Here is a 144179-nt window from a genome sequence, read left to right as displayed (position 1 = left end):
GACAGAGGCAAAATTAGAAGCAAGGACTTTTTGGTTCACAGCTCCTATCTTAGCCAAGCAGAACTATCCTAGTTCCAAAATACAAATATGGATGCTTCCAGGGAGTGGCTGCCTTTTACCCTATTGTTGACCTGGCCAAGCCAACCGATGCCAGGGTAAACAGCATGTATAAGCAGAGGCTTTACATTGCCATTGGGGACAGAAAGACCATCAGTGCCCAAGAAGAAGCACCATGGGCAGGGTCCAAAAGAGCTGCATCACCATAATAACCTCCACCACCATGGGTATGTGCAGACTGTCACCATTTTGCAGAAGGAATTCAAGTGCATACTGGAACTTTAGCACATGTCAGAACGGGAAAAGCAAGCAGAGGTATTAAGAAACAGTTTGATTTGTACTGTATGCTAGCTGGGAGGCCAAGTTGTTTTCCTTTGAAACAGAAGCATCTGATCACCTTAGGAAAGGACAAACTCTTCTTGCACAGCTTTGCTGTAACAAATGCCTGTTGCCCTTCTGCCTCTCGGGAGCTACCGCCCCCGCTAACACCACCTCCTCTTTCTTGGCGGTGCCAATAATGATACTGTTATTTGTTATTTAATTTTATTTGTTATTATAATGTTATTTGTTATTTTATTTAATTTTTGTAAATTGTATCGCTTTTATTGTATTTTTATATTGTATTTTTATACCTGTGTTTATTTTTCTTTGTAAGCCGCCTTGAGGGCCTTTGGCCGAAAGGCGGGGTATAAATAATAATAATAATAATAATAATAATAATAATAATAATAATAATAATAATCTACTACTACTACTACACCACAAAGGGAGAGGCGGAGGGGGGGAAGCACCTGTTCTATTCAGTGAGGCTATCTGAGGTCACTCTTTAGCCTCATTTTTAAGGGAGTTGTGTAAACTGGAAGCAGTCATCAAGTGTGGAGCCTACAATCATAGTCAGTTGTCATGACAATCCCTTTACTCTAGAATATCCTATTAAAATTAGTGGGAAATTTCTGGAGCAAATGGGTTGCCATCTGCAGCCTTACTTACCCAAAGCAATAGAGAAATGGAAAGTCATGATTGCAAACTTCTGGTATCTCATAGTTCTCCCTTACAAATGTAAAAAATAAAATACATTCACTAAGGACTGAGAACACTTTTCCATGTATCGAGTGGTACTTCCTCTGTAGTGATACCATATTTTTGGAATTATGAAGCATTACAGGAATTCTAGCTTGATTCTTTCCAGAGATTTTTTTATTAGGCATTTTGATGGCAGTGTATTAGATGGCAGCTACTATTTATGAAATTTACACTTTATTGTGTCAGTTACTTTGGTCTTCCTTTGGAAGGAAAAATAAATTATAAATATACATCAGAGTTTCCAAACTTGTTCACTTACTGGATGAACTGAAGTCCCTTCTCTATCTCCTCTTTCCTTTTTTGTCTCTCCATTACAGTCACTGCAGCGGGGAAAAGCACATATTAAACCTTTACAGTTTGTCTGAGTTATAGGCTCAGCCCACCCAGGATCCAACTTAAACAATAACATTCAATTTTTAGGAGTTTTCCCCCTTGGAATGTATTAATCTTTCTTCCTTACTTTCTTTGCCCCTCAATAAAACAAGAAAACATTTGTGGTGTGACAGTGCAACCCTCCCTAGATCAGGGTATGATGCAGTTGTGGGTCAGCTGAAGACCGATAACTCTTATTTCTTATGTTCTAACAAAAAAAGGATTAGCCAAATTCATGGAGAATAAGGCTATCAATAGGTACTAGCAATAATGCCTATCTATACTGCTACCAGGATCAGAAACTGCATGCCTCTGAATACCAGTTACAGGGGAACAACTGCAGGAAAGTGCTGCTGTGTTCATGATCTACTTGTGTGCTTTCCACAGGCATCTGATTGGCCATTGCAGAAACAGGATGCTGGGCTAGACAGGCCTTTGGTTCAATTCAGCAGGGCTCTTCTGACTCCTCCCCCCGGGAATGCCCTTGATTAGTCTTGTAAATAAACCTCCCAAAAAGTAACTAGCTAGCCAATTACCTGCTGCAAGCTGGCAGAGAAGGGACAGTGAACTCCTCTCCTCTTAAATGCAGCCCACTGCATTCTACACTGGGTGCAGAGGAGGCGCAGAATGTTCCTTCCCACCTCTGTTAGCCTGCTCACTCACCTGTGTGGAATTCCTTGTACTTATAGCCCCTTTCAGGTGAACCCATCAAGTGTTCTATCAATGTAGGAGCAAATCCACACCAACTAGCCCTGCCCTCAATATACGGTAGTGCACTTTATCTAGCCCCACCCCTGGCATCACTGCATAAAACCAAACTGTCTGCATGTCTGCAGGAAGGGAGTCTTTGCATATACATGAATGCTCCCTCTCAGCAGACAGTTGTGCTGTACGCATGGATGCCAGGGGGCAGAGCTAGTCAGACTATCCAAATCAGAGACAAGGCTAGTTGGTAGGGTGTTATTCCCATTTTTTTAAATACTTTTTTATTGAATTTTATTGTGTGCAATGAATACATTTATGCAAGAACAGTAAAAAAAAAATCAAACAAACCATTAACAAACATCTGGTAAATACAAAGTATAGTTAAATAACAAGGTTCCCAGAAGAAGCATAGTACCAGTTCAACAAAAGCACCCCGCCCCATAATAACAAGTGTACCCTCTATAACTAGCACTCTTGAATTATACCTGTCCAAAAAGCTGACTGCTGACCTCTAGGTCTACACATACAACTGATCAGTATTGGCAAACTGCAAAAGTGGCCACCATATGCCTTTAAAAGTGTATTTTGTTGGGATTCCCCTATCAAGTTGGTTCTGATGCATTAAATGCTACATTAGAGCAATGTGCCATACCTTTTCCCACCAGGCTCACTCCCATATTGATAGAGTGTATGAGTTGACAAGGTTTCTCAAATACAAAATACAGGCTCCATAAACTAGAGTTGCTAGGGGGAAGTACAAACTCCTCCTCCAACCCTTCTCATCCTGATTTTGGGTATTGTTTTGATTGCGGCAAGGGGCAGAAAGCTAACCTGCCCTCTTAGCCGGCACAGTATGCCATCCCATCCCCATACCAAACTAGGTTGATTTACTAGGGGAAGTATAAGAGGTAACATTCCTCAATTTCTTGGAGGTTTTCACAGAGACATATCTTCTCTGAATTTGCGTATCAGTGGTATTAGGTATGATCAGTAAAAGGTGCTCCTCAGGTTCAGAGGTAGTATGCCACAGACCACCAGTTGCTAGAATGCATTGTGGCCTTCATGTTAGGCTTACAGGCTTCCCAAAAGTATTTGGTTGGCCACAACAGAAAATGGGATGTTTTGATGTGATCCAGCAGGGCTCTTCTTATATTTGCAAAATCAGGGATCTAATTAATGATTTTTTCCCTCACGTTTACTAAATCAGCTTATATAAAAGCTATAATCAAATATCACACACTGTACTAAAATCAAAACTCCATTCTGAGTCACTAAAAATCTTCTAGAGTGAAAGCCATCATACAACTTTTCTGAAGGATGGGGCTAAGAAGAATGTATAATCCTAGCTAGGTAAACCACCTCTGAATACCTCTTACCACAAAAACCCTATGAACAGAGTATCAAAAATGCAACATGAGATAGTGCTGGAAGATGAGACCCCCAGGTCAGAAGGCACTCACTGAGCTACTGGGGAAGAACAAAGGACAACTACAAGTAGCGCTGTGACTAATGATGCAGAAGAACAACAAAGCAATCATAATGCCAAAATACACCTTAAATAACATCCCAGAAGAATATAAAGATCAAATAAGGATCTTTTAAACTTAGTTGACAGAGAACCAGAAGGACTATGGAATGAAGTTAGAGACATTATCAGGGAAGAATGCAAAAAGGCAATACCTCTGGTTCAAAAGAGAGAAAGACCTCAATGGATGAGTGAAGAAACTCTTAAAATGGTTAAAGAGAAGGAAACCAAAAGCAAAAGGAGATTGAAACACAGTCAGAACCCTAAATGCAACAATACAGCGACTAGTACATAAGGACAAAGAACTATTACAATAGTTATTGTATAGAAATAGAAAAGGACAACAAAATGGGAAGAACAAGAGCCCTATTCCAAAAGATCAGAGAAATGAAAGGGAAATTTAAACCACTAGGGATGTTGAATAATCAACAGGGGAACACACTGACTGATCAAGATGAAATAAAAGGAAGATAGAAGCAATACACTGAAGAACTCTATAAAAGAGATGCCAGGATGACAGATTCACTCATGGAGGAACCGTATGATGAAGAACCAGAAATTTTAGAATGTGAGGTGAAAGCTGCTCTTAAAATACTGGGAAGAAACAAATCACCAGGAACAGATGGCACACCAATAGAGTTGCTACAAGCTACTGAGACTGAATCTGTCCAAATTTTGACAAAATCTGTCAAGAAATATGGAAAACTAAACAATGGCCCACAGACTGGAAGCGTTCAATATATATCCCAATTCTAAAGAAAGGGGATCCCAGGGAGTGCAGTAATTATCAAACTATTGCCTTAATTTCCCATGCAAGTAAAGTAATGCTCAAGATTCTACAACAAAGGCTCTTACCATATACAGTATGGAGCAAGAAATGCCAGACATCCAAGCTGGATTTAGAAAGGGAAGAGGCACCAGAGATCATATCGCAAACATACACTGGATAATGGAACAGAGCAAGGAATTTCAGAAGAAAATCACCCTGTGCTTTATAGATAACAGCAAAGCCTTTGACTATGTAGAACATGAAAAACGATGGAATGCTTTAAAAGAAATGGGGGTACCACAGCATCTCATTGTCCTGATGCACAGCTTATACTCTGAACAAGAGGCTACTATAAGGACAGAATATGGAAAAACAGATTGGTTCCCGATCGGAAAGGGTGTGAGACGGGTATATTTTATCACCCTATTTGTTTAATCTATTCACAGAACATATCATATGAAAAGCGGGATTGGACCAAGATTAAGGAGGTGTGAAAATTGGAGGAAGAAATATCAATAATTTAAGATATGCAGATGATACCATACTACTAGCAGAAACCAGTCATGATTTGAAACGAATGCTGATGGAAGTTGAAGAGGAAAGTACAAAAGCAGGACTACAGCTGAAAGTCAAAAAGACTAAAGTAATGACAACAGAAGATTTATGTAACTTTAAAGTTGACAATGAGGACATTGAACTTGTCAAGGATTATCAATACCTCGGCACAATCATTAACCAAAATGGGGACACTAGTCAAGAAATCAGAAGAAGGCTAGGACTGGGGAGGGCAGCTATGAAAGAACTAGAAAAGGTCCTCAAATGCAAAGATGTATCACTGAACACTAAAGTCAAGATCATTCAGACCATAGTATTCCCGATCTCTATGTATGGATGTGAAAGCTGGACAGTGAAAAAAGCAGATAAGAGAAAAATCAACTCGTTTGAAATGTGGTGTTGGAAGAGAGCTTTGCGCATACCATGGACTGTGAAAAAAACAAATAATTGGGTGTTAGAACAAATTAAACCAGAACTGTTACTAGAAGCTAAAATGATGAAACTGAGGTTATCATACTTTGGACACATAATGAGAAGACAGGATTCACTAGAAAAGACAATAATACTGGGGGAGGGGGAAGGGAGTAGAAAAAGAGGAAGGCCAAACAAGAGATGGGTTGATTCCATAAAGGAAGCCATAGACCTGAACTTACAAGATCTGAACAGGGTGGATCATGACAGATGCTGTTGGAGGTTGCCGATTCATAGGGTTGCCATAAGTCGTAATCGACTTGAAGGCACATAACAACAACAAGCTAGGTTTAATTGGAATAACTCTCACAGAATTCAGTGAGACTCACTCTCAAGTTCAGTGTACAGCCTTGGCTGAAGCATCATGCAGGTAAAGCTCTACACACACACAAAGCTATCTCTGTAAAGCCTCTTCCCCATGCCCTAACCAATTTCACTTATTTATTTATTTAATTTAATTTATATACCGCCCTAAGCCCGAAGGCTCTCTGGGCGGTGTACAGAAAGATAAAAACAAGCACAATATATGAATACAATAAATACAATGAATCAAGAAACAAAACAACAAACAATAAAAGAACCAAACAACATCCAGAATACAAAATAATGATGAAAATGCTATTAAAACACAATTTAAAATGCCTGGGAGATGGCACATGGGACCAGGGCCTCTCCTTGAACTAGGCGAGAGGATTCATATACAGAAAGGCAAACATATGAAGCTGCCTTCTATTGAGCAAAACCATTAGTTCATCCAGCCCAGTGTTTTAGACTGTGATTGGCAATGGTGCACCAAAGTCTCAGGCAGAGATCTTGCCCAGCCCTGTTATACAAAATAGTTTTAACTAGAAGTACCTGAAACTGCACATGTCAACCAGGGGTGGGGAAACTTTGGTTCTCCAGATGTTGTTGGACACCTCTCATAATTTTTGACCACTGGATGCAGCTGATGGGAGCTGGAAGTCCAACAACATCTGGTTGCCCATCTCTCATGCTAAAGCATGTATTCCACCATAGAGGAATGGCCCCTGCCCAAAAATATCTTTCACAGCTGCTTCCTCAACGATGCTGGGCCCGGACCATTTAGAACAGCCTTGTCCAACCTTTGGGTTCCCAGATGTTGTTAGACTGCAACTCCCATCAGCCCCAGCCAGCATGGCCAATGGTCAGGAATTATGGGAACTGTAGTCCAGCAACATCTGTGGCCCAATGGTTGGACAAGGCTGATTTAGAACTTTATAGGCAATAGCTTACACCCTCAAGTGGGCCCAGGAACCAATAGTCAAATAAAAGAAGACTGGGTGATGCAAATGCTGTCAAACACAGCTCCATGTAGTGCATATTACAGTAGTCAATCCCTGAACTTTTTAAAGCAAGGATAAAGGCTGCTAGATCCCTACTGCCCAGAAATGGCCTCAGTTGATGTACTACCATTTTAGCCCCAATGAACATCAATGGGCTGAGTGAGGTCTGTGCAGAATGGCAAAATCCTACTTTCTGTCCACACATCTTCTCTCAGATAGACTCATGCATTATCTTTTCAACATTCAATTTTCACACATCCTCAAGTGCCCACTTTTTAGAAAAACAAACTCTACAGGTGATCCTTTATTTCCAGGATACCACAGAAACTATCAGCTTATGCATTAAAGACATTACTATACAATTCATGGCAATGCAGATTCAAAGACCCGCCTAACTACATTACATGTTTTCCTTTTGGCTTGCATCTTCCAAATTGTTCATGAGAAAAATTCAAAGCACACAAATGTTATGATTCAGCATGCTGTTCTGACATTTCAGATTACAAATATTTAGCAGGAACATTTGTTCTCAGCTAAACATAACTGCACTAGGCAAATTTAAAAGGAGTTTTCAACTGATCAACTGATATGTTGAATCTACAGCAGAATTCCAAATTGCTGGAGGCAGAATATTTTTATTTGCTAAAACCACGGTGTCTTCACTAAAACAAAAAAGTTTAACATAGAAAAATAAAGCCCAAATGAGATTCAGCACATCCCATGATGTACAACACAAATCAGACTATAGACCAGGGGTGAGGAACCTTTTTGGCTCCACAAGCCGCCTTGCAGGCCAAATTTGACAGGTGGATGGATGTTTTGGGCAAGCTACCCTTGAGGTAGGTCTGCAGGCTGCAGCAAGTGCAAAACATGGCAGCTACGTTGCTTGTGGTGGCAATCTATCACCAGCACTTTGGCAGCCAACGCAAATCCTGCCAACATTCTGCTGCTGGGCCAAGTTCAAGTTTGGTACTAACATATAAAGCCCTATACAGCTCAGGTCCAGGTTACATGAGACCACTTTACCTTACAGTCCTGTGTTTTGCAGGAGTGTTTCTCCTTCAAGTCCCCAAAATATCAGAAGCCTACTCCGAAATAACTTGGAGCAGGGGTTTCAGTGTGCCTGTCCCTGTTTTGTGGGAGAGCATTCCTGTTGAGATATGACAGGTGCCTACTACCTATACTTTAGGAAACATTTGAAGAAATTTTTGTTTATACAAGCTTTTCCAACTGGATGAAAAGGTCTCTGCCTTAGGTTTTCATTTTGTATTGTTCTGAAGCCTAACTTGGGTGTTGATACTGTTTTTGAAACTATTTTTGGCTGTTTTTGAGATAAATGTGAAAAACTATCCATTAGCTTATTATTTATTAATAAAAGTATCAACCAACAAATATATAATCATGTCAGAAGCCATCATTTGAGGTAAATTTCTTACTAGTACAATAAACAAAAAAGATCTACCTTTGGGATTCTTACACAGCAGACAATCCGAAAGGTAATACATAACATCTTCCAGATAACTTTGCCCGCATATATTCCACAGAACTATAATCTAAATATGCTGATGGTATAGTGTGGAAATGCATTTTTGTAAGAGTCCTTCTCAGAATAGTAGCAATTCCTAATTAAATTTAAACAAAACTTTAGAATATCATTATACTGTTTCAATATAAATTATATTTTGTAACCTTCAGGTGTTAAGATTGCTTGATTATACCATTACTTACCTGTCCTTTCCTTCCCCTCTTTTTTGTCTGTTTACAGTTTTTACATAAGTCCCTTTGGGCAAGAACATTTTTATTTATTATTTTGTAAAGTACTTAGTATGTTATTGGGTATTATAATAAATCTCTTTCTGATCGAGTTATCAAGTTTATTTACCGTCCAGGTTGTTCTCTTATGCTGAGATCCTACATGCACTTATCTGATAATATGTCCCATTTAACTCAGTGGAACTTACTTCTGAGGAGCCATGAATTTGATCATACTGTTAAACTAGCACTAGGCTAATGCAATATATCCATGAAATTAATGGATAAAGTAGCTTGAATGCTGGGAGGAGAGCTTTTCACCACACTTTTCTTTGATAGATAGGCACTCCAGCACTAGAGAGGTGCAGCAGACAGCCTAAAGTCAACACATCATTATTGTGAGAGGGGGAGTGGTTTGGGGGTTTGTTAATGATTTACACGAGTACTCCTGCTACAGCAGCACACTTGGAAACTTTCTGCTTCTGAATTTCTTTTCTGAAGTTCCAAAAATGAGGTAGCATAATAGGAAGCAGGAAAAAAATGTCACTTGTGATCTGAGGTTACAGGCACTAGCCAATAGGTGCTCATGACATACAACCACAATTCACACAGCACTGATCTGCATGGGGTGGAATCATTTTGCCCCAACAAAAAGTAGTTGTTCATTATAGGGAAGACAATGCCCCCATTTATTGCACAAATAAATCATAATCAAGAAAGGCCTGAGATTTTCTGGAAGAGGAGAAGTTGCACAACTCACCTACATCTCTTTTACTGTTTAACCTTGCCAACTCACACTAACATCACGTAAAGTGAGTCAGTCTGTCTGACCACTGGTGACCCTCTATTGACTAGTTAGCTTTTCTGCTATCACAGCGAGTGTCCATCTCTAGCAAACCTAGTTTCAATCAACAAATCTAACTACTATCCATCCCCCATCTGACCATTACTCCAACATGGGTTCCAGTACAGATGCTAAGTACTAACACCATCTTATGCCTTTTTCTATTCCACCCAACTCCCTTACCCCAGATACCTTATTCCACCTTTTCTGCATCTCAGCCTACATACATGATCCTCGCTTGGTATTATATGCCTATAAGATTCTTTATCAAAACTATGTCCACAAATCTCAGTGGTTCTATGACCAATTGCTGCAAACCGAAATCAACCATCCTAAATCAAGGTTATCCAAGGTATGGAGAGATAAATTCATTTTGTTGGCTGCTATAATACAAAGAATCTCAAATCTTGAGAAACTCATCAGAGGCTCTTCTCCAGGTTCCCCCATCTACTAAAGGGGAGAGCTTTTTTAGTGGTGGTGCCTCACTTATAGAACATCCTCCCCAAAGAGCTTTACCTGATGTCAGTGCTATGGTCTTTTAGGGACCAAGTTGTAGTTCTCCCAGGCCTTTTAATTACAATTTAATATGGGGAAGGGCTATAACTCAGAGAAAAAGCACCTGGTTTGTATGCAGGAGGTCCCAGGATCAATGCCCAGCATCTCTTAGACCTGGGAGAGAACCCTGTCTGAAATCCTGGAGAGTCACTTTCAGTCAGTGTAGGCAATACTGGAATAGAAGGTCTAACTATGTATAGGCAGCTACCACTGCTATGTACAAAGGACACAGTCATACTATGGTGCTTTCAGATCCTTCCACCAAATTACTCCCCTAGCTGGTTTTAAAATGTTTTTAGCTGCTGTGTACGCTGGTCTTTAAAGAATGTTATTTTATTTGCAGTTTTATTACTGGTCTTAATTATTGTTTAAACTTTGGATTGTTTTTATATTTTTAATTGGGTCTATACCCTGCCCAGATAAGTTATATGCGGGTGTTATATGAATACAATAAATCAATAAAATAAAAAGAACAAAACTGCAGAGTAAAAGCTTGAAACTGCTATCATAACACGCTCTAAATGCATAAGAGAAACAAAACAAACAAAAAGGAATACAGTACACATTTATTATGATGGTTTCAAATCTCATGTTTTCCAAACTTCTCTCCAAACCTGAACATTTGGGATCAGTAATAAAAAGCTTTTATCATCCAATCTGAATGCGATAAGGAGACTCCAGAATTGTACAAAAGGCCTGGCACAAACAGAACAGGTTCCTTGCATTCATGCAAATTGTGCTATTTTGTTTTGTATTAAGAAAGATGTGCAGGTTAGCTGCAGCCATCTATATCATACACTAACAGTGTAGTCTTGAGCTGCAAACTATAATTTAATATTACTTTTACAACACTCGTCTCTACAGCGCTTCAGTCTCCGAGTATTTACAGGCACCAGAAAGATCCCAGCAATATGCAGGGAGAGGAGAGGGGGAGGGAATAGATTCTCGTTTACAGCAACCGTTTAAACATGTTTCCCATTCCCCTAGTGTTCATTCTCCCAATTTTCAATATATTTTGATTTAGCTATTACAGTATACTAATGCAACAGGCGCATTAGCGCACATTATTAACCCTTTGGATGGGGATTGTAGTATGTTTATGCGCATTGGCAGAGTTTTCCGTCTAGTTTGTTTGCCTTTATTGCCCTGCTCCTTCAAACGGTTGCCCTTTATCTCACCCCCATTAACAGCCCTAAAAACACACACAAATTATTGGTTTGATTCCATAGAATCGATCCCATTCCCACCAATCCAAGGCCTCCAATCCCCGGCCTCGCTTAGCAAAAGTAACCGGTATCAGATGCGCCTCGATCGCGGAAATCGACGAGAGCCGTCTGCCTTTGGAAGCCACAATCTCACTACACACACCTTGGTACTGCTAAACTCACAATAAGATGTAAGGCCTGGTTCCAGACTGAAAATCTAACCTCATAAAATATGTACACACACACAGGCACACATATAATGAACACTTGCATTGTGCTAAACACGTAACTTTTACAAGTCAGATTATAAAATGCCAAATCAGGCAACAGTCAAACCTTTCTTACACAACTCCCTCTCGTTTGAGACCAGCATTTCTTGCAAATATTTTTCATTGCAACTGCATATAATTAGTGCTTTTTAACAAGCAATAAAATCCTAGAACCGCAGACCCTAAATAAAATAGTGGAATAAGTTTTCCATCATTCAAAAGGTTTCTCACCATTTACTTCCGAACTCCCGCCACAGTCTCCTACCCCCCAACCTCAAAAGAGGGAGTACAGGTTATTAGAATTTCACCTCTTAAGAGTTTGATCCGAAACACATTTTTAAAGAAATGTGTCACTTTGGTATCATATTCGGTTATGGCTGAGATACAGGAATATTCAGAACGCAGTATCAGATATATTTCCGCTAATCATCTGCAAAGCTACCAATATTACTTCATAGGTCTTTTGTCAAATTTTCGCTCCTCTCTCCCCCAATCCACTCATCCACCCTGCTTCCTTCTTTCCTTTCCTTCACAGAAAAACAACAAAATAACCAACTCACCGCCTCTGCTTGGGTATGCCCTCTACACTATGATCACCTCGCCTCGATTAAATAGTATGATATTACTAGAGATATTATTAGAGCATTATTACTTTTAATAATAATACTAGTAATTGCTATTTAATTATAGAAGGCAGCATTCTTTTCCTAGAGCTGTTGCCGATACAGCTCCCTCCATGTGCCTCTTGGTCTTTTTTACTTTCATTTCCAGGTCTCTCTAGCTCTCTCTAGCTCAGCCTCATCAGCAAGGCAAAATGCTTCCCTGGGATCCCTCCAGGTCCTATCGCCCACTAGTTCATCTGCAACACCAGAGAGAGAGAGAACGAACGCCGGTCTTATTCTATTTATAGATTATGGGGAATTTTATATATACATACATGTATGGCTAATGGGGAATTCAATATACATAAATAATAAGCAAAATATATTATTTCATAAAGCTACAAAGGTTCATAACATTTTAATAGTTTAGTAGGAAGCCAGATCCTTTTCTCTTTGGAGCTTACTCCCTTTACCGTACTGGTTTGTTTGGCACTATTTGTACTCAAAATAATAGATAACACTGTGCAGAACATCTCAGTATCCCTGAGATGTAGAAAGAAAGAATTGCAGTAATAAAATGCGTAACTAAATTGCTTGCTCACTTGCTGGAGTACTTAGCTCACTGTGAAAGTGTACTTTCATGTGAAGTACTGAACATTGCCAAATTCACTAGAACACGATGCAGAGAAGTACAGTACCTATGCAATGCCTATGCAAATGCCTGTGTAATACCTGCGTAATACTGTCTTGTCTATGTCATTCTGATGTGTTAAATCCTGGTTGGTAGATGCTAAAGTTTTTTCCTGAAATGTATAAAAACCCCAGGCAAACAGTGCCAAGTGGCAGTTCTCCACTCACTAGGAGGGAGACTGACCAAGTGTACACTTGTCATCCAATAAAGGCCTACCTTTTTTGCTCCAAGCCTGTGTCTTTAAAATTTTATTCGAGGACCCCCAGCAAAAGAACCCAAGGAGAAATACAAAATTCTCCAACATTATTACTATTTATTATGTCTATAATTTATTTATTTATTAGATTTATATCCCACTCTTCCTCCCAGTTGAAGCCCAGTGGTGACTTGGGTTGCAATTCCAACCCCACTTCCCTGGGAGTAAACCCCATTGCATTCCATAAGATTTACTTCCAAGTATTTGCATATAAATAGACTTCCAAGCAGAAGGGATTGCACTGTAATCTGTAAACCAAGAAAATTAATAGGAGGCATAGACTTCCTTGTTACTCAATAATATCAAATGCCAGTCTGAAAAATTATAGCCACTTACACAAATAATATTTTTAAAAAAAACATATTCCCCATACAGCAGTTAAGATAAATGAAGGGCACACTTCAGTTTCAGTCTGTGTAGTATTAAACTTCTCTAATTGCAGAGTCGGCTGTAATCACAGTTCAACAGGAACTACGGAATCCAGTGGGTCTTCTGAGTAAATCAGGCTGTTAATTTCTTCCCCATTCTTGATTTTTCCTTTTTTTTTTCAAATACACAGTTAAATGCTTAATCCACCTGTGCATTTCCCCCTCATTTCTTTCCCTAATTATTATTCTGTTAATATGCTATATGTGTTCATATTACCCTGGCTAAACACGGTCTTTGGAAACTGATAGGTGATCAATGCCATTTTTTTACTGTGACAAAACACAGCAAAATAGCATTATTGACTATTTTGTAAGATAATATAATTACAGATAAGTCACATGCTAATATACCATTGCCAATGCCCAAGACTGTGGGATTCGTTTGAGACAAACCTGGAGGTGCAAGGAATGCCTATAAAATTTGCAGATGATACAAAATTGGGAGGGATAACTAATACCTTGGAATACAGAAACAAAATTCAGAGGGATCTTGATAGGCTGGAGCATTCGGCTGAAAATAGAGTGAATTTAACCAGGATAAGTGCAAAGTCCTACACCTAGGAAAAAGAAACCAAATGCACAGTTATAAGATGGAGGATACTTGGCTTTACATGCAAGAAGGATCTTGGGATTGTTGTTGATCACAAGCTGAATATGAACCAACAGTGTGATGCGGCTACAAAAAGGCAAATATTTATTACATTTTATATACCGCCCCATGGCTGAAGCTCTCTAGGCGGTTTGCTCTTTTAGGCTGCATTAACAGAAGTATATTTTCTAAATCGCATGAGGTATTAGTTCCCATCTATTTGGCACTGGTTAGGCCTCATCTTGAGTACTGCATCCAGTTCTGGACACCACACTTTAAGAAGGACGCAGACAAACTGGAACAGGTTCAGAGGAGGGCAACAAGGATGATCAGGGGACTGGCTCTGGCCCTCTCTGGAACGGCAGAACCAGAAGGTGGTGTTAAGCCATGGTGGCTGTTTCCTGTTGGCACTGGTAAGGCAGAAGACAGGGAAACCAAGAGTAGGTGGAGCCACAGCCCATGAGAGGCAGTGCCAACTAATTCTATTTTTATCCCCATCCTCAACCCTGCTGAGTTCTACAAGGACAGGGCTGAAACAGAGGAGAAGGAGGCTGACAGCCAGTGTCACCCCCTGGACTGGTTGTAATCAAGAAGGCAAGCAGGTAGGACCAGCTGAGGACAGACTGAGGTTGATGGGGCAGTGCCCCATTCACCATAAGGGAGCAGTCTCCACTGGAGTGAGGGACTTCTGTTCCACCTCATAGCTGTTGGCGTTTGTGATGCCTCAGAGTCTCACATTTCACTGGTACTTTTTAACATCTAAAATCACTGGGGATAGTCATCCAGAGGTTTGGGCTGAGGTGTCATTAGTATGCAGAAGAATCATAGAAGAGTTGTAAGGGGCCTATAAGGCCATCAAGTCCAACCCCTTGCACAATGCAGGAATCCAAATCAAAGCATTCCCAACAGATGGCTGTCCAGCTGCCTCTTGAATGCCTCCAGTGTCGGAAAGCCCACTACCTCTCTAGGTAATTGGTTCTATTGTCATATGGCTCTAACAGTTAGGAAGTTTTTCCTGATGTCCAGTCAAAATCTGGCTTCCTGCAACTTGAGCCCATTATTCCGTGTCCTGCGCTCTGGGACGATCAAGAAAAGATCCAAGCCCTCCTCTGTGTGACAACCTTTCATGTAGTCGAAGAGTGCTATCATATCTCCCCTCAGTCTTCTCTTCTCCAGCCTAAACATGCCCAGTTCTTTCAGTCTCTCCTCATAGGGTTTTGTTTCCAGTCCCCTGATCATCCTTGTTGCCCTCCTCTGAACCTGTTCCAGTTTGTCTGCATCCTTCTTGAAGTGCGGAGACTAGAACTGGATGCAGTATTCAAGATGAGGCCTAACCAGTGCTGAATAGAGGGGAACTAATACTTCACGTGATCTGGAAACTATACTTCTGTTAATGCAGCCTAATATAGTATTTGCCTTTTTTGCAGCCACATTGCACTGTTTGCTCATATTCAGCTTGTGATCAACAACAATTCCAAGATCCTGCTCACATGTCATATTGCTGAGCCAAATATCCCCCATCTTATAACTGTGCATTTGGTTTCTTTTTCCTAAGTGTAGAACTTTGCATTTATCCCTGTTGAATTTCATTCTGTTGTTTTCAGCCCAATGCTCCAGCCTATCAAGGTCCCTTTGAATTTTGTTTCTATCTTCCGCGGTATTAGCTATGCCCCCCAATTTTGTATCATCTGCAAATTAGGTAAGCATGCTCTGTACCTCCTCATCCAAGTCGTTAATAAAAATGTTGCAGAGGACTGGGCCCAGGACCAAGCCCTGTGGTACCCCACTTGTTACTTCTGCCCAGTTTGAGAAGGAACCATTGATAAGCGCTCTTTGAGTACAATTCTGGAGCCAATTGTGGATCCACCTGATAGTTGTTCCATCCAGCCCACATTTAGCTAGCTTGCTAATCAGAATATCATGGGGCACTTTATTAAAAGCTTTGCTGAAATCGAGGTATATTATGTCCACAGCATTCCCACAGTCTACAAGGGAGGTTACCTAGTCAAAAAATAAGATAAGATTAGTTTGGCAGGATTTGTTCTTCATAAATCCATGTTGGCTCCTAGTAATCACTGCATTGTTTTCAAAATGCTTACAGACTGACTGCTTTATAATCTGCTCCAGACTTTTTCTAGGGATTGATGTTAGGCTAACTGGTCTGTAGTTCCCCAGTTCCTCCTTTTCCCCTTTTTTGAAGATAGGGACAACATTAGCTCTCCTCCAATCATCTGGCACTTCACCAGTCCTCCATGATTTCACAAAGATAATATTTTATTTATTTATTTATTGTTGAATTTCTTAGTCGCCCATCTGGCTGGCTATCCAGCTACTCTGGGCGACGTACAAAATAAGCATACAGATACAATAAACACTAAAAATCTGGACACAAGATAATAAAATCTAGCCCACCCCAAAAGCTTGCCTGAAGAGCCAGGTCTTCACGGCCCGGTGGAAACTCAGTTTAGAGGGGGCATGGCGGAGATCATTTGGGAGGGAGTTCCACAGGGTGGGGGCCACAATTGAAAAAGCCCTCTCTCTAGGCCTCACCAGTCTGGCTGTTTTGACTGATGGGATAGAGAGAAGGTCTTTTGAGGCTGATCTTGTTGGAGGGCATAGCTGATGATGCTGGAGTCGCTCCTTCAGATAGACTGGGCCGAAACCATATAGGGATTTAAAGGTCAAAACCAACACCATGAATTGGGCCCGGCAAGCAACTGGTAGCCAGTGCAACTCTTTTAGCACTGGAGTTATGTGATCCTGCTGGCCGCTGCCTTTAATCAGGGGCACCGCCGCATTCTGTACCAGTTGCAATAGGCAGAGGTTCTGAGAGTTCTTCAGCCAGTTCCTTAACTACTCTAGGATGCAGTTTATCAGGCCCTGCCAATTTGAACTCGTTCAAAGTGATTAGGTATTCCTTTACCATTTGTCTATCAATCTCAAGCTCCAACCCTGCCCCACCAAGTTTCAGTTACACCTATCAAGTCATAATTGCCCTCCTGTATTAAGAGTTCAAGTTTGTCTTGCTTGTTTCCCATGCTCAGCACATTAGTAGACAGGCATCGAAGACCATGTGATTTATGGCTTGGCTTCCTTACTACATTTTCCTGAGGACTGTCACTGGTCCCTATTACAGCCGATCTCTCTGTTCCCGTTACTGTGCACAAGTCTTCATCAGTCATTACCACCAAGTTTAAGTCTCCCTTCCCCTTAGGATTCAGTTTAAAGCCCTCTTGATGAACTTCTCCATGCTGTGGCCAAACACATTCTTCCCAGTCCTTGTGAGATGCAACCCATCACTTGCCAGCAATCCATCTTCCAGGAAGCATAGCCCGTGGTCCCAGAATCCAAATCTCTCACATTGGCACCACTTTCGTAGCCATTCATTCGCACTGAGTATTTTTCCTTCCCTTTCTATTCCTCTTCTAAGTACTGGAAGGATGGATGAAAAAACTATCTGGGCCCCAAAGTCCTTGAGTTTCCTTCCAGAGCTTCAAAATCTGATGTGATTTATTCATAGATCCGTTTGGCAGTATAATTTGTTCCTACGTGGATGAGGAGAAAGGGATACCTGTCGGTGAGCTTGATGAGTGATGGCAACCCTTCTGTCACATCTCTAATCCATCCTCCTAGTAGACAGCATACCTGGCGAGTCCAAGGATCTTCTCTGCATACTTGAGTTTCGATCCCACGCAGTAGGGAGTCTCCCACTACTAGTACTCTTCTCTTCTTGTTGTGGGGCGAGGTTTCATTGGCCCTGCTTGACTGAGCTTCAGCCTCTTGCTCGTTGTCGCACAGGGTCTTCTGTAATTCTTCCACCACAGGCTGTCCTCCAGTCTCATCCTCGAATGGTTGAAAGTGGTTCCATAGTTCCACTGGTGAAGGGTGTCTTCTAGCTCTTCTGCTCCTGTCACCCTTTCCCACGGAGTTTCCTCCACTTCGTTGTTCCTCTCCAAAGCAGTCTCCTCTTCTGCTACCACATGCTGTTGCTCTTCCACCTCCACTTCTCTTTGCTGCTGTTGTTCCAGCATTCTGTCTAAGAACTCTTCATCTTCTCTTATAGTTCTCAGTGTGACCACCTGCCGTTCCATGCCTCTCACTTTTTCTTCCAACAGTGCCACAAGCTTGCACTTGTTGCACGTGTACGCCATGTTGTTCTCAGGCAAGAAAACAAACATGGCACACACCTTGCAGGTCACAACCACTGGAGTATCCTTCCCGTTCATACTCTCTTCTATCTTTTGTTTCTTTCTAACTACTTGTTTTGGAGTGGCCTGTGCTTTGTCCTGTCCTACTACAGGGTAAACCTGACAGTCCTGGTGCGCTGTACATGGATAATTAATAATTTGGTTTTTTTGTGTGTGTTGTTGTTTTTAGACACAACCAGAGCTTGGAAAAGTTACTTTTTTGAACTACAGCTCCCATCAGCCTAATCCAGTGGCCATGTTGCCTAGGGCTGATGGGAGTTGTAGTTCAAAAAAGTAACTTTTCCGAGCTCTGGACACAACTCTACCTCTTTTTCCATTTATCAATCCCAAAGAGGTGGTGGATGTTGGGCTGGTGACCAGTAGGCATTACTGTCTCTAGTAGTTTTCCATGAAGCCTGCAAGTTTGAAGACGTAACTGTGGTTAAGGGGGAGTTACGTCTTTGCCCTGTCTGGGAACGGACTGCCAGGGCCGTTGCTATGGTAGCCATCTGATAGCGACTGGGAAAGTTCTAACAGAGTCTGTGTGTTGTCTTCTTCTGAATTATGCCTCTGAGCTGAGAGGTTGTTTTGTGTTTATCTATGGAGAGAGATGTACCAGAAGGGGGGTGACTGAAGAATCTCTACATGTATTTACTCTTAAGCCTCTGGCCTTAATGTCTTTCAATAAAGACTCTTAACATGCTCTGAAGAAGTTTCTTGCTCAACTTAACTCCAAAGTAATGTATGCTGTTTCACACAACAACGCACACAAGCCAACAGTGGTAGCAGAGGATGGTTACGCTCCACAGCGCATTACACGGGAGTAAGTTGCTGGTCTGAACTGCAGACGGAGTTCCATAGAGGGTAGCTTGATTGATTGAACCAGACGGAGGTGAGCAACATGGCTGTAAACCTGTCTGGGGGAGGCTTGCCGATGGAACGACTTAATGAAAAGAATTATGGCAGCTGGAAGCCGAGGATGCGGGCTTTGCTGATAAAAGAGGATTTATGGGACACAATAGATGGACCCATTCCGGCGGTACTGACTGCGGCGTGGACGCGTAGAGATCAGAAGGCGCAGGCTTTTATGCTTCTGGCTCTATCTGACTCTCAACTGCTACACGTGAGAGATGTTACAAACGCCAAGGAGATGTGGGACCGGTTGGAAGGCATTCATGTGCAACAGACTGCGGGATCTAGATTGTGTTTGGCATGGAAGCTTTATCAAATGCGCTTCACGGGTGAGTGCGACATGAGTGAGCATCTCACGGAATTCAGACGCCTGTTTGCTGAGTTGACAGACCGAGGCGTCGAACACTCTGAACTTCAGAAGACCTATTTGATTCTGGCTTCACTCGATGGGACTTGGAATAATATGGTCATGGCTTTCGAAGCCATGCCTGACGGAGGTTTGAACGTTGCGTTTATTGAGGAAAAACTGACCCAAGAATGGCAGCGGAGACAGGAGGCGAAAAGAGCCGAGTCGATGGAGGCTGTCAGGAGGCCAGAGGTGAAACATGCCGTGCCGAAGGATAATAAACAGGAGCAGCAACAGAGGCTGAAGGCTTGTTTTGTTTGCGGAGATCGACGACATCTCCAGCGGGATTGTCCAGTCAAGCGAAACTCCAGGGACGGAGGCTTGAAGCAGGGAAGTGTGAACTTTGTTTGTAAACAGAACTCTCAAGATTTACGACCTGTGAACTGGTTGCGCGACAGCGGAGCAAGCCATATATTAATTAAAGACAGACGTTTGTTTTACGTTTCAGAAGAAGTGAAAGACTTTGTTTTACTTGCTGATGGATCGCGAAAGAACGTTGAAGCTCAGGGTCTGGTGAAATATGACAAGCTTGGCATAATGTCAGACTGTTTGTTTGTTCCGGAATTTGCTCATAATATTTTATCAGTTAGCAAACTGGTGAGTTGTAATTATTCAATTTTGTTCCACAAAGACCAATGTTTTATAATGAGGGGAGCTGAAGTGTGCATGCAGGGAAGCCTTAATGATTCACAGTTTGTAATAAAGAGCAGTCAAGCAGGGTGTGCTGTGTTAAACGCTGAGGCACAGGTACATCAGGGCTGCGTCCATGAATGGCATCAAAGGCTGGGGCATGCAAACCTTGACACGATAAGGAAAACTCCTTTGCACAGTGAAGACATGCGTTTAAAAGATTGTGGACAGTTAATGGATTGTGATTCTTGTAATCAAGCTAAAATGACTATTGCACCAATAAACCGGGAGGCTGAGAGAACCACAACAGCTCCCTACCAGCTAGTACATGTTGATTTAGCAGGGCCAATAAATGCTTCACGAGGAGGTGCAAAATTCTTCATGGTACTGGTAGATGATTTTTCAAGATTTTGTCATGTTTTTCTGTTAAAGCATAAAAGTGAAGCTGAGCAGAAGCTGAAACTGTTCATAAAGAGAATCGAAACTCAACACTTGGTCACGGTGGGGGCTATACGCTCGGACCAAGGTGGGGAATTTACGAGTAAAGCATTGAGTGACTTTCTGGAGAGTAAGGGAATAAACCAGAATTTCACTGCTCCACACAGCCCGTTTTCCAATGCAACTGCTGAGAGAAAAAATAGGGTGCTTGGGGAAGCAATGAGAGCCATGCTGCTGGATTGCAGTTTAGGGAATTCTTTCTGGGCAGAAGCAATTCTTTATGCGAATTACATTCACAACAGGCTGTTACATAGTGCACTTGGAATGTCTCCTTATGAGGAACTTACTGGCAGAAAGCCTAGAATACAACACATTCAAAAATTTGGGGCAAGGTGCTGGATCCACATTCCACAGGGAAAAAGGAGGGGCAAGCTTGCGCCCAGAGCACAGCAAGGTTTTGTTTTGGGATTTCAGAATGCATATTACAGAGTTTGGTGTCCAGAAACACAGCAGTTAATTCTGAGCAGAAGCATTAAAGTCTCAGAAAAGCCTTGGGATCAAAGGGAGACAGTCCTTACAGGAACAAATGACACACAAACACAAACACGAACACAATCACAGAAATTTAAGCCAGATGTTGACATTAAAGTGGAAGGTACACAAATACCTCTCAGAGATGCTTTGAATGAGCTCATTTCTGGAAAACGCAGATCAAAGAAACGAAAAGCTGAGGAAATGGAAGCTCCTGCGCAGGTTGTGCCAAGCACAAGCACAAATGGGGGGGCAGAGAGAGCCGAAGCTCTGGTTCCTTTAAGACGCTCCACGAGAGCGAATTTAGGCAAACCGCCTGACAGATTTACTGTGGGATTAATAACAAGTCCTGGAATGAATAAAGTTGTAGACATGGATCCTGAGACACTTTATTTGACATGTGTTGAACCAAAGTTTGAGTGAATAAGGTTTTGAACTTTACTGAGATGTAATTTTGAACTGTACTGAACTGAAATTGTATGATGCAATGTACTGAAATGTATTGCAAGAGGTATTGTAGAAATGTATGACTGTATGATTATGTATTATGGAGATGTATTTCATGTGTATTTTGCAGTCTTAATGGAAAAAAGGGAGACTGTTGGGCTGGTGACCAGTAGGCATTACTGTCTCTAGTAGTTTTCCATGAAGCCTGCAAGTTTGAAGATGTAACTGTGGTTAAGGGGGAGTTATGTCTTTGCCCTGTCTGGGAACGGACTGCCAGGGCCGTTGCTATGGTAGCCATCTGATAGCGACTGGGAAAGTTCTAACAGAGTCTGTGTGTTGTTTTCTGAATTATGCCTCTGAGCTGAGAGGCTGTTTTTTGTGTTTATCTATGGAGAGAGATGTACCAGAAGGGGGGTGACTGAAGAATCTCTACATGTATTTACTCTTAAGCCTCTGGCCTTAATGTCTTTCAATAAAGACTCTTGACATGCTCTGAAGAAGTTTCTTGCTCAACTTAACTCCAAAGTAATGTATGCTGTTTCACACAACAACGCACACAAGCCAACAGTGGAAGCCCTGAATGTGTCACTGTAGAGGGAGTTTAGAATTGGAAACTTCATCTACACAAGATGGAAGTGCTATTTGCCAGGATATGGGAAGATTGTGCTGATCTGTGCAACCAGTGTTGGGTGGGGTTGCATTTCCCTTGAAAAGCCAGGTAAGCAGTCTGGAGGTTCTTCTGGACTTGACACTATCAATTAGTGGCTAGGTGTACCTTTTACCACTTATGCTGGTTTGTCAGCTGATATCCTATGTGGAGAAAGCCCTGGTTACATCCAGACTAGACTGCTATAATACACTCTACGCAGGGCTCACTTTAAAGACAGTTAAACTTCAGTTGGTGCATAACACAGTTGCCAGGATGCTTGTGAGAGCCAGGTGTTCAGATAATGTTTCCATAAAAGGGGCTCTCTAACTTTGAATCCCTAGGGCCAATTGAGAGGGCTAAAATTACTGAGGTTCACCAGTTAGAAAATAGTGGTAAGGTTGTGCCAGTCACAAAATGGTAACAGATGGAGGCAGAGTTTGGAATAATAAGCTGGCAATTGTTGATGTTATTTTTCTATCACCTCTTTGGAAATTGCTGAAATCTTCGCCATGGTGACTTCTTTGTGGCAGGGAGCTGGACAGTTTATTTCTTCTCTAGCTAAGTACAGTCCTGGAGGTATTATCAGCCTCACCATTTTAGGCAGAATTTGAAAGTTCTGAGGCTCTCTTTTATGTTTCCCTACTCCTCCACATATATCTCAAAGTAGTCTTATTCATCTCCTGTAATTTCTTCTGCCCTTCTGCTTTCATACTTCATACCCAGTCTGCGTCTGTGTTGGAATTGCTTTTTAATATGTTTTTAAACCTTTTTCTTTCTTTTTTTAAAATGTTTTTAAAGCTTTTAAAAAAATGTTTTTAAAGATTTTTTTGTTTTAATATAATTATGATGTTTAAAGTGTTTTTAGTGCTTTGGTTTGCCACCTTGGGCTCCTACTGGGAGGAAGGGGAGGATAAAAATCTAATAAATAAATACATAATGTTTACCCTGTTCCCTCCAAACTGCCAGTTTCTTTCATCCCTTCTCTCTGCTCCCTTTACATTCCTCCTTCCTCTTACAAGTTCCTTCTCTCATTATCTTCCCCTCTACTTCCATTATGATTATTGTTGTTGGCTGCATACACACCATACATTTAAAAGCACATTCTTCCTCTCCCGCCAAGAATCCTAGGAACTGTAGTTTGTCAATGGTGCTGGGAATCTGTGAGGGGTAAATGACAGTTCCCAAGATTCTTGGAGGAGGGTGTAAAGGGCTTTAAATATATGGGTGTACACAGCATTTATTATTAAACTATTAACCCTTTATCCCTCTCCAGAATTTCCTTCATTGCTCCCTTTGGCCCTCTCTTCTCTGAGGAGGAAGAGGCTTGGCAGCAGACTTGGGGGAAGGAAGGGAGGATTGGTGTGTTTGTGTATATGTATGTGAAGTGGAAGAGCCTAAAGGCACAACAGCTGACCCAGGCGGTTCTCATTTTCCTCTCCTTCAGGCCATTCATCCTTTTCACTTCCTTCCTTCCCATTCTTTCTCCTCCTTCCCTTGACCATTTCTTCTCTTTCTTTCCTTTCTTCCTCTCTAGCTTTGCATGGTACAGCCTTGCCTTGCTCTCCATCCAGTTCTGACTCCCATGCATGCAGGAAGCTGATGGTGCTTTTATAACTATATGCTATGGCATTTCACAGTAAAGGATATTCCAGCCAATTTATCAACATATAGTAACAGATTGAGGCTACAGTTCTATACCCACCTACCTGGGAATAGGTCCCATTAAACTAAATGGGGCTTATTTCTGAGTAGATATGTATAGGATTGCCCTGTAAACTCCTTTGTCCATCTGTAAATGTGTATGAATAAGGAATCACCATAGTAATATACCAAAATAATAACTGACTCACAGGGCTATAAAAAGTGATTGCTCTACTTGCAGTGTTATCATGTATCAATGGAATGTCAATATAAAACTACAATAACAAACTTTTGATAGTGTTCCAATTAGTAAAGATAATAGTTTGACCACCAATTTTAAGAGTTTATAATAACAAATACTTAAAAGTGGTGAGGGAATCAATGTTTAATCAATCAGTTAATTTATTATTAAGGAAGGCACAAAATGAGATGCATATTTATCAGGCTTAATTGATAAAAAGATTTTCATGTCCTACTCACAACTGACCACAGAATTAGTCAACACTGAAATTGGGAGAGGAAAAGGAGATTAATTCAAGAAATAAATAGCAGCATATGTGGCTAGTCATCAAAATATCTAGGGGTGTTGATCAAGTTGTCCCCAAAATTTAGAGAGCTGGAAGGAAAATCAACAATTTTTCTTACTGGTGATGTTTTTTCTCTGGTTTTGTTGTCTGTTGAGTTTGTTCCGTTTAGTTTTATTTACCTCTCATTATATGCTGTCTTGAGAGCTGGAAAAGCAACTAATAAAGTTTGAATAAATAAATAAACAACAGTGAATGAAATGGAAAGCCCTGTTAGTACTGTTGGGCTGCATATGCGATACATATCCATATTCTGTATCCAGGAGCAGCAGCAGAGCTTGGAAGATTACTTTTAAAAAGCAATAAATTACAGTTACAATTACTTGGCCCCAAAAAAGTAGTAATTACCGCTACAATTACAATTGCTCTGACAGTAACTGATTACTTTACTTTTTCTCAAAAGTAATCACTACAATTACATTTCAGTTAGTTTTTTAAAAAAACTCCTACAAGGTGCTGGCCTTAGCTGCTGCACATCTAAGAAGTCTAAAACAATATTAAAAATAAACACACACACACAGGGGGTAGTAGAATAAAAAAAATTATCCATAAGATTAACATAATGGCATAATAGAATCTCACATCCCCCCAAGCAATGAAGATACCCCAACTCTTGAAATCAAATTTTACACTTTTATAATATGTTTCTGTTATGTCTCAAAAGAACAAGATGCTCAAAGAGCATGTCAGACAAGGAATGTCTTTTTACAGTCATTACGTTGCCACCAGTACTGAACAGCCGTTCTACTGCGGCGCTTGAAGGCATGCCTGTGTTGTGCTGCAAAAAACACCGCAGCACACGTGGAAAGCCATGGAGTGATGACACTTCCCTGCTGGGAGACCTCAGGTACCTCACCAGTTCCTCCTCAGCAGTGTCCACTGCTGACTTCTTGCCCTGGGGCAGAAAGTTAAAGAAGTCATCTGCTAAGTCATCTCCTTCCTGGTCTTTATCTGAAGACTGATCACTGTCCTCATTAAGTACACCTATCTTTATTTCAGCTTTCAACAAGGCTTCCATTGTGTATCTAAGAAAGAGAGAGGATATGTTAACACATATATGTTAAGAAACCATCATCTGCTCTTCATTTCCTGATGCTTGTCATGTTCCCTGGTTCAGGGTCCAGCCTGAGCCTGTGGATGATGACATGGAAGGTAGGAAGGTGACCAAGTCACCACACTCATGGGGCAGCACAGCAGACCCTTAAGGATTACCTGCAGCAACCCAAGGTTGTGATGAGGAGCCCCAGGAAGAAAAGGCCCAGCCCCTGCCTACCACCTTAAGCCCTCTGATCCCTCCCCTGAGACAACATTTCCCTTGGAGTAATCCACCCAAAGGGCTTCCCTAATGTTCTTACTTGTTGGTATGGGTGGCGGCCTGACACGATTCCAGCCAATCTAGTTTGAAGCGAGGGTGTAGGCAGGCTGCCAGAAGAAGCCTCTTGTCCTCCCAGATAGCTGCAAACCGCTTTCTTAGGGCTTCGCGCACACCTCTCAGCAGCTGAAAACAGTATGTGTACCTCTCAGGTTTGTTTTCCAGTCCTTCTAACTTGCGGTCCAGATTGCAGAGCGTTGGTAGCAAATACCCCATGAACATGCCGTTCTCCCGTTGCAGGATATCTAGGGACTGGGCTAGTGGCTCCATAATCTCTGTGTATTCCTGTACCACTTCAATCTCAGCAGCTGTGATCCTGGACGAGGAGCAGCGGTCCATTATGGCATGCATTTTTAGTGGCACAGTTGACAGGAGCTCATGTAGTTGCTTCAACGCATCAAAGGTGGAATTCCACCTGGTCTTATTCGGTACCTTCAGATACACACCATATTGCACATGGATATACTCAGCAATCTGTGCTGACTGGTTCTGCTTGGACCACAACTTGCTGCACTTTCCCATCAAGGAACGAAACTGTTTCTTGAAAGGACCAAGCAGACTACTTTTGGAGGAGTCAGAAAGCATGGCCTCTATGTCTTGTGTTGCCACAAGGTTAGCACATCTCTGGTGTGGTGGTAAAACAAAATCCTCTCCTGAGTCTGCAGCTTCTTCCTCTGCCTCAGGTCCTGTGTCCAGGATCTCACAGATAGGCACAAACTCCACCTCAGCCTCCTCCTCCTCCTGGTTATCACCATCATCGTCACTGGTGCCTGCAGCTTCCACTGGTTCTTGGGCCATGAAAACTCTGAACGCTTTCACAAAGTTGGAGCCATTATCTGTAGTAGTGCACATAACTTTGTTGTGGATCCTGTACTGCACATGTACATCATGCAGTGCTTTTGAAAGGACATCGTATGTATGGCGCCCCTTCAGACGCTTACAAGCCAAGGCCCTGACCTCACGTTTCAGGGTAGTTGGGTTGATCCAGTGGGCTGTTACCCCAAAGTAACTCTTCTTGCCATTGGTCCAACAATCTGCAGTGGTTGCTATATATGCCACAGCACCCATTCGGTTTGCAAGAGTTTCTCTCATGTGGCATGCTCTCTTCTCAATTCTGTCTCTCAGAGTCTTGGCACATATGATGGTGAGATCTTTGGGCAGTCCAATGCGAACCAGATTAATGAATGATGGTTTGTCCACAGTCTGAAGTGGTAATGTCTCCTCTACAATGAAATCAATGATTCTCCTGTCGAGATTGCTCTGGGTGACAGGCTCCGTGCCAGATCCCCACCTCTCAAGGGTTGTCTGCTGCTGCTTCAGCATTTTGGGAGGAGGGGTGTCATGCATTGGTTCAGGAAGGCCACGTCTCCTTGCCTTTATTGCTTCTTCAATTGCTCTCAGCTCCTCAGGGTGTGCCCTCTGAGGAAGAAGAACAAAGCATGAATCCAAGAAAAAATGGAAGAGGAACTTCACAATTTAAACATAAATAGACAATGGACACTCTTTGAGGACCAGCATGACAAAGGCTTACCTCAAAATGTTTCTTCACATTGGATGAGGAGGAAACAGCTGATCTCAGATTTTTGATCCTTGGAAGGCAGTAATTGCATCGTACAACAACATTTTTCCCACTCTGGCTCACAAATGTACAAGCTTTCTCAAAGCCAAACCATGGTACTTGCTGTTCTGGAGATGTGGCTGTGGGCAACTGGCACTGCTTCATGCCCTCCTCCTCCTCTTGCACAGGGCCTCCTTTCTGAACCTCACTTTCTAGTTTTGCCTCCTCAGGATCAACAAGCTGTGACTCAAGCGGCCGCACTAACTGACTGCTGCTCTCAGCAGCAAAACCTGCAACAGGCGTCTCTGTAATAAACAAGAGATAATGCTCCTATATGGGTGAACTTCAGCTGTGATGTGCCCCCATCTCTTCCCCATGCTGCAAGATCCCCCAGTCAGAGTGGAAGTAAGCAGGTCGATAGCACAATTAAAAGAGATCCTATTTGCATCATTTTTGCTCACTGAATAACCCTGCCTGGGCCAGTCTAACCTACTATCTCACAGGGTTGTTGTGAGAACAAAATGAGACTAGGGTTCAAATCCCCACATAGCCATGAAGCTCACTGGGTGACCTTGGGCCAGTCACTGCCTCTCAGCCTCATGAAAACCCTATTCATAGGGTCACCATAAGTTGGAATCAACTTGAAGGCGGTACATATATTTTTTATTTTGAATATGATGATTATGATAATAAATATGCAGCATTTCAAATTAATTCTGTATGAGAAGCATTCCATGCCAAGCTTGGAAAACCAAGGATGAGGTATAAAATGTAGACAAAAATACTTTTGACAAAATGCCGTTTATCTTTTATATCTATATCTATAATTAGCAATACAGCTGAATGATGTATGTAAAGTATTTTTTCTTTCCCTTTTCTTTTTTATTAATGTTTTAGTACTACTGCTAAAGTTCTGATGAAAGAATAAAGCATTCATTAGCCAAATTCAAATGATTAGAACACATCACATAAATTCCACTGAAGTGGGAGTTTTTGCCACAGAAAATAAAAAAAACATATAACCTATGATAGCCCAATAGACAATCAGAACTAATATAAAACCCTATTGCTTCTCATTTGCAAATCTTGCAAGATCTAAGGTAACTCTAGATCATGTGAGTTCAGGTGATGCATGTTATGTACATTTGTATAGATATTAGCAGAGATTGTCAACAATCTATCTCTCTCTGGGACTGGGAGTCTCTCTCTCTTTCTCACAGAACATGAGTTTGAGAGCTGGGGGACTGAGAGGAGGAGCTGCAAGGACCCTACTTCTCACCTCATCTCTGCCAAGAACAAAAAAATCAGCCTTAAGCCATTTATTATACGCCTAATGATTTATTATTATTATTATTACTGAGACAGTTTTTGTCCCACATACAATTCAGTCTTGTGATTAAACAGGGCAAAAATACAAATAAAAAGAAAGATGGAGTTCAAATAAATATACAATAAAAAGCTAGCCGGCATTTTAAAAGGCAGGAGTGCTCTGTCTGGATAAATACAGCACACAGGTATGCATGGGAACAAGGGGGAGAGTTCAAAAAGCGGGGGAAGGAAGAGAAGTAGGCCGAAGTTTCGGAAGTTCCTTGTGATTGATGGAGGGGGTGGCAGAGGCAAGGAGAGGCAGTGGGGGGGGCAGAACGGTGCCACGGGGTGGCAGAACGGTGCCGCGGGGGGCACACACACACAAATCATCATCACTCACCTCCACAGCTCTTCGCCATTCTGCTGCTGCCTTCTCCTCCGTTGTCCTTGCCCTGGCTTTTTCCTCCGGCGTCCATTTTGTCCTCTCAGACGCTAGCAGGCCCTGCCTATTCACCTCTTCCCTCGTGCATCCTAACACAGATCATGAGGGAAGAGAGAGTCTGCACAGAGGTCCAATCAGTGTGAGGCACATGTCTTGTGTTAACCAATCACAGCCAGGAGCTGTCTTCTCCTTGTTCCCGCCCCCAAGTAACGTGCAACCTAACGTGGAAACGTTAAAGTTGCAGCTGAAAAGTAGGGAAATTACTAGTCGTTCCGTTACTTGCCAAATGTAATGGAATTACCCACTCGTTATTTAAAATTGTAACGAATTACAAGTAACTCATTAAAAATAACGAGTTACTTCCAAGCTCTGAGCAGCGAACATAATAAAGTATCACAGCCTTGACCACTTGTAGTAGTTTGTCTAGGATGGCCACTAACACATCTTCAAAAAAGAGGAGGAAAGTGGACACTGACTTACACACAATTTTAATATGCTGATATGTGTTCAGATACAAATTTAGAAAGAAGTACTGTAACTTAAATATAAACACATCTCATAATAGTGGGAAATACTGTGACTAGATGAGCCCTGTGCCTTCCTGCTCAGTCCAGAAGCCAATTACTGATGAACAATGTTAAGGCCCTTGTTCTCCCTCTTCATTGTTATTTTTTAATCTTTAAACCAGACTTGGACTGGCCAGCCCTTCAAAGAAGATAAAGAGTGGTGTGCATCCAATTCGATATGTAGAAAAAGGGGGTCAAAGACCAGAATGCTGAAGTATTTTATGGAAAACTGGTTTTATTGCGAGATTTTTTTTCAAAAAAGCACAAACTGGTTTTATTGCAGAATATTTTTCAAAGAAGCCCAACGCGTTTCAGCCTGTAATCACAGGCCTTCATAAGGGGATAATAAACTTTTTCAATGGTTAACCGAACAATTTTGGTCCTGTATTGCACTGATAACCCAGCTCTATTTCTGTGTAAGATCTGAATCGTGACAGGCCGTGCAAGCCCTTGACCGCTGCCTGGACTTGGTGGTGGGCTGAATGAGGGCCAATAAACTGAGTCTGAATCCTAGCAACATGGAAACATTGGGGGTTGATGGTTCCCGATAACTGATCAGTTGCCTGTTTAGATGGGGTTGTACTCCCTCTGAAAGAGCAGGTCCGTAGTCTGGGGGTGCTTCTGGATCCTCCTTTGTTCCTAGAAGCCCAGGTGACCTCAGTGGCTAGGAGTGTCTTTTACCAGCTTCAGCTGGTAAGACAGCTGCAGCCGTTTCTGGACCGGGATAGCCTGACCACTGTTTTCCACGCACTGGTAACCTCTAGGATCAATTACTGTAATGCGCTCTATGTTGGGCTGCCCTTGAAGTTGGTCCGGAAGCTGCAGCTGGTGCAAAATGCGGCGGTGAGAGTGCTCACTGGGGCAGGGTATCGCTAACATGTCACCCCGCTATGGAAAGAATTGCACTGGCTGTCCATTTGCTACCGGACTAAGTTCAAGGTTCTAGTTTTGGTACAAAGCCCTATATAGCTTAGGACCAGGATACCTGCAAGACCACCTTGTCCCTTATATACCCAGCCGATCACTGCGCTCTGCAGGTGAGGGCCTCCTGCAGATACCATCTTATCAGGAGGTCCGTTTTGCACAACATAGGAAATAGATCTTTAGTGTAGTTGCACCTACCCTTTGGAATTCCTTCCCCTTAAATATTAGACAGGCGACATCTGTTATCTCTTTGGCGCCTACTGAAGACCTTCCTCTTTCAACAAGCCTTTTAAGTAGAGACCTTATCCCAGTCTGCATCTGTGCTGGAATTGCTTTTTAATATATTTGTAAACTTTCTTTTTTAATGTTTTTAAAGCTTTTTAAAAACTGTTTTAAAGATGTTTTGTTTTAATATGTTTTTAATGGTTGTATTGTTTTAATATATTTTAAAGTCTGTTTTTATGATGTGTTAAAGTGTTTTTAGTGCTTTTGTTTGCCGCTCTGGGCTCCTACTGGGAGAATGGGTAGGATATAAATATAATAAATAAATAAATAAATAAATAAGTGTACTGAACCAATAGTGTACTTCTGTAAAAGTCTGGAGGAGTTCAGCTATTGAATTCAACAGAGAAGAGGACAGCAAAGGCAGTAGTAGTGACTGGATGAACTTGACAATACAGTCCTATTTCTAGCCATGGTTAGGCTGGTAACCATTTAGCTGCTTATTCTCCATCTAACTCTCCTTTTAAAGCCACCCAAGTCGTTGGCGATTTCTGCATCTTTTGGCAGTGAATTCTGATTAGGCGCCGTGTGAAGAAGTATCTCCTTTTGTCTGTCCTGAATCTTCCAACATTATCCTCAGTTTCATAAGATGGTCCTGGCTTCTAGTATTAGGGGAAAAGGGTTGGGTTTTTTCTCCCTATCCACTTTCTCACCCTATCTCACCCTGTTTTTATGATCACACACCCTTCGCCTTTCCCTAAACTACAAAGCTTGAGACGCTGTTACTGTACTTTTCCTCATAGCGGCCCCGTAATAGTTTTGGTTGCCTTTCCGTTTTGTACGGCAAACAAACATTAAAAATGTGGAGCGTTTCCTCCTGACACTGAAATGAGGCTGAATTTTTGCCTGTTACGCAGTTATTGAAGGCACAGGAATTCTTCCAGAAAATAGTTAGCAGCCCTACTAAAAACTAAACAAAACCCTACAGTCGTATCCGAGGCCTTTACACACGTTTGCCTTGCCAAGCGACAAAGTTTTAGCGAACTCAGCCTCTTTCACGCCTCCACAAAATATTAAAGGGGGGACTAAAAACCACAAATCCCAGGATGCTTTGCGGCACACAGAGAGTCGCGTTGTGCGACACGAAATTGTGACCTCTTCTCTCCGTCTGTGCTTTTGCATTACAACTACCTGCGTGCCTTTGGGAGAAAGGAGGAGTAAGGGGAACGGGGCAGGCAAAGAGAGCTATTTGCGCAGGCGCAAAAAACCGGGAGGCTGAAGAGCGAATCATAACGTAGGAAACAAAACTGCCGGCTTTCAAATCCTCCGCCTCCCTTAACGCCATCGTTTTCGCAGGCTGTGGTTGCGGTAGTAGCTGCAACGTGACAGGCTGGAATCAAACGCTTCGCAGGTAAGCGGCTGCGGGTTGCCACGGGTATTCGCGTGGTGGGGTGGGCAGTTGATTGGCTTGATTTATTATGTGGGATCATTGGTAAGTTGACGGGAAGAGGGGGCGGGTGGTTTTGTGTTCTCACACTAACCCCTACCCCCGCTTTCCGCCCCGCCATGCCAAGCGCTGGGCGTGTGTAGAAAGAGGTTCCTGCGTCAACTGGTGGGGAAGGAGGCACCTTTTTTTGGTCCCTCAGGTTGCACGTGTACGCTTATACATATTTCTTCCCTGTACACGTGTCACGGGCAGTTGGGGGGCAGGAACCAAACTTGTGCTTGGTCAGTCAGAGGAGACGGTTGATCAAAGCTGCCGGTTATTAGGACTTTTTCCTGCCAACACCTCGCCGCTCCTTCCCTGTATGATGTCATGTCCCGGTTGGTTCAGCAGTTTTAGGGCCCCAGCATAGCCAGGTTGTGTAATTGTGTTGTGTGTCGCGTTTATGTGAAGACCATGCATTACAGAGCGAGGATCTTGAGTAGTCTCTTGGTGGTTTGCCTTATCTTCGCTGTTTCGCTTTTTTGTTGTTGTATAAGTGAACATCCGCGTGGAAGATTGTTTATAGAATAGTGAGGAGAGAGGCGGAACTGACTACATAAAGGATTAAGTTGTATCTAGTTTGAGCAGTGTCTGATGAACAAAATACTGTAATAACTTGCAACAATAGATGTGCAAACTACACATTTCCCTATTGTTGCAAGAATAGGGCAGTAATGAGGGCAGAAAAACAAAGGTTAGCTAGCACTTCTGATTTGGGTGGAAAGTGATTCTTCAGGTGGAAAAAGTTGATGAAGAACAGGACAACTCGACATTTTTATGTATTTAATTTATTAAAATATTTATATCTTGCTTTTCTGTAAGGGTACTTGCAACAATAAAGAAAAATAATTACAAAAACCACTCAACAGCTTGAACAGAAAATTAGCAACACAGTATTGTGGATAGGGAGTCAAGGTAACCCAAAGCATGACAAAACAAAATTTTAATTGTGTAAGAAAACACCAATAAAGAGGGTGCCAAACTTCTACTGAAGTTGAGAGCTCTGTATCCAAAATACCACAACCAAACAGCTATTTCCTCCTAAAACCACACAACTGATTGTGGTGGGATGTGAAGCCAGCCCCTTCTGATGACCTCAGTGGGTGGGCAGAATCATGGGGGGAGGGGGTTCTTTTTAAATATCCTAGTCCCAAACCGTCTAGTGCTTTAAAGGAGGATGTCAGCATCTTGAATTGTACCCAGAAATTAACTAGAAGTTGGTGACAAATCTGATGATTGAACAACATTAAGAAGAGAAAAAGCCCTGCTGGATCAGACCAATCTCTTCCATCATCCTATTTTCACAGAGGCCAGCTAGTTGCCTAAGGGAAGCCCATAAGCAGGACATAGGTGCAATAGCACTTTCTGTCTGCTATTCTACAGCAACTGATATTCAGAAGCATATTGTCTTCAGTACTGGTACACAGCCATTGTTATTATTATTATTATTATCTTTATTTATACCCCGCCATTTCCCCAAAACTGGAACTCATGGCGGCTTCCAGATAAAAAATACATATAATTAAAAACATACAAAGTCTACATTAAAATAAGATTAAACTATTTCCAATATTAAAACCATACACACATATAGCTAAAAGAGTTCAAATTAGTTTAAAAATGATATAATAGACATTAGCAATGCAGCGCCCTTCACGCCCTATTCTTAGCCTTCAATTCCAAAGGCCTTATCCTCAACGTATTTGTCCAATGTTCTTTCAAAGGTATACAAGGTTGCAGTCTTCACTACATAGCAATTTCCATAGTGGTGTGTGAAGAAATACATCTTTTTGCCTGTCATTTAGCTTCTTTGGATGATCCCAGGTTCTAGAGAGAAGGAAAAAAAATTTCTCTATCCACTAACTCCACACCATGCATAACTTTATACACCTCTAATGTCCCCCACTTACATGCCTTTTTTCTAAACTAAAAAGTCTTGAAATGCTATTACCTTTCCTCAAAGGGGAATTGCTCCTGCCATTTGATTATTTAGTTGCCCTTTTCTGTACATTTTCCAGCACTACAGTATCCTTTTTAAAGTGCAAAACAGTCCTTGGCCAAAACTCTGTCTGCAGCATTTTGCACTAGTTGAAGTTTCCAAACAGTTTTCATAGAGTGCCTTACATTGATGTATCCTAGATGTGACAAAAGCATGCTTGATAGTGGGGAGAGCTGTTTTTTGCAGGAAAGAGTGCAGCTAGTGCAAGAAACTGAAGGTGCACAAAACAGTCTAAATGACTATGCAGGAGCACAGATCCAGAAGAATTCCCGGACTGCAAACCTGATCCTAAGTGCAACCTGCTCCAGGACATTCTTTAGACCTAATCATGAATTGAGTCTCCTGTTGACCAATAGCACTTCTGCCTTACCTGAATTAAGTCTCACTCTGTTAGCCCACATCAAGTTCATCCCTGAACTCAAGGACTAATTCAGGATCTCCGCAACCTCCCTTGAATCAGATGGAAAAGAGAGAGTTGGGTGTCATTAGCATATTGCTAACATCACATCCCAAATCCCTGGAGATTCTCTTCCATGGCAGTGTTGAATAGCATGGGTCACAAGATGGAGCCCTGTCAAGGTGCCAGTGGCCAAGGTGTCAAACGTCCCCCAGCACAATCTTCTGGTACCTGCCTTTCAGAGAGGACCAGAGCCACTGTAACAGCCATTGAGGTTTGCCTTGCAACAGTCATAGCCATACTGTCAGAAATGTCTCCCTACACCATACTGCAGCATATTTCTGTCCAAACATCTGATGCCATCCTAAAGTAAATGAGGGTTATAAAAAAAGTCAATACAATTTTTAAAACCTTACTATTGTAAACTGCTTTGTGTTCACAGAGAGGAGGGCTATAATGTAAAACCAGCATAAATATTCATGAGGATTCCCAGTAATCTTAGGTGCACTTCTTGACTCAAGGATTATGTCCCCCAATGAAAGTAGTATATACACTGACAGATATGTGCCCCTCTCTCTAATACTCCATGATGCTGAAAGAGCTTTTGAGTACACAATGGCTGAAAGCCATGCGGGCTGGTTCCCTTATACAGTAGGGCCCCACTCATACGGTGGGTTACGTTCTGGACCCCCGCTGTAAAGCGGAACTCATTGAATAGAATGGCGCGCAATGCCCGAAAACCACTGTATTATTTGATTTATATCCCGCCCTTCGTCCCAGCAGGAGCCTAGGGCAGCAAACAAAAGCACTAAAAACACTTTAAAACATCATAAAAACAGACTTTAAAATACATTAAAACAAAACATCTTTAAAAACATTTTTAAAAAAGCTTTCAAGACATCTTAAAAAAAGCTAAAAACATATATATATATATATATTTAAAGGTTTAAACATATTAAAAAGCAATTCCAACACAGACGCAGACTGGGATAAGGTCTCAACTTAAAAGGCTTGTTGAAAGAGGAAGGTCTTCAATAGGCGCCGAAAAGATAACAGAGATGGCACCTGTCTAATATTTAAGGGGAGGGAATTCCACAGGGTAGGTATCGGCACACTAAAGGTCCATTTCCTATATTGTGCAGAACGGATCTCCTGATAAAATGGTATCTGCAGGAGGCCCTCACCTGCAGAGCACAGTGATCGACTGGGTATATAAGGGATAAGATGGTCTTGCAGTTATCCTGTTCCCAAGCTGTAAAGGGCTTGGTACACCAAGTCTAGAACCTTGAACTTGGACTGGTAGCAAATGGACAGCCAGTGTAATTCTTTCCGCAGCAGGGTGACATGTTAGTGATACCCTGCCCCAGTGAGCAGTCTCACTGCCGCATTTTGCACCAGCTGCAGCTTCCGCACCAACTTCAAGGGCAGCCCAACATAGAGCGCATTACAGTAATTGATCCTAGAGGTTACCAGTGCGTGGAAAACAGTGGTCAGGCTATCCCGGTCCAGAAACAGCTGCAGCTGTCTTACCAGCTGAAGCTGGTAAAAGACACTCCTAGCCACTGAGGTCACCTGGGCCTCTAGGAACAAAGGAGGATCCAGAAGCACCCCCAGACTACGGACCTGCTCTTTCAGAGGGAGTACAACCCCATCCAAAGCAGGCAACTGACCAATTATCTGAACTCGGGAACCACCAACCCACAGTGCCTCCGTCTTGCTAGGATTCAGACTCAGTTTATTGGTCATCATCCAGCCCACCACCGAGTCTAGGCAGCGGTCAAGAGCTTGCACGGCCTGTCACGATTCAGATGTTACCCAGAAATAGAGCTGGGTATCATGAGTGTACTGCTGACACCACACCCCAAATCTCCTGATGACTCCTCCCAAGGGCTTCATACAGATGTTAAACAGCATGGGGGACAAGATGGTACCCTGCAGCACCCCACAGCATAGCTGCTAAGGGGACGAAAGACAGTCACCCAATGATATTCTCTGAAAACAACCTTGGAGATAGGATTGGAACCACTGTAAAACAGTGCCTCCAATACCCATCTCACCAAGTTGGCCCAGAAGGATACCATGGTCAGTGGTATCAAAAGCTGCTGAGAGATCAAGTAAGAGTAATAGGATCGCACTCCTCCTGTCCTTCTCCCGATAAAGGTCATCCATCAGGGTGACCAAGGCCGATTCAGTCCTATAACCAGGCCTGATGGTAAGCAGTGATTTTATTGTGTAGATTAGAGTTTTCACAAGCACTTCATTACCCCCAAATGAGAAAACATCAATCTTTCAAAGGGATTTTGTCAATTGGGACATTGAGTTTGGGAGCATTACTTGAGTGGTTCTTGTTACCACTGGGCTTGTAATTTACAGAAAACTGTACTTATGTTTGATAGTCCTGAACTAAGAGATAGGTGCCTCCAATGTTGCTTTTGGTGCCTTTACTACACTCTACATAGACTCTATTTTTATTATTGAAAGTCACTTTGAGACACCTTAGTGCAGAAATGCAACTAATAAATATAATAATAATAATCAGTGCTTTTTTGGTAAAAAATGAAGTGCCAGTACTCATATCTGGATAAAAGTATTGTGGGTGCCAGCACAGAACAGCTGCCATGGGCAGCAAAAAAAGAGGTCCTGGTCCTCTGTACTGAATACTGTCACAAAAAGTCCTACTAATAATAACAGGAAACCTGTGCATTTAGTAGGGAGAAACAGATTTAGGAATGGCTGCTACTCTGTGTCACCAGAGCTTCCACTCTTTTTTCCTTTATATTTCTAGTGCTAAATGATAAAACATTGTGCTAACAATCCTCTCTTGGAATGTGCTGATATTGAATACTAAACCTGCATTTTATATGTGGACCTTATCCAGAAGCATTGTGGTACACACAAGTAAACTATGCTTTTATAACCTCTTTTCAATAGCTGTTTTCTAATCCCCTTCTATTAGAACTGGCATGTGGTGACTTGGGTTAATTTTTGTTCTTTCATTTTCCTGGGCAACACAGGACAGGGCTGCTTACTTTGTCTGTTCTATATAGATATTGCTGTTCTCACAGTCAGCTTTCACCCTGGTGTTAGCCTGTTCTGACCTCTTCTTTTCTCATGGCATATGTTATAAGGTAGGCAAATATTATTTACTGAATTTGTTGTTTTGCATGAGTTTCTTTGAGTTAACCCCTTGTTCCCCTCTCTTTGCTGTTTCTTTTCTCCCATGAACACTTTAAGATTGCTGAGAAAGGGGCTAAGCCATGAAAGCAGTTATGTATAAAAACAATAAATTCAACAGATAATTGAACCATGTGTACCACAAAAATAGAACAGGAGAGATCAGAATAGGCTAATCTCCAGAGTTTACTCCCTGGGAATTGCATTTCTCCCCCACAGATGGTTTGTAATTCCTCTCTTCCTTTTTTCAGCACCCTTCCCAACTGGTAATCGGTAAAGGTTGGCACAATCCAGAAATGGCATCAGAAGACATTACTAAGCTGGCAGAGTCCCTTGCTAAAACCCAAGTGGGCGGAGGGCAGCTGAGCTTCAAAGGCAAGAGTCTGAAGCTCAATACTGCGGAAGATGGTAAGAGGAATAGCACTGCTTTTAACATTTTCCTAAGATATTTGATCCTGAAGAAGACTAGCTGGTCACGTATATGCTTTTTTCCTTTTATTATTTTTTAAAATTAACGTATTCCAAGGAAACCAAATCCCTATCTGATTTTGGATCCTGAATTGTAGGATGAATTGCAGGTAAATGCTTTATGCTTGTTCCTCCAGAGGCACAAGGAAGGGGAATGATTTCAGGAGAGACTCTCCAACCACTCTTAGTACATAGCTAGGCTGTACACATAGTTGTTCCTCCAGAGCATTCAAGAAATTCATATGGCTCTGTTGGCACTACTAGCTCTACAATCTTAATTATGGGAAGGAGTAATGTTCTGCTTACTCTGTGCAGCTGAAGAAGTGATTAAAGAGATTGAAGAGTTCGATGGGCTGGAAGCACTGCGCCTTGAAGGCAACACTGTGGGGGTGGAGGCAGCAAAGGTCATTGCCAAGGCTCTGGAGAAGAAATCTCAGCTCAAGGTGAGCATTTTGATGGATGATGAGGGGCAGGGTAGAAAACACTATCTTGCATAGTTCCTAGAAGACACTGTATAATCATGGAAGTGCACTTTAAATTCATTGACTGCTTGATAAAATAGACCCAGAGATATCCGTGACACTGGCAAACAAGAACCATCTAAAGCTGTCTTAGCGTTTTTGAATTACAAGTGGCATTAACCATTGTGCTTCCTGCGACTGACTCTATTGGAAAATAAAAGCTGGTAGCAAACAGGTTTTTATAAGCACGTCCTTAAAAACCATGTGGGAGCCTAAAATTGCTTCTTCTGTGTGCAAGGTTCTCTTATGATGCTTTGTATACTATTGGGACAAACATTTAGTAAGGCAGGGTGGGAACTTGTAGCTCTCTAGATGTTGGATTCCCAACTCCCAGCAACCCCAGGCAGCATGGCCAATGATCAGGGATGATAGGAATTGAAGTTAGTGACATTTGAAGGGGCCCAGGTTCCCCACTCCTGATTTAAGGAAATGCTCAGATTGGTAAATACTGTTTGGATGAAACCAGTGTTCAAGCAACATTTGTTTTTTATGCAAGGAGCACAATGAAATAAACATTCATCCCTTTGTGCACAGTTTGCTAGGTCTTGCTGCAGGAGACACAGATTTTACAGCCATTCTCTCCTTCCTACCCTCAGCCCTCTGAATACAGGACAGAGAGTGCTAATTTTTGGCTGTGGGTGATAATTGCATAGATGGACCATATTTTAAAATAATTGGTTCCTGCCTTCTGCATGAACTGTGAAGTGACTCTGCTTCAGTTCTAGTTAATAAGCTTGTTAATGTGTGAGTCTGGGTAAGCTTTTTTAATTTATATGTACAGTATTATACTGGATGTTGGAGGTAACGAGTTCCAAATGCTTGTCAAATAGCTGTTACATTGCATATTAGAAATAACGATTTGTTGAACAAAAAATTTATATATAGTATGTGTAGATGTGCATATAGTTCACCAAATAAGTGTGTACAAAATAGTTTGTAATCAACCATGATAATTGTATCAGTCAGTGAACTTTGATTTTTAAACCTTGCCTATAATACGTATTATAATCATTTTAGAGGTGTCATTGGAGTGATATGTTTACTGGGAGACTGCGGTCTGAAATTCCCCCTGCTCTGGTAAGTGCAAAGCTTGGCTGTTAGTATTATCAAATGTCAATTTCATTATTTCTTAATACATGCTCTTGGTGTGAAATTTTCCTGAGGCTAAAGCACAGGAACAACTTCTGCGCTTGTTGATTTAACAGTGGGAATAGTGTACAGTTTCTGTTACAGAAACTTTAATGCAGGGGTGGGGAACCTTTTTCAGCCCAAGGGCCACATTGCTTTCTGAATAACCTTCCAAGGGCCACGTGCTAGTGGTAGGCAGGGCCAGAGGTAAAAGTGGGCAGAGCATCGAAGTTAAATTTTACTGTACAGTAGACTAGTTTCTACAGACACACATACCGTGCTGTCCTCCATCCAAGAGACGTTATCAGAGTTCAAGGACACATTCCAACCAGGCAAAAATACTTGGGGTGCAAAGCAGAGCCAGTGAGGGGTGTGGCCTAAGGAGAGTTCCAGGGGCCACATACAGAAGCCTGGATGGCTGCATTTAACAATTTAACCATTCCCATGTAAGAATGGTTAAGGCTGTGACTTGGTATTTTCCCTTCTTTTACCACATGCTCCTACATGAGTTTTAACTTTGGAGACATTGCCTCTAATACTACATGAACACTGGGGATGTACTGCAACATTTTGTTGCAGGTTCCACATGTGAAGACTGAAAGGTAATTTGATAATCTGGAGCACAAAATATTGTGGGCCTTGAGCAAGATCTCTCGCCTCTTTAGTAGAAGTAACTTTGTGTCAAATTTACCCTGTGCTCATCTTGCAGATCTCTCTCGGAGAAGCCCTTGTTTCTGCTGGCTGCCAGCTGATTGAGCTGGATCTGAGCGACAATGCCTTTGGACCAGATGGGGTGCGTGGATTTGAGGCACTTCTGAAAAGCCCTGCCTGTTTCAGCCTGCAGGAACTTAAGCTAAACAATTGTGGAATGGGCATTGGTGGCGGCAAGGTAAGGGCATTTCATGAGTTTCTATGACACAAGGGTGGGGAACCTTTTCAGACTGACAAACCAAACCCTGAAGGCCTGTACTCTTGGTGAACTACCTATTAGTCGCATGATGTCAGGTGATCCATTTTTCCTTTGCAGTGCACCTTGAACTTGAGCCGTGCTGCAAAGGAAGATTCCAGTGGGACATGAAGTCACCTCTGATTAACTGATTGGCAGTGGCTTCAAGCCCTGCTTTTGGCAGGGATTGGCTCCACTTGGGAGCTTGATTTGGAGCTCCCAAGTGGAACCAATCCCAGTAGGGCTTGCATTTGACACCAAGTTTTAAGAACGCTGAATACGAGCGCTGCTAACCAAGGAACAAACTGGAAGCATATTGCTGTTGAGTGTTCCTTTGCTGCCATGTCATTAGGAAAAATGGCCTCGCTGGCCAAATTAGTATCCCTGCCTGGCATAATTAGATCTTTGGTCTGGAGGTTCCCCATGCTATTGTAAGGAGAAGTAGCAGAATTGCTGCTATCCAATCTCCTAGTTTTTTGTTGCTTTGGATTTTTGTCTTTATTAAGGCCTCTACAAGCTCGTCCGTGTGGCTAGATTTCTCTTTCTCTAATGGAACAGTTTGTCTTGTGGCAGATGGTTTTTAAAAAAATGTCTGATGCTTTCCTCTGCCTGCCATAGAGGATTTTGGAAGGAAGCCAAAGACCTAATTTGTCAGGACTGATAAAGGACCTGTGTTCTTATCTCACATGCACAGAAATATTGGACCTTACTGACCTAAATCCCCCTCATGATTTTACTGCTGGCAATAGCTTTTAGTGGTGTGTAAAATTTCCAGCAGAAAGTGCCTGCATTATGTATGTATAGGAAGTGATAGCTTAAATGTGTGCCTTGTAGGGATGGAATCCCTCAGGCCAAAATAGCATTACAGTAATGTAAACAGTCTGGTACTTTTTTTAGATCTTGGCAGCAGCTTTGAAAGAGTGTCACAGGAAGTCAAGTGCTCAAGGCAAGCCTTTGGCTTTGAAAGTATTTGTGGCTGGCAGGAACCGCCTGGAAAATGATGGTGCAACTGCTCTTGCTGAGGCATTCAGAGTAAGTACAAAAAGCAGGACCCCGAGACAAAGAAGTGTACCTTGACATCTGTTGCATGGGAAGGGATAGTCTTAGCCATTAGTGTTGAGAAACATGCATATTCTTCCTCCAAAGTGCACTATGGTGTCCTTTTGAAAAAAATGATTTCTTTTGCTACAGTTCTAATATTTCTCGCATTGGGCAGCATGAGTGGTGGGCAGGTTTGCTGCAGCATCAGATAAGCACATTTGGTGCAGCCTTAGTCACAGCTAATCATAGAGTTGGAAGGGGCTGTAAGGCTATCAAGTCCAACCCCCTACTCAATGCGGGCATCTAAATTAAAGCATACCCGACAGGTGGCTGTCCTGCTGTCTCCTGAATGCCTCCAGTGTTGGAGAGCCCACCTCCTCCCTAGGTCATTGGTTCTACTGTCGTACTGTTCTAACAGTTAGGAAGTTTTTCCTGATGTTCAGTCAAAATCTGGCTTCCTGCAACTTGAGCCCATTATTCTGTGTTTTGCACTCTGAAACGATCGAGAAGAGATCCCGGCTGTCCTCTGTGTGCCATACTTTCAAGTACTTGAAGAGTGCTATTGTATCTCCCCTCAGTCCTCTCTTCTCAAGGCTAAACATGCCCAGTTCTTTCAGTCTCTTCTATTATTATTAGCTGTAATTCTGTTGATATTACTGCTAGAGTCCCCCGTTGCTTCCTGCAAAAGCAGGTTGCCTGTTGGGGAGGAATTGCCACACTAGCTTTGCAGCAGGTGGGTCACTGTTGCTTACCTGGAAGGAGAGGGGTGAGGCAGCAGAGAGGTCAGCACAGTAAGCAACAGCAACCCATCTCCCAGGAAGGTAGTGCAGCGGCTCCACCACATCCAGTGAGCTGCTTTTGGCTTCCTACATGCTCTTTCTGGAGTGCTGTGCTTCCTGTTTCTTCTTTAATACTTCAAGTTCCTGGGGTTTGCCCACACAGGTCCCTTTTGCTCTCATGAGTTATTTTCGTGGAAGCTATTTTCTGCTGGGTGTGAAAGATGAGCTAATTCCCCATCGGTGCCCCCCAGTTCTCTCCCATGTCATCCTTTAGGTGGTAGAAGGCAGGTTCACTAGTTGTGGCCAAGGATATTCACCACTAAATATCGCAGTTTTATATTTTGGGGTAGTATTATCTCTTATTATAATATTGAGCCTACAGCACTTCCTATATTTTAGGCACTATCTAGTACTGTATTTGGGTGGTGTGAGCTATCTGCCCTTTCTACTCCTGTGTTGCAGCCCTGCACGCTCCTACAAAGTGGGGCACTTTGTCCTTATGTCCAGTCAAGGATACTCGTGAAGGAATCTCTGAAGGTCTGAGATTTCTTGTGGGCATCTTGTGTCTAGCGGCATGAGACAGGGTATACCTGCTGACTCTGAGAAGACAAGTGTTACATAGCTACCTTGCTTCTCCTGTGCCATGGCCTCACGCTGCCTCTCTGTGTTGCTGTGCTAAGCTGTATCTGGTTATTGAGCTAAACATGGTCTGTATTTCACCCTGCTTAACTGAGGAGGGAGGGTGCTTTGAGTTTAATGGATGGTTCTTGGAGTGCAAAGTTGCATGAGTGTGGGGAGTAATTGGGAACTAAGTAAGGCTTGGGTAGTGCAGCTGGGCCAAACCTGCTGTAACGGTCATCAAGTTGTATTTGAGCAGTGACCACTTCTCTTGCTCTGCTGGTCCAATGTAATATAAGGTTATTGGACAGGGTCCAACAAATAGGGATAGCTTAGCAAAAGGAAATGGCTGCTTCTCCAGTACAACTTGATCACTACTATAGCAGGTCTGGCTCTGCTGCACTACCTGAGTGCAAGCCTGCTGCTCCATGGCCTAAGCTATCCTCTTCCTGGTCTCTTTACTCACTATTGCCAGGGGAGCAGCAGTACAGGAGTGATTAGACTGCATGCACAGGATGGTTTATTAAGCCAAGCTTCATGGCTTCTCAACACATGTTAACACAGCCACTGAGTCCCCCTTGTCAGTATGAGAAGAGGGCTGTGACAGTTGCTTCATCACCTGTAGTGACTAACCACCTCAGTAGCTAATCCCAGTGTATGTAAAATGTTGGGGTAACTTACCTAAAATTATTTTTAAAAGCATATTATTTTGTCTTGCGTTGCATTCTGTTTTTTGAGTCTCTGCTGCAGTGTTTCTCAGTCAGTGGGCCTGGGACCATCAGTGGCCTTATTTCACTTTCAGTTGGGCCTCCATGCGCCTCACTCGCCCACCCCAAACCCACTGGCTGTGTTGCAACCTTTTGGTTAGACCAGTGCCAGCACCAGCAACTCCCCACACGTTGAGTAAAGAAGGGAGATCTCCTCCCTCTAAGGAGAAAGGGCCAGAGGAGGTGTTGAAGTAAATTAGAAAGAGAAAAAAGTTAGTATTTTAAAAATGAAATAAAATAAACCAGAAAAGTAAGCAATGGGACAAGAGAGGAAAGATATTATGGCAGAAAGAAATGAATGTAAAAGGCATAGGAAGGATGAAAAACAGGCTGTTCAGGAAGGGGAAAAGGTACAAGTTAAGGGTGAAAGAAGGTAGGAAGTATAAATGATGGGAGATGAATAAAAATGCTTTGAAAGGCATGTGTTGGGTGGGGAAAATGCAAAATAAAAAGCTTTCTCCGTTTAGAACCTCTGGATCAGCAAGTTCTGTCCAAATGGCACAGTGTTCTATTCTTAGCTTGAGGAAAGCTGAACCATTGAACTCTTTGCCACAGGGAAATCGCTGTGGCAAAGAATTTAGCAATTTCCAGAGAGGGATTAGATATTGATAGAAAACAATGTCAATAATTGCTAACTAATTATGCCAAACTCCACCTTCATCTGCTGCCACTTTGTGACTGCTGGGCCTTAATTTTCAGCCTTTTCAAGTCAGTCCTAGGGGTATAATGTATGGAATTCTCATACTTTTTTAGCAAAGGTCTAGAAACTTGATCTTCTGTATAATGTCTTCAAGAAGCTAACTCCAGGCTACAAAATGGTTTCATAGTCCCAACATTCTGGAATCAGGAATGTACATTGGTTATTTGAAATACTGAAAAATCTATTGCTTTAGATTGCTTTATAGTGTACAAAGGGTTCACACAGAATACCGAGGAATAATTGCAGATGACTGAGAGAAAAAGGTCTGAAAACACCACTCTTCCAGAATTATCCCTTTGAAATCAGCTCTATTTTTATAATGGGTTTCCATGTTGTTTTTGCCCCTCCAGGTTATAGGGACTCTGGAAGAAGTTCATATGCCACAAAATGGAATCAACCACCCAGGAATTACAGCCTTAGCTCAGGCGTTTGCTGTCAATCCATTACTGAGGGTGATCAACCTGAATGATAACACTTTTACAGAGAAGGGAGCTGTAGCCATGGCGGAGGTGAGTTCCTTTCAGTTACAACTGATCCCTCTTAATGCTAATAGGGACTTGGGTCAGAAAGCCCTGAGAAGATGTAGGAGAGGAAGTACTTTTCCTCAGGATTCAATTAGTTTTGCATGGTCTTCTATTTGGTGTTCTCTGGTTTCTGTGTTCTCTGTTCCACTAAGACCCTGAAGAAACTTCGACAAGTGGAAGCGATCAACTTTGGTGACTGCCTGGTGCGTTCAAAGGGTGCTGTTGCCATTGCTGAAGCTGTTAATGAAGGACTCCATAAGCTAAAGGTATCGGCTGCAGCTTAATCTTTCCAGATATCATTGTATTTTGTTAAGCTACTTGGGGAGAATCTGGTTGATTGAGGGGGATATAAAATAGGAAATACATATTCTACTCATCTCCTCATACCCTGTTTAATTCTGAAACCCTATAAATAGACATTGACAAAATACATGACTACACTGTTTCATGCCTACGGCTGAGATCCATCTTAACACTAAAAGCACCATTATGAGCTGAAATTGAAGCGGAGCCGCTATGCATGAATGTTGTAGTTATGTCAAGCCATTTGGTGAGGTGGAGGAACAGTGTGTGTTCTGTTTGAGAGAAATGTAAATATTTTGTTTCTATTTTGTATGTAATCTGATTTTAGAGGTAGAGCATTGGATCTAAAACTACAATGAGTCAATATAACACTTCAGCTAGGATTTGTTTTTGTGGTCCTTAAATCAAGAAGAGAACCAAACACTGTTTGCAGTCTCTTGAACAGGGCTATTCATAATCCAGTGACTTCTCTCCCCCCCCCTTTTTTTTTTTAATAAAGTCTTTTTTGATTCCTGTCTTGGTACCATGTAATGTAAACTGTAGATGCATCTAGCTTTAACATGTCTATGTGGAAGATCTGTTTAAATATTTGAATATTCATATAGAGCTATACTTTCTGCCTTTTTAGGAACTCAACTTGTCCTTCTGTGAAATCAAGCGAGATGCTGCTCTAATTATCGCTGAGGCTACTGAGGACAAGTCAGAGTTAGAGAAGCTGGATCTCAATGGTATGGCTTTGGTATCAATCTCAAAAGTGATGTATTAATAACTAGAAATCTGAAGCCAAATAGCTGACTGATTAATCCAGGTCAGTATGTGGAATTGCCTCAGTTCCTTTCCCAAGTTTCTTCTGTTTGACCAAACCTTCTTGTGTGTTCTCAATCCATTGCCTGCTCTGCATCCTTCCTTCTGTGGCCTCTGAGCTCTCTGCCTTTTAGCTTCCTTAAGTCCTGGAATCTTGTCCAGTGGGGAATTTGGTGGTGCACCCTAACCCGGCAGAAGGCAGGACTGAACTCCCTGCACATCAGTTGATGCAGAAGAAGTTCAAGCCTGCTTAGTCACTAACTCCCCCTACCTCAACATTGACAAGTGGATGGTCCTTCTGCCTGTAAACGTTTGTCTGTGAGGTGGGGGAGGGAAGACAAAGATCTGGCCCACCGGGCCACAAAAGATCCCAAGCCCTGTCGTAGGGCTTGTGCACAGTTTTAATCCTAGCCAAATTGATTGATAGTGTCAGAAGATGGATAGGAAGCTGTCTTTGTTCGAGGACCATATGTTGTGTTCATAAGCATATGTAATGTTCATTAATATTATATACTATCAGAACAACTTAGTTGTTTGGTGTCAGAGACTTCATTGCCATAACACAGTATGGATTTTAAAAAACAAACACTATTGCATATTGACCTAGCAAACGAACTGCAGTTGCATTTTGTTCAGAGGGCAAGTCCCGTTGTCAAGCATTTGAATGTTAAAATTATTCATATAAAGATACTGAAGCAGTAATGGTTACTCTGAAATGGGAGCATAGATCCTTCTCACCAAACCGTGTTGCCAGAGAAATGTTTTTCTAGGAGTTGTAGAGTTTTTGTTGATGAATGTCCTATCCTTGTCATAGGCAACTGTTTTGGAGAGGAGGGCTGTGAACAACTCCAGGAGATCCTTGAAGGCTTCAACATGGCAGAAGTGCTTGGATCTCTGAGGTAAGATATATGACGAGACTGCAGTAATTTGCTGCTAGAGTTTGTAGATTGTCTAGTGAGGTTGTGTACATGCAGTGCTACTTGTGAAATGGCTTGTTCCTTATGTTAGTTATTCATTACTAGATGGCTAGTTAGTGGTTGCCAGAGGGTGTAGCATCTGTTCCTCAGTGTGAAAATATATTTTGGGCAATACTTATTGCAAGAGAATGGGGGCTGGACAGAAAGTAGTTCTGTGGTTTTTGCTGACTTGGCAGTTGCTACTCTGCCATTTAGATTTGGCCCTTCTGAACTCCTTGAAGAAATAAATTTAAAAGCCATTTAACTTGGGTTTTCCTTACCTGAAGTTACCTTGCTTGCTTTGAAACTGCAATTTTTTAAACAAGGCAAGAAAAATGTGTTTCAGGAAGCTGAACTGCTGTCACTTAAGCAAATGAAGATTATGATAATTTTAGGTTGTATCCAGCTAAGTCAGAGCCCACTGAAATTAATTGACATGACTAATTTAAGTCCATTGATTTCAATGGTCTACTCTTGAGTGTGAGTCAGATACAACCTTTATTATTAAGAGCCTAAGATACTGTACAAAGATTAAAGATCAACATACCTCTGTCCACATACTTGCAGTCTAATAAAGACAAAACAAAGGTGATGAGGATGTGATTGGATTGGACAGGAAATGGAAAACAAGCAAATTCAGACACTAATTCTTGATAAAGTTAAATATTAACAGTGGTGACTGATGAAGACCCTGGAGGGATAATTTAATTAATTTCTTATTTATAAATTGCCCACTCATATAAAATAACAAGATAATATACAGCAATGTATACAAGTGCAACAGAACATAAAATACCATAAAAACAATACAGTGATGGACAATATCCACTCCCCTGGTCTAAAAGTTGTTTCTGCTATGGTTATTTCAACAGCTGCTACTTAAAAGGACCATAGCCACCCCTGCAAATGGGCTTCCCTGCCACTAGGAATAAATAGCACCAGCTGTTTTGGTCCCCAGAGGTGGAATAACTCCTCGCACAGGCAGCTTGACAGTTTGCTACAGTATGATGTATGGTCTATGTCTGAATGGTTGGAATTCTTCATTTAATAGTCTTCAAACTCTTTAAAGGCATTAAGAGAAAAACTGCTATATTGTTGCGCTGTGTGTAGTTGTGTTGCTTAATTTTGTTTGAAAGCAGCACTACAGCAGCAGAGAGTAACAGCAGATGTTGAAAATGCGAGTGTGCCAGCGTGTGTGTGCGTTTGCCTAAGAAAGCAGGCTTTTACCCTGCATCAGCATCATTGAGACTTAGTAAAATAAGAAAAGCTACTTTATTTATAGAAATACAAAGGCAAACCTAGTTCTAACTAACTAGCTAAGTTGGAGGCGTAACGCCCAGGTGTGGGAGTCAGCCCCATGCTCGGAGAAAGAGAGACAAAGGGAGTCTCCTCTCTCCTGGTCAGCCAGAGGACAAAGGAAAGGAAAAGGGCAGAAGTAGGAGGGGCAGGTAAGCTTTCCTAAAGGCGTCACAGTCTAGCAACAGAAGGAAGTCAGTCAGAGCATCACAGGTAAAAGGTAAACAAAGCCTATCCATCTGGAGGACCCTAGCTCTGTCTTCCCTCTGGAACTTAAACAAAAAGAACAAAACAGGAGTTGCTCTTGCCCCACTTCCAACATATATATTCTGAGTGCACCTTTTGGAGAATATGTTTCCCCATTAGCGATCAAGCTGCAGTATAGGCATTTGTTCTTCTACTGAAGGGGCCCACAGATCTTTCCTTAAATTCTGAATCTTGTAAGGTGTGGTCCTGTCATCATTCTAACATTCCTGATGGTCATTCACTGTGTACTCTAAGATCTAGTCATTTGCATTCTTGTGGTATTGGGAAATAGCTAATAGATAGACAAGATTCTGTTCCAGTAACAGAGAAGATGTGTCTACAAGAGACTGATATATAAGCTCAAGTTCAGCTCAAATACAGCATGAGTAGGAAGCAGATTTTAGAACCACCTGAAATCAGGATGATCTATCCCTAAGGTGATAAATTCAGAGTTGCTTAGATAACTGTTTGTTGTGAATTGATCCATTGCCTCTAGAATTGATGCACAGTATTAGACAGTAGCTCCTCAAATTTAACCGGTTTTGTATGTAAATGTCTTTCTAATTTTTATACTTCATGTGGGGTATGTGGGATGTTCACTATGAGAGAGGCCTACCTAATGAGAAGGTATTTAAAATTTTTGCCCTGCCTTTCCATTGCAAAAGGGTGTGCAATGTGACTTTACATTAGTATAGCAATACAACAGAGTTTAACCAGGGCAGAAAATACAGCCACTAGTTGTTTGTTATCCTAAATGTCCAAAATAACAGGATTTTAATTCTCTGAGACAAATTTGATACCTGACATTTTCATTATGATTTTATTTTCAGTATATGTTTTTCTTTGGATGCTAGTTCTATTTGTGTTTACGATTATTTTGTGTTGATTTTTATGAACTGACTAGCAATGAAATGTTTGGGTATGACAAGAAGTGGCTATAGTTATAATATTCTCATACAAACTCATCCACCTAGTGATGATGAAGGAGAAGATGATGACGATGATGACGATGATGACGATGAGGAGGAGGAGGAGGAGGAGGAAGAAGAGGAGGAAGAAGAGGAGGAGGAGGAGCCACCTCAGGTGCAGGAGAGAGGCCAAGGAGAACAAGAATCATTGACACCTAAAAAAATCATAGAGGCACATGTAAGTATGAACATAAAGAGAGGGGAAAGGTATGCACAGTGATGTGGGGTGGAAAACTGTTCTAGAAAATTTCTGCTGCTAGATTTTTCCATGTAATCTTCTATTTCCAAAAATGAAGTGTTGCATAAAATTAATTAATAACATAATAAATTAATACAATACAAGCCAAACTGGGCTCTTAATCAAATATTTCAGTTCAGATACTTTTGGCTACTGGAAATACTTTTTTCCAGAATGTAAATGTGGCAGTCTGGTTTTCACTGCACATTAAACTATAGTTTAAAACAAATTGTGGTTTAATGTGAACAAACACCATAGTGGTACATGCTGCTCAAAAGTTGCTATTATGCCACAGGCAAAGAAACCAGAATTTTTCAAACAAACCACAAACCCAGGTTGAGGTGATAACATCAAGTCAGACTCTGGCTTGTTTGTTTATGGTGGGGGAGGAGCACCACAGGAACGTTTGAACAGTATGGCAGATTGCTTCTTGTTCACATAAACCATAGTTTTAAATGTGGCACTGAATCAGCTTTGTTGCCCGGATGGATGACAGTGGGAGAAGGATAGGGGGAGCATGATCCTGTTATTGTTAGCTGATCTCTGAGCAGCTTGTGATACCATTGGTCATTGTAGCCTTCGGAGCCAACTTGATAAAATGGGTATTGGAGGCACTGTTTTACAGTGATTCAAATCTATCTCCAGGGTCTGTTTCATAGACTAGCATTGGGTGATTGTCTTTTGGTCCCCTGGCAGTTGTGCTGTGGGGTGCCTTAGGGTACCATCTTGTCCCAACGTGGTTTAACATCTATATGAAGCCATGCATAGCGTTCATTAGGAGATTAGAGGCAAAGTGTCAGCAGTATGCCAATGATACCCAGCTCTATTTCTTGGTAACATCTGAATTGGGAGAGGCCATGCAAGTCATCCACTGGTGCCTGTACTCGATAGTGGGCTGGATGAGGGGATGAGGGCCAATAAACGAACAATCCTAGCAAGATGGAGGCACTGTGGGTAGGAAGTTCCCGAGTCCGGATTATTGTTCCATTGGCTGCTCTGGATTGGTTCATACTTCCTCTGAAAGAGCAGGTTCATAGTCTGGGGGTGCTCCTAGATCCATCTTTGTTGCTAGAAGCCCAGGTGATCTCAGTGGCTAGGAGTGCCTTTTACCAGTTTCAGCTGGTAAGACAGCTGTGGCCGTTTCTGGACCGGGATAGCCTGACCACTGTTGTCCATGCGCTGGTAATCTGCAGGCTGGATTACTGTAATGAGCTGTATGTGGAGCTGCCCATGAGGTTGGTCCGGCAGCTGTAGCTACTGCAAAATGCAGCAGTGCAACTGCTCAGTGGGGCAGGATATCACCAACATATTACCTTGTTGCTGAAAGAATTGCTCTGGCTGCACATTAGCTACTGGGCTAAGTTCAAAGTGTTAGTTTTGGTTTCTAAAGCCCTGTACAGGTTGGGACCAGGATGCCTGAAAGATTGTCTTACCCCTTATATATCCAGTCAGTTGCTGCGCTCTGCAGTTGAGGGCCTCCTGCAGATACCATCTGATCAGGAGGCCTGTTCCCCATAACATAGGAAGTGGACTTTTAGTGTTGTGGCACCTACCCTTTGGAATTTCCTCCCCTTAAATATTAGGCATCTGTTGTCTTTTCAGTACCTACTAAAGACCTTCCTCTTTCAACAAGCCTTTTATATGGGACCTTATCCCAATCTGCATCTGTGTTGGAATTGTTTTAAATATTTTTTTTTAAAAGATGGTTTTTAAGATGTTTTGTTTTTAATATGTTTTATAGGTGTTTTTAGTGTTTTGTCATTTGTTTGCCACCCTGGGTGTCTTCTGGGAGAAAGGGTGGGATATAAATTTAATTAATCAACCGTAAACAATAGTTTGATGGGTGAACTGGGCTAATGAAACTTATGTCTACTAAATTTAAATCAAACGTGACAAATCAGACCCAATTTAGGGCAAGGCTTGGAAACCTTTTTTTTCCTGAGGATCATGTTCCCTTGCAGCCAACAACTCCCCATGACAAAAAAATGGTCAGAACTAGCAGGGGTCCACCCCACATTCTCATACAGCACACACTCGAACAGAGCACTCTTCCCTTACCCCTTCTCATTCACTTACTTTGTTCCTTCTTTGTGCACTGAGAAAAGGGGGTCCCTTTCTCAATGCACTGAAAGGAATAATTTAGGAACAACTGAAGCAGCTCTCTCTTCAGCTGAAACAGATGAGTAGTGTGTGTAGGAAATCCCAGGGAGATCTCCCTCTCCTGCCCAACTGTCTAGGACATAGCTGAGCAGCAGTAAAAAGGAGCTTTCCTGAATGGAAGGAATCCTTGAAATGGTGGCTTGCAACGGGGAAGCTCTCTTCTTCTGAGGAGTAGGACTATGGCAAGGAGAAGGAATCTTTGCTATGGCCTTGGCATGTTGGATGGGAAGCTTGGCAGGCCAGATGTAGCCCATAGGCCAAATTTAGGCCACTGTAATACAGCATTAGCCTCTTCTCCACTAATGTAGGGCATTGTAGTATAGTATTAAACTCTCCTGTGAACCTGAAGAACTTGTACATTTCTTTTCTGTAACATCAGACATCTGTTGTCTGTTTGAAACCCATCAGGGTATGATTATGGTTTAGCTTTGGTGTTTATGAAGATCTTCCATGTATACATTAGCTATTACTACCTCTCTGTTTTGGACCTACCTCTTCCTCCACTTCTCATGTGCAGCACATGGTTCCAGTGCTTGTGAGTTTTCTGGGGAAGTACTAGGACTTACTAATTTTCAGGACTATTTTGTTCCAGGATTCTACTCCAGTGGTTTCTCCTCCTCTTCCTCCTGTGGATGTTGGCACTTTTCTTGCTTTTCCATCCCCAGAGAAACTGTTGCGACTGGGCCCCAAGTGTTCTAGCTTGATAGCTCAGCAGGTAAGGCATAGCTATATTTCATGGATTGATCCCCCCCCCCGCTAAGCTGCAGTTAGAGATTGGGTCTTACAAGATATTTGAGAGGGTTCAACATACAAATAGTAAAATAGCATCAGGAGAGCTATAAAAGGCTCTACTACTTGCATATATTTAGCCCCTGTCTCTGAAGACTTCGCTACTTACATATCTGTACTCTTCCTCTGGAAAATCATGCTCACTACTTGTAAACTGAAGTGGCTGGGCTGTAAGTATCATGGGCTGCTACTCTAGGTATAACGGCCATAGACTAATTATTTTTTCTAGCAACCAAATATCTTGCCATAGACCTTGCATTCTTAGATTCTGGAATTATGTTTCTTCTAGACAGATACATCTGACACAGAGAAAGTAGTTATTGTTTTTCTGAAGATATCTTCTGTGTTCAAAGATGAGCCAACAGTGAAAACAGCAGTGAATGAAACGACAGGTGAGCTTGTGCTTTTCATTCAAAGATCTGGGAAACTTGGCCAATAGAATGATGGCAAAAAAGAGGCTATCAAGCTCAGTATCTAGGGCAGAGATGACTAACCTTTTTTTTGGTCCAAGAGCTATGTTGATCCTCCAGGGACAGCATGTCAAAGTGGGTGTGGCCAATTTTAAATTATTAGTTTTTTTTTAAAAAGGACACCTTTGGGGGGTCTTGGGGTGGTCACAAAAACCTTTTGGTATCACAGCAGGAGACTTATGGGAGCAGTCAGTAAAAATTATTTTTTTTAAAAAAAATTGGGGGGTAGAACACGCACAAAAACCTCGTAGGAGAGCTGTTTGCAGCCTGCTGATTAACCACCCCTGCTTTAGGGCATATGCAGACACCAGCCAAATACTTGATCCACCAGGTTCTTAAATTCTCTCTTTTGGAATCCTGCCTAGGGATGTAACTTGGGGCTTATCAAGACCTCTTTATACAGAATATATGGGTGGCCTGTTGTGTTTATTTTGGATTGGTCAGACTTGTGGTCACTGGGCCAGACAGTTAATTCTAAGGGCCAGATTTATCAGAAATGCTGCCACTTAGAAGCGTCTTTACATTTTTACAACATGACAGCTGTTGTCATGTGGCAGATTGTTTGTGTTGGCTCATCACCTGGATCCCTTAAGTTTCTGCACTTATCCTAAAACTGCTGTGACAAGCAAAAGGGTCACCCCATTATAACAGCTACCATGTGGAACAGATTAAAGAGGCATATATGGAGAGTTCAAACATATAAGCCAGTCCTTACGTGAAGAATACATCCACAGGGTAGCTTCACTACATATCAAATGCAGAACCTCTCCCTGCCCTATTTTACAGAGTATCTGTAAAACAGCCCCTTGCTTATTTTTTGTGTTTTCAAGAAGGTAGTTCCATCCATTATGATAATTGGCCTCACCTCTTGCATGCTATGATGGTATGTATAGTGAGTGGGAGTTGTACTAAGTCCTTTTCTTAGTGTCCAAGAATACCTTCTCTTGTTGCGCTTGGAATTGTTATCTAATTGAACAGTGATGGTGAAGATGCTATCTGCTCTGGAATTTAGGAGATGAGGGAAGTGGTCTAAAATCAAATTGCCCAGTACAGTGAAGACAAGAATCTCTTTCACTTAAAACTTGAAACCTGTCTCTTTTTAGATGCCTTGATGAGAGAAGCCTTTTCATCGGCAACCTTCAATTCTGATGCTTTCATTACCAGCCTCCTGATTCACATGGGATTGCTCAAGGTGAGAGGAGAAACATGATTTGTGACAGCTATGCAGTGTGATCTGTATCAGCAAGTAGTATTTTTGTTCCCAAAAGCACAACAATTTATAAGGCCAAGATACATCCTTGTGGATGATCTTGTCTGTATGACCATGTAAGGCTTCTATGCATATCCGGTAATATGGGATAACACAAACCTGATCTTGACTTCAGAATATTCTAAAACAGAAGTAGCCATTTCTGTTCTTAGCAAACGAAAGGCACATGCGGGAATGGAATGCAAACACACACTTGCAGAGACAGGGTCTAGGTCAAGTACCATTTGTACCTAAGCAATAGCCAAGTGGACAATTGTGACTCCTCCTTCTTCTTCCCCCATCACACCCCAATTGCATCCACCTGAGAACTTTTTTGCTCTTGAAAAATTGTAGAAATAGTATGGCAGTTGCATGCCCTTTAAGGCCAGGAGAGACATTGGGCATAGATGCTTTTGTTCTATGCTTTCATTCCTCAGGCCAAAAAGAACTTGTCTGAAAGACTTGGGGGTAGGCAACCAGGATGGGATGTGGGGGAAATAAGGGGGACACAGGTGGGTCCTGACACCTGGACAAGGATTTACAAGACTGAACTACACCATCTCATCAAATGTCTCTGGACTATCCTAGATGCTCATTTGTATCTCACACCTGTGTACTTCCTTCCAGAGTGAAGAGAAGATCAAGGCTGTTCCAAGCCTTTATGGCCCTCTGATGACTTTGAACCATATGGTCCAGCAGGATTATTTCCCTAAGTCTCTTGTCCCAGTTCTCTTGGCCTTTGTCACAAAGTGAGTATTGTCCCTTTCTTGAGAAGAAAAATTAGCAACACCTTTTAAAAACCTTATATAGGCTGTCACTTTTCTAGACTAGCTCCTGTGCATTCTGTCTCCAAAACTGAACATAATAGTAAACAAAGATAATTTTGGGTAGCTGACTTTGTATAACCCAACATTTGGATTTTTATAGTAAAAAAATCTTGTCACTCTACAAACAGGACCCTTGGAGAGAATGAGCGCTGTCTTAGGCTGCAATCCATGTCTACTCAGAAGTAAGCTCCATTGAGTTCAATGGGACTTACTCCTAAAGAAGTGTGAATTGGATTGCAATCTTAGTGGAAAGCAAAAGCATGATTTGTAACATTGCAAGAGTCTTAAATTATGGAAAAGTAATTATATGCCCTAATAGATTCCCTTTTTAAATAGATTCCTATGTATTGATTGTCCTATTTGCATGCTAAAAATGAAAGCAATAAACATGTACATTTAAGATGTTTGAAGTATGATATTCAGCAGATAAAACCTTATTTAGTATAGCATATTTAAATTAAATATACCTACCCTTTTCTACTGTGTGCTGGATATTAACTTTATATTCCTAGACTTAGCTTTCTTAACCCCAAAGGAGTTGGAAAGAATGAGAATTGTTAACTGAATGACTTTGTAGGGTTGAGGTGGGGAGTCCTGGACTAATCTAGTAAATCACATTTCCTTGACATAAAACTATAGCATATTCCTTGCTTTCCAATGAAAAAAACTGTGGCAGTCTCAAAGAGCCTATGAAATAAATCTCATCAAATTGTATCGCTCTTCTTCACTTACGGCACACACTCTTCTTTTTTTTTAAGGTAAGTTTCCTAATGGGATGAAAGCATGGGCCATGAAAACAATAAAACTGGTCATAGAAAACTTAATAACTTGCTATTCTTATTTAGCCACTTGCATTGACCAGACTCCTGTACTATGTAAAGCGCTGTTTGCTAATACCATTACTTCTATGCCCACAAAATATGGCTGCCCAAGTTACTGTTAAATATTTAAGTCTGCCCTGGACAGACTTCCCTCAATCCAGAATTACTTTTTCATGCCTCCTTCTTGTTACAACTTCTGCCTCACAACACAATTTTTCCCTATTACACTTTACTATACGCTACATAGCTACATTATAATAATTCAGTCGCGGCTAACCTTTGACCTTCCAGAAGTTGTTGGACTGCAACTCCCATCAGCCCTGACTATTGGCCATGCTGGCCAGCATGGCCAATAGTCAGGGCTGATGGGAGTCGCAGTCCAACAACTTCTGGGTGGCTTATTAGCCATCCCTGTTGTAGGCCATGGCAGCCTTCATGTACAAGGTACAAAATGGGCAATTTAATGTTCATCCATTTTATCTCTGCAGACCCAACCGTGCTTTGGATTCCTGTTCTTTTGCCCGACACTTGCTGTTACAAACCCTCCACCAGCTGTAATACACAGGCAGCTGTGCCCTTCCCCATCATAGGACTGCTGTCAGAGTCTCTGAGATGGAGAGCAGACAAAGACACCACAACTTATGGATGAAACACTCTTCCTGTCTTGCCACCAGGATGTCTCGCTATCTTCTGCTATAACAATCTTTGAGGAACTCTGCCAAGTGGTTTTTAAAATGTTTTTGTGGGTTTTTTTGGGGGGGGGGGTTAAGCTCCCTGTTTCCAAAGTGAACTCTGTCTTCCCCAGTGTAATTTTTTTGTGTTTTTTCTTTGTCTGAGGTTAGTCCTCCCTAACTGTTCTGCATTCTTTGTTTCTAAGTTCTACTGTTAGAGCTTTGGAGTCATCAAATGGCTCAAACTGTACTGTTTGTCTGTCAGAGGACCACCTCTCTTGGGTAACAGAAAATTCTAATGCCAGCTTTATTACTGTGCTATGCTATGTGCTTGGTGCTGGGATTTTTTTCTTCCAGGTCTAGGCCAGCACCAGGTATAAAGGCACTATTTTTGCTGTTTCTCAGAATCGTGGGGTGTGATAGTTGTGTGGAATGTGACATATATCCCTAACTGGGGATATTTCACCAGTTCATGAGTGATCTTTCACCACTATTCACTGATGTTTCTGTAGGACTGATTCTGGTAGCCTATAAGAAGACTATTTTTTCACACATATACACATGCCCAATTAAAATAGGTTTGATTCATAATAAGCATAATCAACATTGGCTCTCCTTGGAATCTTGCTGTTTATACGTTGTCTTCCTGCTACCCCTTGAGTGAATGATTGCTTATGGATTGTTAGATTTTTATCAAGCTTGTGAGTGGAGATTTCATAAGTGGAAATTGGCCTCATTGAGCAGATGCAGAACTGGAAATGAGCAAGTTCTTCATATAATTCAGTAACACTGACTTTCTCATTTTTAGTTATACTTCATAGGTCCAATTCCGTTATCTTTCAGTTATTTTCCATTTACAATGTTGAAAGTTCTTAGCACATCTGCACTAGATTGGTTTTTAAGGGGCTACTTCAAAATGTGAAGAGAGGGGAACATGTTGTAAATTAGTTTCTTATACCTCTGACTTTCTCCAGCTACCATTGCACCCACGCAACAGTACTCTTTTATTCAATTGGGAGAAAACCCATCTTTAAGAGAATTTCCTGGGCAAGTTCAACATGAAAGAGCAAAATTTAGGCAACTGCCATTCATTTCAAGGGGCTTGCACAGGAGCCATTCCTAGTGGGTTGTTTGAACAAGAGGACTTAGGAACTAGGATATCCCTACTTCCCTATACAAGTGAGTGGTGCTTCATAGTGTGTACTGTTTGCATAACATTTATATTGCAACTCTTTGCTAAAAAAGAAAACTTCAATATTGTAACTTAAGAGTGGTCTCTCTTTTTTATTCCCCCAGGGGCTACTTTTGTCATTATTAAAAACTTTCAGCTGTAATATTTAACTGCTAACTGAATACTACAGTTGTTTACCTTTTTTTAAATTCACTGAAGTAATGAGACTGACTCTCTTTTCCATCTTGATGCTGCAAATTATTTATAATGAAACAAAGGGACAGTTCTACCAGAAACGTCTATGAGATTGAATCACCCACACTCATTTTATTTAATAAATGTAATATTCCATCTTTAAAAAAAAATGGTCAAGGTGGTTTCCAAAAAGTACCACTATTGTCATGCCATTGTTATTTTTGGTCAAACAGTTTTGTAGTGCTTTAAAACCCTATAAACCCTGTTTGGAATAGATACTAAAGCAGAACAAAGGAAAGGAATGTGTGCATTATGTGCAACAACACCTCTTGTTTTACTGTCAATGCTCCTAAAAACTATTGCTCACCTCTAGCCTTAGATAAAGAGCCAAACCCTCATATTTATTGCATAGAAGATCTGTGACTAGTCTCCCAATTTACTTTTTTATGGAAATATAACTGGGGGAAGGGAGCTGAAAATTTGATGAGAGCAACCGTGTCACTTGCTCCCTACAGGCTGCTTTTTTGCAATTGAAATATCTTCCTCGCTGCTTATAGGGGGATGTTTGGTTTTCACACCCAGGCATGAAAGAAGTATGGATGCAATTTGTATTATAAAAATGGCCTGTGGGGAAGGGGTAACCACCCAATTTCCTCCCATCATTATGAGCTGAATCACAGTCCCCAAAGGCTGCCTTTCAGTAAAATTAAAATGCTAGGAGACTAATTGTAGATCTTAAACATAATGTTTAATCTGACCTTAAATCTGAACACCAAGGATGTGTTCCATCACACATTACCTGGATGAATGTTTGGCCCACATGGCAGAAACCTAACTTGCATCATTAAAAAATAAACTGAATAACATATGTCCATGTAGTGTTGCTTACCAATAGAGCAATTGTGTCATGAACAGTATGTATGGGTTTCTTCACAAGTAAAAATGGAAACAGAGTGCCTTCGAGTCGATCCCAACTTATGAATAGGGTTTTCATGGTAAGCAGTATTCAGAGGAGGTTTACCATTGCCTCCCTCTGAGGCTAGTCCTCCCCAGCTGGCTAGGGCCTGCTCAGCTTGCCACAGCTGCACAAGCCAGTCCCTTCCTTTTCCGCAACTGACAGCTGGGGGGTAACTGGGCTTCTTGCGACTATGCAGCTTGCCCACAGCTGCACAGGTGACAGGGCATGTAATCCCTGAGCCACTCACTTTGGGGATGATCTTTGTCTGGCCCTTTACACCCAGGAGACACAAGCAGGGATTTTTAACTCCCAGACTCCCAGCCAGGCTCTCCTCCCCACTGCTATACCAGCTGTCTTCTTTACAAGTACTATTTCATTAATATATATATTGGTTTTTCTAAAGATGGTAATTGTGGGAAGAGTACATTCCAGATGGTCTAGCAGCAACTATGATGGTTGATTGTTCTTTGATCTCATTTGCCTCCTCTCCTCCCCCTCTCCCTGCCCCCTGTAGTCAGTTTCACCTATCCTAAGCATGATTGCAGGGGAGTAAATCCCACTGAACTCAATAAACATGCAAATAATCAATCCATTCTCGGCAAACTTGCACAGGATCCCATTTCTTACCTCCCGGATTAAAAAGCAGAGAAATTCACTAATAGGGAAAAAAAACTTGCGGTTTAAGAACGTACCTATACATGTTACCAAATTCTTCCAAGCTACACAGCAAGTGGATTGGACTGTGAAAGACCAACCCAAATTATGTTTGCATTTTGACAAATTTGTAGGGCAATACAATATCTCAGAGAGGAGGTCAGGTCTCCTGCTCCCTTGGCATTCACTATAGCTGCCCAATTTCCCTGCTTTTTAAAGTTTGATAGAAGTATCTGTCGGCTATAGGGACGTTCTTAAACCGCAAGGTTTTTTGCCTATTAGTGAATTAATACTATTTTCCTGGTATGGTTGTAAAAGTGAACAGCAGATTATTTTGTTTCTTTGAGTAAATCTTTACAAAGAAGTAGACAGGTTTGAAAATATGTATTCCATCTCTTTCAGCCTTCCATTGTGGTCATATAAGTAACTTTCTCATCCACAGCTGTGATGCCATTCATAACTCCTAGTCATTTTAACAAATGACTAGTACAGATTAGAGGCTTGGGACTGTATTCTGTTTTAAATATCAGGGACTTGCATAGGTTGGTGTGAAAGGAAAGCTGGATAGAGCAACAGGAGTGCAGTCTATATTCTCTTCAGGCCATTGGCTGGCAGGTGTCATATAAACATGCTGATCATCTTCCTCTAAGCTGTCATAGACTGACTCTGTGGCAAGCTTGGACTGGACAATGCCTTGCTGAAAAAATGGGCTGTCTTCATCATAGTAGCGCTGGAACCGAATCGGTCGGAACCGCCACCGATAAAAGGCAAAGAGAGTCAGGGTCATCAGTGCTAAAAGTGTGGTGCTGACACCAATTCCCAGGAATAAGTTGCTGTATTGGGGTAGAATTTGGGCTCCAGTGTGTCCTGATGTACACTGCTGGGCTGTAGGAGCCACACACTCCAAGAGATTCTTGTTCTGGGGAATAATGCAAACTCTGTAATCAGTCCCTGGTTGCAGATGGTGAAGCTCAATTTCCGTTAATCCTCCAATAACTCGCAGTACGTGCTGTTCCACAGAAGATTTACATCGTATTTCAAACTGGTCATGATCCCCGGAGAAAGACCAAGTAACCACCAGGGCAGTGTTATCTTTTGTCCTTGTACTGATGCTGCTAATATGGTCAGAGAGGCAAGGGTCATATTTCTTTAGTATATGATGGTTATCATCAATAGTTGGTCCTAATGTGGGATTATTGTGAGTAGTTGGGCCTATGGTAGAGCTCATCGCACCAGTAATTAAAGTAGTGAAAACAGATATAGGAAGGGTTGTAGCAGCTTGTGGTGAACTTATTTCAGTGGTTAGAGCAGCTATCTTGGGCATATTTGCAGAAGGGCTGATGGTGACAGAATCAGTTTGAAAAGGCGGGCAAGTCAATTTCTGTAACTAAAAAGAAAAGAGACATGAGAAAAATCCTCTTTTAGTGTCAACCTTTTTGTGATGCGTCTCACGTCTTAATTTTTAAAGGAAGATTCTTTGTTTCAGTACATGGCAACTAAGCATAGCATATAGAATGTCTCTCAACTATAGAAATTCATGGGAAAGCTCTTACAACTTCAGAGCTGAGCTTAACATTGCCACTACTTCCTTCAGTGCTCCCTTTAGACAGAACAGTCTTTAAGAGAACTGAAGGTGGTAGGACGGATAACATCGCCTGTGATGTACACACCCCTAGCTGACTTAACATTATAAAAACCTGCTTGCCAGAGGCTACTGTGGGATGAGTGGATACATCACAAGCAATTTTTGTTTCATACTGGGATACTGGACAGACGAATGGAAGCTGAAGTGAGGAAATGAAGGCAAGTTGCTCTGGATTACAGGGACTGGCTGTAAATTTTCTAACTTCACAGAATCTTCAAAGTATATCAATTTACTTCTCCTGTGGAACAGGTTCTGATACATTTCTCCCCCACAAAAGAACTAAGGGCTCTGTTCAGACCAGTTTTTTGGATCAGTTTTTAAAAGACCTGTAAGAGGAAATCATGTATCATGAACTCTGAGTTTTGGAATAGTAATTTTATTCTGTTACCAGTTCTGTAAAGGCAACTTCAGGTGAACCTTGGGTGAAGGTCTAGCTCTTCTCTCTAATTTGTGCATATGTAAGTATATGTGTAATGTCAGTTCAGAGTCTGATATGCTCATGTCGAAGTGCTGATCAGAGAGAACGGTCACTGGCACCAACCATGATTGAACACAGCACTATTCATCCCTCTTCAGGGCTTGTACTTGTGATAAAAGAATTGAGTAATTTATTGTTTTGTTATAAGAAAATCAGAATTTGGACGAACACACATATCTGCCCATAGTCATCCTAGCAGTGGTGTATTTGGACAGAATGTGGCAATCTGAAGAAATCAAGTGGCTGAACTGGTAAAGATGACATGTTGAAGTTGTAGGGCCCTCTACAGTGTGTATTTCTTTTATTTATGTATTGGTTTGTCTTCGATCCTGCCCGCTTTTACCTCACACACCGTTGGAATGTGGTACTTGGAAGGGTGACAAAGTTTGAATCTAGCCCATTAGCCAAAAGAAGTTCCCCATCTCTGTTCTAAGGTATTGTGCAGAATTGGCAGACAAAAGCTACAGCCAATCCAGAAGCTTACAGAGGTGCCTCACATCTAAAAAATAAATCTGAGTCTACAGAGTGGTGAATAACAGATATGCAAATCACATAATTTCATTTGTATCAGGGACTGGCCCTGCTTTCATGCCTGCCACAGCTTTGGTGTATAGAGTTGCCTCTCTGAGCAAGTACAGAGTGTTTGTTTTGTAAGTTTTCACATCTAGTTCCTATACATTGGAGACGTGGGCAGGGGCAGAGTGAATATACAGGATATTTCTTATTCTGCCCGCGTGCTATGGAACTCCCTACTAAGAGGGCTGCTGTAACACATGTCAGGAGACATACAGAAAGTACTACAACTACTTATTTGCTTAAGGAAGGCTGTTGAGAAGTTGCCATTTTAAAATGTGGTTGTACTGTCAGGTTAATCATAATTAATTCTTCTGGCTTACTGCAATTTTTGGTTAGCTCTAGCGGGTTATCATTGAGCAGTTTGCCTGGTAAAGTAAAATATCAAAGTTTATTTATTTATTTAAGCTTATAGCTAAGCAATCTCTTCATTAGCAAACTTTTAGGGACTGTTAATAGGCTAGTTGCTTGTCCTTATTGGACCAAATGACAGTTGGAGGGAAAAGAAAGGCCCAACCTAACTGGAAAGGGAGCAGACATGCTAGATTAGCTAGAGAAACTGGGGCAGGTAGGCAATCAGGTCAGCTGGAGGAGTTTTACTTGTTTTTTTCAATGCCGCTGCTCTAGACAAGTACGATTTACTCTGAAGTGCTTAGCTACCTTTTCAGTGTCATGGGTTAAAGGGAAATTTCCTTGGTTAAATTTTTCCCATGTATACAGCATTTATGAGGTGGCAGTTGGGACTATGGGTCAGCAGCAGGGGCTGAGGCTTCACCTTCAATACAAGAATCTCACAGCTGTCATTAAATAGCAGGCAGTACTGTGGGGGGATTTCCTTTATTCTGCAACCTCATTTGTGGAATAATGTTTATCCTATTTTATTTTCTTGTCACTTGTATTGAGGGTGTGGTTATAGTTTAAAAAAAAAGGAATAGTTTTAAAAATAAACCTCAAGCCCAGGGGCTGAATGCAGCCCTCAAGCCTCTCTGTCTGGCCCTCAGGAGTCTCCTGAGGCCATGCTCCTCTCACAGGCCCTGCACCACATCTTCCTCAAGCGGCTAGAATTGTGTCCTTGAACTGTGATAATATCTCTTCCTTGCCTGGGTGGAAGATGGAGAGGTGTGTGTGTGTGTGTGTGTATAGAACCTGACTTGTGTGGCTGGATTGTAGCCTGGTACGCAAAGGTAAGTGCTGCATCCATTGCCTCACCCACATTTGCCCCTTTGCCTATGAGGGAATGTGGCCCTCAGGATGAAAAAGGTTCCCCCTCCCTCCATTTTAAATAATCAGTTGGCAGTCTGATTTGCAAGGTGTTTCTGGACCCTGTCGGCGTGAATCAGACTGCTAATTATTTACCTCTATATTTGCCAGTTGTTGTCCCTGAAGGGCTTCAGGGGAACTGCATTCCACAGGGTTGCGATCTTTTCTTACCACTTTCTTCTGCCAGGTACGAAGCCAGATTAAGTCGCAGTCACAGTGCCATTTGTTCCCTGTCAGATACAAAGTTGAGAGGTATCTCAGTGATGATAGAGATGACAGCGATGCCAAGCTATTGTTCCTTAGGCTCAAAACCTCAAGTCTGCGTAGCCGTTTAAACGTTGAGCTGGTTATGTTCTCCAGGTGCAGGTTTTCTAAGAATAGCTGCCTGAGGGAGCTGAGCTTCCTCCCAAAGGAGAGAGGTGTCAGCTCCCGGATTGGGTTACCACTAAGATGAAGGCTGGAGAGTGTGGCAGAGGTGCAGACGGCAAGTGGCACACTTTTCAGCCTGTTCCAGTCGAGGTAGAGGATGCGCAAGCTGCCTGGGAGAGCTCTGACTGACAAGTTGGCAATGAGGTTAGCACTGAGGACAAGTCGGCGTAGCTGTTGGAGACCACCAAGGGCCTGGTCTGAAAGTTCAGTCAATAGGTTGTGACTCAAGTCTAGGACACTCAGTCGCTTCAAAGGGGAAAATGCACCTAGGAGAAAGAGAGAGAGAGATGTTGATCATCTGAGAGCCAGTTACTCCCAAGCTATTTTCGTACTCTATAGTTTTCTCTCCTACATTTCCCCGCAAGTGATAAAGATGTGGATAGAGACCTAGTCCCCTGGGGATCTATGATTTGAGAGGCAGTGTACTGTATAACCATTTCAAAAAATAAATAAAACTGTGCTGTCATGCTTGGAATACATTTGCATCTGATGGTATCTGTACATTCCCAAATCTGACTCTTTTCTTTTTGAACCCACACATTTCAAGATTTATTTATAAATATATTTGTATACTGCTATTTCATTTAAAAACATTAAAATGGTACAACCAGTAAAAAAACATACAGTAAAACCCATTAAAAACAACTCCTTGAAAAAAGACATTTTCTTAATGCCTGCATGAGCCAGATGGAACAAAAAGGTTTTCAGCAGGCATTTAAAAGTTAAAACAGAAGGTGCCTGCTGAATCTCTGTTGGCAGAGCATTCCAGAGAACTGGGCTGATGACTGAAGGCTCAATTTTGTGTCTATGTTTAAATGAGCCTTGCCAACTCAGGGGAAAACCAAAGCCACTCCTGCAGATGATCTCAGTGATCAAGCTGGTATAGAAGGGTTCAGGCGGTACCTAAGATACCCTGGACCTAAGTTGTTCAGGACTTTGTAAATTAATACAAGGGCTGTGAATCTGGCTCACTAGTGCAGGTGTTTTAAGAGTAGTTTCACATGTTGTTGGTCATGTGCCGCCATCAGTAGTCTGGCTGCCACATTTTGCATCACCTGAAGCTTCCAAACCAGGGCCAAGGGCAGCCCCACACAGAATACATTATGCCAGGTTACCTTGTCTTTCCTGATGAGCAAGACAAGCTTGTCTGTTGGTGTCCTGGTGATGTTTTGTATGTATGTGTTTAATCTCCATGAACATTCATATTTACCCTTCTCATCCCTCTTGCAAAGTTGCAGTATTGATTTTGAACAGAAGGTGGTTTTGTGTTCAATATTGCATTGAATTTTAATAGAAAGTTCTTTGTGTCCAGTGGTGCCATTAAGGCAAGACTTTGGGGCAAATGCCCAGGTCCCACACAGCAGAACGAGCAGGAGGGCCCCCAAATGTGGCATGACACAATCTTGAAGTAAGTGAAATGTTATGCATAACTATCAAAAGAAGGACCATTAAGTCCAGAGTCTAAAATTACCTAACTGCATTTCTGCTTGTGTTAGAATTTAATGCTGTAAAACTTGCAGATGGAATGTCAACCGTTCTTTCCCTTCTCCCAAACCAAGAAGAAAATAAGACTCTCCTTTTGTGCCACAGGGAAATAACAAAAAGCAACAGGAAAAGCACCAGAATAGACTCATTTGGTCTATTGCAAATTCAAAATGACCAGTTCAGTAATAACAAATGATATTATTGATAGACATATTTCATTGCTGTTGTGAGGAAAATTTCACCTCAATTTAACAGATACCAACTGAATTATTTCAGAATAAATTCATAGTCAGCCTGAACTAGCCAGTTTCAGTTAAGTTATTCTAGGTCAGCTTTGTGTTTAACTTCAGAGTTGGTAAACTGTTGCTGTATATATAACCCTTTGTGTTTTATTCCATGTCCCTCATCCTGAACACATCCTTTCCCTACAGCTCATACCCTAAAACAGTTGGGAATAAAGACAGGAGGGATGCAATAATCACTACCACAGCAATGATGGGAAAACTACCAATTTATAAATACCTGGTGAAAGGTAAGCAATCCGATTGTGCTCCAGATGCAGGAAGACTAGATTGGTCAGATTTTCAAATGCTCCTTCTGGGATCTCTTCTAGGAGATTGTTGTCCAGGTGGAGGTGGTACAAATTCTTCACATCCTGAAAGGTTCCTGCCTCAATCCAGTGCACACGGCTGCTCCCAAGGTAAAGAGTGGTGAGCTCGGGCAAATCTGGGAAAGAGGCTGCCAGCAGGCTGTCAAGCTGGTTGAACTGCAGGTCAAGTTCCACCGTGGCTTGTGGGAGGCCATTGGGAAGAGAAGAGAAGCTGGCGTTGGAGCACCGAACAAACCATTCTGTGAAAGAGCAGCTGCAACCAATGGGGCATTGGGGACTATCCAGGAGCTCTGGGCTGGCAATGAGTGGAGTCCAGAGTAGTGGCAAAGCAATGGCCACACACCAGTGCTGAGCCATAGTGATCCGCTCTGTAACTTAAAGCAAAATGCATTTTGTGAGAAACTAGCAGAAAGTGGTCTGGGACATAGATCTGATCCAGCAGAGTCATTTGTGATCAATTATGTGAAGAGGATGTGCGAGACTTCTGCATACCTCCCACCACCCCTTCCTGGCAAGAGTGTCAGGACCTGATATTGTTGAGCACTAGGGTGCTTTGACAAAGATGTGTGGACTTACCTTAACAGTGATCAGGCTTCATACTTCATTTTTAAATATGTTTTTAGGTACTATAACTATAGTAACCAAAAGTGCTTTAAATGGACAGTCCTAGGACATTAGTCAACCTCATTGATCAGTTATTCACAGCATAACACCTGTTACGGCATAAACATTTATTTTAAACATTTATGGTATAATAAATTCATTAGTTTTTAAGGTGCCATAAGACTTTTTGTTGGCTTTACTGCAATAAGCCAACGTAGCTATCCCTCTGCCAATGGAGGGTCTCTTCTAATTGCTTGATAACATGAGGGAGTGGGGTTGTGCTTACCCTCTTTCTGCAATAGGTATAACATCTATAGGCCATGCCCCTTAGAATGCACTCTTGCATAATAACATAAGAAATGCCCTGCTGAAACAGGCCAATGTCCTTTGCAAGAATCCCCACCACATAGCAGCTGGAAGGTGGTCTCCAATCTACCTCCTGCTCACCTTGGAAGTAAATATTTGTTTGCAGATGTCGCACTGAAGTAATGGCACCTCTACTGATAATGGCACATGGTATGTGTGTATGTGTTTATATTGGGGAAGACCACACACCACAAGGAATGAGGGGAGAGTTGGTACACTAAGCCTCTCAGTGGCTTGCCAGCACCCTACCTGCTTTCTCTGAGGCAGCATTGCCCCTGGGCAAGCAGAGTGGCAGTAGTAGCAGTCCATCTCTATTGTTTAGGGCTAGGTGGAGAGGTTTTATCCAGTCCTGCAATGGAGATTCAGTTTGATCCCTTCACCCTCCTGAGATTGATATTTGAAGAGCATAAGGTATGCTGGACTAAGGCCAGGCAGTTATTTTAAATATTAAAATTATATTGGAAGTAAGCATGCTTTTCCTTTGTTTGCTCTCTAGCCATTATCCCTGCTGCCTCGGTGAACTTCAGATAGAGGCAGAGGGCACTTAGGAGTCATTGTGCTCACAACCTGTGCTAGTTCTTTTTTTAAAGGAACTTCACTGTGGGCTTCCCTTATGTGCCAATCATCCTTGTTAATGCTCCGATACACTTAATTTCCAACCGTCCCCATGATCCAGTTCTGAGTCCAATGTTTGCCAATCTGCAATGGGCGGGGGGGGGGGGGGCAGCGTAGGCTAGACTACTTACCAGGAGCCCTGCATCAAAACTAGCTATCAAAGGATATGTTTGCTTAGGTAAAATAGCCCATTGCTACCTTCTTAGATGAACTTCACTCAAATCTTCAAGGTAGAGTAGCCTGGCTAAGTAAATAGTATTAAATCAACAGTCACTCTGGCCCTGTCATGTCCCTCTCCTACTCTCCAGTTCCCTCTTGCTACAGTCAGATCCTTCTCCCTTGGCTTAACCCTGCCGTGCACCCTGATTCACTTTTTTATTGGACAGCTTTAAAAGAGGGTTAGACAAATACATGGAGTATAAGGCTGTCAATAGCTACTAGCCATGATGGCTATGGTCTGCCTCCATAGGCAGAGGCAGGACACAGTATGCTTCTGAATACCAGTTGCTGGAAACCGCAGGAGGGGAGAGTGCCCTTGCAGCCAGATCCTGCTTGCAGGCTCCCTACAGCCGTCTGGCTGATCACTGTGAGAACAGGATGCTGGACTAGACGGGCCACTGGCCTGATCCAGCAGGGCTCTCCCTATATTCTCATGTGGTCTATCCTGAAATAATGTTACAGTGTAAAGCAGTTAGAATTAGTGCATCTGCTGAAGTAGACCATTCTCCCCCAACCTGGTGCCCCTAGAATGTTTTGGATGACACCTCCTACCAACTCCAATCAGCACAGCTGTGTTGATTGGAACTGATAGGAGTTATAGGATGCTTCCACACAGCAGGTTATTATGGCTTAGTGCTGCTTATACATGCAAGCTTTGAGCAGTGTCCACCTAATGTTGTCATAATCAAAATGCTGTTCCATATTATTTCTCAATTTAATCTAGATTAACTGTTTCCACAGAACATCCTGTAAGTAAAAACCCAATAAGTGGAAACATCTGGCCTAAGTGTGAAGGAGGTGTGGGGGGAGGGAAATTTGGGGTTCCATTTTGATGAGATGCCATGTGGATGCTGTGCAAAATCTCTATGCATGACCAGCACAGAGTCCACAATGGCCAGCAGTGTGGAAGTGCTCATAGTCCAAAACATGTGGATGGTGCCAGGTTGGGGAATGTTCTCCACCGAAGCTTGTGCCATAATGCATTGATTAGTCTTTAAGATGCCACAAGGCACACTGTTTTTGTGGCAACTGAGTAGCACAGCTCTAGAAGCAAACAGGAGGGATACTGAGGTTTCCTCCTTTTGTTTCAGTCAGTGGCAAAATTTACAGCTAAAAATATACCAATTCAGCTATCTGGCTAGCAGGAAACACTGGCACAAGACCCTCCTGCCCTCAATTTCCCTTCTGGCATCCTTTGAGAAGTGTCTGCTTTTGAATGAGCTCTGCTGTGTGTTGTGACAGTCTGAAAATAAGCTATTATGCTCTGCATGCACATGAGATGAATGGGATCTGTGACTTCAGTCCATGTCGCCAAAACACACAGGAAGTTGTGAGATGGGGGCCCTTTCTTGTCTAGAAAAGTAGAATTATTTGAGAGAACTGCATAGAAATTTGCTCTCACTTATCAATCAAGATAGACATCTTTGGGATGTTACATTCTGCATCAGATAAGTGATTCTTATTTATTTTTTAAGTCTGTGCCACCTCAGAGCAAAGCCTTCCAAAGCCACATATAACTAAAGCATCAAATGAACCTGTATGTGAATTGTGATTTTTATGGATGTAGGAATAAACATGACTACATAAACACACAAATGGGGTTATGGGGTGGGAGAAGAACCAGGATACTACCCAGATATGCTCTATCATTTATATGTAAATAGCCTAAGATCCTCCTCACAATATTTGCAGTATGGCTCTACAATACATGAAACAGCAACGTCTCTTCTTCACATAACTATAACAGTAGTGATGCTCATCAGATGGTTTTATATGGATTGCTGCGTTTCCAAGAAGAGTCATTTGCAAGCATTCAGATTGTGAACCTGTAGCCCTCAAGATGTTGCTAGACTCCAACTCCCATCTGCCCCAGGGGCTATTGGCAGTTAGGGCCCAACAACATAGCAAGGACCCCAAGTTCACCATATCTGGGTTAAGGGAGTTAGGGGCCTTTCAAGGTTGAAATAAAAATACAGATTTAACTCTTAATAATGCATTAGCACCAACTTTGACAAAGAGCCAGTATGCAGTTCTTTATTTTCATGTAATTAATGTCTCTCAGCCCTAATGAAGTTTTCGAAACAATGGGCCATTTCTGCAGATAAAACCCTTCCACGTCAGCGGCAGTTCTGGTTTTGAAATCCTAAATGCATTTACTAGGTAGGGAGTAAGCTCACAACGCAACTTTGTTTCAACTTACATGTATAGGCTAGCACTGTTAGAAATACAGTGAAGACTGTTTCATTCCATTGAGTGTTTGCAAGCATTTGAATTAACACAAATGATTAATTCTAATGAATTGTAGTCAAGTGATGTTAAAACTCATAAAACAAAATGCAGCAGAGGAGTTAAAGAGGCACAAAATGGCCCAGGATGGATGGAGAGCTGAGTCATGTTTCATAAGTGTCATGGACACTAATCAATACATGTTAAGGACATCTGCACAACCACTGTACACATATCCGTAGTAGGGCAGATGGCCCTCACACATACTCCACCATCAAATGTCAACCTGAAAAGAATTTAAATACAATACAATTTTGGGAGGAAAAAAAAATATTATTGCTACCCACCCTTCACCATTAGGTCTCAAGGCAGGTTACAACTGGTAACGAAAAATTATTGGTTGAATTTTTGGGAAATGCAATATATGTGTGCCAGTGTAAAGACTTGGGGGCCTCTGTAAATAAGAACAATTTATTTGTTGCACTATAAAATGAGTCTGGAAGGACCCTCATTCATCAGAGGATATTTGTACCTATTTGGGGCATGCATACTGGTTTTGTAATTGAATCTGGATATCCCCTCCTTTTGTTGTGCCATTCGCCTTCCAAACAACCAGAAACCCACTTGGATTTTATACAGTAGTGTGTGCTCAGGAAACCCCTTTGCTAAAACATATCTGTTTAGGGGGGAAACTAGTCAGTGTCAATTCCGGCAATATAATTCTAATGTTCTCCCTGCTGTGTTGCTCCTGCATTATTTTAAAAATATACATATTTATCATAACTCATTTAAACTGTGAATCTCCCTTACCTGATGTGTTGCTTCTTGTTAATCTGTGCTGGAGTTGCTCTCAAACCGTACAGCCACTCAGCTGACTTCTCTCTCTGTTCTTTCATAGGCTTTCCTTGAGCCACAAAGTCTGATGAAGGAAACTGGCTTGAACAAGTGTTTCCTTCTATTGTTGCTGGTGAAAATCGTCACACAGACCCCCCCCCCAAAAAAGAGTGACCCAGTGAACCAGATACTATCTGAAACATAAGTAGATAGGCGATAAAGACTATATATATGTATATATAAAATCAACATTTCTTTATTTATCTTACTCATTTCTGAAAATTTTGGTAAATGTTTATGAAATAGGATTAAAAATTGTATACATGTGTTACCATCAGAAGGAAAACGTTTTTCCTTCATTAGAAGAGAAAAAAATCTTATTACTATTCTTGTTTTTAAAAAAATGTTTTCCAGTAATGCTGTATCTTCCTTATGTTAGAAAAATGCAATGATTGCATGCTATTCCATTACTGTAGCAACACACCTTACAAGCAAATTAATCATAATAGTTCATTCTACCCCCAATATTACACAGACCCACCCACACACATATACATATTACATTCAGTTCATGTATTATGTATACTCCTGTGACAAACATTATGTCCAGGTTAGAACTGGGTATTATAAATAACACCAAGATGTGATGAAAAATGTATAGCAAATAATTAGGAACAGAATTTCAGCAACACCTTTACAGTGCAGTCCAATGTTTGTCTATTTAGAATTGAGTCCTTTTAAGTTCAATGGGCCTTACTCCCAGGTAAATGTTTATAGGATTGCAGCCAGGAACTGTATTCCTATGATTATTTAAATATACAGTGTTAAACCCTACGGTTCAGAGTTAGGGAACAATCTACTTTGTTGTTATATGCCTTCAAGTCGATTACGACTTATGGCAACCCTATGAATCTTTTTTGGATATGTTCATAGGATTTTCATGGAAAGAGGTATTCAGAGGTGGTTAACCATTGCCTTCCTCTAAGCCTACGGCACCTGGTATTCCCAGGTGGTCCCCCATCCAAGTACTAACTGGGCCTGACCCTGCTTAGCTTCTGAGATCAGACAAGATCGGGCATGTTCAGGGTAGTGTGACCATAGAACAATCTACTACTTGCTCTTTAAAAAACAACATTGGTATTTCCAATATTGGTCATATACAAGGGAAACATACTATAACCATAGTAGCATCAGCTCTAACAAACACCAGAGGATAATGATATTTCACATTTGAACATTGTTCCATCTTGGGGTTCACCTTTCTTTAACAGTCTGACCAGGGAGTCTACTTACTACTTTAACCCTTATGTTTAAAACAAGCTTTATGTTTAAAATAATTTAAAATAAATATGGAACAAAAATGGGAAGAAATAATTTGCTCAAAAAGTATAATGGGGTTCTGTGTGCTTTTGATAAAGCAGTAATATAAATAATGTAAATGTACTGCCTTCAAGTCAATTCTGACTTATGGTGACCCTGTGAATAGGGTTTTCATGAGGCTGAGAGGCAGTGACTGGCCCAAGGTCACCCAGTGAGCTTCATGGCTATGTGGGGATTCGAATCCTGGTCTCCCAGGTCATAGTCCAACACCTTAACCACAAAGGCCATCTATGGACCAACAAATTATGGTACAAATCCCTTACATTCAATAGATGGTACCAAACTTCTAAAGGACAAAGAGTCTATTGTGCTGCGTTGGAAAGAGCATTACCATGACCTCCTTAATCATAACTCTATTGTGGCTGATGAGGTCTTCTCGCAAATCCCACAACAACAAATTAGAGATGAGCTTGCAGTATCCCCTAATTTGGATGAAGTCAGTAAAGCCATTAATCAAATGAAGAATAACAAGGCTAGTAGACCTGATGGGATTCCTGCTGAAGTCTTTAAAGAATTTACACAACAACTTCATAAATTCATTGAAAAAATCTGGATGAGGGAGGAGATCCCAGAAGACTTTAGGGATGCCATAATTATCACTCTTTTCAAGAAGGGTGATAGAACAGATTGTGGGAACTACCGAGGCATCTTTCTCCTAGCTACTGCAGGTAAAATCCTTAAAACCCTTGCAAGGAATCCTCACAAATCGCCTCCTACCTATCTCAGAAGACATCCTCCCTGAATCCCAAAATGGTTTCTGCCCTTCCAGGAGGACAGTGGACATGATCTTCACTGCACGACAGCTTCAGGAAAAATGCAGGGAGCAAAATTTGACTTCCCGGAAGGAGTGCTGGCTGGTGGTTGTCTCTGAGGGAGCTCTGTCTCAGACGAAGCTTTTTTCAGTTAAAAGCCAGTCAAGAGGAATCTTTGACTGGCTTAAATGTTCTCCAAGATAAAGGGGAACCGAAGAGATTATCCACGAAACTTCGTTGAGCTGTAGATGGCTGGATTTGATCAGGAATCCCCTGAGATAAGAAGGCATATCTAGCAGCGGAAGACGGAGTCCGGATTTCCAACAAACTGTGCTGAAAATAAGCGAGACGTTTTTTTCTTTCAAAAAACGTTTTTAACGAGCGAGCCTCCTTCTGTCTAAATCTTATCATTTGACTTAAATTACTACCGTAAAAGAGACTTGTTTACGAATCAGCAATTCAGAAACCTGGGTGAGTCACACTTGTTTCTTTTATATAAAGTTAAGGAAGAAGGGAGCAATTCAAAGAACTTGTTTTATTTTTTTATGACAAAAAGCTGGCTTAAATTTGGAATTACAAAGATTAAAACGGATGAGAGGCAACTTATTAGATAAGATGATTTGATTATTTGAAGGAAATATATCTGAGACTATTTTTTTTATTCCTTTTTTTTTGGATTATTTTTTTTGAACGAATCTGCTGTTCGTGTATGTTACTAACTGCTGGATGCTGAGAACTGGATTTGTTTTACATTCCTGAACATGCTGGAGATAAGAACCGTGCTGGTTAGATCATATTAACAGGCCTGGAATATTAACTCTTTTGTTGTTGGGGGAAAAAAAAGAAACAGTTTGCCTCTAAGTTTGGGAACATTGGCTAATAATAGAAAAGGTTTTTTTTTTCAAGAATGACAACCAGGAAAGCAGCCAAAGTTTTAGAGCGAAGAGGTTCAACTGATACACAGGAAGGGATAGACATGTTCCAGAAAATTATGGAGGGGATTAATTATCTTAAACAAGAGATGAAACAAGAGATGAAACAGGACAGACTAGAATTTAAAGATGAATTTCGCAATATGAAAAAGGATTTTAAAGATTTAAAAGATCATATCAAAACAGAAGTGGATGAGATTAAAGATACAATTGGGCAACTAACACAGGATGTAAAAAATGTTAAAGATAAGGTGCAAACCTTAGAGAATAGAACAGATATTTTAAATGTGGAATTGGAAAAAAAATTGGACTATATTGCTGTCATGGAACTCAGAGATAAAGAACATTACTTGAGATTCCGTGCAATTCCTGAGGAAACAGGTGAAGATATCAGAGAGAAAATTGTTAATGCCTTGGTAAAATCCTTGGACTGGGATGAAGATCGGATGGAATTTGAAATAGATAAAGTTTATAGAACTAATTCCAGATACGCAACAATGAAAAAAATCCCAGGAGATGTGCTTGTTTACTTTCTAAAAAAGAGGACCAGAGACATGGTTTTGCAACATCATTTTAACAATGTCTTCAAAATTGACGGTAAAGAAATACTGGTGATGAAGGAAATTCCTATTAGACTCCTACGTAAGAGAAAAGAATACGCTTTCTTCACAGAAAAACTCAAACAATGTAAAATTCAATTTAGATGGGATGTTCCAGAGGGAGTGATTTTTACATTTAGACAACAGAAGTATCGATTGAATACTGTTCAAAAAGCAAGGGATTTCTTGAGAAAAGCTTCAAAAGACATGGAAGAAGACAAATTCAAAGACATGGATATAATTCCTGGGAAACAAAGTCAACAGAAACAGGTAGAGGAAGAAAAGGATGATGATGAATTAAAGGGAGCAACAGGTACAGACTTTTCTAAAATACATGCTTAAAAATGGATTACAAATATCTAACTTGGAATATAAATGGAGCTAATACGTCGCAGAAGAGAAAGAAAGTATTTCATTATTTGAAAAAATTAAAATTGGATATAATTTGTTTACAAGAAACTCATATTAAGAAGAAAGATTCTAAATATTTGATCTGTAAAAATTTGGGTGAAGAATTTATTTCGGCAGGATCCAAAAAAAAATGGTGTTGTTCTTTATATTAACTCACAATTGTCTCCTAAATTGATATTATTGGATGATAGTGGCAGATTTGTGGGAGTTGAAATTACCATACAGGATACAAAAATTTTGATAGTGGGCATTTATGCCCCCAATGAAGATAAAACAAGGTTTTATACAGGACTTATGGAAAAATTATCAGAGTTTGCATATGATCATTGGTGTGTCATGGGTGATTGGAATGGGGTAATCTCACCAAAAATGGATAGACTTTCTGAGAAAAATATTAAAGAGACACAGGGCAAATTGCCGAAGATCTGCTTCGAATTGATGGAAAATTTAGAATTGGTGGATGCTTGGAGATATATAAATGACAATGCAAAGGAATTTACTTACTACTTTTCAGAAAGACATAAAACATTTTCGAGGATTGATATGATTTGGATGTCTAAAAATTTAGTGAAAGACATTTCCAAGATGGATGTATTACCAAAAGCTTTTTCGGATCATAACCCTGTGATATTGACTTAAAAAAAAAAATCTTAGATTTAGATGGAGACTAAATGAATCTTTATTACAGAATGATATAGTGCAAGAATGTAAGAAGAAATTAAAAGAGTTTTTTGAACATAATTTATACAAAGGAACAGATGAAAATATTGTTTGGGATACAAGTAAAGCATTTATGAGGGGATATTTTATTAAATGTAATTCTGAACTAAAAAAGAAGAAACAACAGAAAATGCAATTAATTTTGGAAGAAATAAAACAGAAAGAGGAAGAATTGAAAAAGAATCCAACTAAAGTTTTCATTATAAATCAAATTAAAATGTTACAGAAACAAGTATCAATGTTGACAGTTAGAGAAATTGAAAGGGGATTAAATTTTGCTAAACCAAGGACTTTTGAATTTGCAAATAAACCGGGGAAATGGTTAGCATATAAATTAAGAAAAGAACGACAAAAAAATCTCATTTTAAAGATACAAGAAGGAGAAGAGATGTTGACAGACAATGTAAAAATCCAAAAAGCTTTTCATCAATATTATTCAATGTTGTACAAATGTCAGGAAATTCCTTCTGAAAAAATAGAAGAGTATATATCTAAACAGAATTTGCCTAAAATCACAGATTTTCAGAGACAAGCTATTAATGGTCCTATTACGTTAAGAGAAATATCTGATGCAATAAATAAAATTAAACTAGGAAAGGCACCAGGACCGGATGGATTATCGGCAGCGTATTACAAATGTTTGGAGGAGGAACTCTTGTTACCTTTACAATGTACAATGAATTTAATTTTGCAAGAGGGGAAGATACCGGATAGTTGGAAAAATGCTAATATAACATTAATACCGAAAGAGGAGCAGGACCTAACTAAAACAAAAAATTATCGGCCAATATCTTTATTGAATAATGACTATAAAATTTTTACAATGATTTTGGCAGAAAGAATGAAAATAATATTGCAACAATTTATTCAGGAAGATCAAGCGGGGGTTTTACCTAAAAGACAACTACGTGATAACGTCAGGAATGTTTTGAATGTGTTGGAATATTTAGAACAACGAAATGACATACAAGCAGCTTTGATTTTCTTGGATGCTGAGAAAGCATTTGATAATTTGAATTGGAAATTTATGTTTAAGGTTCTAGAGCAAATGGATTTTGGAGATAATTTTATAAAATGGATCAGATCGATTTATACATCACAGAAGGCACAGATAATTGTCAATGGGGATTTAACGGACTCATGTGAAATACAAAAGGGTACAAGACAGGGATGTCCACTGTCCCCTCTTTTATTTATTTTGGTTCTAGAAGTGCTGCTTAGAGACATAAGGCAAGACAAAAGGATTTTGGGAATAAAGATAAAAAAAGAGGAATATAAACTGAGAGCATTTGCTGACGACTTGATAATTGTATTAGAAAATCCCTTGGAAGGAATTAAAGTATTGATGGATAAACTAAAAGAATTTGGACCATTAGCAGGATTTAAGATCAACAACCAAAAAACAAAGATGTTGGTGAAAAATTTATCTTTAAGGGATCAAAAAGAGTTAATGGAGAAGACAGATTTTAAAATAGAAGAAAAGGTGAAATATTTAGGTATTATTATGACAAATAAAAATTCAAAGTTGTTTCATAATAATTATGAAAAATTATGGACAGAGATTAAGAAAGATTTGTTAAAATGGGATAAATTACAGTTGTCATTAATGGGTAGAATATCTGTAATAAAAATGAATGTATTGCCGAGAATGATGTTTCTATTTCAAACAATACCTGTAATATCCTCTGATTTACCTTTTAAACAATGGCAAAAAGATATTTCTAAATTTGTTTGGCAGGGGAAAAAACCAAGAGTTAAATTTAAATTATTACAAGACGCCAAAGAAAGAGGAGGACTGGGATTACCAAATCTGAGACTTTATTTTGCTGCTTGTTGCTTAGTCTGGATAAAGGAATGGATTGTATTGAGGAACAAAAGATTATTGGATTTGGAGGGTCACAACCTGAAGTGGGGATGGCATGGATATCTATGGTATGATAAAGTAAAAGTTAATGTGGATTTTAATAATCATTTTATAAGTCGTCCTTTGTTGAAAATATGGAATAAATACAAAACAAGGTTTTTTTTGAAAATACCACTATGTGTTTCAAGTCAAGAAGCATTTTATAGAAGAGAAATGGCTGGAAAAGAGAAATGGTTAACTTACCAAGAACTATTAGAAAATGTGCATGGAGAATATATAATGAAAGAGAGAGAACAACTAATAAAGGAAGGATATAGTTCTCAATGGTTTGCCTATTTACAATTGTTAGAAAGATACAAAATGGATAAGAAAATGTATGGGTTTGAAATAAATAAATCTGATTTTGAAATAGGTTTGTGTACAAATGATGAATGTATAATTGCAAAAATGTATAAATTTTTATTGAAAATGGACATGGAAGAAGAACAAGTAAAAGAGTGTATGGTCAAGTGGGCAAAAATTTTTGGTTATAATATACAAATGGATCAATGGGAAAATATGTGGAAAAAAGGTTTGAAATTTACATTATGCTATAATCTTAAAGAAAATTTTTATAAAATGATGTATCGTTGGTACATGACTCCAGAAAAGTTGTCAAAAATGTATAGTAATGTTTCTAATGTATGTTGGAAATGTAAACAACAAGAAGGATCTTTTTATCATATGTGGTGGTCGTGTAAACAGGCAAAATTATTTTGGGCACAGATAGGTAGGATGATGCAAAAAATCTTAAAGATAAATATTCAGTCAAAGCCAGAATTTTTTTTATTGGGTTTTATGGATAAACAAATAGAAAAGAAATATGGAAGAATAATATTATATATGATTACGGCAGCAAGATTATTATATGCACAAAAGTGGAAAATGGAATCAATACCAATGACGGAAGAATGGCTATTGAAATTAATGGACTTAGTAGAGATGGACAAATTGACATGCCTTCTCAGAGAAAAAACGACAGGTACATTTCTTAAGGAATGGAAGCCTCTTTTGGACTTTTTGTTGAAAGAAAAAAATGAAATGATGATAATGGGATTTGACGATTAATTAAGATAGACCATGGAAAAAAGTGAATTTCGTATGTTTTAGGGGACAGGTTTGACATATATTATATACTTATAGCTGATCTGTGACAAATTGGAAGTCAAGTTTTTCTTTTTATTTTTGTTGTATTGTTTTTGTTGTTTGATTTTGTTGTGTTTGTTTTATGAAAATTTGAATAATAAAAATTATTACAAAAAAAAAAATGCAGGGAGCAAAACCGACCTCTGTATATGGCGTTTATTGATCTGACTAAGGCCTTTGATACTGTAAATCGAACTGCTCTCTGGACCATCCTTCTGAAAATTGGATGCCCTGATAAATTTGTGAATATTTTGCGACTCCTCCATGACAACATGATGGCAATAATTTTGATAACAATGGCTCTCAAAGTGATCCATTCAAAGTGGGATCAGGCATCAAACAGGGATGTGTCATTGCTCCGACCTTATTTGCTATTTTCATCACCATGATTCTACACCTTGTTGAGGGGAAACTTCCCACTGGAGTGGAAATCACATATTGAACAGATGGAAAGCTTTTTAATCTCAGTAGGCTGAAAGCAAAAAGTAAGGTAATTACAACCTCTGTCATAGAACTTCAATATGCCGATGATAATATAGTCTCCGCACATTCAGAGGAAGATCTTCAAACTATCCTAAATGTCTTTGCAGAAGCATATGAAAAGCTTGGCCTCTCATTTAACATCAAAAAAACCAAAGTGCTTCATCAGCATGTGCGAGCCAATCCCTCTGTAGCACCATCAATCCAGCATAACGGTGCGACGCTGGAGAATGTCGATCACTTTTCTTATCTTGGCAGCCATCTCTCTGTAAAAGCTGACATCGATGCTGAAATTCAGCATCGTCTGAGCTCTGCGAGTGCTGCATTCTCCTGAATGAAATGTACAGTGTTCGAGGATCGGGATATTCACAGGGAGACCAAAATGCTTATTTACAAAGCCATTGTACTACCGACCTTACTGTACGCCTGTGAAACATGGACCATCTATAAACGTCACTCCCAACTTCTTGAAAGATTCCAACGCTGCCTCCGGAAAATTCTGCATATTACTTGGGAAGATAGGTGGACTAATGTTAGCGTATTGGAAGAAGCAAAGACCACCAGTGTTGAAACAATGATCCTCCAACATCAACTTCACTGGACTGGCCATGTTGTTCAAATGCCTGATCACCGTCTTCCAAAGCAGCTACTTTACTCCCAACTTAAGGATGGAAAACGGAATATCGGTGGACAGCAAAAGAGGTTTAAAGATGTTCTCAAAGCTAATCTAAAAAAATGTAACATAAGCATCGAGAACTGGGAAGCCTTGGCCCATGAGCGTCCCAATTGGAGGTCGGCCATTATCAAAGGTGCTATGGACTTTGAAGAAGCACGAGTAGAGGGTGAAAGGGACAAACGAGCTAAGCGGAAGGCATGTCAAGCAAATCCTCATCGTGACCATCTTCCATGTGGAAACCTATGTCCTCACTGTGGGAGGCTGCGTGGATCCAGAATTGGCCTCCACAGTCACAGACCCACCGTTAAAGACCTTATCTTGGAAGACAATCTTACTCAGCCATGAGTGATCGCCAATGACTGGCTTTCTGATAAAGCAGTTTAAGCATACTTTTTATTTTTAGAATTTGGAATAGGGTTAAACCAAACGTCAGTGGGGATACCAGAAGTAATAGAATACATAGACTTGTCTTTAAGATCCAGCAACTCCACTGAAACTCTGAAAGAGAGAACAATGTACTATTTAGAACTGCAATTACAGTAAAAAAAACCCAGTCCCACTAACTATTGCAGTAGTTCTTGTAAAACCTAAAAACTGTCAGGTAAAGAAATTAGTACTTTACAGTTGACAATGAGGACATTGAACTTGTCAAGGATTATCAATATCTTGGCACAATTATTAACCAAAATGGAGACAATAAAGAAATCAGAATAAGGCTAGGACTGGGGAGGGCAGCTGTGAGAGAACTAGAAAAGGTCCTCAAATGTAAAGATGTATCACTGAATGCTAAAGTCAGGATCATTCAGACCATGGTATTTCCGATCTCTATGTATGGATGTGAAAGTTGGACAGTGAAAAAAGCTGGTAAGAGAAAAATCAACGCATTTGAAATGTGGAGTTGGAGAAGAGCTTTGTGGATACCATGGACTGCAAAAAAGACAAATAATTGGGTGTTAGAACAAATTAAACCAGAACTATCACTAGAAGCTAAAATGATGAAACTGAGGTTATCATACTTTGGACACATCATGAGAAGACATGATTCATTAGAAAAGATAATAATGCTGGGAAAAACAAGGAAGTAGAAAAAGAGGAAGGCCAAACAAGAGATAGATTGATTCCATAAAGGAAGCCAGAGACCTGAACTTACAAGATCTGAGCAGGGTGGCTCATGACAGATGCTCTTGGAGACTGCTGATTTATAGGGTCACCATAAATCATAACCCCTTAACAACAACAAAATCAGTAAACGAACAGAGCATAACATGAAAGGATATTTGATTTTCTTCAATCTATTCTTTAACTAGATAAATCAGCTCTGCCGAAACAGAGCCTCAAAAAATTGATTGTAAACTCATAAATGTTCCTCTCCACGGAAATCTTTAGTAAAAGGCGAAAGATTTATACGATCTGAAGAGAAACCAGAGTATGCTTTCAATACGCGGGACGTCCCTACCGGGGATATATCAACGACTTCGTAGGTGAGGGTGAATATAGAATTGAACTGCTATAACTAATCTCCTGCATACCCCATATTTCCAAAGTTGCGATGCCAAGTTTAATAATAAAATTCATAACACAAACGTTAAAAGTATTTAAGGTTTCTCTTCATGTACGCGCTTCTGCGCAATGTATGATGGGGTATGCAAATTAATATGGGCTGTCGTTCTCACAGCCGACTTTATTGCATCTCTCCTGGATCTGCTTTCGTGTGACGTATACATTTGGTTCCGTCGCGAAGGATGCCGGGTAACCAGCTATCGCGCATGTTCAGACCTCGGGAGGTAGTTTGCAGAAAGGGGGGAATGGGGAGACGTAATAGGTTTGTTTATTCAAGCAAAAATCGTAACCGCCCCAACCTCCTCTTCTACTTGAAAGCTATTTTTAAAAGCCTGTGCGGTCATGTAACAGCAGATTCATGTATTTATGTGAACTCCGTTAACTTGCAAGTATGTATTTTATGCACGAATGAAAAATAGTATTTGGGAGAGAACTCTTTGGTCTGTAAAATATTTAGTTCAGAGTTATCTCATAAAAATTGCGCCATTAAAATTAAAACCTCGGCGAAGCCATTAAAACGAGTCAAGGGCTAGGTTTGTTTCTTACACTGCTTCTGTTTAACAATTTCCTGCTGAAAGATGATTAAACAGCAGCCCCATAACATTTGCAAATTAGTAATTGGCAACAGGATTTCTTTACATTCGATTTCCCCCAGAAAAGGTAAATCCGGATTCATCGGTGGGAAAATACAGACTACCAATTGATGTGTGGATTCTCCAAAAGAAAAAAAAACTTGCATACATGAGGAGGTGGCACTGATTCCCCCAACAAACATCCATCTGGAAGCACCCTGAAAGCACACACACATCGTTCATGCGTTCATTAATATCCTACAAAACCCCCCAGAAAACACAAGACTTCTATTATGTATTTAACACTCTGAATGCTTTTTAAACTGTGGAGAAATTGTTCTAACTTTCACTGTGATTGGGAGAGCAGTATCCAGAAGGCAGTGCTTCCTGCACCCAGATTAATTCATTTATAATAGAGATTTTGTAACTGTGCACCTGCACCTAAACTACAAAAGAAATCAGACATTTGTGTTTACATCTTGGGAGTGTTTTTTGGCTGAAGAACAGACTAACAATGCTTTAATAAATGCATGCATTAGGCTCACTTTTTGTGACGATAAAAAAATGATACAATTCAGCTAAATAGAATTTAGAGCTGATTTAAGCCTTGGTTGTAGAAAATTGTCGGTAAAATGTAGCTGTGACTGACGTTTGCTGGATTGTGCCCATGAAATCTGAAGTGTCTACTGGCAAATTCTTAAGACCAAACCAATAAAATAAAATCTGTTGTTTCAAGATTTATAATTTTTCAACAGTACAATAATAAAATATAATATATAATCTGAAAGTTGATCAACTAAGATCTGTTTTTGAAATGTATTGTGGTTTAGGAATGTGGTGGATGTGATTTCCAAACAGCCGTTTGGGATGGCTAATATAATAAAGCTTAGGATCCAACAGATTTTCCCTTTGTTTTTACACTGCATTTGATGTGCTGGAGCAGGACTGAAAATCATGCAAATTGAGGAGGATCATTTAGAACTTAACTTTTCCTTTTCAGTTTGTGTGTGCATTGTGGAATTATTTATAGAGCAAGAGATTCTCTGTCTTCATAAATAAGACATTGCGTAAATACAGGTTGGCCCATCTGACATCTTGAAGGCAGAGGAAGAGCACATGCCATGATTCTGCTATATGAAATTCCTTGTTGGTCCCTCCTGTTGAAGTGCTGCAGTTTAACCCGATTACAAAGAATCCAGTGTTAATGCAAGAACGAACAGCTCTTCTCTTGACACACGTTTCCCATACCAACTATTGAAATGGCAGAGAGCAGAAATAGCAGTGATTGGTTTCTATATGTGTGTATATTTTCCTCCTTTATAGACTGAAATTGTGAAATTTTCAGGGACAACTTTGAAGCTAGAGTTTCTGGGAGGGTGTGTTTGTGAGATGTATTCTGAATGTAGGCATAACCCTTACGTTTTATCACTCAAAGGTATCCCACATTTAGAGGCATTCCCCCCAGCAAGGGTGGAGGATGTTTCAATGCTATGGCAAGCAAGACAACATTTTTGCCTTCAACCCAGGAGAGGTTCCTGAACAGAGTGGAAAATTCCAGCTTTTCAGTGCACTCAACCTCAAGCAGAAGCAGTGAAGGACATTATGCACAGAAAAACAGATTACCTAATGTATATGGAATAAATTACTTGAAGATTTTGACCTAAATGAAGGAACTGTTAAAACCAAAGCTGCCCTACAAGAGGTAAGCAAGGGTTTAATTAGGTACAGAATTATTGCCTTTACTATCCATACTGAGAAGCAGAAGGAACATGCAACGTGAGGCCTGGTGGACAAACAAATTAAAGTCCATAGTATGCTCTCTGCCTCATGCCTGTCCCCACAACACTAATATGCCATCACCTGAATGAAAGATGAGCTCAACAAAGTGTATGCCTCTAGTCCTGAATTCGCTGTTGCTTGCTTTGTGCAGCAATACTGGGAATCTGGGGAGAAGCCTCTGGTGATCCTTTGCCCTATTGTTCTTGCATTGAAAGCTACTTGCACAAATGAAACTGACTTCCCGCCTGTGATCGTTGGTGGCTCCATGTCAGTGGGGCTGAAGCACCTGAGACAACATGAAAGTTTGGACAAAAACCTGGAGCAGATTCCTCTGCCCCACTGACATGGAGCCACCATCTGCCACTGCTTCCCACGTTATCTGGCACAGTCCCCTACGTTCCCTCCACGCTAGTTGCTGCCCTGGGCTCCTACTGGGAGGAAGGGTGGGATATAAATCTAATAAATAATAAAATAATAGCAGACATGACATAGCTGCTGTGGGTGGGGCCATATGAAGCTCAGCATACACATAACCTTTCTGACATAAGCCATTTTATGAGCTGATTTTTTAATTTTTTTAAATTGATATTTTAATTCGTGATAAAATGCTTTTCTGCCTAGATCTTTTAAATTAAAGAGGAATAGCACTATATAAAACCTTAATGTCATAAGCTTTGTAGTATGGAGTTATAGCACTATAATGCTATCATAAAATTATGTGAATTTTTACATGAATTGTTAAGACAACCCCTTTCTAGTCACTGCTGTTTTAGCAAGGTAGTTAGTGGCAGTGATTGCAAATGCTTTTTAAAAATAAGTCAAGAAGAAGAAGAAAATAAATTAGCATTATAGCATTATGGTATTATAGTGCTATACCTCTTTTTCATTTATATCTGTATAACCAGAAAAATGTGGGCAGGACCTGAAATACAAAAATATTATGTCAGACCCTCTTACAAACATTGGTCCTTTTCTTCTTTCTATTCCTCTCCTGTGTTCCTGTCCCTCTCCTTCCTTGGCCATTCCTTCTCCCTCCCAGTGCAGGCTTACTTAGGGCTGGCCCTACCATTAGGCAAAGTGAGGCAGTTGCATCAGGCAACAGATGCTGGAGCTGGCAGCAGTCACCAAACATTCCCGACGCCCGCACTCCGAATTCCCTAAGCTAGCCTGCTAACCTCGGGTATAGTGGGGGATGTCCCATTGTCAGTGCTGAAGTAAGATTCAACTTTCAATCGAATCGGATTCTATATATCTAATTTGTGGGTGGGGTGCCATCTTATCCTTTGCCACAGGCAGCAAAATGTCTTGGACTTACTCTGCTTCATTTTTCTGTTAGTGTTTTTAATATTTTTTAAAAGATTGAAAAGTTAAACTTGTTAACCAATAAATAAAATTACGTCCTTTTTATTTCAGTACTGTATGAAACAATTTTTCTTACTTGAGAAGGATGACTCTAGTGTTAGCCTGGTATATTACCGCCCTGGGCTCCTGCTGGGAGGAAGGGTGGGGTATAAATCAAATAATAAATAAATATTGTCAGGCAATTATGCCCCATTTAATAATTTATTTTCTTTTACCTTTTAAATATCAGTATAACTTGAATCCTGAGTTCTGTACAAAATATTGAGGCAGAAGCATTTTCTCCATCTGTGTGATAGTATCTCCCTACTTGTTCAAGGCAATGGTAAGTTGCTCAAATATAAGCAGTCAAAATGTTCAAAATTTATTTTGTGGCGTTTCCACTTTCTACCAACTATGCTAACTTGCATCCAAGTTTATTTTCTGTTTGCTGTGTGTTTTTATGACAACCTGACAGATGCTTCAGTCCTGAACATATATAACAGCTAGTATCATAGTTACACCAGCACTTGTAATTTTATGCTGACAAACTGGATGCAATGCCCAATGCTAAGTCCATGGATACAAACACACTCACTGTTCTGCCGGTTCCAGTGCGTCTCTGCCTCTCTTTTCTGAAAACGGGCACACGACACTAGTCAAACCCCACCCCTTTTTACTGTAAAACCTGGTGGCATCAGCTTGAGTGTGGTTTTGTTTAAATTCACTTCAAAGAGATTTTGCAACCAATTGGTACATCAACTCCTTCCCCCTCCAATGGAAACACTGCTGGTGGCGACTAGTGTGCTCACAGCCCATATTGGCTTGCCTGTAAATGAAATAAATGTATAGTAGTGATTTCATTTCTTAAAACTGGTCTGGCCAACATTGTTATTGGATTCCAACTCCCATCAGCCCCACCCAGCATAGCAAATGGTCAGGGATGATGGGAGTTGTACTCCAGGAACACCTGGAGGGGTACCACATTGGCTACCCCTGGCTCAAAATAACAATGTTCATCCCTCTGCCTCTTTCCATCAGCAATCTGGGGATAGTAATTTAGAGGGTTTCTATAAGGATTGATAAACATTCCAAAATGTGTTTCAAAAGTTCAGACTTCATGTTAAATATTTTTAAGCCACATCTGCTTCACGATGGCTAGATTTACCTTGTAAATATAATCATCAAAGGGGCACAATGCGTTTATCTATCCAACAATAGTGTCTCTCAGAGTAAACCCACTGAAATTAATGGACAGCACTAACTTGGGTTTATTAACTTCAGTGGGCCTACTCTGAGTAACACTTAGTTGGCCACAACTCAGTATCTTTTGTGAAGAGAATTCACCCTGCAGAATAGTCTTCCAAGTGAGACCATGTGACATCCCCAGCACTGTGTATTCTTTTTAAACATGGCTGTATGGGAATGCCTTCAGCGAACTGTTTTTAGCTTGATATGTGTTTAATGCTATCCCCTCATGTTGTTTTCTTATACTGATTACTTGATATGCTGGTTTTACATATTCATTTTATAAGGATATTTTTAGATACTGCTTGTGCACTGTTGATATGCATATTAAGATGTTTACACTGAATCTACCAGGTGGGAAAAAAGCAGGATATATACTTTTTTTAAAAAAATAAGGAAATCAATAATGGGACCAGTTCTTCATCGATTAACAGTTGCCTCAAAGCACTCTTCCTTTTCCATGGAATGCAAGGCAGTGTACAAGCCTCCCGGATAGTCCCCCGAGTTCCATTCAGAAATGCTTAGTTCACTGCAGATGCTGCATCTTGTGCTTTTAGAACAGGATTGGCTAACCTATTTTGGTCCAAAATTATCCTTGATCCAACCCCCTTATTCCTGCATTCCTGCATGGTGGGCTTGACCAAAAGTGGGTACCATTTTACACTCTCATGCATGTGCGCACACACACAATGAATGAACAGGTCTCCTCAGCTGATTCATGCAGATCAGCTGAGGGGGAATTATTACCCTTTTCCCGCTCATCAAATGACCAATTTGGCAACTAGATGAGATAGGGCGTGTTCAGGGTGGTGTGGCTGTAGGCTTGCCAACTAGACAATTTTCATCCCCATCAGGCTACTGGACTGCACCACAGCTCTGTGTTTACCTTCTTCGTTGTTTTTGTTTGCCAACCTGTGCCTGCCCTTACTAGGGCTAAGTAAACCAACAACAACCCCGTAAAGTAGGTAGACTGCCACCACCCCTTAATCTGTCACCCACTGTGAGCCAAGGGGAAACCCAAAGTGCCAGAAATAGACCTGCCAAGGATTCCAACAGACAAGAGCCAAACTACACTCCTTGTCTCGGAGCCTTAGGCAAAATATCCAAATATATGGTAGTCCGTGGTCAAATGGCCAAGGTGCTGGATTCAGAGCCAAATCCCCTCCTGCAATGAACACACACTAGTAAATAAGAAGTAGCTTTATTAAATAAATAAGTGCACAATTACAGCAGCAAAATGGTTCCTTAAAACCCACACCCCTGAGGGCTAGGTAAAATACAGAGAGTTACAGTCACAAAACGAAACAACAAAACTGTCTAGCCTATACTTACAAAGAGGTAAACAGTGTCATGCCAGCTTGCCAGCCTTACCCTGGCCTGCAGTTAAAATGGCTAACTCCCAAAGCCTTATGGGGAATTCTTCCCCTTGACATCTTCCTTGTTAGCTTGCTAGCAAGCGGTTAAATCTTTGATGTTCTTTCCTCACTGTGACTTGGTAATTTTTATAACACAGCTGTACCAGCTTACAGTAATTTTGCACCTTCTTATCAGTGGAAGGGGCCTGGTTCCGCCAAGACCGTAAAACTCCTTGCTTTGTTATGGGAAACCAAGAGGAGGCGCCAGGTGCTGTGGGAACATCGTTTTTTCATCCCTTTGATGAAAATGTTAATTGGTTAATTGTCTCCGGCTGGGAGGGAATTTTTCTCCATAAGAGGAGGCTCAGAACTCTGGGTCTGTGTCCCACTTCGGAGCACCACCTTGCCTATGGTGATGTTCTGTTATGGCTCCATTTACATCTTGACTTGCAACTCCCTGAGGGGAAGAAGGCTATCCATTGAAAGATCCTATGCTCTTGTAAGTATAGCTAAGGCAGATAGCTTTGTTATTTTGATTTGTGCCAAGAAACTTTCCTTTACCTTTGTTACTAAACACCTTACACATTTGGGTGTATGGTTTTAGGATTCAATTTGCTGCTACAAATTATTTGTGTGTACCTTTTTGCTTCTTGTAACCTTTTTTATGCTTCTCTTATTTTCTTTTTAATAAACTTTAATTACTTTAAACCAACGTGTGTTTATTCCAGAGAAAGGGGTCAGTTCCTAAATTCAGTCCTTGCCATTTGACCATAACTACCGTGTAACAGAGAAACGTTTTTACCTAAGACTTCAGAGGGGGCCAGGAGGGTATCTAGTCTCTGGTCCTGAGAGGCTCAGGTGTTTAAGTGGGCTCTGGGGTTCCCTTTGCCCCAGAGTAGCTAACCAGTTGAAGGGTGGTGGCAGTACTACCTTGCAGGGTTGGTGTTGACGTGCACAACCTTGGCAAACCAGGATTTGCTGGGATCAACTCCTAGGACAGTGAGAGCAGATGGGGAAGAGCTCCCCGCTTTCACTACAAACAGCAAAATAGCTTCATGGTTCCACATCTTCATGGTTCCACATTCCATCCAGCAGATGGAAGATGGACCGCCCCGTAGGCAGCATCAGCAACCGTAGGGTACAGTAGGGAACAAAGACCTAAGGTCGGAATCCTATTCTTATGGGAAAATACCCAGCAAGAGCCAGGAATTAATTAACCAGTCAGGGGGCTCTCAGACAATGAAATCATTCTGGAGTTTTTGTGCTTAACGGTCAATTACTCCCCAACCTTCCCGGTTCAGGTGGCCTTGAATACCAGTTTCTACTGATAAGCAGGTGTTCTTGCTTGGGCCTAATTAACTAGCTTCAGCTGTGAAAACTACAAAGTCATGCCTCTCAGAGGCCCCATCTCAGACAAGATGTCTTTCCCCAGAATTCTTTGCCTCAAAGCCATTTTAGAATCAGGTGTTCTTGACAGTCACCACTGCCAAAATTGATGGAGTCTCAACAGGGCATAAAAAATTGCTAGGTGGGCTAGATCACCTCCAATTTAGAATATCCTCTGAGACTATGTATTATGGAGATCAAATGGACTGAACTCTCTCTGAGCCCCTAAATGAGAGCTAATTCATAATATTACACATAATTCCTAAATGGAAGACTCTTGCATATAGGAATTAATGTGAAACCCATATGTGGGACATATGTGGAAGGCGATATAACAACAACAACAAAGTGTGATGATTTTATGAACAGGTCTTACCAGGTGTGCACATGGGGCATACTGTACACACAAGGAATAAGTATGTGATGATCTTATGAGCTACAATCTATATTCAGGTTTTGCATTAATTCCTACACACAGTTACAATTTAAATGTAGGAATTGTGTTGCAATTATACAGCGGCATCTATATGTCTATGTGAAGGGACTCAGAGCCCTGTGGATGTGCTTTTAAATTGCTAGATGCTATTTTATTGGTGTCATGTTTATGTACTTACAAAACACTCCAGTTGCCTCCCAATTTATAACAACAGCAGAGGTTATATTAAAGTTAGTTGCAGTTCTTCTTTTTTGCTGTTACTTTCCCTGTTCCCCCCTCCTCCTTTGTGTGTGTGTGTGTGTGAGTGAGTGAGTGAGAGAGAGAGAACACTACTGTTGAACAATGGTTCATTCAGCTCTCTTTTCACTGCACACGCGCATACCAGGAGAATTCACAAGATTCTAAGCGTTATTAGATGAGGAGTTTTCATACCAGTATTTGCTACTCTGTTCTCAGCTTTAGTTATCCAGGTAAGGAACTAGGTAAGTTATTGGGTATCTTGAAGAAGGGAAAGCAAAGGAGAGAAAGATTTTCAGTTGTAGCTGAGGATTACTGTAAATAAAACCCTTTTGCTGACAAAGAACGGGAAACTTTCTGGCTGAAGCAATCGGGATGCTTCATTCTTAACTGGATCTTTCCCCACAATCGTGACAATAGAATAAGTTGTAAAATCAGTCGCTAGGCCTCCAGTTAGCCTGGAAGCAGACAGATTAGTCAACATCTTGCATTTGTGGGGAGGGGGGTGTCTTTATTCTTTGAGGCTTCCGACATTTGAGGAAGAGCTTGGGAGGCTTAGAGGTACTGTTGTGTCCAGCCAGCTGCACTGCAGACAGACAAACTGACCATAGTAAACATGGGATTCACTACCACCAAGAATACAGGACATCAAACTTAGCACAAATCCCAGGGGATCGGGGGAACATTAGCCTGTTTCTATACTCAGAACCCAGTTGAATCCTTAAATTATTAGAAAGTTCCAGTTGCAGAAATGGCAGGAGGCAGGTATATCCTCTGGACCACAAACAGACAAGGGTGCTGGAAGCAAGGCTTGTAGTATTTGTGAGTATCTAGATCAGGCTTCCCCAACCTGGTGTCCTCCAGATGTTTTGGACTACAACTCTCATCAGCTGTGCTGCCTGGAGCTGATGGGAGTTGTAGTTAAAAACATCTGGAGAACACTAGGTTGGGGAAAGCTGATCTAGTTTGGCAAACCAACGTAAGATTGCTTACTTGCTGTGTGTGGCAAAGAGCACAAAATACCAACAGCTCCTCCCCATGGGGAGGCATGAGGGGGAAACTATGTAAACCTCTTTGGAGGAAGAGTAGGGTACAAATAAATATTGCAGCCTGGTTGGTATGGGTTGTTCCTGCCTGTTGGTGCAGAAAGAAGTAACAGAAGATCAAGAAGAGATGGTTGAGGAGGAAGGGTTGGGTCAGGGATGGTGAACCTCAGCCCCAGCTAGCATAGGCAATGGTCAGGGATGACAGAAGTTAAGAGTCCAAGAAAAACTGAATCTCATTATCTCCCTTTGACAGAGATGACTGGAACCAGCCCAGGTTCTGGGACTGTTTATAAAGAATGTTGTCCTTAAAACAGTAGCAACCACCTTTGTAAACCCCCTCCCTCCTTGTTGTAAGTAGACACTTTAAGAGCAGGACCCTCTCTCTCTCTATCACTTGTATGTAATACTATGTTTATTTTATGTGCAGGATGTATTTTTTATTATCAATTTACTGGGGAGGGGAAGTAATGAGAAATGCTTTTACACTTCCACTTAACAAGACTATACCTCACCAAATCAACTTTTGATAAAAGTTGCATTATCAATTAGTTGGGTTCAATGGATGGCATGTGGTTTTAACTAAATAAAGTGTGTGGGAGTGCATGCCTGTGTGTGTGTAAAGATTCTCACATTAGGGTTGCACTTCACTGGAAGGAACAGGTCCACAGCTTGGGGGTGCTCCTGGATTCCACACTGTCACGGAGGCTCAGGTGGCCTCTGTGGAGTGCCTTTTTCCAGCTCTGGCGGGTTTGCCAGCTCTGGCCCCTTTTGCACAGAAATGACTTGGCCGTTGTACTCCACAGTCTGGTAACTTCCAGATTGAATTATTGCAGTGGGCTCTGTGTGGGTCTACGCTTGAAGATCAGTTGGAAATGTCAGCTGGTCCAAAATGCAGCATCCAGATTACTGGCTGGGGTTCCATTCAGATCCCATATCATCCTTTTAAAACAACTGCATTGCTATCCAGCCCAGTTCAAGATGCTCATATTAGTGTTTAAAATGACTTAGTCCCCAAATATATGAAAGACCACCTCCTTCCATGCAGACACTCTTGGGTGTTAAGCTCAGCAGAGGGGGCCCTTTTGGTAATTCTGCCACCCTCAGAAGCCTGGGAGAGGCACTATCTGTGGCAGCCCCTAAGAATTCTCATAGTTTTTGGCAAATGCTGAAGATCCACTGCTTTACCCTGGCTTTTGACACCTGAGGTATATATTTTCAAGATGATAAAATAGTAGTGTTAGAAGGGACATATAAGGCCATCAAGTTCAACCCCCTGCTCAATGCAGGAATCCAATTTAAAGCATACCCTACAGGTGGCGGTCCAGCTACCTTTTGAATGCATCCAGTATTGGAGAGCCCACCACCTCCCTAGGTAATTGGTTCCATTGTCATACTGCTCTAACAGTTAGGAGGTTTTTCAACTTGAGCTCATTAGTCCGTGTCCTGTATTCTGGGATGATCGAGAAGAGATCCTGGCCCTTCTCTGTGTGGCAACATCTCAAGTACTTGAAGGGTGATATCATGTCTCCCCTCAGTCTTCTCTTCTCAAGGCTATTTTTTGTGATGTTCGTAATTGTGAGTAGTTTTAAATTGTTTTAATGTGTATTTTACATTGTTGTAACCCAGCCTGGGACCTCAGGGTGAAGGGCAGGTAAATGATGATACTGATTATGATGTAGTGTGCTGGGGGCAGTAGGGAGGAGTGAGCTCTCAACCTTGGTAATAGAGGAAAGCTTACAGACACAGGAAATAACCATCAGTGACGAGTAGAACAGGCAAAGTAAAAGGAACATGCACATAGTAGGTCTTACAAGAAGAGGACTGAAGGGAAAGGAAGGAGATTAATCTCTTGGCTCTAAATAGTTACTATATTTTGTTGCATGATGTCAAATACCCAGCACTGTGCCCATCAGTGGAGATGGGGTGGATGAAGGAGGGGGCTCTATACAGTAAAAAAAAAAATTGCACTGCTCTACAAAAGACTCCGAGTTTTCTTTCTGACTTTTGCGCCCAGTTTATATATGTTTCAAATCTTCAGAGATCCCTTCCTTCCTTTTAATGTTATCTAAACTAAACTATGTTGATCTGCGATTGTGGAGGAGGCTGCCTAAGGTATGTCAGGTTCCCTTTTAAGAGTTGGAGTCTTAATAACATTTTCTTTTTTTAAAAAAGAAATCATTTAAAACTACACAAAGAGAAGAAGATTGAATGGAAAGAAGGGAGCATCAATGTTAAGGCAACTATTAAAGCACAACATTTCTTAAAGTTGTATTCTCCAAATCAGATTTTAATCAGACTTCATTCCTAAGAACTGTGAATTGCTTCCAGTCCATGAGCAACATTGCAGATGTGGGAAGAGAAAGGTTTCAGATAGGGAGAGTGCCTGTTCTTTGATATACTAAAGTTTAGATTGCAAAGAAGGCAGTGTATTTTAAGATCACTTGCTGGAGATATAACCTCTCTTTATTCCTTTATAATGTTGACATCGAGGCCATCCATGCACACTTACTACAGAAATTCATTTGATTACTGTCACTAAGTACAGTGTAAGGAGCACATGCTGGGCATTCACCTTCCATTTTCTACCACATTTTATATTTTCCAACACAAATACTTGATCACCTTACTTACTCAATACTGGGCCATCTGCTTTTCTTTCATGACATAAAAGAAGACTGGACTTTCCACGTATTTATGGCAGCGTTATTGTTTAACTCATAGAACAGCTCCATTCTTTTTTCCATAAGTGAATCAAGCCTCTTTAGTCTCTTTTATCAGATCAGAACTGCATGTTATTTTATTTATTATTTGATTTATATCCCACCCTTCCTCCCAGTAGGAGCCTAGGGTGGCATGTTACGCTGCTGTGATCCCTGCATGTGCCCCTCCCAGCAAAGGCATGCAGTAAGCAGCAGAAATATCAGTATTGCCTAATGACTTGCTTTCTTTACCATTCATCTTTCCCACTTGGCCACTTCCCAAGATGTGGGCCTCTGTGAGCCTTCTCCTGGTGTCAGCCCTGCTCCCTGGAAAGTTCATTGCTGAATGCTGCCCACGAATCTGCCTCTGTGATAACATCAAGTATCAAGTCATGTGCTTGAACAAGAACCTCACCGAGGTGCCCGTCAATATCCCTCAGGTCAGTCTGTGGGAAGCAATGAGGTTTATGCAATGAGGGTGGCAAGTGTACTTCTGCAAAGCACCACTAGGTTCTATCCTCTCTTTCCTACCTGGCTGCAAGATCATACTGACTAAGCTTCCATTGCTCCTGCTCAAACTTTTGAAAAGATTACCTTGGAAAGTGGTGTATGCACCTTAATTACTAAGCCGAGGTTCGATGGCTAACTACCAGGGATGCAGCAGCAATGGATTTCCTCAATCTGCAGGGGGTTGGACTCAGTGCCCTTTGAGTTTCCTTGCAACTCTATGAATCTATGAAATGGCTCTGGATTCTTTAAAAATGTTAGTGAAGCCATCGAAGGTGTCTCTGAGCAACAGATCTGAATTAAAAAACCAACAGGTGCTGCCTCTGACAGATTTCTTTTATTACTAATATGCTTATTAGTTTGTCTGTTTCCCTATCATTAAGGATTTAATATATTCATTAGAAAAGACAATAATGCCGGGGAAAACAGAAGGTAGTAGAAAAAGAGGAAGGCCAAACAAGAGATGGATTGATTCCATAAAGGAAGCCACAGACCTGAACTTACAAGATCTGAACAGGGAGGTTTATAACAGATGCTATTGGAGGTTGCTGATTCACAGGGTCGCCGTAAGTCGTAATCGACTTGAAGGCACATAACAGAGTATTTGTTTTATTTTTTAATATTTAATCAGACGTTCTTTCATCAATAGCATAGCCTGAGCCTTCTAGTACCTGAAAGAACGGTCTTAGCAATGATGACCAACAGGTAAAAAATTGATATCCATTATCTACACTATGAAGACAGACAGTGAGAGGATCCATTGTAACATTAGTCCCTAAGATTTGACCTATTTATATCCAAAACCTGCTCCCAATACCCACATACCACATTACAACTCCACTATAAATTGATAAATTCAGCACCCCTGCACACTTCCATCACTTGGACAGAGATCTCATTGAACTTGGCTAGAATAATATACTACTTACACATACTTTTATACTGGTCTTCCTGCAAATTATAACAAACCAAAAAGCCCTAATATTGTTATGAGTGACAGACCAAGTACTTTCAGAAAGAACCAAATCTCTGTTCCAAGCTATTTTATAATAGTCAAAACCATATAACAGATTAGATATTTGAGAAAATATCTGCTTAATTAAAGCATATTGTTCTATAACCACCTTCTCGTGTAGTTATTTGATGGAGCCTGGAAGTGTTATCTGTTACTGTTTGCCCAAAATGTTGTATTTGAAGATGTTAATACCCACTGGATACCCAGATCTGAGATTCAACAATAATTTATGACAAGTAATGAAATTCCCATTTGATATCAAGTCCATGTATCTATATGTGTTGTGCTTTTCCCATCTTGAAAAATCTCTCAATTGCGTGTAGTCTTCCAGGGGTGCGGGGAGTCATAGACCCATTACTTTTGGGGGGACAGAATCCCATCCAGGTCTCTTTGTATGAGCCAATCAGCATGAAAAGAGTGTGTGTTGGCCACTGAAGAGTTTTTATCATTTTGTGCTGATTGGAGCTAATCATAGTGAAAGGAGGTGAGTCAGTCATGAGAAGACTCTTCTCAGCAGCCAACACACAGCCACACATGCTGATCGGCTCCTAGGAACATCTATTGTAGTAGAGTGTGGACTTGTGAGACAACAGGGAGTGCAAGGGAGATGAGGGAAAGTGAAAAAGGGGATGTGGCTATCATGAATGGACCCTGCACTTTTGAATTTGCCACTACACTACTACTCTCAATGGTTTTTTTCCTGGAATTAAAATTGAAATTTGTTGCTGCAGGTTCAAAAGGTGAGACTTATGGTAATATTATTACCTAACACAGTGGGGAACTACTAGGGACTCTTCAGCCAAAGGCAACCTCGTTCCAACGAAAAGTGAACAAGAAAACTAACTGGGGGGATAAAACTTATTTTATCTGTGTAATCTACAGGTCACCCAAAGACTTGACCTCCGGGGTAATAAAATAAAAGTTATCCCTGCGGGAGCTTTTTTCCCTATTCCTTACCTCACCCACATGAGATTACAGAGATGCAAGGTGGAAATTATTGAGGAAGGGGCTTTCAGAGGATTAGGACGGCTAATCTATCTCAACTTGGCTTCCAACAATATAGCTTTCATCTATCAAGAGTCCTTAGATGGCCTGTCGTCTCTCCGGCAGCTTATCCTAGAAAATAATCACATTGAAGAAATAAAGCCAGGTGCTTTTGGGCAACTTGGCTTCCTCAGCTTTCTTAACCTGGCCAGGAACTCCTTGGTTTACTTACCAGATATGGTCTTCCAGGGACTTCAGTTGATCAAGTGGATCAATTTGTCCCATAATTCGCTCCATGTGCTTGCCAACGAGGCCTTTGGTGGATTACCAACCCTTAAGAGACTAAGGATAGATTACAATGAACTTCAGTTCCTTCCCACCGAGGTACTGTCTAGATTGTCAGGCACAAACCGACTGGACCTAGGACACAATCCCATCACCTATATTGGTGAGGAGGCCCTAGAGATGGCTTCCCTGAAACAGCTCTTCTTGAACAACATGGCCCTTCAGGATGTCTCATACAGAGCTTTTGTAAAGAGTCCCATGCTTCACACTCTTGACCTGCATAACAACCAGCTGTCTGTACTGCAGCCACTGACAGAAATGGCTCACCTCCAAAAAATAAACTTAACAGGGAACCCTGTCCTTTGCACTTGTTATATGCGCCCCTTCAAAGAGTGGGCTGCAAAAGCAAGAATACACAGTGATGCGGTGTGTGCTGGTCCTGCTGCCTTCAGGGGAGAGCAGCTGGAATCCATGAGGACAACAGACATGAAGTGTGGAGGTCATGCCTCAGAAGAGGAGCTGCTCCCTTTCCTGCCCACGGTTACCAGGGAGCCAGAACAGAATGCTGTAAGGTGCCCAGAAGGATGCACTTGTTCGCCTGATTACCAGCATGGAAACTGTGGCAGCAGAAACTTCCAAAGTATCCCTAAAGGCTTTCCAAGCAACACCCAACTCCTGGACTTGCATAATAATGAGTTCCACTCCATACCAAAAGGCTCCTTCCTTGGTCTGAAAAACCTGACCTCACTCCATCTGCAGAACTGCAAGATTGCAGCTCTGAAGCCTGGCGCTTTCCAGGACCTGACAAAACTAGTCTACCTTTACCTGTCTAACAATGGCATATCTTCTTTAGATGCTGATGTTTTCAAAGGGGCCACCCAGCTTTCCTATCTCTACCTGGACCACAATGGATTCACCCAAATACCCAAGGGCACCTTCAGTCTCCTGCCCAACCTCTTTGCCCTCTATTTGCAACACAACTCCATCGGTCAGCTGACAGATAATGATCTAGCTGGGTTAGAGAAACTACAATGGCTGTACCTAACAGGGAACCGCATCACTCATGTGTCTGCCAAGGCTCTGGGTCAAGCCAAGCTTCTAGAGAAGCTGCATCTAGATGAGAATTTTTTGCAGGAAGTGCCCACCAAATCCCTCAGGGGGCTGCCCAATCTTCGTGAACTGAAGTTGTCCAAGAATCCCATAAAGTGCATTGGGGATGGTGCCTTCCTTCCAGTAGCAAGATCCCTGCAGCACCTGTATTTGGACAACATGGGAGTAGAACAGGTACATTGAGGTGGGAAGTTTGGAAATTAAGATTTGCCTTGTTGTCATCACTTTGCAGCGATACAAATGTCACTTTGCTTATTTTTATTAAACACCAATTCTCCAGAGTTATAAAAAGAACCTGGAGATTATACAAATGTGTTAGGAGGTCCTAGTCTATCCATAAGTCATATTATATTTATTTTTCATATGCTGTATACAGATAAGTCACTGATATCCAGTCTGTAGGCCACTTCAACCCAACCTAAGTAAGCTTAATTAAAGGTGATGTTCCAGTAAAGAATATAGGAAGTTGCTGTATCAAGTCAGACAATTAGTTGATCTAGCTCAGCAATACTAATTGCCAGAAGCTCTCAAGAGTTTCAGAAAGACAAAGTTCTTCCCCATCCCCAAGTGCCAAGCATTGAGTCCAGGTGCTTTGTCACTGAGCTAATGGCCTTTCCCCTGGACCTTGTAAACTGCTCTGTTAACTTTAACAGATATATGTTTTCTAGTAGGTTTGGCTTTTCTAAACACACTGCAGCATTGAGTGAAGAAGCTGACTCTCTCCACTATGCAGCTGTTACATCTCATCCTATCCCATGGCTCTTCCAGACATAGGGAAGGGCCATATCTCAGTAGAAGTATACATGTTTTGTATGCAAAAAGGTCCCAGTTCAATCCCTGGCATCTCCAAGTAGGGCTGGGAAAGATGCCTGCCTGAAAGAAAGCCTGGAGAGCAGCTAAATGAACCAGTGGTCTGACTCAGTATATGGTAGCTTGCTAACAGCTTGCATTCAGATTACCAGCACAATGTGTAAATATACTCCCAGTTACTGTTTTTCTTCTAATTAAAAGGCACCATCAACCTAGTGATTTTCAGAGGGAGATATTGCAGCCCAGTGGAGCTAAGAAACTGCAGCAGATGAGCAAAGCTAAACTTAGAGCTAATTCCTTCACTCCAGCACTCTTGTGCCTACAAGGCTAAATATATGGCCAGATCTGGCAGAGCAATTCAATTTCTCCCTTCCATGAGGTCTTGTTTTCATTACACAACATACTTAATTTGAATGATGTCTGGATAAGTAGAACAGCTTACAAAGGGTTATGCTGATACTGGTGGGGCACACAGTGGGCCTATATCATCAGAATATACAGATGCTTATATAATTCACTGCTGATGTCCCTTAGCTTCTGACAGCCAAATTCTTCTATTTGCAGATTTCCTCTGGGGCCTTCACTGGCTTGGGCCCAAAGATAAAAAGTTTGCACCTTGAGAAAAACAAAATGCACAGCTTGCCGAATTTACGTGGCTTCACAGCTCTGGAGGTTATCAACCTGAGTGACATTCCTTTCTATTGTGACTGTCAACTTCTCCCACTATACAAGTGAGCCACAACTTCCACTAATGCACAAGAACTTGTACAATAGCAGTGGGTGGGATGTTTGTCCTTTTTTTTTATTTGCCAGGACTTCATACTCATCATATTAACGTGCAAGAACTAGCCCTCTCGCCAACCATCTCAGCAAAGTGATTATGGGCACTGCTCTATTTTTTTTCTCTGGAGTCCCATAATTGCACAGTAATTCAATACGTTCCTCTTTTTTACAGAGATCCAAGTAAGAGGGAAAACCCTCAAGAGCAGCAGATATGAAGCAAATCTTTTTCTGTACCAACTCACTTCAAATGCTATTACATCTGTTTTTAAGCCAACATATGTTAAGCTGATGTCAAATGCTGCAGTGTATTCTAGACCAGTGATTCCCAACTTGGGGGCCATGAAGAAATCCAGAGGGGCCGCAAACAGTAAAGAAATGAATTATTTTTTAAAAAAAGTCTTCACTCCCTGGACGCTGTCTGCTCCCCACTGTCACTGCAGATGACACCTCCCCCTTGCTCCAGACAAGAGGGGAGGACTTTTGCTGAAGCACCAGAGTGTCTTTCAGGTGCACTGAGGGCAGGCATCTACCTATAAAATACATGGCAGATGCCAAAGGAGGCTGAGGGTGGAGATACCAGGAAGAAGAGGGGATTACTATCACTGACTCCCATCTCCTCGCACTGCTGCTGACGATGCCCTTACTCAGAATGAGATGAGAGGGATTTTTTTGAAGCAAAAAGAAGCAAGGCTCCAAGGAAAGGCTTCTTTCCCTCTTACTTCCTGGCAGCCAGCCTGCCTCCCTGGGAGGAGGGGGTGTGTGTCACAAAATGTTTTGAGCTTATAAAGGGGGTCCTGCACTCATAAAGGTTGGGAACCACTGTTCTAGACCAAAACTCTTATTATTCAAGAGGGGATCTGCAACCCTACAGAATTTAGTACATCAAACTGATTTACCCGTGTTCCTTATTTGCCAAGCTTGACTTAGAAAACTGTTAACATTGGGTAAGTTCAAAGTCAGCGTACCTAGCACCTGTCGTACCTACTCATCTGTGCATTTCACAATAATTGAAGATCCTCTAGTGTCCAAAATATGAGCTCTCAGAAATGTGTAAGATGTACATGTTAGCTATGTGACTATGAATATATGAAGGCTCAATAATCAGGCTGATTAGATCACTTCACCTTTCTTTTGCAGGTGGCTTGACAAGCTGAATCTTAGAGTAGGAGCCACCTGTGACTCCCCAGCAGATGTACGAGGCCAGAAGGTGAAGCTTGTCACTACTTTCCAAAATTGCCCTAGCTGGAGTACCAAGAAAACCAAACAAACGAGCGCAACTAAAACCAAAGTCAAAACCAAGGCTGGAAGGAGCTTCAATAAGAGCCAGTAGCAGGCTAGAAATATACAAGGCCAGAAGAGTGTGAAACAGAGGGCAGCAAAGCTGTTGTTGGGAATGTGCTTCTGGTCTTCTCAGCTATTGGGGGGAGAAGGTCTTCAGAAGGGGCATATCTGCATATGCATTTTTATGGCCTGTAAATCCATACTACTACAATAGGTGCATTTTCAAAGGAATAAAGCAAATGTAATGTACCAAAAGACAATTTTAAGATGTTAGAAGAGGCAGGCAAATGGGGCTGTGTGCAAAAAAAGTTCAAAATTCTGCACCAGGCATAGTTGAAAATGGAAAGATGTTTCCATTAGGCAAATGTGCACATTTTAATTTTGTATATTCTGCTAGTCAAGTAGTGCAAAGTGCTGACTGTCTCTCGTCACCAAGATTGTCAGGCCTGTCCCACACATTTCAAGTCTATCTCTGTACCTAACAAGGGCCTTTAAGAAAAATTTAAAAGTTTTATATATATACACACACACAAACACAGCTTTGCCCGTTCGCCGATTTCTGTCACTCCAGCTCCCACCCCCCCATGCAACCTCTTCCTTTGCCATCAGCACCCCTGCCATCCCCCCAGTCCCCTCCCCATTGCCATCCCCCTGGCACCCCCTCCTCAACCCACCTGCCTCAGCTGTTGCGCCGACTGTCCACCCACCCAGGATGGTGCCACCGTGCAGCCTGTCTGCCTGCTCTCTCACCCCCCCAGGCACCCACACTCCCCAACCAAACCCACTTGCCTGTTATTATGCCGCTGCCCAGCCTCCCACTCACCCAGACCAAGGCTACCATTTAAGCCTGCCTGCTCAATTGTCTTTACCACTGCATGACATCATGACAGCTTACCTTTTTATTATATACACACACGCCAAAGATCCAAATTTTGTGTCCACTATCAAACTGTGTGCTGTTTCTGCATCTTTACTGAATTGTGAAAAACCCACAGCAGTATTTTGTTGATGTACAAACAGCAGTTTCTGTTAGAAGAGACAGCTAGAAAGTTGATTGTGTGCAGTGTATTGATAACATTAATGATCTTGTGGTGCTTTTTCTAGGTTTCAGAATATTTGGGTTAACCTGCAATTTGGCTAAATTTTTGCCTGTTTCTACTCAACTTATTCAGTTTGCCAAGTTTATGTATTGATGCACCAGTGAGCAAACAGTCTTTGTTTCTATATAGAGAGCACCATATGTTCTGCAATTCCGAGCTGTGGGATTTGTTGTAAATGATAGCATGACTTACATGAGCAACAACTGGGTAGCACAAGGAAGCATTTGGAAGCAACCAATACTTTTTCCAAAGTTAAACTATCTCTTGTCTCTGGTGTGTTAAGTATCTGGAAGTGGTAAAAGTTTTACAGAAGACAAACAATAGGACAATACAGGGGAAAGAGGTTATATGTTTAAAGAAGCCTGGGCAGTGAGAAGCAGAAAGCACCCTGCATGCTCAACTTGGAAGAGAAATGAGTAGGTTCCCTGATAGATGGTTCCAAATAGCTAAAAGGTTTCCAAACAAAAATAAAATGAGAGTTTCACAGCAGGAAGTGCAAGCAGCAATGGATACAAGTTATGAGCACAGCAGATTTACTGCCTGACCATGCTTATTCAAAAGCAAGCCCCTCTGGTTGGCAAAAGGACTTATTTCTAAGTGTGCATGCTAAGGAACAACTGTTGAAAGCCACACATCAGGAAGCACCTTTTCACTGGCAAGAATGATCAGACAATGGAAGAAGTTGCCCAGGGAAGTTGTGGAATTTCCTCCCCAGCATTTTTCAAAACAGCAGGACAATGCCAGAGCATAACTAAATGGCATGATTTAAATCCCAGGAAGCTGCCACTGCAGACAGCTCGCCAGTATTTCTTTCATACCACATCGTTGTCAAATTAGTTCACTAGAGAGCAGCTCAGAAGAAGAATTAAAAGGGTTCTTATTCATGTATTCTCAAACGGCAACTCCCTTCTCAAGATAGACCACTGCCCATCTTCTGCTTTCACTGTGTAAATTATAAGACTGCTTCAGAAATCATACTGGCAAGATAGCTACTCCAGAAAAGTGTAACTCATGTGGGCGTTGCTCCGCTTGTCAGAAAAGCTTCCAAGTGGCTTAGGCAGATTTTAAAATGCCGGGGAATCTCTTCACACTTCATCACCAAAAGAGGGGGCGGTTTTGCGTGAAACACCCCAAACAGTATATACAGCATGGATGGGGAACCTGTAGCCTTCCAGATGTTGCTGGACTCTAGCTCCCATCAGTCCTAGCCATGTGGGCCCACGGCCAGAGATGATGGGAACTACAGTCCAACAACATTGGGGAGAGTAAAAGATTTACCATTCCTAATCTTCAGAATTCATATTCTTAGAAGGAAGTACACTGCCAATGTAACAGATGATAGAGACATTAAATGCAACTTTAGCAAAACATAGTGTATACCAGAACTTAACCACACTAAAATCAAAACAAAAACAGTGCACGGCTTCAGTGCTATTTCCTACATGTAACTAAATGAGCACAGAATTCTTAGTGTGCAAGATATAAAGAAGTAAGCTCTATATTTGTCTCATTATAAATGTATATAATTTTATAAAGCTGAAAAATAAGCACTGCAATTGTAGCCATAGCACACACATTTACTTTTCATTCTTAATCTAAAATGTACACAATTTTTCCCTGTAAGGAGGAAGTTAGTAAAAGATGGGTAGAGTTTTTACAAAAACTGACAGCCAGATTGGGAATCTTGCTGGAGCAGTCTAAATATATATTGTGGGGAGAAGGAGATGAATAACTGCATGCACCTCTACATTTGGGAATCAAACGTCCAGTTTTGGACAGTTGAAGCTCCCGGCCCCATAGCTGCCTTTCAGACAAAGGTGGATTGAACACACTGCTTTCTGGGTCCATAAATGCCTACTGGCAGGAGAGTAACAAAGAGGCTTAATAAGCTACTTGTATTGCTTTAGGGGAGGTCAGAAGGTGGATCAGGATCTACAGATAGATCTCTGGGTGATTTGCAGAAGATTGACAAGAAATTCTTACTCCCAATTATCTAACAATGACAACAAAATGACTTCTTCCACATAAATTAGGGTACTGGAATCAAGAAAGCTAACCAGGAATGGCTTTTGTACTCAAGGAATATGAGTCTTAGTTCAGTTCTGGTCTTGAAAACAATTCCCAGGCTCAGAATTTGCTCAAGGGCACCCTGTTCTTTAATTCTAACTATATGTATTTTGAACCTGGCTCTGGTTGGTAGACCTCTTAAGTTCTAGTGAAAAGGAAAAACAGCTTAGGAGAAGCAACAAGCCTGTTGTCTGCCCACCTGCTTTAGGAAAATAACATGCAACAGGACATAATAGCACATTCCAATCCCTTTTGAGTCCAGCTATCATAGTTTACTTTGGAATAAAAGCAAGTAGCAAAGGAGAAGGAAGGAAGAAACACAGTTTGGGGGCAGTGGGGACAATGGGAATCCGGAGAGGTTGTGGTAGCTCTGGAGAGAATGGAAATCTTGAAGCATGAAAACCCCACTCAGACTTGCAAGGCATTAGGATACATTGCCCATATGTGTTCAAGTTTCTGTCAGCACGTAACAGGACTTAATAACTGAAGAAGAAACCTAAAAGTCATTCCATACATATGTTCCATACTGAAAAGATTACTGTGTCTGGAAACACTTCCTTTATTAAAAATGCATGTGATGTGGGAACAAAATGCAGACAACTCTTAAGTGGCTTGGGCTCCCTGTTAATGTGTGAAGTGTCTATAAAACACACTGGGAGTTATCCAACTCAGAGTAGGTCCACTGAAATGAATGGACCTAAGTTACTCATGTCTACTAATTTCAATGGGCCTACTCTAAGTATGACTAACATTGGATACTACCTCCTGAATTCTGTTCAAACTACCATATTCCAAGGTGAAAATTTTTCTACTTTTGGTAGCAGGATTATGACACTGGGAACCATTGCCACCTGAGAAGACAAAAGCCGAAGCCATCCCTCTGCAGACAGGCGTACTTTAAAATAAGCAACCAATCCACAACTTGCTTCTGTAGGAACCCTCCCCTTTGTACCCATCTTTCCTGCAGCAGATAAGATACTCTAATTTCTTCCAAATACAAGATTTTCTGTCTACTAAATTTTACTTATGGCTTGCGTTTGATTCAACCAAAGGGCATAAGGAACACATGCAGTTGCATTGTGCATATAGAAAAGTTTGCAATAAAATTTCTCCTTGTCAAGAGTTGATTTACTCTGTTCATAGTATAATTCCTACTCCAGCAAATGGTTTCACCACATTTTCTGCTGCATGCACTGTTTTCCTCCCAGAGGAAAGTGGGATGCTCCAAAGTGCCTTGAGCTCATGTGATCTCATGCATACTGTGCCCTCTGGGCCTTTGTGGCCAAAATGACAGGAAGTGACAATGCAGCACAGAGGAACATAAAGACAATTCAAGACGCAGAGGTGTGACCTGCAGCGTATTCCCAGTACTGTGTAATGGCTGTGGTTCCTAGCTCTTTGGTGCTTTTCTATTTTCTGGCTCAATTGATACAAGTCTAAAATGCCTGGTAGCAGCTCCTCGTCTCCTTACAGAGTCTTGGAAGTGCAGAAGTTCATCCTTAACTCTTGCAATGGTTTTCAAAGGAATAGTGGGCTTATGTTTCTACATAATTTGATTGAATCCGTTTTAAGAACTTTGTTTTTGAGGTGATCCATCATCTATAAAAAAACTACAGCTTTGTAACATATGGTCCAACCCCCCAAATGAGGTCAGTGATTCACTTGTTTCCTCAAGGACTTCTGCACAAGAGTAACTGAATCTTTTTGCTGCATGAAGATTCAGTCCACATCTTCATCCTTTAAGCAACTGATCAATACAGGGCTTGCTGGAGTTTCTGGCACCATGTCCTCATCTTTTAAGCAACTGGTCAGCACAGGACTCAGTGGGCCTTCCAATTCCATGTCCTCATCCTTTAAGGAGCTGATTGGCACTGGAGGCGGTGGGGCTTCAAGTTCCATTGCTGCATCATCAAGAATTTCTTCTTTCACCTCCACAGCAAGAACTGCTAGGAAACAGAGAGAGGGGCTACATTCACACCATAGGACACAATCCTCAGAGCTCACACGTACATAAGCTGGTGGTAAGGTATACAGAAGTAAAAAAAAAAAAGTAATAAATTGCATCCATATGTACCAGGGATGGTGGACCTGTGACTGGGTTTTCTACAACAACAGATTCTGCCTATTAGTGAATATTTCAGTGTGTTCGCAGCAGTGTTGCTTTCCAAACTGTTTGGATATAAAAAAAGCCCCAGAAGTCTCCAGAAGACAGTCTGGCAGATCTTTTAGAGCCAAGGCATTTAGGAATGATGTGAATGCTATCAGAATGATATTAATGCCAAATCCAGTACCAATTCTAATCATTTTAATGAAAACTAGTGCATTATTCCATATGAGAATTTGGAAGCACTTGGAATGTTTCTTACACTGTGATGTGCATGCTCATGTGCATGTAAGACTTTCACTACTCAGGAAGAAGTACTTAATCATAAAATATCTGCCAATCTATAGGTTGGTTACACACTAGATGCATACAAACACACAACCAGCCAACATAAACTGCAGAGTATCATTTACATATAGTGCATCAGCTGTGCAACTCTCTCTCACAAACAATTTGAACTGCAGGGGGTCTGGTCTCTGTGCTTTGTTAGGAACAACGGTGGACTGGTGCCATCCTACACTGCATCTGGACTGCTTTCAAGTTGATCCCGACTTATGGCAACCCTATGAATAGTAAGTTCATGGGAAGCGGTATTCAGAGTGGGTTTACCATTGCCTCCCTCTGAGGCTAGTCCTCCACAGCTGGCTAGGGCATGCTCAGCTTGTCCACAACTGCCAGCTGGGGAACAACTGGGCTCCTTGGGACTATGCAGCTTACCCACGGCTGCACAGGTGGCAGGGCACCTAACCCTGAGGCACTCACTGTGGAGGTGATCTTTAGCTGGCCCTTAACACCCAGGAGACACGAGCGGGGATTTGAACTCACAGACTCTGGACTCCCAGCCAGGCTCTCCTCCCCACTGTGCTATACCAGTTGTTCCTACGTTGCATAACTGCTCTTTAAAAACAGGTACAACACCACAGACAATGCAATGGGTTCAGGCACAACTGAAGAGAAGGTCCCTGGTCCTTCTGCCCTTGTCTGCCAGTATTGAAAGGCCCAGTCCTCCTGGCCTCAGTCTATAAAAACTGGAACTAAAAAAAAAAATCAAATCAAAATTATGGGAAAAACCCCCATTGCCACCAGCATGTACAGGCTGTGCAAATAAAACTTAAACTTGCAAATCAAGCATATTTGTTCACAGATGTGGTCCAATTAATTAGCAAGGTTTGTACAGGCACATATAAGAAAATAATGTGCACACAATCATACTGTTGAATCTTCAAGGGACGTATGTTTCACTTACATGATCCTTTTCAACTGCAGGACTTGTGATTTTGTGTGTGTTTGTGCAGGAACCCCTATTTCTGGCAAAGTCTGCTCCAGTCTCCCATATCTCTGGAACAAACACTGCATTGTTTTCCCAGGCCAAAGGGAACATGAGGCACTTCTTTTACTGACAGATTGAGCAAGAAAATAGCTAATTTACCCAATAACCATCTTTCCAATCTCTGGTCCTCTCAAAGAGGGAGAGTAAGAAGCAAGATTAAGCAACACCCCATTTTCCTTACTTTCATCAGAAGCTGGTTTCAGTGAGGCCTTGCTTTCAGTCCGCGTGCCCTCCTTTGCTTTTGGGGCAGCCATTTTCTTGGCAGCTTGGGTATTCTCCTTTGCTTTTGGGGCAGCCATTTTCTTGGCAGCTTGCTTGATGGAACGGGCTTTAGCGCTCATCTTTTTTCCTTTGTATATAGAAGAAAAGCAGTCATAAGAAAATCCACCTAACCATTTTATGTGTTATATTCATCTTATTATGGAGGGAATTTTTTTTGTATAGCATAGCATTCAGTCAAGCAAGCCCACACTGCAGTTGAAATTAACCAAACACTGCTTGACTACTTCAGTGAGAACCAGAATTTATCCTCACAATAATCTGGTGAGGTAGGTTAGGCCACTCAGTGAACTGAGCAGGATTCTGAAGCCAGGATTCCTACATCCAAACAAAACCCTAACCACAAAGTGTCTCCACATTGACACAAATGCTACTGAATGTAATTTTTACTGGGGAATCTCACATATGTTCATTCTATTTAGTAGGTCTGTTCAACAGAAACATAAGGAACTTACAATCAGGCCAATGGTCCGCGTAGCCCATTATAGTCAACTGCTTGGTGGCACTTTTCCAGATATTCTGCCAGAGCTCATTTCCCACTATACTGACATATATCTTTTAAATGAGAAATGCTCAGGGCTTCAAACACACAATTTTTATAGCCCATCCCTGAAGGGCCATAGCTCACATTTTGCACAATCAAGATCACAGAATAAATCACCTGCATCACCACTTCAAAGGTATGTCAGGTATTACAGAGAAGGGTCCTATCCAGGGTTACCTCCTGGCAAGCCATCCTCACCAGCAACACAAAAAGGGCCTACTCCTTCAAGGCCCAGATTGGATGGTAAAGGGATGATGGTCCAACAAGAGCCACAGGTTCCTTATCCTGTCATGGAGCAAAGTCAGGCAGGTGATCCATCCAACCCAGAATCCTGATTCTAACAGTGACAGCTCAAGGTGCTTTACAAGAACATACAGAAGAAAGCACAAGCTATTATCAAGCAGTCCATTCCATGCCCTGCCAGATATTCCCATCATCCACATTTCAAGCTACCCTATGCTTCAATGCCACCCCAATAGAAGCTGGTCCAGGCAAACGTTCCACCTTATCTTGTGTATCTTGATGCAGTCTCTCACTTTTTTCTTTGCATGTCCCTAGTCTGTACACTGGTAGTCCTGGGCAGCGTAATAGCTGCAGCAAGCTTATGCCACGTCTGCCAAATCGCCAAATCATCAAATCTTGCTGTGTTATTAAGACAAAAAAAAGGGAGGCATCAGGAAGACAAAGTGGGTCAAATCTGCCACTTACTTTTCTTTCCATACGGTTTTCGCTTTTTCTTTGGCACCTCCTTAGCTGGCTCAGGTGACAGAGGCTCTGACACCAAGGAAACAGATCTATAATCAGAAACTACGCAGGACATAGGAGACATTAATTAAGCAGCAGTTAAGTATGAAGACACAGCTACATAAAGTTTCCAGGTAAAAGAATCCATGATTAATTTAGCAGGCTTAGAACACCTTGTGTAAAAAGCTAGGAAGTTGTCAGAGAGAGGAGACAGTTATGTCCCCACAAGCCTAAAGTTTGCTCCCTTTGCATATTTTAGTCTGGGACCTGGCACTGATTTTGTTTTGCAAATAATATTAGTCATTTAGAGTAGAGGAGTATAAAGATAGAGCAACATGGCCAAAAGGCTGCTCTAGTCTCAGCTGAATAGGTTGGATGTATATGAAAGCTAGTCTTGATAATAGAATCAATTAAATAACCATTTGGGCCCCAACCAGCTCAAAGCAGGAGACAGAAGTTCCACTCCCAGCCACAGTACTGTAGTCTTTACAAACGTGGTGACTAAAAGCTTCATTTAACTTTTTTAAAGGGCATACACAAACACACCTGAGATACTCAGGACCCCAAATTCTGCACCAGATGCTAGACTTCATCTAATAAATCATGTTGGGAAGTGAACATTCCAAGAAAGGTGCTGCTCAGTAAGGGAGCTTGCAATGAGTTTAAGGAGGAAATTAAGATTCATCAGCACTCACCTCTGCTGACTGTAGTGGAATCACTTGAAGCTTATCCTCTTTCAAATGGCAAAAGATATGACAGGGAAGGTCAAGAAAAGTAGGCTAAAACCTCATCTGCTAGAAAACACCCCTACCATCCAAAAATACGGATCTCCTATTTTCATTTCAGTTGTAGTTCCTCACCAGCTACTGATCTTGCCCATTATGGTTCCTACCCTTTAACCTGCCAGGGTTTTCTGTGCAGTAAAGGCATGGGGTGGTCAGATTGAAGGCATCTCTTTCTCATGAGAAAAGTAAGAGGAGGAGCAATAGTTCAGCTTGCCACCAACACACATCTTGAATTAAACTGATGATGCTGGAATTAAAAAGGCACATTCTCTTACCTGGAACCACAGGTGGCTGCAACTGGTAGCCTATCAGCTCGCACCAACCCACAGGATAGATATCTGGGGACTCACAGTCCACCCACTGGTCATATTCGCTGTCCCAGCCATCAAAGTGTATTCTGAGGAGTCGATGGACCACTCGCTTCACGGTGGCCACACAGATAAGCCTGGGCTCCATCAAGTCTACCGCTTCTAGCCTGGCACCCACCTTGAAACCATGGTTTGGGCAATCCTGGGAACAGGAGCAACACAATAATCCCAACCTCAAATATTAATACACATCCGTGAGGGCTCCAAACTTACTCCCCCTGCCCCAGCAAGACAACTGAGATTCTCAAAAATCCAAATTCTGCATAGTCAATAGTCTGCATAGTCAATAGTCTCGCCAAGGATTAAAAACGTGGCTGTTTCAGCGGGCATACAGGATTCCTAGGTAATTTTAGTTTTATAACGTACAGATGTGGGTGGGCTGATTAACTGAAGACTGATGTTATAATTGTATTTATATGTTGTATCTTATTTTAATCTATGTACGCCGCCTAGAGTGGCCGTGCATTCGGCCAGATAGGCGGCCTAAAAATAAATTATTATTATTATTATTATTATTATTATTATTAAGAGGGTGCTGTATATTATTGTTTTAATTGTATGCTCCTAAATTGGGTTGCAGTATTTTAATTGTATATCTATTTGGTTTTAACATCATAATAGTTTAATCCTGTTTTAATGCTGATTTTATATGTTTCATATGTTTATATGTTCTTAATGATGTGTACTTATTTTTATCTGGAAGCCGCCTTGAGTTCCAGTTTGGAAAAAGGGTGTGGTATAAATAAAGATAATAACAACAACAACAACAACAACAATAATAATAATACTGTGGAAACGTAACAGTTGGGGGGGGGGAGAAGGTATGAAAGTGTCCAAACATGAGTTTTGTAATGAGGCAAGGAAGGAATTAAGGTGCAGAAGAAGAAAAACTATGCATGTAAATTAACAGTACCAATGTCCAGATTATAAAGAAGAGATTTGACTATGCATGCTGTCTTCTTTATCCCTTTTCAGCAAAGCCTGTCAAGAAGGACGCTGTGTTCAGCCTGGACCGTTGAAATTCTAAGTACAAAATGATTTTACTTTTCCCCCAAGCTAAAATGCCCCAAATGCTTTAATCTTTCCACCTAGGTAATGTATTCTAAATACCTTGATCATTTTCTGTACCTTCAAGGAAACAGAATTGTTCACGATGTTCTGTACAAGCAATTTATATCATGGCACTTCTCATAAGGCCATTTGCTCTTCAATAGCAGAGTCACTGGTTTGGGGCCATGCTAGTGCTTTTGTGAGCATGCCCCTCCATTTGGTACTCACCATATTGAACAGACGTGCCGGTGCAGCCTTTGACTTGGTCTTTTCTAGGTAACTTGCCCAACTGAAGGTCTTGGCATCATACCCTGAAACATGAAGTTGAGGTGTTACTGGATGAAACACTCTCCAAAAATTAACAGCAGCAGCAGAAAAAGTAGTGGCAACATGCAAGTGATTGTCTACCCCCAGCTATAGTGAGGCATGGCAAAACCACACTGTTTGCTTTTTGAAGTGGAGTCCAGACAGAGCTCCGTGCAATAGTTATCCAGAAAATCAAATGATTCTAGTTTCCAGAGAAGTGCAGAGGCAAGCAGAAATGAAAGTATAAACACAAGCTTTTGTACACCCCTCCCACACCCCCAAAACAGCAGTGATGTAAACAGAAAGAAAATAAACTTCAGTCAGGCGTCCTATTCAGAGCAAGCATAGAGAGAAACCAAATTCCAAGCAACCTCCCCTTCCTTGGAAGAAGAGCAGGAGTAATAAATTAAAATCTGCCCTTTAATAATCAAAACCACCATCTTGATGCCAAAAAAGAAATATAATCTGTGAATTTCACACTTGCAGTCTAATGCAAGCAAGATTTTCTACCCACAGAATTATCCATGGAGGGAGTGCAGTCTACCATGGAACAAATTCCCTAGAGAGGTAGTGGTCTCTCTGACGCTGGAGGCATTCAACAGGCAGCTGGACAGCCATCTGTCGGGAATGCTTTGATTCGGATTCCTGCATTGAGCAGGGGGTTGGGCTTGATGGCCTTATAGGCCCCTTCCAACTCTACTATTCTATGATTCTACCAATTGTGCCACAAAAGCATGCCCGCCCAGTTAAATCTAGGCTCGAGGCCCTCCAAAACACATTTATGAGAGAGATTTTGGGGCTACCGCGACGTGTACCAGCAGCCCACTTAAGAGCAGACCTTGGCCTTCCATCCTTGGCAGCAAAAATAGACCTGGCTTACCTAAGGTACTGGAGAAGGATCTTGGTGCTGGATGACAACTCCCTCCCAAAGCTCTGCTGGCATGAACAACAGCGGTGTGGGGGATGGGCCCAAGGGGGCCAGCCAACACTAGAAATCTATAACCTCACCTTGAGCAAACTTGCAGGCCTTAACCCCACTGAACTTCGAAACCAGGTTTTCGATAATGATATCGAAGATAGGGCACAATTGTTGCAGCTCCCTTCTCATCCTGGTTTCCTCTTTTCAAACTTAATCATGCCAAACCACGTTACTTTGACACCCTGACATCTGCCCCCTTGCGAAGAGCATTCACAGAACTTGATTTCAAACAATGCCCACAGCTTATCTGGAAGGCAGATATGCGGGAATTCCGGTACAAGAGCGACACTGTGTCTTTGGCTGTAAGGTACCAGAAGACTTAGTACATACTCTTCTGCCCCCTGTATAGGAACCCCAGAAAGAAATTTTTAGCTCCCTTGATTAGCCCCAGAGGAGGGCTTCCTTGTGGTGACTGGGTGGTTGCGCTCCTGGCTGACAACCATAACCAGGTCACAATTGCAGTGGCAAATTTTGCACTGGCCGCAAAAAAGCTAAGAGCAAACTATGTAAAAGCTGCAATGCCCATGAGTCCGACATGATTGTATGTTTTAAGTTTAATGGTTAATTGTCTATTTTGTATGTGCGATGGCCTATGGCTAAATGCAAATAAAGATGTCGTCACAAAAGCATGCAAAGAGAAAGCAAGCTGTTGGGGGAATCTCACCTTTTGGAATTGTCAGCTCAATGTTGTTCTTCTTGCAGAAACTGGCAGGGAAAATTGAGTGCAAAGAAGCATGGTAGCAGAACCAATCAGAACCATCGTCAGAGGCTGTCCCATCAATGCCAATCATGAGATAGCCATCTAAAAGGACCTGAAAATAGGCCACAGATGAGAAGGGAAAGCAGTTTACATCCAAGCCTTTCATCATGAAGGCTTCTTCAAAGTATTTTAAGGTAGCAGTTTCCAAACTTACCAGAGAAAAGTGAAGTAACCAGGAGCACTCATACGACTTTAAGCGCTTAAACATAATGTACTTTCCTGCTACTCCTCTGTCTCATTTATCTTTCTAACATTTATACCTTGCTTTTCCTTCAAAAGAAAAGCCAACGTAGCTAATAAAATCTTCAGACATACAGTTTATACATCCCATGAACCTTGTAGAAATATAATTAGATTTAAAAAAGCAGACTCCTGAATGCCTTTCTAAACAAGAATATTTTCAGACTCATAAAAAGACTGTAGCCCCTGAAGCTGGCATGGTTCTTTAGGGGATGGAACTCCACTGCCTACTGTGTACCCAAAAAGATCCGATATCTCTCTTGATGGAATCTGGTGCTCTCCAAAGTATAAACCAGAACTATATACTCCCTTCCTTCAAACTCTCAATTCTCTGAAAGGCCAAGGATGCCAAGGTGTGCACAGACAAGAGGAGAAAGCCTTTGTAGTGCTGTGCTTGGCTGTAGTGGTTGCTTCCTCTTCTCAGACCAGCATACCTTACGAACAGTAGCCACACAAATGTTGCCCATGTTCAAAGGGTCAATGGCTTCCAGCTTCATGTCCTCTTCAAACCAACCACCCTCTGGGTAGACAGCACGCACCTAGAACAGATTATGGACAAAAGAGAGAGGTTGGTGACAAAGAAGTGAATATCTGCAGGAAGGTGTTTAGATAACTGGACAGACTGACTCTGGTACTTGGTGCCTAGGAGTCCCAGAGTTCGAATTTCTTTTCAGCCATGGATTTACCAAATGGTTATGGGTAAGCTTCACTCTCTTGTTCTCATGTATCTGGTAATGAACTGAGAACAGTAGCGGTCTACCTCACAGCATGGTTGCAAGGCCGAATAGGATAAACATGATAAAGGGCTTAATCATGTAAACTGAAAATATTAAGTGCATGCTCTATAGCAGTATGACATCATTCAAAATTTAAGTTTCCTCTAAGGTCTAACTCAACAATAGGGAAAGGACTCTTTTCAACCACAGAAAGTCTTCCCCATAGATTTTCAGCAAGCCATCACTGTCTGCCTTCAGCTCAACCAGATCCTCCACCCCATCCCCAAATCAGCTCAATTTTCTCATTCGTTTATTTAGGTATTTGTATATTGCCTTTCAAATAGCATCTCAAAGTGGTGCACAACATGAAATATATAACAATTCATTAAACAAAATAAAACAGAGTTAAAAATCTTTGAAAACTAAAATACAGCAGCGATCCAGGGCAAATTAACATAATGCCACTTCTAAAGCCAATGATCAGCAAAGCCAGTATGACTTCATAAGGCACTGAAACACCAATAGTATTGATGTCTGTCTTTGTGGAATCACAACTCCCTGGAACTGAGTCACCATAGAGGCTTGTTGACTAGTTCTTATGCTGAGCTCTTGGAAACTACCAACTGCTAGAGAGATTTCAACAGCTCCATAAATGACACTACCCAAAATGCTGCAGATTTCCCCCATCCTCCCAACAAACCCTGTCCCACTAGGGGGCAGAACGAAAGAGAGACCCTAAACTTTCCCTACCTTCTTGAAGAGATAAGGAACAGCATCGCAGTAGATCTTCCGGAAGGTAGGGTGGTTTGCCATATCATTTGACTTTTCTTCCAGCAAGTCATAAAAATATATTGATGGGAAGAGAGAGAAGTGAGGGACTTAGAATTTGCTAGCCAGGGGTCATCTTTAACAAGGAAAATGACATTTAATATTAGATACTAGCAACTGAGTGTCAGCTTAAGTCCTTATTCTAACTTCAAAAAAAAGTTGCAGTAGGTTTAGACATGTATAAATGACTGGAACAGATCTTTTATATTTACATCAAGATCAGAAGAAATGATTGTGTACAAGAAGTTTCATATGGGGGTAGGGGTTTAAGCAAATTAGATCCAAAACTCAAGCATTCATGTCACCCAGGGAGTTCAGAAAAGTGAACAGAAGTTGGTGAAGATACCCTTTAACATGCACACCCATCCCAAGGATACAGAGTTATACACTTCTGGCTGGTGAGAGTAGGTGCTGCCATCTCCATCTTGCTGCTTGCTCCCTGCACCACCACCAGAAACTTCCTGCAGCACCAGCAGAAACAGCTATCTCAGAGAGAGGTCAGGTCAAGAGTCAATTAGCTGACTTGCCTTGAAAATTTTCCTGCTAATCCAGGAGAAATGTTAAGGCTAGTAGATATACTTTCTGGAGATTTTTTCCTTCTTAAAACAGCCAACATACAAAAATCTGGCCAATCCAAAAGCCTTAGTCAAATACACACTACTCATAATATTTGCTAACCTGTGCCCCTCCAGATGTTCTTGGACTCCAGCCCTCATCAGCCCCAGCCAGCATGACCACTGGTCAGTTATGAAGGGAGCTGTAGTTCAGCAACATTTGGACGGTCACAGGTTCCCCATCCCTGTTATAGAGGGAGCTAAAGGTAGGCTGAAAAGGCATCCGAGTTAAATCATAAAGGTGTACACATGTCTACATAATTTTGATTTATTTATTTATTTATTTTTTGCATTTGTATACCGCCCCATAGCTGAAGCTCTCTGGGCGGTTTACAACAATTAAAAACATTAAAAACAAATGTACAAATTTAAAAACACATTTTTCAAAAGCAATTTAAAAACACATGCTAAAATGCCTGCTGTGGACCTTAGGAACCCCTTCCCTTCTCCAAAGGTAGGGGGGTGGTAGTTGCTTAAGTCTGGTACCAGTCAAAAAACCTGAACTGACTAAATGAACAAGACCAAAGTCACTCAAGAGCAGTTAAAAAGCATCAATCACATTGGGTCAGTAAAAAGCAGTATCAGGACACATGTGATGGCTAAATTTAACACATTTGTTCATTCATTCTTTCCTACCCTTTAGAAAGGCTGAAGAGCATTTAAACGTAAGTCCAACCAATGTCCAAGCACAGCTTCAGCACTATCAACGAGGCTGCTGCCTACACTAGAATACAATTAGTATATATAATATTGTGGCACTGGCCACTGACTATGAGCATCCTGAAATGCTGGTAGAGTAATTTTTATCCTACGTGAATCCTCACCTGTTTTCTTTATGCTATGTCCAACCCTTCTAGACCAGCCCACAGGGTGGATTAGGGGACTCCACATGTGACACCAGAAATCATCAATGCTGTCCCCATCCTCATAAAGAAGCCTCAGACGGCCACCAATCACAGTGTCGACTATAGCCACACGTGTCCGATAAATCTGAGTCTTGTCCACCACTTCCAATCTCATGCCTTGGCGGAAAGGATACTTCATGTTGTCAGTCATCTGAGTAAACAAGAAGAGAGACACTGTGCTGCCTTCTATGTCACACAACCATCTTCCACAGAGACAGAAACTACTATATGTCAAGAATAGCTAACTTTAGTCAAGCTGAAATGGGCCAGCCAGAGAGAATTCTGGGAGCCTGTGCATCCATAGGACTCCCTACTGGGGAAGATCCGCAGCTCTGTGTCAGACAGACAATTTGGGACTTCACAAAGGGATGCAACTGATCCTTAGCTGTTATCCCTTATCAGCTTCCTGGGATTAAAAGTCAGGAAGAGGGGGTGTTGCAGATCAGGACCCCTGGGTAATGCTGTCTAGCTCCCTTATCTTCAAAGACTTCAAAGGAGTAGATCCCCTGCAGGGGTGGGATATGACTACTTGCTTTACCCCCTCCTTGTCGTTGGATAAACCCCATAAAAAAGGATGGGTAATCTTCCAAGTTCAGTTCCCTATTTTCCATCTACCGGGACTCGCTGAAATATGACAGAGAAAGCCTTTTTGGGAACCAGGCTAATCTATGTAAGTATAGGATCTTAGCTTAGATAAAACTTTTGTTGTATTCCTTTGTCTGTATCGAACGCTCCCTTTTGTCATGCCAATGGACCTGATGTAACCCGTCTGAGGGCATTTAGCTTGAAGGAAACAAACTGCTGCTCTCTATTGTAAATACCAACTCATTCACTCTTAAATAAATTATCTTTGTATAAATGGTGCGTATTGGATTGGAACTAAGGATTCTAAATCTAGTCCTTGGTCACTGGACATTACCTATTACATTTTATTAATTAGGGTTAATCGCTTGAAATTCACATTGGTCTCTGAGGTCCCTTCACTCAGAGAAAGGAACCAGGAGGAAGGGTGGTGGCGGCACTACTGGGAATAATTACTCCTGAAAGAGAGTTTTTCCTGAGAAGCAGAGACCCAGGAAAGTGGGACTGTTCTCGGAAGCAAGGACCCCCCTTGGGGAACTAAGGACAAGTGACCCCAGGGGGACAAGTCCTTGACACTATATGCACTTGTTTTATGCTTTCACCTCTAGAGAAGGGCCTTGTAGTTTTTCTTGAACATGGGCTGCCACATGAATCCAGTAAACCCCCAATTTCTGATGTCCTACATGTCAAAAAATATTATGCCATTTATTCAGATTCAATTTTTCAAACATTTTCAATGGCCCACTCTGTACATCATTATAAACCCTAATTAATCGTTTACCATGAAAATGGGTGGCTCCCACTTTGCTCCTCCTCTAGCTTGGATGGAAACAAGGAACTGTGGCGCTTGGCTTAGCAACAGAGCTGTACAAACCTTGGCCTCCAGACTGGTTTGTTTGAGCAAAGCAACCCCCAATTCTGATGCAACACTGAGCCAGGGACAATGGTTTGCTGCTCTTGCTCAAGAAGCAGGGGTCATCTCTGCATTCATGGTAAACCATTAACTATGATTTACCATGAAGTGGGAACACTGCCATTGTCCCTTTTGCCTAGGCCACAGCATTTAGATATATTAAACAACATTCTAATCTGATTTATTAACATTTCCTGCATTTCCCTCAAGAAGCTCTATGCTGTATAAAAGGGTTTCCCTCCCTTTATCTCTACAACAGCTCCGTGAGGTAGGCTGGGGGTAAGAGAGTGAGTGAGAGAGAGGAACAGACTCATCCAAGATCATCCAGTGAGCTTCATGGCTGTGTGGGGATTTGAATTCAGGTATCCTGATTCCAGTACAGCACTCTAACCCAGTGATTCCCAAACATTTTCCCCCATGCACCACTTGAAAGTTACTGAGGGTGTTGGCGGACCACTTAATTTTTCTTCCTGTTGTAGTAATTGCAATGCACTGTGCGAGATGTTATATGATTTTTAATTGTATTTTTACTGATTCTCTTGATTTCTTATATTGTATTTTATAATATTACAATTTGAATTCCACAGAATAAAATACAACAAATACAACATAAAAACTAAAAGCAGCAATACCTACAATTAAAAATCAGTATGAATATTTAATGCGATGGAAGTGCCATCTTACCGTCTTCAGCGACAAATCCAGACACACCACAGACCACCTGAATGAAGCTTGTGGGACACAGCTGGGGAACCCCTGCTCTACCCACTGTACCACACTGCCTGTTTGGGTGGTTAGGGAAGAGTTCCAGTCAAAATTCCATAACCAATATTAGATTTGTTTGATTCATATTCTATGCGAATGGCTCATGTCCCACATCTCTGGCAAAAGCAGATGTAGTTACTGTAGTGCCGTAGCCAGGAGACCAAGCTGCAAACCAGGATTCTGGTGCAAATCTTGATTCTGGTGCAAATCTTGATTCTGGCATCTGCAATGTGTGGATAACATCGACCTACTTTGCAAAGTTATTGGGTGTTATCCAACTAAGTCATACTCAGAGTAGATTTACTGAAATCAATAGACCTACGTTATTAAAGTCCATTGCTTTCAGTGGGTCTTATTCTGAGCATGACTAACATGGGGTATCATCCACTGTAAGAATTACTAATATGACAAGCACTTTGAACAGTAAAAAAAAGTACTAGCAAAAAAAATATGAAGCATCCTTTAAACAATAACTTCCAGCTTGATCCTACCCATGTTTATTCGGAAGTAGATCTTACAGACTGCAGTGGGATTTATTCTGAAGGAACCGTGCACAGAACTGTAGCCTTGATATAATCCAGACCCAGCAACTCACTGAGTTTTCCCCAAGAGAAAGTCTCCTTGTCCCCAACAGCATAATATCCCATGTCAGCCTCATAAAAGAAAGAGAAAGGGGAGGGGGTGGAGGAAGGAAGGAAGGCATAATGGAGCCAGTGTTTTCCCCCTGAAGCTACTAATCAGCCTCCCAAAATGAACATTCTGGAGAGACTAAGCAACACTGCCCAGTGATCTCAAGTCTACACCACTGAATAGTGCCCATTTCAGTGCGAAAAAAAGCTCTTCCTTAATCCGCCATCTCACAATTCAGATGCACAGATTATGAAGAAAAATCCCTTCCGGCCAAGGATGCTTTCTAAAACATGCCAGCAGGGGGAGCCTCTCTCCCCCCTCCAAAAGCGAATATAGTGGGTTTTATACTTCCAAACTGAAGAATGGAGTTTTTAGGTAGGCCAGTGAAGACGACAGACCAAACGGCTGGGCTCTTTATTAAAAATCTTTTAGGCAGAAGAAAATTATGTCATGAACATGGGCGAGTACAACTACTATTTCCTGTTTCAACTACCTAGCAATGCATTGGGCAGCCCACAAATACTTTAAAGACAATTCTACCAACTTTACACCATGCCATGTTTATTCCCAGACACGGCTCAGCTTTGAAATACATTGCACATGTTTAAATGCACTGCACTGTCTACCTCTCAGCACCAAGAAGCTATAATCTGTCCCCACCAGGGCCTCCAGGCAGACATGAGCTCCAGCAATTTGTTTTAGAAATCAAGTACTGCTTTCAACCCATATTAAATCTGCGTGGGTTACGGCAGTCTTCCTCAACCTGGTATCCTCCAGTTGTCTGCGTTACAATTCACATCAGCCCCAGTCAGCATGGGTAATGGCCAGGGATGATGGGAGTTGTAAATCTAAACATTAGGAGGGCACTAGGCTGGACTACTGGAAGGATGGACAAGCCTCAATTTCTGCCCTCTACATGCAGATAGACAGACAGATTTCCCCCTCACCTTTATATGGAAATTCACTGGGATGGTCCTGGCTCCCACAAGCTTCTTCATGAGGTACCCTCTCCAGTTGGTGTACTTGGAATGGATAGCTGCATAAAAAGTTAAGAGCACTCATTTAAATACCATTTTTCATCTGAGAATGTTATTGTTATCCATTACAACTGTCTTGATTGCATTTTGTACGGATGTCTCGTATTATGTTGTTTTATTATGAAATTGCCATTTTAATTACTACAAATTGCTCTCAGTAAGACTGGGATAGGAGGCTGGGATAAAAATCTTCATATAATTAAAAAATGAACTGTAGTGTGCCTTTCATACCTGCAGAAGAATTAAACACAGGAATTTCCTCACTTCTCTGCTTCTCTGGTTAAACTTAAAGCCTCCCTTCAATTTTATTTATTTATTATTTTATTTATACCCCGCCCTTCCTTTCAGCCGGAGCCCAGGGCGGCAAACAGAAACACTAAAAGCACTTTAAAACATCATAAAAAGACCTTAAAATACATTAAAACAAAACAATGTTAAAAACATTTTAAAAAAAGGATCACCTTCAGCAACATGTTTGTTTGGAAACACAGCTGTCTTTTAACACAAGCCTCAGTAGCATCTGTATGACCCCTGCATTGAGCAGGGCGTTGACTCAATGGCCTAACAGAACCCCTTCCAACTCTACTGTTCTAGCCTCAACATACTGCTGCCCTGAACAAGTGTACTACAGACTTTCCAATCATGACCTAGCTCTAGAGTTTTAATTGAATTTTTGGATAGGTTACTGTGTGCTACTTTGAAATGCAATCCATTTCTTTATACTGTGACCAGGGCAAGTTCTGCACAACATGTAGCCAAATTCTCCAAAGTGCAGTAACTTACACAAATCTTGGCTTCTTTTGCATATTTTTTTTTGCATTTAAAAAAATGCCCAGCCCCTGGAAATTCTGTTTACGCACCTGGCTTTTGAGAAAAGGGAGAAGAGGAGCCAAAGTAGTAAGAAATTAACTTGAGCAACTTTGGTATAAGATCATTTCCCTGATAACAGGATCATCATGTAACTGAGCTCTGAGTGCACAGTGCTTTTAACAGTATTGTGAAAATGAAAGTGAGCTAAAATGAGCAGCTATGGAGAAAGAGTCAATAGTTAGGCTTTTGCTAAAGGCTTGGATACAAGAGAGGACCAGTTGGGTTTTCCAGAAGCTTTGGGCCAATACTATTTCAATCTATACATCAAATGGCTTCAGAGTAGGCCAACAAAGACAGTCATTAGAATGAAAAACAAGTCCTATGAGGAAAAATTCAGGTCCTGCTTTCAGGCTTTTCATGGGCATCTGGTTGGACAATGTGAGAATGGAATGCTGAACTAGATGGGCCACTGGCCTGATTCAGCAGGCTCTTCTTACATTAAATTGAAGGAAATGGGCAAGTATGGGCAATGGCCAGGAATGATGGTAGTTGTATTACAGGAGGTTATATTTTGGTTGAATGCTAGAAGAAGCCTTCTTAATGATAGAAGTAATTCACCAGTAGAACCAAGCGTGTGTGTGTTTGTGTGTGCACACGCACGTGTGTACCCTCACTGGAGGTCTTCAAGCAGAAGTGGGACAGTCTATCCGCTGGGGATGCTCTAGATCTGGATTTCGAGCATTGAACAGGGGTCTGGACTAGATGGCCTACAAGAGGCCACCTCACGCCCGCAACAAACTCTATGATTGTATAATTCTACACACCTGGATACCCATTTCTGCTTTACCAGTCCTCTGAGCAAAAGTTGACACATTGTAGGAACTCTCTGGTGTTCAAGTGTACATGCAAATATAAGACCTTTAAGCTAAATTTGCCTAATTTATTCCAAAGTGCAGAATTTACTATTAATATTCACTAGATCCAGCTTGAGAAGATAGATGATGCAACAGCGAGTTAAATGAAGCCCCAGAGCGAGGCAAGACTCAAGATGCTTACTCTGGGGAGGCACCAGGATTTTGCTGTTAACAGCACACCAGCCAATAGGGTGGACATCCACAGTACCCAAGTTGACCCAAAAGTCATTGCTGGAGTCACTCTCAAAGCCTTCATAACGTAACAGTGCCTTGTAGCCTGCCAAGATTTATTTTTAGAGACAGAAAAAGAAAACACAAAAACATTTTATATTAGGTCTTGAACACTGTAATCCTCCTTTTCTGATCATTATAGCAATAGTTCTTCAGGACAAACTCTGTTCTCACTGTGTAGACCGTTAGATGCCTCCAGCCAGCTTCTACCACGTTTTAGAAAGCTGTTCTACAGCCTAAAGAGCTTTGCCACCTGGAAATATAGTCTGCAATCCTAATTCAGCTCCCCACGTCTTTTACAGTTCTTCCCTGTTCCAATTACAAAGAATACCCTCAATGCCATCTGGAAGCTTTGGCTGGGACACAGCACAGCATGGCAGTTCACCTCTCAATGGGTGTGGGAGTCTATTCCACTAGTGTTCTTACCTGGTCTGTACCTGGTCCTTACTGTCTTCTGGGCAACACATCCAAGGGCATCACCCCTCCCTTATCACCTTCCCTAGCAATCTCCTAAGATCTACTAATGAAGCCTTGCTATAGATTTGATCTATTGTGGAGGTTATGTTATTCTCTACCATAAGCAGTCTTCTCTATTACAACCCAATTCTATGGAATGCCCTCCCACAAGAGATGTGTGCAGAGCCCTCCTTGCTGACCCTTTAAAAGGCAAGCTAATACCTTCCGTGGCTCCAGTTGCCAATTGTCTGTTCTGCTGCTTCTTATCAATATTGTGTTTAACATATGTTTTCAAATTAAATTGTTTTGTACAACGAATTTGAACCTTGTCTGAATAGCTGCATATAAATGTTTTTAAAAGTACATAACATTTTATAACTGTGCCCACCTCAAGCCTCCAGGTGAAAACAGAAACACAGTCAAACAACAATAAAATAAATACATTAATATTTTCTGTTATCCCCCTTGGAGACCCACCTGCAATCTTAACAACAGAGGCAATCCAATACACACAACTGGGAAGCACAGCATCACCATTCAACACTTCCACCTTCATCCCTTTTATCACATCTTCCCATTGATCATAAAGGGGCACCTGCAAGAAGGGAGTGGGGAGGAGAAGAGATCAAAGCAGAAAAAACAGGAAGGCATAGCAAATCATCAGAATAATTTGTATTTCCTTATGTGCGTGTATAGATGTGAAACTATGTGCAGGTGGTGGTGTTTTTCAAAATTGATATAATAGAGCTGTGGGCCTCTAACTAAAACACAGCAGCTTTGTAGTTCTCATGATTCCAGACAAAAATCTAATTGGGGGAGAAAAAGGAAGCATTTTGCGCCAAAGGGACAAGTCAGATGCTGGTCATTTTCATGTTCATTGTCACAGTCATGAGTGGAGCGTTAATCATACAGTGTAGATTTCTCATTATTGTAGAACAGCTTATGCTTATTTTATGATCACTGCAATTTGCATTGGGTTTAGACAAAAGGCAGTTTGTTTAAATCACTGGTAGATCATCTGCTTTGCATGTAGAAGGTCCCAGATTCCATAAATGGCACCTCCAGGTAGGGCTGGGAAAGATTCTCTGCCTGAAAACCCTGGAGAGCTGCTGCCAGTCAGTGTAGACAATACTGAACTCGATGGACCAACAGAACTGACTCTGTACAAGGCATCTGCCTATGTTCCCCTTTTTGCAAAAATTGACTTAACTAGACGGTGATACAATTTGGCTTGGACCATTTTGCTCTGAAGAGGCATTTTGATATGCCAAAGAATGGAAAGCTTTTTGAGATTAGTACAGCAAATATTGTTATGATATGTGAATAGTTTTCTATGAAAACACCACCACTTCTTAATGATGCAAAAGCCATAATGTCTTTATGTTTTTAATTAATTGTTCACATATTTTTAAGTTGGTTGCCAAGTCTAGCTGGAATCTATTTGGAGATACTATTAAATATTCTACTATTTGTAAATCATAGTGTGCCATTTATATATGGATATATAAAGTAATGTTTATAACTCTTCCTTTAGTCTGGCTTACATGGGGATTCTATTGTTGCCCAGCTAGGCACTAGAGATGGGGGAGAATATCTGCTAAATTGGACCTGGCACCAGCTTCCAGCTGAATTTGATAGTTCACCATCCTTTTGGACCGGCGGGCTGCAGCTGTAATTGGCACGGATTTTGTGGCCACAGCTCCAAATCAGCAAGAATTTATTCTTTCGAACTCCCCCCCTATTTTACATTGAGTTATTTTGTGATCATTCACATAAGCTACCTATAAATTACATAATGTTTTTCCCGCCGCCAAAACAACATGTCAAATACTGACATCATTTACGTAAGTTATCTATGTTAATAACTAGGAAATTTTGGCCCTTAAAAAGAAAAACCTGCGGATCAAATCACCCAATCTGCACAGCAGATTGAATCTGCAAGTGGGAGAGCAAGAGGGAACAAAAAATGGCGGATTGGGATTAAACAATGGACTATTGGAACACAAGAGGATCGGAACCATGCACAAACGCCATCCCTACTAGGCACTGACCATGCCCATACCTAGTCAGTGTCAAATTCATTCAGACTATATTCCAGGGATGGGGAATCTCAGGTCCAGGGGCCAAATGTAGCCCTCTAGCCTTTCTATTCAGCCCTCAGAACTCTCTCCAGACCATGCCCCTCACTGGCCCTGCCCTGCTTTGACCTCACGTGTTTGTGCCTGGATGGAATGTGTCCTTGAACTCTATTAATGTCTCTTGCTTGTATGGATACAGGATGGGTGTGTGTGTAGAGAAACTAGCTTACTGTACAAAAATAAAATTTACATTAGTTGCTCTGGCCCTGGCCACCACTGGCACATAGTCCTCAGAAGGTTGTCCAGAACAGAATGTGGCCATGAGGCTGAAAAAAATTCTATATATATATATATATATATCCCACCCTTCCTCCCAGCAGGAGCCCAGCTTTAAGAGTAATCTTTAAGAGTAATCATGGAAAAGTATCTCTACGCTGCTTAAAAAGCAAACACAAAACTTAAGATGCCAATCCCTCTGGGCTAGAGTAATACATCAGGAGCCTAGGTGCTGCTGCAAAGGGAATGCTTACATGTTTGAAACTACTAACAGGTGCAGCCTTGCATCCATGGTCCTGCAGATATGCTCCCCAGTCAAAGCCTACGATGAGAGCTGAGAGAGAGGGCACAAGAGACCATCTCAGTACAGAAGGCTGACAAACAGATTCAACAGAACAGATACAAGAAAAGGTATGGCATGAGAGCAGTATCCTCTTTGCGCAAGACCATGCAAATTTCCAAATTGTACTGAAATCTCTATCCAGTAGAAAGGGAAAAGTAGCTAAAACTCTCATAGAGAGAGCAGAACAGTCTAGAAATTGGGTTTAGTCTCTTCCAAAAGCAGAGACTGGTTTTAAAGTTCACCACAGATATTACAGAGCTGATCACTTAATCGGAGATCAGGAGCATGATCAACCCACCTGTACCATGATTAAGCATTACATAGGCATCAAATATGGAAAAGGCTAACCAGTTTGCTGACCACCTTCAATCCCAACTAATTCCAAAATGAGTCTGGTTAGCCTAAATGGTAGTTAGCATTGCTGCCTATGTAACACTGAGCATAATTAAGAGGGAGAGGATGCTTCCTCTTACCTCTGGACCAATGCATTCAGAAATAAAACATGCTAAGCAACAAGGTATTAACAGTGGTTAGGAGAGCAGCCTTCTAGAAATCTGTGCTCTCCCATTATAAGAGAGGAGCAAACTCTTCCAGACCACCCAAGCAAGCATCTCCAGAGGTCCTTTTTGAACCCGAGAAAGATTAGAACAGCTCAGTCACAGAGCTGGGCTCAAACCATGATTCAGCCTCTGGCATTGTATAACCTTCAGCAAATCCAAAGAAAAACATAGCAGCACTAAGTGCCACCAGCAGTGAAAATATGCATTACAAAAGGGGCTGAATAAAGCAACAATAACTCAAGCAAATTGAACCACAGTGGCAGACCCTCCTGCTCAAATATTCCCAAATGTTTAAAGGTCTAAACGTACTTTCAAGTCCAGGCACTGGGACCTGTATCCCTCTTTTTCACAAACCTTTCCCAAAAAGAAAATAATGAAACACAGTTAAGAGCCCAGGAAAGTGGAGAGGGGAGAGTCTAATGTATTAGAAGCAGGAGTTTGCTTCAGTAAACGCTATCCACTCTGAAATGCTACAGCTAAAAAGAAGAAGGGGATGCTGGTCCCTCTGCTCTTGCATGCACACATTGCTTCACCTTGCATCCATGTTAACATTGGTTACACATTAATTCATTCTCTCTCAGCTGGCATATTTTAATCAACCAGAAGTATTTTTGTACATCGTTCTGATAAACTTCCTATTTACTTTGTAGTTTGAATTTAGTGGTGGTCTCTTATTTCCTTTGTCAGCTGCCCACACTTACCATCCTGGCCAGTTGGTGTTCCATCTGCCAGTTGCCCTGTCCCCTGCGTATGGAGAAACGCCCCGATTTTAGCAGACCAGGCTGCCTTGTGCAAGACTTTGGCTTTTTTTGTAGGTGGTTTTCCCTGTGAAAGTGCAACAAGACAACATGAAACACAAATACGCCAATTTCCAATAAACGTACAATGGGTGGGGGCAGCAAGGAACACAGACACTTTGCTGTCTTTGATGAAAGGACTTATAGATTAAAATGATCAAACCAGGACATCTTTCTAGAAGAGTAGCTTTGTTAACAAATACAAGAAAGTCTTGTGGCACTGCAAAGGCATACAAATAGCTTTCCTAAACAAAAGTAACTTTGTCACCTGCATTTGAAGAGATGTGGCATGAGATTTGAAAAACCAGGGCCTCTCTCATCAGATGTATCTGACAAAGTCACTCCTAGCCTAGGAAAGCTCATGCTACAATATATTTTGCCATTTTTTCAAAGGTGCCAGAGGATTCCTTTTGCCATTCAAACTGAAAAGGAACACAGTTCAGAACATTCTGCTACTTTCACAAGATGGCAACAAATACAACAGCTCTTTCCTTGCCTTTCATATGCCTGGGTTCAGAGTGGATGGCATGATTTTACAGTTAGCCTGAGAAGAAAAAAGATACAGAACTCTGTCCCTGAAAGGCTGAGAAATCAAAGTTATACAGACATAAGCTACATCAAGTACAGAACGAACTAATTCATTTACTAAAACCTACACGATTCCTCCATTTTCTGTCGAGGAAACCCTCTTCTTCTCCTTCAATCCACTCTTTTATCCTTGTACTATACTATCAATAGCATCCTTCACTCACTAGTGGGCCAGTCCTTGTACTCTCCTCTGAAACATGCAAAAGATTACATCCTTTCTATTCTATATTTGAAATAAACCATGATCTTTGGTGTTGTGTTCACAATTTTAAGGTAAATATAAATCACAACTCCAAATAAGAGTTACTTAAACAAGATGATATGTGTGTGAGAGAGATAAGTCAATCTAGAACAACCACCAACCCTAGGTTCCTTAGTTACAATCACCAATAAGGATTATTTTTTTTAAAAAAAATCATACTTCACAAAAGCATGCTTTGAAAAGGATAGAGAAAACTCCACCTGCTTACAACTCTTCAATCACCTTTTTACAAATATGAAACAATGGTTAAAGGGCAACTGTTCAGTGTTATGTAATCTTTAGTATGCTGATGCACATGTGTGTATAATCATGAAGGGAGAATAAGAGTTTTCCAACCTTAACTCTCCTCTCCCTGACAAAACCTGCTTTCAAATAATGAGCTATCCCATGTGGCCTTTTGCTAAATACCTACTAGCATCTGAAGGACCTGCTTGGTGGGAGAATGGCTTTTCAAATGTCCCTGGCAGGAATTCAGTTACGCTTACCATTATTTTCATGCCTAGTTTAGCAAACTGTGGTCTTATTAAGTGGGCATTGCTCACCTGCAGCCTTGCTAGAATGCTGGCCTTCTTGGAATTTGAAGAGTAGCTTCTGGAGCAGGAGACACTGCAGAAACGTTTGGTCTTGGAGAAGAAGGCATCTTTTGTGCCCACAATCCCACACATCTCACAGACAGCTGAGGGGGTACAAATACAATAAGCCTCAGCAGCAGGAAGCAATTCAGTTCCACCAGAAAAGCACAAGGTTACAGTTGGGGATTATTAAACTTAGGTTGACTAGAAGCTGCCTCCTCTTCCTCCAAGCTAAGAACTGTTTGTTCCCCCCCCCACCAAATAGCTAACTAGGGGAAAACCTAAGACCAGTGGCGTGGAAGTGGGGCAGACATCAACACAAGAGGAAATAAAGGGCCACTCCTTGCCTCTGACATTAAGCACTCTTGCCCTGGCATTTCAATCAGCAGATCAAAAGGAGAAGGGAGAGAGCTGAGCCCACAGTGTGCTTTAGCATCCTAAACAAGACAGCTGAGGGAGTTAGAGATCGCCAGTTAAAATAATTATTACACAGGCCACCAGGACCTTCAATCAAGTTACATAAAAAGCACATACTGACAGTATTGTCCTGACAAGAAAACAGTGAGCATAAAACATTTACATAAACTGGGGACATGAAGCTCAAAAGGGAACCTTCATCTCTAATAGCATGGACACCAAACATCACACAAGCACACCCTATGTGGAGGCTGCCCAAAACAATATCTGTATGACGATGCTCCAAGTACGAGGTCCATGAAATGTGCTACAACATGGATGGCCCTGATGGCAGCATAACCAAGGTTTGATAAATTAATATTATTCAAATTGGAATACATTAATTTTATTCCATCGCAAAAGTTGTGACCCAATGGACTGGAAAGAGTTGCTACCCTGTCCCTCACTTTGTCTGTGTATATATATATATATATATATATATATATATATATATATATGTATTTTGTGTGTGCATACAGATGCCCCTCTCCCTCTCTCACACACACTTTCCCAGAGCACTTCCCTTTCCCTCCTATAATCGAGGTCATTCTGCTTTCTGTTCTACTCATGTGTCAATCTGAACCTTGAAAAACGCATCAAACAGAAAGAGGATGTGGGGAGGAGCATTGCTCTTCCCTTTCAGCTCTATATACTTATCAAGATTGTACATTTAAAATGCATTTTATTTACACAATTAATTTTGAATACAAAATTTGAATTTTCTGGGCAGAAGCTTTGGTTGAGAAACAACGCACAAGAATTAAATTGATTAGTTTGATGTGTTTTAATAAGAAACATTTTAAGGGCATGTTATTTTAAATATACCATTTATAGAACCTATAAAAATTCAAGTACAATTTAATACTAAAATTATAAGTGCATAAAATACTCCTACATACATGATGCCATAAATGTGCTGAATTCATAAAAATGTGTGTCAACATCTTTAACAAATAAGTTTTTTTAAAAAAAAGTTTGTTTAATTTTGGGGGGAAGCATCTGTAGATTTCAGAAGAAGTAAGAATGACGGGAAATAAAAAAATTGAGTTCTTCCACATTTATTGTTTCTCAGATAGCTTTTTTTTAATGCAACATTGTATGGCTAGGCAGACAAACTCCCTCGCTTATTCTCCAAACATAGCATACTTTGCCAACTAACTTCCACCCCCACTCTAGAAAGAGTACAGCTGCCTTGTCTTCCATCTACAGCCTTCCTTTGCCACAAAACTGAACACCAGTACCTGGCTCAGATCCGTTATCACCTGGCAATCGGCCGGTAGGTGTTTGGGTTTTTGAAGGGGACGCAGGCAGTTCCCCAGCTTCTCGATCTGCTTCTTCATTTTCACTAGAGTCTTCCAGGCATGAAGTGCTGCCACTGTCCCCACTGCTGCTGTAATTCCGGAAACTATCATAGCCCCCAAAGAGATCCAAGTCATCATCCTCTTCCTCCTCTTCCTCCTGCTGCTCCAAGGATGAAGTGTTGCAGTAGACAGAAGACTCCAACTAGCAGTAAAACAGACCGGAGTATATTTGAAACACCCGCAGGTAAAGCATGACAGGTGAGAAAGAGGCATTTGGTTCAAATGTCAGGGGCAGGATCATTCCAGATGGCCATTAATAAAGGAAGCGTTGGTAATTCTACTGTTGCCCCCCTCACTTGCTCAGTAAATGCTTCCCTTAAGCTTTTTTAATTTGTTTATTTATTTGGTTGATGCTTCCTTTCAGTCAAAGCTTCCAACGCAGCTAACAAACAAACAATACAATAGAACAATTTCAAACCAACAAATATCAAACACCAATCTAAAATACATGTGGACAGTAAGTTGAACAGTAAACTAGAAGAGCTGGAAAAGTTTCAGAAAAGGACAACCAAATTATCAGATATTGGTCTAGATACGCCCTTGGTCTGAATTAGTAGGGCTCTTACATTCTTAACAAAATAAAATAGTGGAACAAATAAATATTATCTACTGAAATACCAGGAGAATGGAAGTATCTGTCTTTTTGGCAGTTGAAGATTTGATGCCAGCCAAGTACGACAGGTGAGGTGGGATATATATGATATAAACAACAAGAAATTGCACTTCTGCTCATTTATCATGTGCTTTAAAATCTTTAATCCTGAAGTCATGATAATTCTCATATTTTTAAGGATTAAACTTGTTCACTGTAGACCAAAAAGTCACAGTGGGCACTATAAGAATTCCAATAGGCACACAGTGGCGGTGGTAATGGTGGGAAAGTGCACAAAAAGCAACAAAAACGTAAACAGATGTACACCCGAAAAGAGTACATTAACTCAAGCTAGAAGAATAAAACAGGATATAAATATGACAGCATTTAGCTATCACCACAACCCAAATGAAAAACAGAATGTACCCAACACTTGTCCCCCTCCCAGGCAGTGCATTACACGGGATAATCAGTAAGTGTGGACACATTACTTTTCAGGAAGTTTGCTTGCTATGATCAACCTTTCCACAAATATCCAAAAAAACCCACAATTGCCAGGAAAAGACTTAAGCCCACTGACCTGTGCAATCCTTCTACACATTGGAAACTTAGGGGCAAAGCAGACAGGATGGTAAATCCAAATATGGTTTTTAAAAAAGGCTACTGTGTATTTAGCTCTCCCTCCCTCTCTGAAACGTTTAGCCCTCCCCCCAAAAGACACCAAGATGCCACCTGTGGATTCAAGCAATTTCAGGATGCTGTAGGCAGCAAAGCACGACTGGAACATCTCAGCCTTACTATAAAGCACTGAAGTAACCAATGAAACAAACAAGCAAATTAAGCAGACATTGGGATAGCTAACCATGGTTATGCAGGTGGCTGAGGGAGCCCAGCTCTACAAGCACAAGGAGATCCCCAGCTGAGAAGACATCAATGTAAACAATGAAGCAGATAGCAGAGTTAAGCACCTTTGTGAGTTTAGCAGCACAGTGAGGAAACCAGGGCAGTCAAACATCCCACCCCTTTGATCTTTCATAATGTAACTTTTCATGTAAACAATCCCAAACAAAGACAATTATGAAGGTAGAGGGCCAGCAGGTGAGTGGGGACTATATTGTGGAAAGTGTCACATGTACAACTAGTTATCTGCTAGGCAGAAGTTGTGGGTGGGTGCCCAGTACAATGAGCTATTGGCTCTCAGGGGAAAAGTTGATTCCCTTGAGGGCAAGAGAGCTGACTTGACATGAACAGTAACAAGCAACAACTTTTCAAGCAGCACTTCTACAAATCTCTCTTTTATGACCAAAGCCACTGATTCTTACAAGTTTCCCAGAAATCACCTGAATTGCATATATGGATGACAGCTTCGGGTGCTTTATAATTCAAGAAGATTACAATGTCATGGAGGCAGCAGAGATCAATAGTATCCCATATGATTTTGGGGTGGCCAAATCTGGCCACCTCCGGCAAAGATCACTTCTGGCAGATTAGCTTGATCTTAATCAGCTTGTCATAGTTGCAATATCAGGGCATTCCCCACCACCCCAAGTTCAATGCATGCTTACGGGAGAATGGAGAATTAATCCAAATTAGTGCTTGTGAATATTAAACTGGAGCATGTAGTTATCCTAATTAATCAGTATGGAGGAAATGTATGTGTGATCTTGTCTATTTGGTGTGAGGGATCAGGAAGTGTATTTACACCACATCTAATATATGTTTAGAGAGCCAGTGTGGTGTAGTGGTTAAGGTGTTGGACTACGACCTGGGAGACCAGGGTTTGAATTCCCACACAGCCATGAAGCTCACTGGGTGACCTTGGGCCAGTCACTGCCTCTCAGCCTCATGAAAACCCTATTCATAGGGTCGCCATAAGTCAGAATTGACTTGAAGGCAGTACATTTACATTTTTTTAATATATGTTGACAGTCTATTTACCCAATAAGCCATCAAATCACTACTGCATTCACGAAGTCCTTTTCTAACAAAACTATTGCTCATCCTGCTGTAACACAACCATCACACCATAAATAGCTAATTCCATTTCCTGTTTTAGTTCCAGTGTCTTCCACAAAGCGTTCCCCTGAATCCCCAGAGAAGTGCAGTTCTGCACTCCTTACCAATTAGCATCCTCCAGGCCTTGTTACAGTGGCAAATCCCACCTTTACTTCCATGTATTGTGTAGCCAGATGCTATATATACTATAATCATAAAATGTGCATAGGATTGCTGGCTGGTGAACTGCATCAGAGGTCACTAATATTCAGGCCCCAAACCAGATAAACTGTCAAGGTCACCATACACACAGCCCTCAACCAAGTACACACCAAAACCTATTCTTTTGGCTACAGTAGAATGGCTAATTTCAGTGGGAAGAGGGGACCCTGCAGGTGCATGTGCACCTGTGGGAACAACATTGGCAACCCCTGAAATATATTAATGGTGCTCTGTGATGCCCCTGTAATGTTTGTATAATATTTATGGTAAGTGCCGGTTTTGTAGGTTAAATACGGTAAGTAGAGGGAGTTGGGAGTACTTGTGATGGAATGTTGAGGAATGCTGCGTTGTGATTGGCTGAGTATCTGGGTGGTTGAATGTATATACGGGAGAATGACAGTTGGTCAGGGAGTTCAGTTCTGGTTTTGGGTTGAAGAGGGTGTGGGGTGGATGTGTATTTAGACAGGTAGTGAGGCAGGTTTAGGACTAAAGTATATGTCAAAGATCATTTATATGTAACCACATGCATGACAACTGAATTTAAAGTAATCTTGTTTATTTCCAATGTTATTTAATAAATCTACTTGGTTTAACAACATGTCTGATCCTTGGCTGGGTTCATACAGAGGAGAAGGGTGGACAGAGCAAAAACCAAAGCTGGAACCAGTATCTATGCGGTGAAGGGTTAGTGTATCAGCAGCAGGTATCCAAAGGCAACCCAGGGCTGTAGTATTTAAAGACAGAAAGATACAGGGGGGTTGTGGCCTGAAAGTGTAACCTAGATACTTAATAGCGATATGTGAAAGGGGGAGACTAAGGCAAAGTCTCAGGGCGGCACTGCTTTACAGTGTGTCAGGTAGTGATGCCTAGTGGTGGAATTGTAGAGATCCGTGCCGGGGCCAGCGCAAGGGAGGAGGTCCGACATGTTCAAACATTAAATACCAGTAGGCAGAAGTTACTGAACCATTCACTATGCAACCTGTCACTTAGTTTTAATGGCAGCCAGTTATTGGTTTAATAATCCATTTGATAAGCAATAAGCAGCAAAGGTTTCATATAGATCTCTCACACAGAGCAAAGCCAATAGGTAATTAGCTATCTAGCCAATATGCTTTCAGCAGATTCAGCACTCTCCCAAGTGCACCTTCCTACACTAGAAGAAACTCACATGTCTGCAGGTTCTTCCAGGGTAACACAGCAGAGAGAGCCTCAGCCACATGGAGGAAACTCTCAATGGGGAAAAACAAGAGAGAGGGGAAACCAAGACTTTCAGCACAAATAAAATTCAATACATTTTTAACTTCTGCCAAGGGCAGCAATACAAATGAAATGCAGCGGCGATGCCAGACAAAAGATATAGTGGGAAGAGAACAGAAGGGGCAAAATGCATTGGGAGGGGTGAACAGCACATTTGATTTCTAAAAAAGTATATTTCACATTAAGGCTCCCATCCTAAATACATTTTCTATGAAGGAAGACCAATTGACTTATTTATTATAACCAATAAAGATAATAAAGAATGCCCATATATAAAAAAGAAAAAGACCTCTATTATAACTTAAAGTTCACTGTGTACCGATTTATAAAATACATTATATATAGTGTATTTTGCCATCTTTTGGTTCAGAAAGTAATTGTATCTGAAGTCTTTAATAAAAGTTTTCCAATCTGCTAAATATATACGCATATACTGCAATTGTTGTTTACTGTCAAAACTCCAGCTATGCCATCAAAGCAAAACTGATTGTGAATGAGTTAACTTTCAATAAGCTTTAGTTGGGACTGCTTAGGGTTAAAGAAAAGTGCCTTTCCTTCAAGGAAACACAGGGGTCCAGCAAGGGGGTGTATGGAGAGAGGCCGGGTTGTGGGGCAAACTCATTTTCGGGGGAAGGCGTCGCTTATGAAGAAATATGTTCCATTTTGACACGCAACACACCTCTTCACCCTAGGTGAAACGCATATACTACCAGAGTCAAGAAGGGGAGCGCTCACTGCCGCCTCGTAGTTAACCAAACAAGCACACACCCCATACAGCTGCTTTACCTCGCCTTCTTCCCGTTCCATGGCTCTCTTCTTGCCCATACGAACGCCCAGCAGGACCACTGGCGGCGAGAGCCCGTCTAGCGCGTGCTCCCTTCTCCCTTCAGAAGACGCGAGCCGCCAATAGTCAAGTTAGCTTCACCGTCCTGCCTGTATCTCGAAGGCGCATTGGCCTGTCCGCGCTCCTGCCGTTGCCCAATAGAGACAGAGCATACACGGTGCCGGAAGAACTGAAAGGGGGGGGGAAGAAACCAGCACGTTCTTCGCTCTGCCGCATGGGGTTTTGGGAATTGTAGTCCTCTATGTTCCCAGTGGTATATTTACTTTGCGGAGAATGACAAACTGCCATTTCATTCTGCCCCCACCGCTTCTTCCCTCTGTGCCGTCCTCCGCCTCACGAGGAAAAAGGCGCCGCTTCACCTGCTATTGTCTCTCAACCCAGCATGAGTTCCTGAGGGACCCCCAGACTCCTAAAATATTTTTGGTAAAGAACGTTCGACGCGACCCCTTGCCAGCAGCAGTCCACCAGACAGCCTTTAGGGAAAGGCGAGGCTACAGGCGGATTCCCCAAGTTAGAATGAGTCTTCCTGAATCGGGCAAGAGTCGCCTGCGTGTTCCATTCCCGATCACTTGCCCTTTGGCACGTAGCAAGAAAGCATACAGAGCACGGGTCTCCTTTTAGTCCCTCCCACATCCCTATAAATGTGGAGCTAAAATCCCTACTTGAACAGCCAGCAGCAGCATCTGCTCCAATGTATGTTTTGCTCAGAAGTCAACTTATCCCAGTGAATTCAATGTGGCTTGCTTAATAATCTTTGCAAAATGCTCCCTAGGAGTGCAAGCAAGCAGCCACCTTTACTACAGGGTTGGGGAGAAGGTGGATCGGGATTTTACTGGTAAATCTCTGAGTGATTTGAAGTAGATTGCTAGGATTTCTGACTCAGTTGTTTAACAATGGGAGCAACAAAGTGACTCCTCCCCTCCATATATATATACTACTGAACTGAAGAAAGATAGGCGCGGGGGTAACCATGATGTTTCTGCGGAAGGATTGTGAGTTCAGTTCAGCACTATCACTCAAATTCGTGGGCTCAGAAATCTTAAAATTGTACTTATGTGTCCTTTGCACCTGGCCCTAGTAGTTGGATCTTAGGCTTCTAGTAAAAACAAAAGGTAGATCCCACAAGCCTAAAATCTATTCACCCACCCTTGCTGCGCACAACAAATGTTGGTCTCTGGCAGCATTCAGAGGGGAAAGAGGGAGGCCAGTGCCTCCAGAGTCGTTCATTTTAATCTTCACTTACAGAAAGAAAACAAAGGAGGAGGTGGAAAGATTCAGTTTAGTGAAAATACCTCCAGTGCCGTCAAAACGCAGAGTTTTGGCACTGGAGATGTGAGAGTTTAACATTGCTGCCTCCCGGGGCTCAAAATTGATTTTTTGAAAAATTAGATTTAATAATAATAATAATAAACTACTTGATGCCAAATAGGTTTCTGTGTGGTTTGAGAAATACAGAAACGCATTACATAGACATTAAAATAAACATCCATAATTAAAATACACAATAAAACAATCCTATTAAAACAAGGCTCGGGTTGAGAGACCAAGATAATGCCTGTGAAACAATAACAAAATAATGATAGGAATATAATAACAAAATTCTGACTTCCGGGAAGGGTGACTTAGCCTGTGCCTGCTTTTGAGACGGGCTCCTGCCTCAAAAGAAGCTTATTCAGATATATCAGTCAGTTTTTTCTTTTTTTTTTTTGACTGATTAAACTTCTCCCGGGTAGGGAGAAACGAAGAGATTAACCTCAAAGCCTATTTTTGTTGGGACGACCAGATCTCATTAATTTATGGGACGAGGTCCAGCCGACGAAGGTGGGACGGATTTTCAACAGCAAGCTCTATCTGTTAAAGCGAACGTTCATCTTATCTTCTAAGAGAGAACGCACTAACAGGCAAGCACCCTTCTTTCTATATTTTTCTTTTACTTGACTTAAATTGTTGCTGTTTAAAAGAGATTTGCCAGATTGATCGGTTTTTGACATCTCACTGGGGAGCCGTAACTTCTCTCTGCTACGCACTAATTAATAGCTTATCTCTGTTTTTGTTGCAAAAAGCTGTCCTGGATTTGCATTCTAAAGATACACACAGAAGAGGGATTTCTATTCCAGATTTTTATTTTGAAAAATATTATACTGTTTTGAGACTACTCTCTTTTTGGTCTATTTTATTTTGACGAATCTGTTTCTTGACGATTGCCATTAATTGCTTCGATCCTGGGAACTGCATTTTGTTTACTTAACTATTGGAGAGATAAGGCTGTCTGCTCTGTTTATACTGTGATGTCACCAAGTTTGGAGTATTAACCCAATTGTTGCTGAAATAAGAAGTGGTTTTCCTATATTTTTCTTTTAAAATGGCAATTAAGAAAGTGGCTGAGAATCTGGAAATAACTATGTTTCAGAGAATAATGAATGAGATTGAGATAACGAAAATTGAATTGAGTAAAATGAAGCAGGAGATTAAAGATATAAGGGTCCCTGTGAGAGAGGTGACCCTGGAAGGGGTCCCTGTGAGAGAGGAGACCCCGGAGATTGGAATAGGGGTCCCTGTGAGAGAGGAGACCCTGGAGACTGGAATAGGGGTCCCTGTGAGAGAGGAGATCCCGGAGATTGGAACAAACGTGGAACAGGAACAAGATTTGGAGTCTATGGACTTTAGAAATAAAATCTATTGTTTGGAACTCAATGTTATCTCTGAAGAAACTAATGAAGATTCTAGAGATAAAGTTATCAATGGCATGGATTATCTTCTGGACTGGAATGATGTGATGGAGCCCAATATAGAGAAAATCTATGGAATTAACTGCAGCCATGTGACAATGGAAAAACTTTTAAGAGATGACCCAGTGTATTTTGAAAAAAAGAACAGAGATATGATTTTACAGCAGTATTTCAGCAACTTATTCAGAATGGATGGCAAGAAAATATTTGGGATAGAGGTAATTCCCATCAGACTCTTATTATATGACTATGGCTTTGACAGCAAGATTATTATGGAATACTGATAATGGAAGATTGGATATTGAAATTACTGGACTTAACAAGACTACTGAAGATGGAAGATGGAAAATGGAACTAATAGAGATAATAGAACAATGGCTACTGAAATTACTGAACCTAACAGATTCTGATGTGATGGATTAATTGAAATGTTTATTTTGACTATGGTTATGACAATAAGATTATCATAATTAGTAATGAGATGGATTAATCGATATGCTTATCTGGAAAAAAAAATTGATAGATATATTTCTTAAAGAATTGAAACCTCTCTTTGACTTTTTGTGGAAAGAATAAAGTAATGTTTATGAGATTTGATGATTAAGTAAGATAACTACTGGAGGAAAGTGATTTTATAATATGACTTAAGAGACAGGATTGCTATATATTATAGACTTATAACTGATTTGATCTTTGACAAATGGGAAGTCAATATTTTACTCTTTATTTTTTATTTTTGTTTTTTTTTTCTTTTTTTCTTTTTGTTTAACTATTTTTGATTTTGTTTTTTGTCTTTGAATGTTTTATGATTTTGTCTTGTATGTTTTATGAAAATCTGAATAAAAATTATTGAAAAAAAAAAAAGGAATATAATAACAAAATTCTGCTGACTCTGATCTAAATACTCAGAGAATGGGGGAGAAGAGCTGACAATGCAATAAAAGAGACAATTTAAAATATCTCATGTAAAAATAAATATCTTGTGATGTTTCCTACAGAATTGGATCACATAAAAATTAGCAGCAGTGAGTTCTGAGGACAGGCTAGCCTATGGCCAAAGAAAATGGGCAAAACAGATTCTAGCATTATTTGGACATTCTTCACTCCCATGTGGACAACACAGAAACAAGGAGTGGGGGTCACATGGAGTAGCTCTGCCCCTAGGGTTGCATGCTCCTCCGACATCTGCACATGCGGCCAGAACATATGCAGCAAAGGAGCCTTTGCATGTATAGTTATACACGCAAAGGCTTCCCTGGCCTGGAACGTGCAACTCTGAGTAAACCAGAAGACTGGCACTAGCAGAAAGCATGGCTGTAGAAATATAAAGAGGAAAGGTAATCAAACACGATGGAGAGCAAATATTTGAAAGTAACAGTATTTTTAAATGAATGTTATGATGGGAGAAGCAACAACAACAAAAGGCAATGGAAAGAGAGAGAAAAAAAATTGTATTATTTACATATAAGAAAGAGGAGATAAACTGCAGAGTGAATAATAGATGTAGTATTTCATTTATTTCATATGTAATCAAGGAAGTCCAACAAAAGGGCATTACAGTATTCAAGCCATGATAAAATAAGAGAATTGATCCAAGAGTGACAAGTGATCCATAAACATTAGGTATCTCAGTATTAGATTCCAACCAAAAAACAAACTTATCCATACTACAAGGTTGGGGAAGGGCAGAGAGAAAATTAATACTTTAGGGTGTGTTTGTTAACTTCTCCTTGAGTGTTCTCTTTAGATTTTCCTTCCTGTTGGTCAATCAAGGGAAAACCTTTTAATTGGCAGCTATATAAAAGACTAACTAAACAACTGGAAAATAACTGTGGAAAGCAAATTGATTTTTTAAAATGGTTGCTGGGTTGATTTTTCTGTCCAGAAACCCTGAAAAGGCCCATTCTAACCTGCACATATTGGAAAAATAAGAAACTAGGCCTGAGTTACAGCACAGGTGGTCGGCTACCTGTAGTCTACACAGCAATATTTCTATTCCTCTAGGGCTGTTTTCTTCTTTTGTCATCAAGCGCTCAAGAAGAAATAACAGCCACTCTGACTGTGAGTATAGTGAGTGCTGTAAAAGAGTAAACTTATGGCAGCCATTTTTTCATATCACTTTAAGCTGTCTCTTTGTTCACCCTTTAGCAATAAGCACCTGATCCTGCTCTACGCATCATAACTGCAAAAATAAACAAATTCTTACATATTACTGCAGGGAAACAACCACACTTTATTGCAGGCTAGATAGAGAACACCTAAAACTGAAACTGAAAAGCACAGCAAAGGAAAGCCAAAGGGTGTCTAACTCTAGCCCATAATACAAAGTTCTAATATTTAACTCTTCAAGGGTGATCTTGCCATACATACTGTTTTTTCAGGATCACTTAAGTAATTATAGTGTGATTGTGATAATGTAAAATCCATCCTCAATTATGGAAAGTCTTGAGTGAGCAGACTTTGGGGGGCTCTTCCTCCAGATGAGGCTTTTGTTGTGCACTTGCCCTACCTTATTCACTGAATTTTTCACAGGGTCCTATTCTTAAAATTACTCCTTAAAACAAGCCATCATTCTTTAAATGGAGGTTGTCATTGTCTGTTATTGCCAGGTGTCCAGTTTTTGCCTGGAGACTCTGGATTTTTGGGGTGCTCTCCAGGTCTCTGGGTGAGTCACCTTAATCTCCAGACTCTCAGCTTTCATTTTAAAAAAATAAGTTTCTAGGTGGTCTAGTTCCCAAGATAAACACCAAAACGTCAGCTGCTCCCCCGCAACATCAGTTAAATGAGCTTGTAGCTGGCTGCTGTAATCCCACCCTTTCAGGTTTGTAGCCAATACGTGAAGTCAGGGTTGTGATTGACAAGGCAGTAACTAGACCCCTTTGCAAGTCAGAAAACTTTTTTCCTCTGCTTTTCTGAAAATCTCATCAATTGTCTAAGTATATAGCTTTCAGTCTTTTTCTCCCTTGTGTGCAGGAGTCAAACAAGTTTAAATTTTCCTGGGCTGTTGAAGAGGGCACTGTTTTGAAAACTGTCCTAATATGAAGCTTTAATCCAGTACTTGCTTTTCTGGGAGTAAAGCTGCAATGCTAATCCCACATTTTCAGAGTAAATCTCACTGAATTGAATAGGACTTACTTTTGAGTAGACATGGTTAGGATTGTGCTGTAAATTAATGGGACCTTTGAGTGAACATAGCAAAGAATTGTGTTTATATTGTAAATATTTCTCTCCCCCTCCAATCCTATTTTTAAAGCAATTAGGCAGGGCTTACATAAGTATCACTGCTGTTATTATGTAGGAAACTAATACTGATTTTATTTTTAAAAAAATGTTCTGCAATTATCAACTGGTTTTGACAATAAACTATTATATGGGTGTATGTATTTTTCATCTCCATTGTGTGTGTGTATATGGAGTCTTTCCAACAACTCTGTGAGGCAGAGTTGCAGACTGGAAACCAAGGCAGCTCACAATAAGAAATAAATCCCTTTAAAATCCAATAACCATAAAACCAAGTATAAACAGTTGCAAAACAGCTTAAAGTGGCATGATTCTGATTTTTGGATTGGGTGAACCTCACTTGAGGTTGCAGTTCTCTGCACGCTTCCCTGTTTGAGTAAGCCCCACTGAATACATTGGGATTTGCTTCTGAATAAACAAATTTAGGATCGCACTATAAATATCTTTACAGGTTGCATAAACAATAAACATATTTGATAGTCATGCTTATATAAATATTTCTTCATACTATGTCCCGATAAGTATCTTGATTTCACACTATGGTTGTACAGTATTACTTCCTCTACATTTTCAGTGTGTCCTTCTTCCTTGGGGTGTTCATGGTGGCTTGAGGGGAAATATTATAGTGTTGCCTTTTTTCTCTCGCTCCAATGGTTAATTTGAGAATTTTAACTTACAATGTTAAAAGATTGGGCACGATACAGTTGCATGGCAACTGTTTCGAAAGTTGAAAACCCTGATGTTACTTTCTTGCAAGAGACACATCAGAGGGCAGCACACAATAATGTAATTAGACAAAATTGGTTGAGTGATGTTTATAGTTCATATGGTTCATCAAAATCAAGGGGTGTTTCTATTATATTGGCTAAACATTGTCCTATAGTAGTTGAAGATTCACTAGCAGATACAAGGCGGTGTTGTGTGTTTGTTAGACTTCTGAATGGGGAATATATTTCCTTAGGCTCCATCTATGGACCTAATTTACATCAAGTAGAATTTCTATGAGACACAGTAAAATCCCTGGAAAGTTTTAATCAGGGCACTACTACACTGAGTGGAGATTTGAATGAAGTACCAGACTTTCAGTTAGACCATAGTGATAGATCCAGATGAGATCCCAGAAATACCACAAAGGTTAAGAATCTTTAGATGATTTTGATCTACTGGATGTGTGGAGACACAAACACCCAAATGTAAGGGACTACACCTTCTTTTCAAGCAGGCATAAATCATATTCCTGTTTAGATCACATTTTAATCACTAAGGGGATGGCTGAGAGCAGATGCTCATATAGACAATATCACTGCTTCAGACCATGCCCCTGTAGTGGCAGTTGTCTGTTTAGGTTCTGTGCATCCACCTTCTTTTGCATGGAGGCTACACCTTTCTCTGTTGTTGAAACAAGAAATTAAAGATAGGTTGTGTGAGAAAATTACACAATGCTTTGCTGCTAACACAGTTGTTGGGTTCCATCCCACAGTAGTTTGGGATGCTCGGAAGGCAGTGGTCAGGGGGCACTGTATCCAGGAGACATCTTGCTTGAAATATAGTAGAAACCTTACTAAAAGAAAGTTGATTAAAGACATAACTGAATTGGAACAGGCACATAAACTTCTCGGAGGAACTCTATATAGACAATTGGTGCAAAAGCGCAGTGAGCTCTCTGCTCTAGATATAGAGCAGATTAATGTTCATCTGGCTTATCTGAACAGGGCATACTATGAATTAAAAAAAAAAGCTCACAAGGCAGGGGCATTGCATAAGAAGATAAATTGTAACATAATCTCTCAGGTAAAGGATTTGAAGGGCTCCTCATGTTTTTCTACTAGAGTCACAAATAAGGCATTTATGGAGTTTTACCAACAATTATATTGCTCAGACAATCCAGATCCGCAGGATATTCACAACTATCTGTCACAAGCTAAACTTAAACTATTATCTGAGGATTACCAAAACCTTATGGATAGCCCAATCTCAGTGGAAGAGGTCTTGGATGTAATTAAATCCCTCAAAAGAGATTTGGCTTTGGAGTGAGTTTTATAAAAGCTTCGCAGAGATCCTTGCTCCTCGCCTTACAAATCTGTTTAATTTGATTATGGAGTGGGAGGGTCAGCCTCCCTCATGGAAAACCACTAGACTAGTGGTAATTGCAAAACTGGGCAGAGATTATACCATGCTTGAATCCTATCGCCCCATCGCTCTGATCAAGATGCAAAGATTTTAACAGCAATACTAGCATAGAGATTGGACAGGGTGGTGTGGGACTACATAATATGTCTTTTAATATCTCTAACCCTTTTTTAAAAAAGGTGTTTTTAAAGTTTTTTTAAAATGTTTTTAACATTTTGTTTTAATGTATTTTAAGGTCTTTTTATGATGTTTTAGAGTGTTTTTAGTGTTTCTGTTTGTCGACCTGGGCTCCTGCTGGAAGGAAGGGTGGGGTATAAATAAAATTAGAAATAAATAATAAGAAATAAAACCAATAAAACAGCAATATAAAAATACATAAAAATGGGACTTTCCCACAGAGACCAACCAGATGTGCCTTGGTGGACATGAAGGCAACATGTATGCACGCATAGTAATTGCTGGTGCCTACTGGGACTGGCAGGGCAGAAGGAAGGGAGATGAACAAAAAGTAGAGCCAAAGCTAATTGTAGTCTGCCTGGTTTGAAAGCTAAAAGCTAAAAGCAGAGCCTGTTAAGAATGCCTGGTTTGAAAGCTAAAAACGAAAATGGTTCTGAGGCAAGGAATTGTGGGGGGAAACATCTTGCCTGAAATGGGGCCTCTGAGAAGGCCATGAGATTGCAGTTCTCATAGCTGAAGCTAGTTAATTAAGCTACAAGCAAGAACACCTGCTTATCAGTTGAGACTGGTACTTCAAGGCCAATCGGTCTTGGAAGGTTGGTGAGTGCATGACCATTAGGCATGAAAGCTCCAGAAAGTTTCATAATCAGAAACCCCCCTGATTGGCTAATTAATTCCTGGTTGTTGCTGGGCAATG

General features: G+C 41.2%; 4 protein-coding genes, 1 long non-coding RNA gene, 1 other non-coding gene and 1 pseudogene across 17 annotated transcripts in view; 2 read left to right on the top strand and 5 right to left on the bottom strand.

Moving 5' to 3' along the window:
* Positions 1-12283, bottom strand: part of LOC133363404 (uncharacterized) — a 12381-nt gene extending 98 nt beyond the window's left edge. The window contains exons 1-2 of the long non-coding RNA XR_009757668.1: positions 12027-12283; positions 1400-1460 (exon numbers count right to left, since the gene is read on the bottom strand). This is a non-coding gene — a long non-coding RNA (uncharacterized LOC133363404). The remainder of the gene's footprint in view (positions 1-1399; positions 1461-12026) is intronic.
* Positions 12284-32004: 19721 nt separating this feature from the next.
* On the top strand, positions 32005-59425 carry RANGAP1 (Ran GTPase activating protein 1). Of its 2 annotated transcripts, XR_009764415.1 has the most exons (17): positions 32005-32260; positions 38157-38313; positions 38689-38816; positions 39912-39971; positions 40732-40911; positions 41866-42000; positions 45224-45382; positions 45550-45663; positions 46329-46428; positions 47319-47403; positions 49977-50148; positions 52961-53083; positions 53447-53549; positions 54731-54819; positions 55504-55625; positions 56343-56461; positions 57013-57099. XR_009764415.1 is itself a non-coding variant. In XM_061639257.1 (16 exons), the coding sequence occupies exons 2-16, from the start codon at positions 38202-38204 to the stop codon at positions 57080-57082; spliced, it is 1752 nt and encodes a 583-aa protein (XP_061495241.1). In that variant the 5' UTR covers positions 32007-32260; positions 38157-38201; the 3' UTR covers positions 57083-59425. The 2 variants fall into 2 exon arrangements, 1 of the variants encoding a protein (XP_061495241.1); XM_061639257.1 differs by lacking the exon at positions 56343-56461 and having other exon boundaries at positions 32007-32260; positions 57013-59425.
* LOC133390509 (chondroadherin-like protein) lies at positions 58689-81911 on the bottom strand. 3 transcript variants are annotated; one of them, XM_061639254.1, is made up of 5 exons: positions 81666-81911; positions 71493-71710; positions 66566-67027; positions 64226-64824; positions 58689-61560 (listed from the first exon to the last, which is right to left on the bottom strand). In XM_061639254.1, the coding sequence occupies exons 3-5, from the start codon at positions 67008-67010 to the stop codon at positions 60700-60702; spliced, it is 1905 nt and encodes a 634-aa protein (XP_061495238.1). In that variant the 5' UTR covers positions 67011-67027; positions 71493-71710; positions 81666-81911; the 3' UTR covers positions 58689-60699. The 3 variants fall into 3 exon arrangements, with proteins under 3 accessions (XP_061495238.1, XP_061495239.1, XP_061495240.1); XM_061639255.1 differs by having other exon boundaries at positions 66566-67021; XM_061639256.1 differs by lacking the exons at positions 71493-71710; positions 81666-81911 and having other exon boundaries at positions 66566-67087.
* On the bottom strand, positions 72501-72619 carry LOC133363424 (5S ribosomal RNA; annotated as a pseudogene).
* LOC133363528 (U5 spliceosomal RNA) lies at positions 81830-81945 on the bottom strand. The gene has a single exon (XR_009757696.1). It is a non-coding gene; the product is annotated as a U5 spliceosomal RNA (small nuclear RNA).
* A 287-nt stretch (positions 81946-82232) lies between these two features.
* On the top strand, positions 82233-105264 carry CHADL (chondroadherin like). Of its 5 annotated transcripts, none has more exons than XM_061639249.1 (7): positions 82233-82299; positions 84083-84349; positions 86018-86110; positions 94456-94611; positions 96576-98246; positions 99447-99613; positions 100803-105264. In XM_061639249.1, exons 3-7 carry the CDS (start codon positions 86108-86110, stop codon positions 100993-100995), a joined length of 2190 nt encoding a protein of 729 aa, XP_061495233.1. In that variant the 5' UTR covers positions 82233-82299; positions 84083-84349; positions 86018-86107; the 3' UTR covers positions 100996-105264. The 5 variants fall into 5 exon arrangements, with proteins under 5 accessions (XP_061495233.1, XP_061495232.1, XP_061495234.1 ...); XM_061639248.1 differs by lacking the exon at positions 82233-82299 and adding an exon at positions 82309-82464; XM_061639250.1 differs by lacking the exons at positions 82233-82299; positions 86018-86110 and adding an exon at positions 82309-82464.
* L3MBTL2 (L3MBTL histone methyl-lysine binding protein 2) lies at positions 104653-135782 on the bottom strand. Of its 5 annotated transcripts, XM_061639247.1 has the most exons (18): positions 135149-135781; positions 130177-130438; positions 128450-128583; positions 126962-127085; positions 125612-125691; positions 123481-123598; positions 122459-122593; positions 120503-120591; positions 116585-116816; positions 115069-115145; positions 114037-114141; positions 113267-113414; positions 111546-111628; positions 110175-110409; positions 109079-109177; positions 107862-107896; positions 107729-107816; positions 104653-106059 (listed from the first exon to the last, which is right to left on the bottom strand). In XM_061639247.1, exons 1-18 carry the CDS (start codon positions 135185-135187, stop codon positions 105833-105835), a joined length of 2310 nt encoding a protein of 769 aa, XP_061495231.1. In that variant the 5' UTR covers positions 135188-135781; the 3' UTR covers positions 104653-105832. The 5 variants fall into 5 exon arrangements, with proteins under 5 accessions (XP_061495231.1, XP_061495230.1, XP_061495228.1 ...); XM_061639246.1 differs by having other exon boundaries at positions 104653-106056; positions 107729-107896; positions 109079-109144; positions 135149-135782; XM_061639244.1 differs by having other exon boundaries at positions 104653-106056; positions 107729-107896.
* Between the last annotated feature and the right edge of the window lie 8397 nt (positions 135783-144179).

The sequence above is a fragment of the Rhineura floridana genome, chromosome 8, assembly GCF_030035675.1.
Source record: "Rhineura floridana isolate rRhiFlo1 chromosome 8, rRhiFlo1.hap2, whole genome shotgun sequence".
Taxonomy (NCBI): Eukaryota; Metazoa; Chordata; class Lepidosauria; order Squamata; family Rhineuridae; genus Rhineura; species Rhineura floridana.
The sequence above is the reverse complement of the archived record's forward strand: the minus strand, read 5'-3'. Positions and strand labels throughout refer to the sequence as shown.

Bases quoted from the DNA above. Each gene is read 5' to 3' on its own strand.
- CHADL (XM_061639249.1), top strand. The intron at 94,612-96,575 runs GTCAGTCTGTGG...TGTAATCTACAG, and splicing joins TGCCCGTCAATATCCCTCAG to GTCACCCAAAGACTTGACCT. The intron at 98,247-99,446 runs GTACATTGAGGT...TTCTATTTGCAG, and splicing joins ACAACATGGGAGTAGAACAG to ATTTCCTCTGGGGCCTTCAC.
- RANGAP1 (XM_061639257.1), top strand. From the start codon at position 38,202: ATGGCATCAGAAGACATTACTAAGCTGGCAGAGTCCCTTGCTAAAACC. The intron at 42,001-45,223 runs GTAAGTACAAAA...TTGCCCCTCCAG, and splicing joins CTCTTGCTGAGGCATTCAGA to GTTATAGGGACTCTGGAAGA. The intron at 46,429-47,318 runs GTATGGCTTTGG...TCCTTGTCATAG, and splicing joins AGAGAAGCTGGATCTCAATG to GCAACTGTTTTGGAGAGGAG.
- LOC133390509 (XM_061639254.1), bottom strand. From the start codon at position 67,010: ATGGCTCAGCACTGGTGTGTGGCCATTGCTTTGCCACTACTCTGGACT. The intron at 64,825-66,565 runs GTATTTATAAAT...TCTTTCTCCTAG, and splicing joins GATTGCTTACCTTTCACCAG to GTGCATTTTCCCCTTTGAAG. The intron at 61,561-64,225 runs GTAAATAATTAG...TTTTCTTTTTAG, and splicing joins AACAACTGGCAAATATAGAG to TTACAGAAATTGACTTGCCC.
- L3MBTL2 (XM_061639243.1), bottom strand. From the start codon at position 135,187: ATGGGCAAGAAGAGAGCCATGGAACGGGAAGAAGGCGAG. The intron at 111,629-113,266 runs GTGAGATTCCCC...TTCATGTTTCAG, and splicing joins TGAGCTGACAATTCCAAAAG to GGTATGATGCCAAGACCTTC. The intron at 106,060-107,728 runs GTAAGGAAAATG...TCTGTTTCCTAG, and splicing joins GAAACCAGCTTCTGATGAAA to CAGTTCTTGCTGTGGAGGTG.